The following is a 144,179-nucleotide window of genomic DNA, read 5'->3' on the forward strand; positions in this document are numbered from 1 at the left end:
GCTGCTTATACTAAGGTTGAAAGTAACGATCCGGCCAAGGGGCAGTTCATCACCTAAGAACTCAATAGGTTTTTGAGTTGGCATCGTACTACACATGTTTCCTAAACTGGGCATATTTTGTGTGCAACTCAGGAGTATTTAGCTGGAAGACATTGTTAAGCGATTGAAATATACTGCATATTCACTGCAACCGAAAAGGTCTTTACACAAGGCTACAGCAGTTTGTCCGCGGTATATGAGGGAAAGCGCTTCTGAGGGAAAGCGACGTAAGGAACCCAAGTACTTCGATCGAAAACGCTTTGATTTCGCTTCTGGACTGTACGAAATTGTTGTCAACTTTTTCGTGGCTAACCACCCGAACTGCTTTATGGCGGATTTGGTACGCGATTACGCTACCAGATAATGAACTTGACACTATCGCGTATCTTTCTGGTAGTCCGATCCGTTCGCTAAGTGCATGATCTGAAACGTAACTGGCTGTCCTGTCCCCGCTACTTGGTTGGATCATCAGTGTCTCTGCGCACCGGTCCCCTTTAATCGATTTTTCTATTAATATCATATAGCTCGAACGGTTGAGAAATAGCCATTTCCAGCTATCGTTGCAATGTCTCCTCAGAAACCCCGCTTGGAAGGTTGCCTTCCGAGCCAAGTTAAGCCAGCAGCTCTGCTAAGGGTCAAAGAGGAAGCTCGTCGGTCAGACTGATAAGCAAGTTTCGTCACCAACATTCATTTGTTTGCAAAGTCTTGAGAACTGAGTGCCTGTAGAATTACATCCAGATTTTTATTGTGGTTGGGCCACATAAAGCCGATGTTTCCGTATGCCAATCAAAACCGTAACACAAAAAAGCCAAGTACGTAGTCATTGCGAATACAGCGAACGCCAAGCAGAGATGCTGGAAATTATCGTTGGTAGCTTAGCGGGGATGTTGCAATACAAATTATATTTGTTCAATGAAATAAATCATATCTCTCTTTGTATCCGTCTATGGTTATATAAAACAGTGCGGTTTGCCTATTTGTTATCAGTTTTCCATGACCAACACTTCATTTCGTGTCATATATATATATATATATAAATATTAAGCACAAAGTTCAATTTTTTATTATTAAAAAAGGTGAGGCCTGTTTAATAAACTAAGGCATATCGTACAGAATCTATAACGTGCTCCTATTCCAGCTCAGCTTTTCGTACAATCTTTACAAAGGGACCGCTTAAAATTTTCTAAAATTGATTTTGAAAGACCCGAAACTATTTGCCAAAAATGAATTAAAGACAGCGTGACAACAAGCATGCGGAACGCGTACCTGTCTGCAAACACACAATTTATTTAATCTAAAAAATGATATATTCTATATTTCTTCTGGTATTTGTTGTGGGGCTCTGACTCATTGAGACAGGATTTCAATGAAAATAGCCGTAAAAATTAATATGTATATATCTGTATGTATATCTTTGCACGTTATCGGAAAGACTGCTCTGCGATGCTACTACGATACAAAACGTCGCATACTACCGCAGACTTATCGTACCACATTTTGAACAAATGCACGTAGCCCTTGGTAAAATGGAAGCCCCAGTGTATGATGTGATGAAACCTATACAATGCAGAATGTGAAACTTCGTGTCGGTTTGTTCTACTTGACCCTTCCAAGCTTCACTATAGTTACTGTATAAAAAAAAAAATCAGGATCCATCGTTGCCATCTTTCTCTCCCGTGTGCTGATAAAGTCCGAATAGGCAGCAGTGATGGACAGTTTGAATCCGCGTCTCAAATCCTCTACAAAGAACAATGTGTAATTCAGAAGATACACGTATCTGCTTAATGATGAACGATGAAGATTCATGGCGCGCTTTAAGGATAAAAACTGGACCCGGTCAAGCCTTTCGAGCTGCTTCGATAGTAAATGTTCTCAGTCAATTTCAATTGTATTTGCAGGAACAAATCAGAGCTTTTAATTCGAGTAAGGCTAGCGCTGTACATAAGGAAAGTCTCGAGGACGTACGTATTCCAGCACTTCCAGTACTTTGTTCGTGACAAGCGCTGCAAAAATTTGGTCGTTTGTAAATAAGAGCATCCCCAAGTACTTAAAGCTCTTTACGTACTTCAAGGTCCTTCTGCCTATGTAGATAACTCTTCCCCCCAGTTTTTCGCGCATTATCGATATCTGTTTATATTATACATCAGCGTGCGAAGTCATGATTGGTGCAGTAGCGTTTGCCGCCACGAACACAGCCCTAACGTGCTCTATTAGCTACGTGGAGTTTGTAGGCATGGCGATGATCCTTCTTTCCGCATCCATTTGTATGATTCCTTCCTGCCTGTATCACTGGCTGAAAGGAACCATACAAATGGGTGGAGGAACCGCTAACGGGCAAACTCAGGCACTCGTCGATACCAGCTTTTTAGAAAGTTTATAGAAGCTTGGGTCGAGCTTTGTCAATTCCCGAGTCTGGCGCAGTGGAGCAGCGGCTAGTTTACAATCTTTATTGAACCACGGGCATTGTTGGCACGGTTTTGGGTGAGCTGCAGACAATTTAGCGTTTTGGTCAAGGACTCAGTATAGTAGTCGATGTCTGAAGCTCGTGGTAATAAAGACAGAATTGTCAATTGGGGACCTAACAGGGTCGGATCCAGCTTTGTAGGTAGCCCGGCGTTCCTTATTGCGAAGTTGTTTCTTGCTACAGGAATAGCTAGACTCTAACCTGCACATGCGATTTTAAGGCGCTTGTTTTGCCTAGCAGATTGTTTCGTCCAATATATCGAGCTTTTCTGACATTCAAACTGGATGCGAATATGCCGATTGCCAATTTTGCTACATAACCCTCAGACGTTCTCGTGTTGTCGTCGGGGAATAGGTAGCTCTGAAAACACTGAGCAGAGTACGTCCAGTGTGCACGGCCGGGGGTCATCTGCTTTGTCAGTCCTTGTATTCAGGTCGCAGGCAAGTACAAAGAGGGGTAGCCAATAAAGGGATGTATCCATACCACGAGCGATCTTGTCAATCAGTATCATTGTGTTCTCGCTGCTCGGGGGGCGAATGTGTGCTATTACGATACTAGTCTACTATCTTTCAGTACTACTACATCATCCCCCGCGAGTATGCACGCCGATTTCTCCAAGTCTCTGCTGGTTCAGCACTGATATCCCTCGACTAAAACGCTCTCGTCCAGCGTACAGCAGTGAAGGGAAACGGGCGGGGCACTTGCATCTCGAAAGGCTTCAACTCCTAGGTCGTAGTGAGTTGATGACGTCGATGCCGGTGATAGTAGATGATGGTAGAAGTCAGTCATAAAGCACGATTGGCTACCTCTTCATTCCGCTGTACGCCAAATACGCTATCTAGCTACCTTACTTAGCTCGAGTGCACGATTCTCAGTCGTTTCGACGTCCTCCGTTTTGGTCTCACTCGTGACCAGCTCTGAGACCTATTGCGGCTTTCTCTGAAACGTGGTTCGTTGCAACAAAAAGCCTCCCAAGTTTATAGACTCGCCAATATCTAAGTTAGGAAGGCTGCTAGATTCGGAAGCGCCTGGAGCGAACATCATTCCGGACGTTTCGTCGACATAATGCTATTTGTTGCGACGGTTCTAATATCGGCTGACGACGGTTGGACAGTTACTTTGCGAAGTTTACCTAAGTCAGTCGGAATTTCTCGTCTGCTGCGCTTTCGGTTCACGGGCCCCTCGAAGGCTGCTTCGGTAAACGCCTGTCCCTTAGCGATTGGCATAGCTACTGACTTACAAAATTTTTACGGAAAAAAAAGGTTTGTTCCCCTTGTTAGGAAAGTTGCAATGTTCCTACCAACGTTCCCTTCGTTGGTGCATCGATTACTGTCAACTACCCACCACTGCCTGTGTATTTTTGTCAATTGAACCACCCACCAAATTAGCCGTTCTGTGTAGCTTCTGATGAGATTGCATCGCCCTGTGCCTCGCAATCAGCTGAGAAAAAGAGATACGGACTCTATATGAACTTCAAAGTTGCATCGAATCATTTTCGGTTTGGCGCCAAAGGCTTCGACCACCGCGACAGAGGATTCTCTTTCGAAATCTATGCACTAACGGTAGCCGGCTTGCAGGAGGATCACGACAGGTTCGAAGGGTGCACTCTCGGCCTCCTACGAGATGCCGATCATACCTATCCTTTCCTTGCCTATCGAACAACTCTCGAATTTCTTTTTAGGAAATGGTTCCCAGCGGTTCCACTATGTTATCAATGCCGATTTTCTAAAGGAACGTGTTCTTTCGACAACAAAAAGGCCCCTTCTCGTCATGATGGTCACATCGGTCATTTCACAGTCCGACCCAGTATTTTCAAGTACTAAATTTGATGGAAAATATTTTCTAAGTTACTAATTAATAATCATTTTTAACCTATATTTGTCATCTCTGTAGTCGATGTAAAGGAATGTTTATATGAGTACAGTCACTCGTGTTATAGCTGGTGCCACTATATTTTTCGAAGTATTACTAACGTTTCATTGCGGAACGATTAATGTTCAAGATATGCTTTTTTGAAAAGAAAAAAAACACAGTAACGTGAACGATTTCCGTAATATTTTTTTCGATAAAAGAAAACTTGAAATGGAAGAAGTCTTTTTTTTTACCATTTATATACAAGAGTACCTAGGTATTACTAATTAATTTAATTTAAGATTGTAAAAATCTTTATTGGACGTCACTAATTCAAAGGGTATTATATTTTTTTTCTTGTTCCAAAGAGTACATAGCCTGCGGGTGCATATTTTACCCTGTAGATTTTTGAATGAAGAATGACGAAGTTTAAATATATTTAATCAGTGGCGTATGTGTTTTTCTAAGAAATAGCTTCGAATTTTACATGCTAATATAGACAGATAAATAATAATTTGAACAGATTTGTCAAGATAACATCACTGTGATTGTTACAGACATGCATATACATCCGATATAACACTTTTGCTTTGACCAAATAATTTATAAGTCGTATTTTCATATCGAGGCTGTGCTGGGGAGGATTAGGTATATTACGTTTACAGGCCCCAGGTTTACAGGGCTAAAAGTCTGCGTTGCCTTTTTGCTTTAGGAAATACAGTCCAGTAGTGAATCTGTCGTTAGGCATAAACCCGCATAGGCATAAACATACATTATTTCTACCACAAACAGATTTAGATTTTGCGTTGCCGTTCAGAAATTGCTAAATTTACTAAAAAATCTTTACTGCAAGCTCAATTTAACTTTGTAAATGTTTCTACCATCTGTTTTCTGCGTAGCGGTTGCACATGGTCATAAGTTTCTATCGGTTAAATATAAAATCGAACATTTGCAACTAGAATTATTCAAGTCATAATGATGAAATCAAAGTTTGATTATAATTTTGCGACTACAGCAGTGAGTGTGGTCTACTGCGAAGGCATCCGCAACCTCTTCTCAGTTCGAGAAGACTGCAGAATATCCATAGGGACAGCCCAACAAAATGAATTCTTCTCCCAAATTATGAATTCACCTTGGTGGCATCTTCACTCCCGAACTGCACAAATTTCTACATTAAGGAAGAAAGCGAGAGATATACACAGACATACGTATGAATCTCACAATCCAGGTCCTACACACGCATACACATTATCTGAACATCCGATTTTCTTCTTGAACCCTCGATCTACTACTAACCCAATCTTCACAAATGCATGAGTAACGAGCAGACATACATAGAGAGACTGAAGGCTAGCCCCACCCCCAGTTGTCGACGTCTGAAGATTTCTCCTCAACTCGAACAGTGCCGGTTCGAATCCGAGGATCTGCACCCCGTCCATCGGATCTTTAGTCGCTGCCGCCACTGCTCTATTTTGCACTTTGATGGTTCTACCAGCCAGTCAGTCTGGACTGTGCAGATCCCGGGGGACCGATTGGTCAAATCGGGCTGTCACTTAAACAAGCAGAAAATACGAAAAGCCAAAAGATGCGCCAGTAGTACCAGGGTGATCTTACATGATACTTTTGGTACACAAATAGGCGACCATAAGGGCACGCCAGGGAGGCGACATAGCGACCACACACAGTACAATTGAACTTTGCGGATGTTTTTGCAATACCAGCAATGGCGGCAGCAGCAGCAGAAGCAGAAATAACAGCAACAATATGATGGCCAGAATTCTCCACATTTGGCGTGGGAAGAGCAGCTTCGCTAGTCGTTAACAATGGGTAGTACAGTGTCTAAACAACAACTATACGATAACCTTGGCTTCATATTGTTACACGCTTGACGTCAGGGGCTATCCCAGTGAGGCGCGATACACACACATCTAACTCTTACGGACAATAAACGTTACTTTCCACTGAAGTTGATCTTATGCGAAGGTAATTTTACTATTTTATGTATGTATTCATTATTTACTATGACGACCATTCGATTAAGGTGACAGCAGACGTATTAACACTAGGGCAAATATGGCTACACTATATAACCCTCTATAGCTTCTTTGCCAAGTACTACAATTCACACACGTTGGAAATAACTGGCCGAGCTTTTCAGTGAGTGATAGTTGTTAGTTATGCTATAAAGCATATAGCATTCTTCTGTTAAAATCAATCTTATACCCAATTACAGAGTAAAATACGAAAAAGCATCAGAATGGGGCCGTGTCATCAAAGAACAGAGAAGATCGTGCTTTCAAGTTGAAGTCCGGAACGGGAATGGCGACCGACAGAATGGGGTTAGCTAGCTAACCGTTGTAATAGTGTCACAAGCAGATTAGAAATCGAGTTAGCTTTATCCAGCGGCGACGGCAACAGGCAAAGCTAAGAGCACTGCCACCGTCGTCTCGATGCCCTCTCGAGAAGCAAAAGGGTCGTGAGAGTAAGAATACCAAAGCGCTCCCTAGACCCTTCTCCAGGGTTCAGTCGTCAGCCGTTACCAGCAGTAGCGGTCTGTTTCAAGACAGTCAGAATGAGGCAGGCGCATACTGTGGAGAGAGTGTTGTAATGGCGTTAATGAAGTGGATTGTCACCGCTACAGTCCCTGCAGCTACTCGATTCGGATGTCCTTCCGCTTAGTCTGTCTCACAGTATTTGCTTGAAGAAGTCGCTCACTCTCATCCTTTGCCACTGCCGTGGGCTGCTACACGGTATGCTTGACCCTGCAACCAACGATACCTTGCATTCACGCCCTTATTTAGGATCCCCCACAAATTACGTACTCGTTTAGCACCGGTTTGATCCCCGTTCCTTTGCCCCCTGCCTGGCTTCCTCCGGTTTACGCTCATTACTGTTCTCGCATGACCCTCCAGGATTCGGCACGCCGTCTGCCAATTCGCATGCAAAGGGAGTGTCCAAGATTAGCAAACGACTACGAATTGTCTATGCTGGTCCGTACTAATGACAGATAAGTTACTGCCAACAAGTTATGGTTACCTAAGAACGATGTCCTAGAAGGAGTATTGTCACAAGGAAATTCGAGGAAAAATGAGAAAGTTTTCACCAAGTTCTAGATATACCGGACGAAACTTCTGTCATGCACGACACAGGAGGCCTGTTTTGCAAACGGCATCAATGTTGCCTTCATAGTATCTTAATAGTATTGGCTAAACGAAAGCCGAGCACGAACGGGAAGATTTTATGAGAAGATTACGGTGTCAAAAACATATTTGACCTACAAGATCTTCTGTGTCCGGTGCATTAGGTGGCTATAACTAGCATGTATTAGCTTTGCACGCCAACCGTTCTTATTATTTAAGAGAGAACTTTACTTAAGCTTCACTACTACACCGCTCTAAGGATCATCTGGTATCCTTATTCTAGTGCATCGACCATATGCAGCGAGTGCTTTTATCTAGCCGCTTAAAAAGACCCCTTTTTTGCAGGTCAGGTCACACACGTTTGAAGCCAAGATCGAAGTGTCTTGATATGGAGGATATATTCATTTTCCAGAGCGACCTAGAGTCGCTTTCCATTGATTCTGATATAGAAAATATAGTTTTAATAGGAGCATTATCAAAGGTCCAAAGCGTTTTCCGGACAGCTCGTTGTAGATAAATCCGAAAACCATAACAAGCTTTGTTGACGTTAGACAACCTCCATGTTGGCGTCTGCTGTGGCACATTCGAATGGCGGTTTCTGCTGCATTCTGCGTTACCACATGGCGCCTTTCCCCCACCCCTCACCGCAAAGCCGATCGAGATTGTCACGCATGCTAACAATGAAAGCGGAAAACTGGATAAATGTATTGAAATGAGTTTTTGTTTCTTTTTCCCATTCTTACCTGCTTTGGTCAAGCATAGTTGGCTGCATAGTTGGCCAGCCCCTTCCAATCTGGGCCGCTGCCAGAGGTTCCTCCTTGAGAGAGGCCATGGGCCCTCGCGGCTGTAGGCCGGCGTCCTGGTGCAGACCGAACATCATCTCCTGGCCGTTCGTCGAGTTCGGTCGGTGGCTGAAGACACGACACTGCACCTCACGTCACGTTATGAGCGTCGTTATGCACCTTAGATAGCTAAATAACGGCGAACACGTTAGTCAACAAAGGTGCCGACGTGAGACACGCACAGGAGAGTCTGGCCGCTGTCACCGGTGGCTTGTTGCGGGTATTAGGCAAGACGATAGGCCGATCGGCCGCGGGCACAGGAAGGACACTCCAGCCTCCGCGGGCAGCGCCACCCGTCGTGATCAATTCCGCCTGTCACTTGGGTTGTGGTCTTCTTCAAATTGGGTGATTATATTAGCGATGATAGTACGAACATCAAGTTATAGGACGGTCACTTTCAAGTGGGCGCATATACTTAGTGTTACGCCTTTTTACTTAGTTGGTTTCTATGTTGATGATTTGCTATCCTGCGCAAAAATTCTAGTAGTAGATTTACGATATGTTCTCGTTTTTTGTCGTCTTCTGACTACGCGTCCGTCAGCGCGACTAAGAGCCGAGCACCAGTCGATACATGTATCGCCGTCGTCGCCTTTCCGTCTGCCAGACAAACTGCTCTAACCCAGTATGTTTACCGCGCCCGCTTGTACATTTATTCAAAAACCTGGGTTGATTGCGAACAACAAATTTCAAGGTTGGACGCTTCTTGATTTTGAAGTTGGGATTCGATATTGCGTTGTCAGCTGGTGGCAATCATAGAGTTAATCAAGGATAAACACCCCGTAGAGACTGTTGAGGTGGCGCGCTCGATAGGAGTTGATGGTGGACACTGATCGCTGGCGGCACTCAACAGATTCGATCGTTGAGCTGAACGGATGATGACGTTTGACTGAGTTGTCTTTCGCGTTTGCTTGCTGTGAATGTATATTATTTGTAAAATTGATTGTAATCTAACTAGTGTTAAATGAAAAGAACGATAAACTACACTGTGCCTGTTCTGCTACTCTTTTTTGATCTTGTTTCTTACAGCCCCAAACACTGTCCGTGGATGGGGGACTGTCGCAGGTCCGAATGCACAGCTCGAGATGAGTTTCTATAACACGTTGGATTCTATGCAGGCTGAACGGGTTGAATGGTATGAGTGATTCTTCTATTCCCTCTTCATCTTTCTGTTACATCGAAAGAGGGGCGGTCAGACGTTTTTCTACTACGAACGTCGATAGATCGTGCACAAAGTACTGTATAACAATAACGATGGCTAAGGCGGATAGACAGAAACACTTCAGTGGTTTCACTAGCTGACGGGATTTGTTTTTGTTTCCGTTTGTACCGACGAAATTAACGTACAGATAACAAAAACAGTTGTAACAGTTTTTGTCGCACTCGAAAATGAAACTTCGGCGTTCATACACTTTGTCGTTGTCACAGCTAGTCGACAGGTTCGTTTCTTTGGATGTGTGGCTTACTTTTCTCTTTTCTCATCTATTACACACTACACACTGATGAACGATTTTTCATCTCATGGAGTCATTAGACAGTAAACAGTATCGGTGGTAGTAGTAGAACTTTCGCTTCAATGCAATATGAACTTATTCGAAATAACAGCTGCTACTGCTGCTGCTACTGCTGCTGCTGCTGCTGCTGCTGCTGCTGCTGCTGGCGCGCACTAAAATAGAATGGGCCGACAGATACCGCAATCAACGCCGATTCGAAGTTGTTCGTTCGCACGGCACAGGTCACCAGTAAATTGTGGTCGTCGATAGCGTTGTCGGTTGCGGCCAAGACGCGCGACTCGTTCCACTTTAAGTCGCGCCGTTCGAACTCCGAGCGCTGTAGGAAATTCTCAACTCAACGTTGCTGCTGCTGCTGCTGCTGGCTCTCGTGCTGGAACTCCTCGAGGAGCCGAGCCGCCTGTCCCGCAGAGGCCAACTCACTTGTGTGCGATCCCGACGCACCCGCGCCGATCCGACACGTCCCGAGGGATAAAGCCCCTCCTCTAAAATCATCCTCAAGTGAGATCTACAATAAACGGGGCGGGTCTTCGTGGCTCATAGCCAATGGCTAGCGGCGCAGCATGGCGCATGCGCCAATGGAGCGACCCTCCAAAGGTGGGTACCGAGGCTCCGTCTGGTGGTGGCCGGCGGAACATTTCATCGAGTGCGCTCAGTTTGACTTGCGCAGCCGCGGGATGCGTAGCTCGCTGTCGAACCGAAATAGAAATTTGGGAAATTTTTGGTCAATTTTAATTGGTTTCCAGTCCGAACATAGGCAGTTGACCTCAATTGATATACCAGCGGGTTCGACTTCAGTTTTTTTAACATATAAGACGCCAAGAAAGTTGCTAAATTAAAATAGACTTAGTGATTTGTCAATTTGAGGCAGGCCGTTCATTAACAGCGAGTTCCACCATCTGAGAAAGTAACGTTTACAAGGTAGGTAGCGTTGATTAAGTTCCGACAGCATGGCTAGTCTGAAATCTACACGCTGCTCTATTGTTGTTGTCATCTGAGTGATTTTGCAATAGTTTGCCCTAGTTAAATCGACACAATAAAAGGGTAAAAACAATTTTCCTGACTGACTGACGTATTGTCTCGGGGCAATGAAGTGGCGGTTCGCGGCAAAAGTTCAAAACTCGAGGCAAAAATCATGATTGCGTTCCGCGTTCCCTAAACGCTACAAATCTACGTAATGGCTGCTTCAGCTGAAGTTGCTTCTAGATGTACATCAAGATTCACACTTACCCATTAGACGCATACCCAATATCATCTCCTATTGAATAGTATTTCGATGGCGTAATTTCTTCGCAAGTGGACAAATGCATTTGACGAAGCGGTGGCAGAATCCCTTCAAATGTAGAAGACGCATGACAGGGAGCACTAGAATTACGAAACGTTCCATAGAGTGCTACTGGTGTACAGGCGGGTGAGTTTTCCAGATAGACGGAATTCAAAGACGGATTACTGTAAAGAACTGACTCCATAGCGTACGTTGACGGCAGAGGCGGTTCGTACGATAAGGGGGACGAAGACACCTCTGAAAGGTCTGTAGAGACGTCTGTCGAGCTCTCGTCGCCTGAACTCATCGAAGACGAGCAGAGGGAAGGCACCGATTTCACCTGGGTGTTGGATTGTATCACTACTACTTGAGGCCTTAAATTTTCACTACAACCACTCAGCGCCTCGCAGTTCCGTATGACAATTGGCCAAACGCCAAGTCCGAGCACGACATACGTCTTGCACGTTAGCGTATAGTATACAGTAAAGGAAACGGAGTCGGAAGAAAAAAGTGTTCGCAGATATAGAACACAATAGTACTGCAGTATCCGATACGTAGACGCACTGTGTCACATCGTCTGCTTGAGAACAGACGACTTTCTTTAGTATTCAAGTTCGATTGAAGCTAACAAAGTATTTTCACAAGTTTTCGTAGCGAAAACGATGCTGGTCCCGATATGCCATATCATTCACACAAGGTTCACAAGTCGTCCTGAATCGAACCTAACAAAAAAAGGCTAATAAACTCGGAGGTCCACAGAGAACAAATAGATACTTGCGTTTGCTTCTCGGCCGCCTCATATCGCCACATACCTGGCTTATGAGGCTTAGGTCTTCGGGAAAGGGAATGCCAGCGGCGATCCCAACACATCTCAAACTCCTCTCCGCGCTCGCATACGTAGGACTCTCTCTCTTACTCAGTTTCAGGTGTTGTGCGCAAATTCATCAAATAATGAAAGCACTGCTTAAGGCTTTTCCTCAACCGGAACTAAGATTATATCTATTTGTCATAAACAGGTTTAGATAACCTAAGGAAGGGAAATGTGGAAGGGGAGGGCTAGTTTATGTGCCAGATATGTACGGGTTTCCAGTAACTATGAGACGCAGCACATTGCAATCCATTACGTCAATACCTGTACGATTGCCTAAAAAAAAACAAAGACAACTCTTATTCAATCTTCTTTTGGAAAAGTGGGTCCTTGCACGACAATAGCGCGACAGAGCTGAACAATGAAACAATGAGCGCTTGATGAAGATCCGAAGATATGAAATGATCGAATACACCTGTATAATAACGCCATTCTACATCTGAGACACGAGGGACGTCTATGATCAGACGCAGATTTCTGTGAGCACATTTTTGCTAAAAATCATGTACTACGACAATCGGATGTAAATACCAGGCGAACTAGCATTTCCAAGGTTACCAAGAGCGATTAAATTATTGGGCCTGTTAAGATAATATTAATAGTTATAACTGAATAATTGTGGCTATATTACATGTGTTAACCAGTGCGGTTGGGAGTACATTTTTCCCTGTTTCCCACTGCTTCTTTTTTCTCGCTGCATAATCGATAGCAAAATGGCGTCATCTGTGTGTTATTAGGTAGTACTACTACTGTTTCAGTCATGTATTATGATTGTTATATGTCATAGTTCAAGTCGCATTATATCGAATGGAAACAACACCTAGTCGCCAATTAGAGGAACAGCATTGTAACGCCAAAGCTTCTCTTTGATCGAAAGCCATTAGTCGATCAGCAGAAATTCGAATGTGGCCGAGTCGTAGGTGCCTCGTAGGAGCGATGTCTGAGAAAGCCAACTGAGCCTGTTAATCTTCAGGCACAGTGGATGAATGCACCTACTGAAACGCAAAAAGACATATGCAAGGTGATCGAGGGTGCTTCACTCCTTTCATAGTTAAAAATTACGAGAATTTCACGGCCCACTTCGTAGGAACAGTGCCGACATCCGCTAGCAAACATTACACGAAGGTGCCGAGCGAACACTTCAATCGAAGGCGAAGCTTCGGCCTAATAACGGAACTCTTGTTTATGCTGTGGGCTGCCCGGGACGAAATATAAGAAACACCGTCAGATGGGTCATTAGTTACGACTGATACACCCTCCATTTGCTCCAATCTATAGTCGAAGAGCTTCGCCGAGATAGGATTCCGTGATCATAATAAGTTAGTGGTATGCTGCAAATTTGTAGAAACGTTTTTTTCCAGAAAATCCGACTGCCCATTGTTGTTTCAGTTGCTATATTCTGTCTTCACTAGTGCAGTGGGGCATTACCCTCGGAAGGGTACGTTCACTTGGTCGCCACCGTCTTGTCACCCAATCTCGTATATTTACATTCGACTTCCTGATATAATCTACGTACAGCTAGAAATTATTTGCACAGTTATATTAAACGTGACCGTTATTATAAAGATAATAAGCAAGTCGTTCACCGCCACTTAATGACTCGTTCACGCATACCAACCCTATATTATATTCAAGTTAATCGGCACCGATCGTATCCTTTTTAGAATAGTAAGCCGATCTACATCTATTTGTCACTTGGCGTACCATTATATTGTGTGAGAATAACTAAAACTGAATATTCATATGTATATAATGGGTATTTATTATGCATACATGAAATTGCCGTAGGGCCATCCATACGACATCAGGTCCATCGAAACATCTCCGGCCGTATAGACGGCTGGCTCTACTAAAACTGTTGGGTTTATCCGCTGTAGACCTTTATTTGACCATCGACGGACTTGATGTAATTTTTCTTACATTGACTGTGGGCTTGTCTACAGTGCAGTATGGGGCTTAGTTCAGTCAATAATGTTGCTGACAGTATGCTATCCAGAGCTAAACGGGCTCTGAAAAATATTCATACCACGATGTCAGCTTCACGATGGACCTCGTAAATGCCAATCACCGACCTTTTGCCAGATCCTGTGAGCGTGCGCGTGGATGGCGAGCCCTGAAAGCTTTACTGTACCTTAAAAATATCTCGAGGATCGCACGCGGCGCGAAAGTACATTGTATCTGCATACGACGAGGCAAGCCCCTTCGTCTAGCTCTGTTCCCTTCATTAACTACTCCATTTCCTGCGCTACACTGTATGAGCGTACATATAATAACAACTCGAAATGCGTTACGTTCGCTGACTACCTGCCCGGCTAGCTATTTCTCAGTGGGCTTATTTGCACAAAAAAGCGTGCATCTATAACTCTGCTCTATCTACAGATAGTTTTCTGCATGTCAGAGCTGTTGTGCTTGAAAATCATCATTTCATTGACCTAGATCACAGCTTCAGTTTGGAACCTAGACTCACAAGGAATCGTGCACCAAGCGATATTAGTAGATGTAAACTTGTTAGAGTGCCGCTCAGATACGCTTCATACAGGTTGCAGAATTGAATCTTGGCTTATATTTCAAAAAAAAAAAAAAAAATTGGCAAAGGGCGAAAAGTCTTAGAAAGACTTGTCGTTGAACCTTAGCTAGACGACCCGATTGGCCCGAACAAATATTGTCCTTTAAAAAAATGTAGGTATATCAAAAGCATTTTTTTTTTAAACGTTTTTCCAGCTTTCTAACTCTTAACCGGGTTGAGCATATTTCAGTTTACTTCATAGATTCCTTGACATTTTCAGAAGTGGTGTCCGTATCGCGAAGGGAGATTGCATAGTAGTTAATTTTTGCCCAAATTTCGCAGACGACGCCCTGTTATCCGTCATGACGAGTGTCTCATTCTAAAACAGATCATTATTTTCTCTGGTGCTAAAAACTGTAGCTATCAAAGTTCTTCCCAGTTTGAACTTACTACCCTGTATATATACAGCCATACGAGTATGCTACCTTCGACCTGTATGATAAATAGCTAAAATCATTACCTCAATAAATAGGAACGATGAAAATGGTTAGTGTTAATGAAGAACTTTCGTGGGTGAGTGAATCAACCCGACGGTTTGCCACACTTCAGTGGTTTCTTCGTTAGTCCTGATATTAGAATGAAATAGAAGTGGTATACATGAATATTGAAGTAGTTCTGCTTATTCTATTTAAGGAACACACACACTGCATGATATTATAACTATTACTAAACTGTTGCTATAATTTTAAGGCTGATGTTACGATGGTTTTCCTTTCTCAAATACATACTGTAGAAAGTAATCATTATCTTAATAAATTTGTATAAAGTGAGTTAAGGAGTCCGTAACTGAAGACTACTTATTTATTGTTGCCCCAGTTCGGTTCATTTCAACCCGGTATGGGTCTGAAGGTAACAGGTGAACTCGTTACACCCACCATAGATGTGCTCACCTAAGAGAAGTACCGTATCAATTGTCCTTCCTACAAGGGGCTTTTCCCCTTAAGCTGGTTCTTTTGATCGTTTTTACTGCTTTCCAGATCAACGGGTAAAATGAAAGCAACAACATAAACATTTGAATATTATTACAGCAGCAGTTCCAAACTTTTTGTTTCTACTGGGTCTAGCCTTGAAGTACTCACATAGTGCTTAAATCTAAATGAATTAATGTTTTGTCCGCTAATGCCGTGCAGCGCTTCAGACGAATGGTGAAATTTTACTGCAGTAATGGCAGCATTTGATTATTTCGGCCAGTAGTTGCTAGATATTAGGCTTTTGGCCGTAGTGTTATACATTCATGGTTTCAGGAACGTTCTCTTACCATAATTGTTTAAGCACAAGGTCTAGAACGGCAAACAGACACGCTTATTGAGATCGACTTTTCATTACGAAATCTGTGGACACCATACCGCTCCGTTTAAACGCAACGCTGCGAATATAGATCGGTTCGAGCGCACATTTATGCCCATGGTCGACGCTACAGCCAGCAGCGTTACGGCGCACACGGATTTGCCCACTTGTAGTTGGCACTAGTTGTGGTGTATGTACCCTTATTTTGCTCATTCGGACAAAGATGCTGTCGGTCAACTTTTCGCATCGAACGGTAGGTACATGTTGTCTCTAAGGGTGCTCCTGGCTGCACCAGGACTATCACACTGGTTGCCACGGGTGGACTAAGGCCAATAGCGTGAACGCGTCTGTCCCTCAAAGTGTACTCTAGGGAAAGTTCGAGATGTAAACGGGTACCACCAGTTCGAAGGAGGACCAAGGCCCAGATCTCCTGTCACTGTCCTCTCGTGGTCTTACACCCCCGACGAGCATATGCGTCCCAAAGGCCGCTTCCTCTGAACTCTTTCTGTTACATTTCTACGTGGCTGTGTATTTGAGATGTTGTTTCCGCTCTTGTTTCTCTTGCTAGTGAAACACAGGCGGCAGAAAGCAAATGACTCGATACTTTACCACCAAGCCGGTGAAGGAGTCCCAGCACAGATTGTACCACACCACAGTCAGCAGTGTCAAACTTTCCGACTCAGTAGTTGACTCCTTTCACTAGCAACTTGTCGACATCGACAGTTCTTGGCGCCGGAGCCAGCACTGGCCACTTGACGGGTTCGGGCCAGTTGGATTGAAGGGAAGCGACACGGATTGTAAAGTTTGCCAACTTGGGGATTGCACAAGCTGGATGAATGTTGATCGTCCAGCGTTTAGGTATGTCCAGTTAAGGACTTAGTTATCTACAGTAGCAGTTATAGGAAACCATCTGAAACTTTCTTACAGCTTTGGATTGCAACATGAGATGGCGCCGTGAACGGGACCCCGACGTAGGTCTGTTTCACCTCAGATTTTGACCCCGTTCTATTTAGTACGCTTTTGCTGTTATAACGACATCTGCATGCCTGGTAAGCGAGTGGGGAAGAGACGGCAAATCCCAAAATACCTATAGTCGTATACAAGGAGGCCGGTGCATTAATCGTTGTTTTCCGCGATCTCTAAGGAAAGGACACTTGTCGAGAAGGTAGGATTAACAATCACCAGTTGTTCAGTGCAAGGCACGACTGGGTCACACTTGAACGCTGGTCGAATGCTTTAGTAGGAGCCTCATAAAATCGTTTTAATACACAAGCGTGTGATTGATTCGCTCGACACGACAAGCAACACTGAGCTACCATAACTAACTGACAAATTAACAAGGTTCAAATAAAATATTTGTTTGGCCTACGTGGCCATATCAGTGAGATTTGAGCGAGGTATCAAGTGGTTCTGCACCGTAATGGTAAGAAATAGATAGGAAATTGTCAGATTTGCGTATCTAATCTGATACGACTTCACGCTTCGAGTTTTACGTCCGCATTGCCGTCAAACGTTCCATCAGACGGCTGACTGGCTGACTCCCGGCACAAAGCGAACCGCGTATCCGACACTAGACCACGACGCGCCCTACGACTAGCAGGCAAATACGTTACCCACTAAGCAATCAAAGGGACTCATCTACTATGAGTTGGATATAACGATAAAGATTGAAGAGACACGTTATTATATTTTCTCCCTTCCAAGTAACTTACTTTTTGAAAAGTAATGTGTTTAATTTTGCTGTTGCTCAAATCGATACCGATGACCGCACACATACGACACATAAAAGAAGACTTCTGCGAATAAAGAACGTAGTTATTTGACTCGTACACTCGTGTACTAACTTACTGCGGGCCAATGCGGTTTGCGGGATGGCAAATTTCTGAAAACCTTTCTGATCAGTCCTGATCGAAGCCAACGAGCGGACTTTGTTTTTTAAGCAAAATTCAATACACCATTGTCAAAGGGTATGGCTAAGGATTTTCTTGTACAATTTACATACTCAGCAATCGAGTCACGTCATACAAAACGCTGATTCTACCCCTGGCAAACAACGGTCTGCCTTATGTACATCTGCAAGGCATTTCATGTGAAAATGAACCCTAGTCGTGTGCAGGAAGCACATCTTCTTGTTGAAGCATAGTCTCTCATCTTGAGCGTAACAATATCGCCCCCTGTAGCTTTGCCTATTTTCGAGACTATATCGATCCGCGCGTATATGATACACACATGCACATGGCTACATATAATGCACGCAATATTTACTCGTCGGAAATATGTCTACCGCCAATCTCTTGTAGACGCCCATGGACTTTAAAGGAAGAACACGAGGGCAAAAATCCGGTGCATTCAATCAGATCTGATGGAGTAGTGCTTGGTATTAGCGGGAACAATCCCCAGTGAATGAAGGAGTACGAGGGTGTGAAATGATTCGAGAGGTTCGCTATTTGCCTGGCCTCACCAGATGATGCTCCTCACGTACGCACAAGGGCACGCCATTGCGCTAGACGTCGGCGGCCGAAGCCGAAAAACTCATGCACCTTGACGATTCACCAGCAACGAGTTTCTAGTCAAATATATCCTCCCCTTTCTATTGGCGCAATTATACAGACCGCCGCAAAGGTGCCCGAACAGCCGGCACATCGTATGCAGATTAGGTAAAAGATGTGACTGATAGACGGCATATTCTTAAAATGTTAGAGGGGTGTGGCTTGCCACCGAAGATTGAAGAGTTTGACAAATTCCCATTTTCTCGTCTCCGCATTGCGCTTACCAGGTGATCAAATAGGGGCACATTTTTGCCAACTATATTCGGAACTGTACAAGGACCACGTTATTTTAGAATACAGACATCTAGATATGGGCCTATCGGAAACTAGACGAAGAAAATGCAAAAGAAATGTAGCAAGAGCCTTGTAAAGCTGTCTTTTCTTATAATAAAGAGGGGCCGCATATGCTACTCGACCACACAGAGTAGCACGTTGATAAGGGTACAGTTCTACCGCATTACGTCATTGATTCACTAGATAGAAACTCATAAATCACCGAGTAGAAAGGAGCCGTCCAAGGAAATACGGCATCATATTAAAACAGGTAATCACGACGAAGTAATGAAAGGCATAATCGGCGGAGATTCTGTCTACGGAGCGCGTGCGAGCCATAAAAGGATAGGTTTTTTTTTTCGTTTTTTTAAAAATTTTTTTTTATATATAGGAATACGTTAAAACGTTGATTACGATGCTCTGCATCAGAAGAATTTATTCAATTATTTCTTCAAAATGGTAATATTTGTTTCCAAAAACTGAGAAGCCATCGTGTCGCAGGTGCTTTTTGGAAATGCTAATTTGTCAAGAATAACTATTTTTTTGCCAAGCAATTTGTCATCACCATGAACGTAATTGGGTACGTCAACTTTATGGCTGCCATAATAACTCTTATCATACTGATTTGCTATGCTTATATTTCTAGTTGCGTAACTATTATCGAGCATTCAAATAGTAATCGCTCCTAACCTAACAACCTGGCTAATTAAAACGATAACCATTGTTATTTGTGTGCTTGGTTCTCATATTTGCTTTGGCTCATTTGTCAGCCATTTGTATTTAACGGATGCAACATGCCGATAGCTCTCTGGATACCCAAAAAAAATGCGAGAATATCATGATAAAGTTGATATATAGGCAAATATACGAACGTTGTTACTGAATAATCTCATCGTGCATCATGTATGTCTGCCAATGCTAATTAGAACGCGTTCGACAGTCCTTTTTCAGCGCGTCCTGTCAGCGTTGTTGCTATTGCTTCTAGCCCCCAGAGAAACGCACTAAGCTTCCGAGTATCGCATCACCATCTACATACATAGGCTGCCCTTCAGTGCGAAGGAAAAAGCGCGAGAGCCATCGATCCGTGCCTTGATATGCCTAGCAAACCTATGACGAAGCAATGGAGGTCATCTCAGATTCTGAAGTTTACTCGCTTTCTGAAACGAAGCACCAACGCGGAGCTCAGAAGCCCACTAGCACCTGAGTGTAAAATATAGGGCGGTCAGCGCGGCGACCGATAACAATAAGGATGGAAAGGAAGAGCGCGATTGAGATGTCTGTTTAGATTTTATTTGCGATTTCTCGTTTACAAACTACTTCTGAGCTTTGTCGTTTACCTGAGGAACGCTTGCTCCTTATTAAGTAGCTAGCTATACATGTCATTGCTGGGCCGAGAGTGAGGACCGTAGTCTAATTAGGCAGCACGGAGTTTTTCTTGGCTATCCGGTACTTCAGAATATACGATCGTCTACGAAACAGCCAGGTTTAAGACGATCTGCGAACTGATCTGATCAATATTTAACAATTAAATTATAAGGTAAATGATCATGGGTGCACGATAGGGTTACCAGATTCTATTCTGAAAGTTTTAATCTCTGACTAAGTTTAATTTTAATATGATTTTGTATTTGTACATTGCTTGATTACAAAGTCATCTAAGTTCCGAAGATAGAAACAATAACTAATGAACATCACTAGTTGAAGGGTTTTTTTGCAAATTTCTGCCAGAAGTCAAATTTAATGGTTAGTTCAGCTTCAGGGAAGAATAAAGATGTCGTCAAAAACTTCTGTAACCGAAGATTCATTCACGGTCTATTCGAAAAGGTAGAGTTTTCAAGAAAACCTCATTACGCGAAGGATGTTGCAAATTCGCCTGTTGCGGTGTTTCCTTCATAAATACATAATGCAGCGTAGTTAACAAAAATGACAAAGACTAGATAAATATTTGTTGCTATTCTTTTGACAAAAAAGGCCAACGGTACATTGAATATGAGTAACACCTTTTTTGCTTTGCTAAAAGCTTCTTCTTCTACTTAACGCTACAAAAAATTAGACTTTCCGGGACCTTAAATCGAGTATGGCCGACGAAGCCGCTTGGAAGGACTTCTTGTTTTGATGACCAAACAAGATATATGAGCAAATTACGATAGAGACAGGGCAGCGATAAGAACCATACAAGGGGTCCAACTCTAACCTTAAATTCGCAGCAATTTTGAGTGTAATCGATTAGCGCCAATAATAGCCATTCATCATAGGAGATGTATGTCGTTTTGCACTGAGTATGCGTGCATGTCGTGCATACATATAGCCGAACTTCCATATCGCAGCAGCTAAATGAATCAGCAAATAAGCCAACATGTGAGGTTGCATGCCATCCTTGCTATAGACATTTTAGCTTCATTGTAAGTGCATCAGCTGTACTTTCTCGTATAGGTAGAATATTATTTGTTTGTCCAAATCATCATCGGTGCTAGCATGACCAGAACGCCTACTCCGAAAAAACCGATCGGAACGTTACCGATTCATAGTCGCCAGCTGCTTCACATTTGCCCACCTCGTAGAATGTCCCTGCAAGATAACCCCGGCCCGCCCCTACTGATCCCTAGCCGAGCTAGCGTGGAACGATACCTGATTTTTGCCTTGCTTTTCCCGCAACGGGCTTTCTCATGTCCCTCAACTAACAGGTACGACTGGTGATCAAGCGAGCCTATCGGCCGTACGGGCGTCCGATGAGGTCAACCGAGTTTTACACTTTAAATTTTAAACGCTTCCTGACCAGCGTTAGACACACGGGAATATATCGGCCCCGAGGGATCGAGGGCGCTGCATAGTCGGATGATTGCGCGTACAGCAGTGTGTGAGTTCAGTACAAAGAAATCCCAAAGCATCATAGTGAGACCGCCTGGCTTGCTTTGACCTGAGTCGTCAGCCTCTTGTCTGGGATGAGCAAGCCTGCTACAGTCACGCTAAAGGCTCCTATTCGGACCCAACTGCGAACGGAACAGACCATTCGCTGCCGTCGCTCCGGACGCGTTGAAGCGGCCGCCGCCATTTTAGAATAGAAAACTGGTTGAAGCTAGGGAATGACGGGCAGGTCCGTGAGCTGCCCGAGACCACTCGTCGTGGGTCAGTCTTGACAGGTTCAGTAGCAAGCGTTTCGTTACCTATGTAAAGCATTTCTTACTCCGCTGAAAGGTAGCGAAATGAGAATTTGCGAGGTAGCTGGCCCCCCTAACACATTCTACTTGTTTAGAGCCGCTGTCACCGTTACTGTGGGTACGCTCATTGGGGCTTCTTATTCCTAGCTTGTAAAAGTATGTTCTTTCGTATAAAATAAGTATGCTGTGGATAGGTCGCCATATCTCTTAGGCTGGACTGATGCATCTGTGAGTGGAGTGTACCTCAGTTTTTCAACAACAGATAGCACTACTACTTAGCCTAGTTGTTTGCGTTAAATCATACAGAAAATCGATAAATATCTTTTTAACACCATTGAATAAGTTATTTTTATTTTGGGGTCTGCTTGATTTAGTCTCTGAAAGTTGCTATGCTTGTTTTAAAGGAAGTTTACGTTGAACTTCATTAGTCTATACTTCTACTGTCATTATTGCATTATGAGTGAATGGTATGATACCTTGGAAGGACTTGTGTTCATTTTTTACAAAGTGTGCGTACTTTAACAAGATATCATTCCGAGCTTATTCAACTTGCATTAAATAAAAAAAAATAATGTATTAGTTTATTTGTCGAATAAAGAGTTTACTAATAGTAAAAAAATTCAAAAATAAATGACTATATAGACGTATGATAAGAATCTACCTATTTAATGCTACCTGTTTAAGCAATGAGAAACTAATCGGTTGAACAGACTTCTAGGTTACAAGATAGCACAGAGGCCAACTAATAGGTTTAACATCCAAGATCGAAGGGCCCTTAGTCATATTTATATTTATTTAGTTATGATTTAGACTAGACATTGCATAACATTGTAAAACTGGATAAAAAATATACTAACTAAATAATATTTACTTTGATCGGAACCGGATACATTGGATATATAGATAGATTGATAGATGTGTACTATTTCTTTAGACCCTTCCCGTCAATTAAAGGACGCCACTTCTTACAGTTCATTATAAAAAAGCGTGGTATCTACACGCAGATGATTTCCTACACTAACCGCTTGGACTCCCTTGTCATCCAATTGTCATTGACGTCCTCATCTTAATGGTTGGCAGGAACAGTTAACTGACGAAGCTGGATCAGACGGGTAACTGAGCTGTAAAAAAAGAGCAGAATTATATGAATTCGTAACTGTAGAGACCACCTAACTCCCAGAACCTAACCTATGGATGAATCCGGTTGATACTAACAGTCAGGTACCTGTCATCTTTGCAATATGAAATCGCCGCCATTTATATTTCACGTCTCCCTTATTTCTTAGACGACTACGGAGTTCCTTACTAGATCGGAGGTCACAAAACATTCAAACCTCATCCTCTGTACAGCGCAGGATTCACTTTCGTCATGATGACCGCCAGTGACTTTCTGGCATTTGTACTGCCTTCGATGTATCGCCAGTGCTAAACAAAAGATGTCTCTGATAGCTTTTTCTATGTCTTATTACCTTCTACATTTGAGCAGGCACCATGTTTACGGCTTGTGACCAATATTATTAGCACACGACTCTGTCTACTTTGGGGAGTGGCATTCTTAGGTTTTTTTTTTTCATTCAAATCGATGATCTCGCCATTTAGAGTAATCTCGACGAAGCTGGTTGTACTATACGGGTGGCAAACATGCCCGGTCGATGCTTAACATGTCTGTTAAAAGTCAATAAAAGGCTTCAAATAAAAGCTGAACAAATTCAGCAGTAAATAACACCACTCTCTGTACACCTTTTCTTTATTAGGGCTTCGTAGCCATAGTAGGCTTCTTTGCCCAGTATATAATAATAGTATGGTATAAAACATGTTCGTTCTAGCTGTCGTCTAGTAGAGAAGCAATCTGTAAACAATGAACGGAACTTCAGACATAGTAATTCCCCTGTTGTAGCTAGTAGCGTAACCATTATTATAAGAAAGTCATATTTATGACTAACTTGAACTAAGCCGGGATATCGTTTGTGGGCCGGATAAAGTTAAACCTTTTGTTTACTGCTGTTCAGGTATAGTCGATTCTAAAATTGTCCCCCTTGAAATAATTTGAATCTGGCGAACCCGTATCCCAAGGAAAAGTTTGATATTATATAGCAATTCATATAAGACCCATCCTCACATATACATATATATAATGGTTACGAGCGCAACAAAGTTACGGAAACGTACTTCGACACTTAAAGAGCAGACTAAAACATTTCCTATTGTCATAGTGATAAATGTTGAGTCGGTGACGGTAGTAGAAATTCATCAGGCAGAGATCGTAGATCAGCCAGCGAAACCGTTGAAGAATAACGAGAAAAAAAAAGCAAAGAACTGGGCCTAACCGAAAGGATATCTGACTGGCGACGAAAAGACGTAGTTGTAGTGGTAGACGACACGAAGAAGACCTACTATCCACCATCTACCGCATCCCTGGGACAAACCACAGAACCGTCAACACTCTCGACGCGATCGCTGGCTAATGTATCATTGGCCCTGGCAGACGCACAGATAGGAGATGCTATCCGAACGACTACTTGACCACAGAACATAGCAGCACCGCGAAACTCTCTAGCACCCACTGCGATTCGGGTGACAACGGCTCTCACAGACCGTCATCACCCCTAGGCCATATAGCATCGAAGCTAGCGGGGAAGAGCGTCTAAAAAAATTTCGCTCGCCCTCGACAGATTTACTGCGCGTAATTGAGGAGATTTATACGCTACTACACTATCGTCACCAAACTAGGACCAAGATGGCCACCATTGTCGAAGTGATGATCGTCGTGGTCGAGGCGCCGGCGATGCATGCATAGAACGAGTGAGAATGGAAAGACGCGCTCAAATAGGTGAGCACCACAAACAAGCCTCATTTGGAGAGCCGGTGGTGAGAGCCAGCATCCGCCAAAACAACAGTACACTGCAGAAGATGGAGCCCGTTGAAAATTTAGGACAGGACGACTCGTTTATTAGGGAATAAGAAAGAATTTCAAGTGGATAACAGCACAGCATGCTCCTCAATGGAAGTTTGACATCACTTTACTTCAAATTGCGAAACGGCTAGAGAAGGCCGACATTGACAAGATCACGATAAATGTATTTTTTTCAACATGTAGTAAACTGTCATAAGTTGTTCGCAAAGACAAATCAGAAATTCCGTGAACGACTATGTAGCAAATTGTGATGGATCATTGTTGACGATTGAAATAACTAGCACATAAATAACAAATGTACCTATATTTTTCTAAGTCACTTATATAATAGTGCTTTATTTTATATAAAAACGCTATTTTTTTTAAAATTCCAAAATGTTTCATCGTATAGTAGATAAAATAGAAATAGGTTAAAAAGCGAACACGCGAATTATAGTTGCGCTGGTCCACGATACGAGGTTGCATTCCTCCATAACTGTTTGGTAATCAAAATACTCTATGGGGCACGTCGAGGTTCTTTCGATATCGTCAGAAGCCATTGCGGGTCCCGCGCTTAATCCGTTTATCGGTTGATTCAAACTACTACTGAGAGGATTGTGTAACGTTACAATTCATTGATAACGGCCGGGGTTCGTCGGTGGTGCGGTAAAATCTTAAATCACTTTCCATCCTGTCTCCTGCTCATCGCCAATGGCGCATTAGGTACGCCTGTCACTGTTAGGAAAAAGGAGTTGCTCTTCCAAGCTTCCATAGTACTCTTTTTCTCCGCCGCCACCCCTCGGCCCCCGCTACCTCCCTCGCTGCGCATCTTCGACGATGACATTCTGTTTTGTTTGGATTACCTACATCCACGCACGCTTCGACCCATCCTTCAGAGAACTACAAGAAGTTCAAATAAATGCGCTGGTTACTGTGAGGAGTCAATGGCTACCTCGAAGGGATCAGCGTGTCGAGCGTCGTAGACAAAGCTGCAGTAGACAAAGCAGACACGCGCTGACAGGACGGCTACACACGAGACGAAGGATAATGAGAGAGAAGGGCAGAACTGTAGATTTTGAAGCGATCAGCCTATAATTCGGTAGCTACTGCGTGTAAGTGGTGCTTGGTCACGCTTGTTACGATGAGTCGAGCTTGGTGAGTGATGAGAGGGCTGGGGCGAGTGCCACATGGTAGGGGCGGTGGGGGGTAGAAAGGTTCGACGCCCGCCGCTCCTTGGCTTTGCGGGCGCTCTGCTTCTGATCAGATGATCTGAACATGGTCGAGGTCCTGCGGCAACCCTCTGTCTCTCGCATTTACTGTGTCTTACTGAAGAAGCCAGAGTCGTCAGAGGTTCCTTTTCTTCTTCAGACATTCCATCTCTCATTCTCTCCACGGGTACAGTCGGCTGTTGCCTTCCGATCTGAATTTGAAATGAGGCGGTAAATTCTCGCGGGAACCAGCAGGTCTCGCGGGGATGTTGCGGGGTAGGGGATCTGCTACCGGTTCGGCAGCTACTACTAACCTGAATTGGTACAGCGGCTCTCTCCACTGTCTAACTGGCCCTAAAACCTTGCTTCGACACCCGACTACTTCTGTTGAATCGTGGCCGGTGTCTGCTTTGCCCCCTTCGTCCGCATAGGCCTCTATAGAATTGACTGGTAAATAAACCTTATTCCGTAACACTTGCATTTGTTACCTAACGACTTGGACCATTCATTGTCGTGTTTACGACTCGAGTGTCCACTGCTAATACCGTTATTGTTCGCACTTCTGGCGATCCTCCGGGTTCACGGCAAGCGTCACTCAACGATTTCTCACAGGTTTTTCTTCCGCGTCAATCGTCACTCCGAACTATCATTTTCGATGGCAGCATGTTGGTCAAAGCAAAAGAGGGCCGATTTAGCTACAAGCCTTTGCATAATATAGTGTTCTCAATTTAGTCTCAGAAGGACTTAAACATGTCACTAGTTGTTTCCATCAATGACAAGTGATAAATGTTGCTTCTGTTATTGCTACTACAATTCATGCCAATGGTCAAGGCACCAGCGTAAGCGGCAACCTCAGGGGGCAGTAATGGTGGCAGAACCAGGCAGCAAACAATGGTACCAAATTGACCGCAATGGTAAGAAGTATGTTTGCGAAAATAAAACGAGGACACGCTATAACATTGCGTACCAATCTAATGCACCGCACAAACAGTGTATATATATATATATATATCAATTCCTAGTATAGAACATGTTATTCTTGATTAGATATAAAGAATATAGAGAAAATGGAAGCTGCAAGGGTCAGACTTCTCTCATGATGGCAAACAAACAGATGCCGATTTGTTCCTTATTATGAGTGCTTCTAGTCGTGTAGGAATTATTTGCTCTACCCTATGATCTATCACACAGTGACCTAGCGTTTTATATTAGCCGTCATTGAAGGTCGAGGAAATACGGCTGCACTACTCGCAATATAAATCTAAGTGTCGTTTTGCCATGCAGTCAACTTAGCCATCGCAATTTTTTTTTAGAACGTTGTAACTTTGAAGATTTTTTTGAGCTTTGTCATCATTTATAGCAATATTACGTTGTGCGTTAGTGCAACTACAATAACCTCAGTCCTGCATCTGTGCTGACGCCATCTTCAGTCGCATCATCCACATGCATTTTATTTCAACAATGTAATCATAATTGGTCAAATAACAAATAGGAAGGAATAATGTACTTCCGTTCCCTCAATATCTGCCCAGTGCGTGGGAGATCCCTTCGTTTCGATTTCTTCTAGCTCACCCGAAAATATCCAATAAGAGCTAAACGCACGGCACATCGTCACCCTTTCTGATACCAACAGGAAGCACAAGCGAGCAGACCACGGGTGAGCTACTGGAGAGATATCGACTTCGGGACCTTACATAAATAATATGTACAGAAGCTCGCTCTACCGGTACAGGCAGTACTAACAGTATACGAAGCAGCAGGTGGGTAGAAATCTATTGGGTATGGGGAGAGGGTTGTCGAGGATGGCCGCAATCGAGGTGTAGGCTGAAGGCTGCACGCCTGTTTGCTGTCCTGGCTAGTTCTCCGACAGGCGGGTGAAAGGTGGAGGACAACGAGGAGGAGAACAAGGAGCTTGTTGTTGATTAAGTCGAACAGGTGTCCGTTTGGCGCTGAGGTTAAGGGAACAGCAGATGAAGCCCAGCAGTAACCACCCTTCTTACCCGCGGTTCAGCCCCGTTTCAATCGATGATGTGAATGTTCACTATAGGAAGGGGTACCGATGCAGCTGGTATCAGCAGCAGCACTAGGCAACACTACTTCTCCAAACCGGTGTCTCAGCTACAGCTGAAGGAAGCTGGCGATAGCGAGGGCGGTAGAAGCTATACTTTATTCCTCTAACAGCTGCGGATTCGAGGTATAATAATGACAAGCAGTGAATTCGCACCCGTTCATTCAGCGAGGTAAACGTCCCGCTTTGGCTAGCATGAATAGTCAGTTTGTTGCTGGCAAACTGAACGATCCCTGTTAGGAGCATGACCATTTCTGTCTTCATTATACCTTTGCCGTTTTCTTCTCCTTCAGGCATCATTAGCAGCGCGAACTGCTTGTCTGCCTACCCGTTGGCCGGCTGGCCCGCTGTAATGAAAAGAAATAGCTATAGTCGTTCAATAGAGAATGTTGACATTGTTTGTGCGGTAATGATTTGTACGGATAGAGCTAGCGGAGCGTCGACACTACGTTGAGCTGCAGTAGAAGCAAACGAATCATGTGATTTATTGGCAATCGGTTTTCAATGCTCTTCAAAATTGGCGCCGTATAATGTATGCGCCAACGAACCGAACGAATCAATGAGGCGACCAACTTGAAAGGGAGAGAGATGGACCTAGCGGCAATATGGACGGGTCTGGGATCTTGTCGGAGCAGAGGAAGTTCAATTCTCAGACAAGCTATATTCTTCATTAGTACATGTCAGATGCCGGTATTCTATTTTGACTACTTTTATGTGATGTTTATGCACTCAGTAATTCTCAGCGGAACAAACTGATGTAAAGGTAAGCTTATGTATATCATCAGCATTTCTCTATACCGACCTCAACGTTTTAAGTACAGGCCGAAAGACGCCTTCAACTATTACATCATAAAATTATTTTCAAAACAGTACAGCAGTATCAGTGATACTGTTAATCATCGTCATTATCATGGGGCGTCCTACAGAGATCCTGCATACCCGGCATCATCGCAGCGTTACTTTCTATTGTGTTAGTCTTTCGCTCCGTAGAGATTTTGTGTATCACTGTATGACGGCGCGGTTCGGGGCTGAGCTTGCACATATGACGATACGGTGACGGCGGCGGGGTTGACCGCCGGTTCTTCTGTTGCTGCCAGTGCTCGGGACTGTGACGGCTGTCAGCGCCGTGGTGGCGGCCGCGGTGTCTCTCAGCAGTGGTTGTGGTGATGCTGCAGCTGTTGTTGCATTGTTACGCAAAAAAGTTTCTATCCCCAGGGACAAACAGTATCGCGGCCGAACTCAGAGCGGAGCAAAGTCCCTTAGTCCACCATCGTCCTGCCTGTCTGCCTTCCCACACTCCTCAAGGGTACAAGCATTTCAGATAGTCTGTGCAATTGCAGTATCCTGCAGCTGAAGCTGCCCCTTAGCACAAGGGTATGTGGCGTCGCTAGTTGCTCGCCAGGTCTCATGCAGGTTTGGTTTCATCGGCGGCGACGCACCGCGCCAGCAGCGTCAGGGGCGGCGCACAGGGGCAAGAAGACAGTGATACAGCTAGCGGTGCTGTTACTCGTTTGCCTTCTTACAAAAAGCACCATTATCGCCTGTTATGCGCCACCATTCGACCAGGGCCGTTCGCCACTACTCGACAAAACGGCCCACCCCTTCTATACTCCCGTTAGCCCTCTCGATCCCTCTCACGCATATCCTTCAGCATCTAACTCACCGCCACTGCGGAACTCACCCCGTTTTACCAGCGTCTACCCTAAGTCTTATGCTTGCTGCCGCTACCCCACTTGACTCAGTGCGCTTGCCGAGTGCGAGCAAAAAGATCCAGTGCAATCTCATGCTATAGGACTTAGCAAGTGCGTGTTGTTACCGCATACAGCAGTCAGTCGAAAAATTCTTTCCTTCTATCCCGTTCTCTCACGGTGCTCGCTGTCTTCGGGAGGTCGCAGAGTTGCAAAGGCTCACAGGGGGCGACACCGGCCTGGGTAACCGCGGGGTCACGGACATCTGCTACTGAGCAAAACAAAAATAAGCAGTAGCGCCAGCGGTCACGAACGCGGGCTAAGCTCTTCTTTCAGTGTCTTGCCTTCTTTAACAAGCAGCTGACTCGAGCTGGTCTCGGCTGTTGGCAGCTGCTGTGAATAGCAGAGACCGGCCTGTAGAAGCCAGCAACGCGACATTGTTGGCTGTCGTCGTCGTCAGCTGAGGGGAGATTTCGCTCATAGCGGATGGCTCTAGTCACCACCCACCACCTCCAGGCGATCAATATTGCCACCACCGCGAAGACGAGGGCCAATGAGGATCAAGTTCGGTAATTAGTAGTAGAAGTAGCAGTGGAAGCGGTTGCTGTCGCAGTGACTGAAGACTGTTCCAAATGGTGAGATCGGACCACACTCGTTAATCGCGGTGATGACCGCCAAATGAAGACGCCTCGAGGAAAGACAAAGACCGATGCACCTAGAGGGCCACCGATGTACCACCAAACTTACCAGTCAGTGGTCTAGACACCATTAAGACGCCACACCGTAGGGAATGGCATTGCGAAGATAGGGGCGACGGGAGAGAAAAAAGGAAGGAATTGAGGGATGAATAAGATGCGTCGCTTAAAGCAATAGGATGACAAATAAATACGCACACAACGCTCCGCTTTCTCCCAGCATCTCCTGACAGGTATCAGGCCGCTTGAAGAGCGACTAAACTAACGGTCCGTGCCTATACAGAGATACCAAAAAGAATCCTGACAAGAACCTGACATGTAAGAACTATATACCAGAACACCTAAGCAGAGGTGAAAAGGCGAGTTGGCGGACCTAATTATTTGGGTGACAGGGCCACACTTATTGTGATCGGATACCGTGTCAGAAGACTCGAAACAATTTTCGATTGAAGCCGTGATACTACAATCCTTCTACTTACTCTACCACATGCTGAACAACTGCGCACACAAAAATCTACTCACGCTGAGTCCTTGTACAAAAAGACTACGGTTCGGAGACTGCTATTGGTTCGGCTGGTGACGAAGTATTTGTTGGTCGGCTAGTTTTTGAAATTTTAACCCTTCGCCTGGATCCGTATTGACTCGTCGGCTAACAATTCTGGGGATTAAATCATTTTACGGCTTGGACCACATGCATTACAGTGGCGCAGTGATGACACCGACCGACGTCATGATGGAAACGTTCTTTGGTAAGCAGTACTTACCACGCTGCTTTGGTATAGGAAACACAACAGAGTGGCCTGACAGTTTTCGAGGGTTGCTGGGGAACAGACGGAACGCCATGTACGGGCTGCCTAAAAGCCCCTCTGCAATCACCGGTGCGACGAGAACCGCCACGCACTCTCTAATTTCCCCAGCGGCCTAGGCCCTCATTCAGTGTCCCCCTTTGGTCAGCCCCCCATTCCCAGCAGCTCCCGCTTCAACTCACCAAAAGTTCGTCTGGCGTTCCTCTGCAGCCTTCCCGCCAAAGCTCCACGAAGCCATGACCGGTTCGGCCGCTTCGGTGCCGACTGATTTCCACTAGGTCCGCTAAAGGCCCCTGTTATAATAGAGCCGGCCGAAAACCTATCTTTGCCAGTCTGCCTACTCCATTCGCTTGGGTCTTAGTCTAGGCTCTGTTACAAGGCTGACGATAGCAGCAAAGCTGGCGCAGCGCAGCCGAGAAAAGAAGCAAGCAAGCACCAGGAAGCTGAAGGCAAATATAAAAAGTCGTAGAAAACCATTTTAAACTAATAATATCATCAGCTTACTTCCGTGATGTTGTTGCTGTCACAGCGCAACAGTTCCGACCCTCTCTTCCTTCGTCACCGGCCCGTATGTGCGCCCGCACCTCTGCGCCTATGTGGGCTCATGTAGGTTCTCTGTCTCTCTGCTTGTATGTAGAACAGCACTCGATGACGTTGCTCCTACTGCCATCGATGTTTATGATGCTTTCTCCCGAGCTGCTGTGTAGAATTGGGTGGTACGGATAGAGGAGATTCGTACCCCTCTTGACTTCCCCTGTATTGCCATGGCTGCCTCTCTCTCTCTCTTTTCATTTCTGCCGATCTTCCACATACGGTCCTATGTGTGCTCGCAATCGCAGAGAAAACACACTCTCCACCTTGTTAGTTTCTCTCTCCCATCTGTCTCTCTTGCTCGTTCCTCTCAGCACAGACAATTCCAATAAGAGGTCCGTCTCTCGGATGCTACCGGTGCTGCCTCGACCGTAGATTCGCTACCGGGTGCTTCGCTACGGCAACAGCAGTCGCGCAATAGGAGCTGATTAGATTAAAATCCGAATTGACTCTGCAGTGTGGTTGTTTCTCTTCCTAATGCTGTTATTGCCAGTCTGTCTATACTGGTACCTCCGCTGCCGGCATCCGAGTCGTCGTCGATGCTGCTGAGGAAAACAAAGCCGAGAATGAAACCGTACTCGAGTGGCTGCCGTTTCCTTGAGAGACTTGACCTGCTTGCGGTTGCCGACTGTGACGAGAAGGTAAACCCGGCAGGTCGAAGGCAGTTTGCGATTTGTTGAGCTGTTTGGCGTTTGTGAAAGAATGGCAAACGTGCAAGCTTTGAACGAGATATTTATATCAAGTTAATAATGTCGTCGAACTTTCAGCCAATCCAAAACCTTAATATCTAATAATAATATAAGTAACCTTAATATCATCACGCCACCGACTTCTATTCCTGCACCTGACAGGAAACAGATAGACTGTTTCAGAGGGGTCTCCAATTCAAATTAAGAGGTAGGTTATGTATGCCTATATGTAGGACACTCAAGTCGAATGGGTTCGATCGCGCATTTAATACACGTGCTTGTATATGCGGGATGACATGAAAAGAGATGGCCAAAACAAAACATGGGTACGCCTAGATGAAGTGCTATGTCAACGCGAGCTTGATACGAATAGTCCAATGAACATAGACGAAGCTCTACAATTTAACCCAACAAAGAATAATCAACGTGCATCTGCAATTAGCTGTTTCGTGAACTTTCTCGGGACCTTCACCGTGCGTGAACCGCTACGGGAAATGCATATAAGCCAAAATAATCCTATATTACTTTGCACTAAGCTAAGATGACGCAGATTTATCAGAGCCTTGCCGTCAGCCTTTTCCATTTTTGGCTCAATTTTTTTACCTAAATATGTATATTTAAATTTTGTCTACGTGCATCTCACGTGCACCTACACTTCATGGTTAATCGTGCGCCATATTACAAAACGTATTTACTCAATGCATGTGGTAAGACAAATTGTACTTAAAATTGTTCGGCTGATCTTCGTGCTGGAAGTTATGTAGTCTTTGACCTCTAACGGTCATCTGGAACCGACGTTCATCGAATGACGGCCTGATCCCAGATAGCCTTGCGATTCCCAAGGGCTGTGTCGGTAGACCCCTGCTGCCTATCCAGGTGTCTACCGTTAACAATGCTGCGTTGTTTTTCCGCTTTGTTCGTGCAGTCGCACGTAAATTGACACCTATTTAAATAGTGATGTTGGATCCACTTCACCCAGAGGTAATACAGACTATTGCGCTTGTCTGTTGTCGCACAACAGGTCTTCGTTGGGGGCGTTAAGGGCGGTGACGAGAGAAGGCTTTGAAACCAAACGGAGTTACTGATACAACTTCAGAAAACAGCCGTTACCCACAAGCTATTAGTCCTGGTATGCGAATTCTGAAGGTAACAGCAGCCTATTGCTTTGAACCAGATATGACCTTTAGTGGACGGTATCCTGCTGTGCTTCAATTGTGACATCCGGACTCAGTGACAAATTTTAAAGCAATAGTCGGCCCACAGAATACGGACGTGGGTAAGCGAAGCAACATTCGAGAAGGCCTTTCATACATTTCGTTCTAATTTTCGTCATGTAGACTGCGTTTCTTTAATTACCTAAAAACAGGAGGACAAATGGCAAGATCCTTGTCAAAATCCTGTAATAACATGTTACTTAAAAAAAAACCTGGAAAATCCTAGGATCAAATGAAAAATTGACGAGTATTTTTTTATTATAGAAAAGTAGAAAGTGTTTAGGGTAATCTGCAGATCATAGATGCAATATTGTCATAGCCCGGCATCATATCTCGGCTGGTATATAGAACTTCATTCTGCTTATGAAGAGGTAGAGCCAATTGCTTATTTACGTTCTGAGTTGAATGGTACTTCATTTTTTAGGATCCCTATATAAATAGGACTGTACAATTGATACTGTAAATAAAACTGTGACGCCTATGAAAAGTTCTACCTAGATGAATAAGTCTATGAAAAATGATTCTCTATGTACTTGTTTACACAGTTTACGGTACCGCTATTATATCTGAACGACTACCATTTTCAATTATGCAAACTTAATATCTTGAACGATTGATTGCGAACATCCGTAGTGTATGCAACTTTTGTGGACTTATCATAGACCCTCGAACTCTTCTTGCGTGTTAAGTAACGTTGACTACGGAAACATTGCCCCCTAGGGGTCCCATTTCTCATTGCCGCCTCTGTTCCATCAGCGCGTTCCATTCTTTCTAGACGTTCGCTTACAAGTTTCGTATAAGACATTCGTATGCGTCGAATCATCTTGTCCTAGTTTTGTCGATCACGGCCGCGATCAGCCGGGCGAATATCCCCCTTGGTAATCCCGAATGCAAAAATGAGACACCCCACAAATTCGAAGATCGAAAGCTATTTACTGTTACTATACTTTTTTGCCAGCCAGTCGTATCGTATCCAGGTTGGGTTGTGTTGTAGTCGAGATGATGCTCTACTAACAATGGCAACAAAATGGACGAAGTTCAAAGGAGAGAGAGGGGCTCTGCGGGTGCGAAAAGGGAGGAACATTTTGACTTGTTTTTTTCGTTTATTATTATTACCCCAGCAGCCGGCAACGATATGACGACCCTGCGCTGCTACTACCGACGAAAGACGATATCAAAAATGGGGGTGGGTGGCAATGGAGGCTGACTTGTTCGGTTGAGCAACGCAGGTAAAACGAAGTCCGGTGGGATAGACTCGGATCCGGCCTACCCCGCAGTGATGTCTGATTATCAGCAGTAGCAAGTACAGTTACGATTCGACACTTGGCTCCCCTCGGCATACAGGCACGCTCTCCCTGACTGGCTCGATACTTGTTCTTTCTTGGGCCGTCTTCCTTTAAGCTATTTTGTCTCTAGCGCTCGATTCGCCTTGTAGCGCTTCGTTCGACTGGGGACAAAATGAACAGATGTCGCTTGTGTTCGCGCAGCTCGAGATCGCATCCCACATTATTCGAGCAAAGCGTCGTGACACGTCTGCAATTGTGCGCACCATGCGAGGATCCAATGTAGCGTAGTATAAGAGCAGAAGGCTGGTGGCAATGTAAGATAATAGCGACTGACTTGTCGAAGTTTTCACGAAATTTTGAGTTAGACTAAATGTACGATTGTCCAAGACAACGAACTTGACTCCTTTTTTTTTTTTTTTGTATCAGTAGCAAGTAGCTCCAGGAGGCCGGTAGGACAGCGGCGTTATGGCAGTGGCATAGGGCATTGGCACGGGAAAGCTCGACAGGAGGACTAGGACCAACTAGCGTTTGGCACTTTTTCTATGAGCGATTTGACTCTATAGGTGGCTTCACCGGGTCGAGACCCAAAGCTAGAGGAGAAATTCTAGGGAGCAAGTAACGCATCGTGTGTGTATGCCCGTCCATGTAATAGAGGTGGCTTGCGCTGAGTAGGAAGAAGGAGGCCGAATTGGCCGAAAATTGCTTTTTACCAATTTGGAACATCCCGTCTAGTACTTCTCTTTTCTCGTCCTGTTCGGTGAAAACACAACTGACAGTTACGAGTAGATAATGATGGATGGAGTGATGTGTTGTGTAAATTGCTATTATGGGGCTACGACCTTGGGGCATTCCCCATCCTGCCAAGCAGCAGCGGAAAAGCCGCTTAGACAGAGCACAAATAGCGGAGAAAAAGCTGCTACACGTTTGTCGTTACAAATTTGGCAAAGAATTGAATTAATATTACTGTTATGGTAGATTCAACAAGTGGTGTATGCGGTCATCTCTATTCACAGACAAAAAAAGGGATCACAATGTACTTGCCTTTCTATTTTTAAGGTATTGCGTATAGAACTTACCTTTGGCGCGCACCTGCCCTTAACTGTCCTAATGTTGAAAGATTAAAGTTCATCTCCCTTCCACGACTGAAAAAAAACTGGTGAGTAAGTGCGCCGAGTCCCGTTTAGGTCGGCAGGCATGCTTGATTGATTTTTGTCAAATTACAGCTCAACTGGCAGGCGATTCTAACCGAGCAGTCTCAACAAAGAATTTAAAACCGCAACTGGCTATGACCGATGGCATCGGCGCGACATGACGCTAATTTAGATCTAATTGAATGTCCCCATCTCATCTCTGATTAACGATAATACTCTCATCATCAGATATCCGCCAAAGCTTTGGAACATTGAAAATCCTTTTTGGTCGCATACCGCAGCCTTCAATGAAGCTGGGATTAGGTGCTCTCGATTTCCTGCGTCATTTTACCCCTTACTCTGACCATCGGAGCAACTCAATACTGACTCATCGATAAGTAGTGCTTGAGGGTAACTACATCAGCGAACCGTTGTTGTTAATTGCTAGGCACACTTTTGCTGTTTTTCAGACTGGTCAATTTTTCTGTGGTGCTCTTGATTGAGGACAAAATCTCACGATTCACACTATATCCGCAATACTCAAGCTACCGAGTTCACTGAGGTAGCTCATTTTCAAAGCACAGCTCTGGGTGTACGACAGCCCACTGCGGCCGCTTCCCCATTGACACAACTGCTCGTTGCAGAAAGTTGTTCGATGTCGGCCTGTTCCTATATCCGTACGCGGCTCACGTTCATCTTGCTGAAATTAAGCACGTTTTAACGATCCTTTTCAAAGTGAAGTAACGTCCCCGGTTTAGTAGAGAGCTTAATACACTGTCCAGACTCGGCTGGTCGTTGATTCTGGCCTGACCGTCCACGTTTGTCGCGGCCTATCCGATCGCGGGCGCTGGCGACAGAAATGATAACTACAATAGCCATTGTCCCGATGATAAAGTCGACGCGAGATCAGCCCAAACACCAATGGATCGAATTTGTTTCCTCTGTTGAATTCTCTCTGCTTCGAATTCTTGCTGGACACTGATCGGATGCGGAACCACCTCAATTAGCAGGCGGTAAATGGCGGAGTACGGGAGTCAAAGATGCGGATCTTCTCAACGACAGGCCACGTAGCCATCGGCCTACTCAGTCACCCTATTGAATTAACGTCACTCAGGTGACGTAAAGAATCGACAGCGATTTCGTTACCACTGATTTATTAGCGTTCCTCCTCCTACATCGCGGTCATTTTCTCTCGTGCGCAGATTTTCTAGCATATCCGATGGCGTACATAGTTAATACCTAGACCCTGGACCGAACGCTTGCAAATGGTCAGGTGCGGTGCGGTTTCTTTTATCCGACTGATTTTCTATCAAGTCTACTATATTTGTACGGTTGTTTAGGCAGATCAACGTCAGAGTAATATTTTAGTAAGCTTTATTCATCAAATGGCAACGACACCGACGAGATAAACATGAGTGTAAAAGTCAGACAACTCGCTTACCTGACTTTTACGTGCAGATTAATGGCATGTAAGTCGTGACGAACACGGCGCGTACGACAAAACGAATGGCAAAGACAAGGAGAGTTTGAATAGGCTAAATCGATAGCGACCAACAAAAGCCGTATGGGACACGAGTGCCTAAATGAAAGGAGCCGCTGCGTGAGAGGGCCGAAGGGCCGATGGAGGTTTCTGAAGAGGGGATGAACATCGACGGAGGTATGGCAGCGGGTTTCCTCGAAATGACCATCTCATTTCTTAAAGAGGACAAAATCACAGACGACAGGTCCTAGGCTCCCAGCCCCCTCATGTGGTGGCGAGCTGTACATTTTGGCGCAGCAGTCATTGTTATCGAGCTAATTCGATTTGTGTTGGCCGCTATAGCACGGCATATGTACAACCTATATATACATCTATCATTGCCCTGCTTCTGCCCGGTTATTCATGGTAAAATTGGTCGCATCCGTGGTCACTTGTGGATCGGGTAGAGGATTGTTTCAAATATTGTCACGTTATAGGAAAAGAGTCATTCGTTATAGTGACGTAGGGTACTTGAAGCTCTGCGCTTGACGATATCAAGTGGCCACCCCTGTTTGGTAATATTTCAACAATGTGTAGAAAACTAATCATAGCGCGGTGTTGGCAGCAAAAGTTATTGCCATTGAAAACTTCTTTTGGTAACTGAAAAGATATAACAGAGGGCAATATTGTGTGTAATTAGGTGACAGACTGTTTGTTCGTATACAATATGTGCGTATGACTTTATAAATAATTAATACGCACTAATTTCTGGTCCAGACATCATTTGGCGTTAATGCGGCCGCCGATAGAAGGACGACTTGAACCCATATCCACAGCTACACACATACATGCCCATAGATGATAAGAGAAATGGCCCGTTTTTATACGCTCAGTGTCCCTATAGCAGCAGTCTGAAACTTGATACCGGCTTTTCCATATATTCATTTGAGTTCTTCCCAGATGCTCATTTGTACCCTCATTTGCTTCTTTTATTATTTCCATGGTGTTCTCGCACTTTTTAAGGTGGCGAGCTAATTAATCCTCCTCCTGGGTAACCGGGGCAAGCCAGCTGGTTCTTCACCAACCAACATATCATATCGTGACATCGCAGATCTCTCTGAAGCATCTATCCCGTCGGTCGTACGCGCTCTAATCATCAATGGCCAGGGGCTGGTGGTTAGAGATGTATTATCTCGCAGCTTTTCATTTACTAAACATACGTCCGGTATTGCCCTGTAAAAACTGCAATGGTAGCCCACTCGGAAATAGAAGCTGGCAGTAATCCGTTCAACCGTGACGACGTGTGAATGAATAACTATAAATCATTAAGTTCGCTGTGTATACCGTCGAAGTAATTTCTTCTTTGAGTTAGAAAAAATGCCGGAAAGTGGTATTCTGTTTATGAACTTGTTCAAAGACCTAGTAAATGACAAACAGTGTGGCCCTAACGAGCGTATGGGCCTTAGTTAAATAAAATACATTTATCAAAATCTTCTCAATGCGCACTCATAAACTAGTAAGTTAAGTGGTCGCTTTTAAAATGAAAGCTGAGATTTTGTTTACCGTTATTACAAATCCTTATAAACTCTATGTAGCCATTGATCTACGTGTGCAGTCCTTAGCATGCTGTCATTAATAGGAAAAAGAGATGCCAATGAAACGTCAAAGGCTGAACAACTCAACGAACATTGTTCTCAGTCTTGTAAATGTAAACTTAGATGCGTTTGTTCGAGATGTGAACTTGTATGTAGAGCTTATGTTATTCCTTTCAAGCTTAAGTTTCGTACTTCGGCCGACGCCATCTCGTCACTCGTGATTCTGACCACGAGCAATTTAAACTTTCATACAAGTTGAATTTTTCCGATCGTCGAGGTTTTTACCGTCTTCTTCCTTTATCTAAATATTTCTAACGTTTTGAATATAAGTGAATCCTTCGCATGGACAGCGAGCTGAAGCCAGCGGCTGGTCGTTAATTCAAGGCGGGAGTCCGTCGTGTTTCAGCTGCTGAGGAAGTTATACAAAATATCCTCGGCGGGAACCAAGCGGACTGAAAAGCAGGTAAACCGAACGGGCGTGGGTGGCTGTTGAAGAGCACGGAAAAGGCAAACCCGATAGTGGCGTTTCAAAGCCGCTGCTGCTGCTGCCTTTGTAAAGCTTTACTCTGCCTTGCCCCGGTTTCTTCGATAGATCAGGTGGAGGCGAAGCTGGGAATAGGGGGCTGCTTGGATCGAACTGGTCCCCCGAGATGCCTGCGTGAGGCACACGCCACACTGTGTCCCTCTGCCTCGTCTGAATCTCCTCCTCTAACAATGCGTCGAGCTGCAGCTGCTGTTTCTATCGTATCATTGAGTGTTTCCAAGCGGAAACTAGACTTACTGCTGTTACATGAACATATTGGGCAGAGATAGTAGTAGTTTGATGTTAGTAGATGCATAGCGTTTTTATGCGGCGTTGCATTGGCCGGCGAAATCACCAAGGGCCTCTAAGTTAAAGAGATGCTAAATTGATTGATAGTTGATAGACTGAACTGTCGGCATCTCGCGAGTTGATGCCAGGTATAATTCAAAAGAGCCTATTAAATGAATTAACTTAAGCTAACTAGAAAAGTACTACGATCTACCAACGATTAAAAGAATGAGCGTCTGTGTTTGATCCGTATTTCCTAGGGAGTCTGTCCTTTCTACAAATATCGAGTCATAATCGGCTTTCTATCACTTTGTGAGTATATCGTACTGCCGTTCGTATAACAGTTGATCATGCTGGTGATTACTCAGAAGAAAGATTTAGCTTCTAACGGTAGTAAACGTTATCTGTTTAATCTGTATTGATTAGGGATCATTGTTAGTATCGCCATTTGAAAAGTGGCATTGGTAAAAAACGAGGAGGTATTTTAAATATCCATTCAAATATCCTTACACACTATCCCACCGTGTAGACTTAGTCGATAATTGATAAACAGTGACTGCTCCCAAATGGAAGCACTTGAATTTCGGTCCGCTTCACGATCTGTATGTTGCACGGACTGGGAATTATAGCAATTAACTTTCGTCACCAGCCTTTGTTCCAGCTGCAGTGTATGTACCGCTGCTATATGTACGCGCGAATGCCTCGTGAGGGTCGCTTCTAACCCGTAGGAGTTTCGCTTGAAAAGAAAAGTGGGTACTGTGGAAAACACTCGCTGAAAAGAAGGCCCCGAGCGTTAGTCGGCTGACGTTGCGAGGAGTGAGATGCGCAAATTTAAAGAAAAATTATGAGAATTAATCGTTTACCAGGTTAGCGGACCATCGGGGCTGCGATGGACGCGAACTGGGAATCGACCAGTGCTGCCGCGGTAGCCGCAGCAGTAGCGACGAGCACAGCCTCAAGAAGAGGAAGACATTTCCATAATCGCCGGCGCCTCCTTCGTTTTAAGTAATTTGTTGGGTTTGTCTTCGCTCGCCATAGCCATCACGGGCGACGGCCAGCCGTCGCCTGCGGCTAGAACAACTCCAACTCAACGTCGCCCATACTCATTCGTTCTTACTTATATTGTTATTCTTTGTAGCTGCTACCACCTTCTCGCCCCCTCCGCGCTCGTTTGTTTCGTCGTTACGGGGGTAATTTTTTGAGTCGATCTTCAGGAGCAAGGAAATGTCAAGCAACTCGCACCCGCTGACACTGTGGTTATTCATTTTACATATATTATTACCATCATTATACTTGTATAAATTTGAATATTAATATCGATATATCCTCCTGAGCGCTGCAGCTCCTCCTTTTCGCCCGTGCTGTCCTGTCCCACTTCGTCCATGAAGTTCTGCGGCTTGGCTGTCTCTGTGCGGGTGTGTGTGTGTGTGTGAACGCGTTCGCTATTATCATGATTATTAATGGCGTCGTCAACGGTTACGGCAATGGGGGAGCAACGCTACGCCCCTTCCTCATCGCGCGTTGCACATTAGCGCTCTGTGTAAAGCGTTGTGGTAACGCGGACAACTCCGTCATCAACAGCTTTCGTCGTATATCCTCGGTGGTCATCGTTCAGCCGGCCACCGGTCGGCCGTTGGAATATCACCGTTTATCACAGCAATTTGTCGTTCATTCGGTCGATCGCTGTTCGGCCATTATTATTAAAAGCATAATCCGTTCGGGTATTGCAGGCGACTGCACGATGGAGGCATTACCCGAGAAGACTGCGAGTGCGCCTCCCACGAAGGACGACTAAACAGCAGCCGACGCGCAGCAACAGCAATGAGGGAACGAACTGACTGACATCTCCGTTCGTTGCTCCGGTGTCTAGAAGCAAAACTTTGCAATTGCAGATGGTAACAACGAGGGCGTTTAAGAACGTGACAGGGTGCGCGGATCTGTCTGTGTAAGCATTGCGTCGGTATGAAGTACGGGTGAACAACAATTCATCGTGTGGGTACTCAAATGTAGCGGTGTCTGGCACCGGCTAATTACACCCCAGCGTCATCGAAGCTCTGGTAACGGCCGAACATTGGGCTAATGTTGGCCCGAATCGGTGTCGAGGGATTTATCTTCAGTCAAACAGAGACGATTAAAACAATGCTTTCCGATGATCAAACTGCGAAGGAGCGAACAGAAGCAGGGGCGGCAGCCATGGTACAGGGTGGCGAATTTAAAAGGCATCAGAGGATCTATAAACAGCTGAAAACGTCGACGATGTGAACTTCTGACAATAACACAGTGAGGGAGGAAGAGAAGGAAAAGAAGGACGAAGACTAACAGAAAGCCTGAAGGCAAAACACTGCATGGTAAAACAGAGTAGATTAGTGCCAGAAAATATAACAACGATATTTTACGCGTTTCTATTATCATAATTTAATACTAGCATGCGAAAATTACTGCTATATGACAGAAATACTTCATATAGATATGCTCTATTTTAGTACGGCGTCGACTTAGCCAACTACGAACCAATACCAGGACAACAAATTCCGGAAAACTTTCGCTAGATTCTTCTAACAGGCATATATGGACAGCGTGTCTTGGGGAAAATATCGCCCTCCACCCGACTGCCTAGGAAAAATAGGCTATTCAAGCGGTGATCTTTACTAATTATTTTATTGCCTTTTTCCAAGGACACTAACACATATAAGGCTCGTTTCAGGTGCTCACGGATGCAAACTAAGCGTCTAAAGGCATGATTCAGGTACTCGTGACACTATAAGGCTCTGCCCGTTCGGCACTGATGATATGCCAGCAAAGCCGTGGTCATCCTATTTAACCATAGTCACTCATTATGCGCACCCATCAGGTCACCCCAGTCAGTTACGCCTACGGCAGCAGCCTCTGCTCAGCCGTATTCTCTCGGTACTCTTCCTGGGGCCGATGATAATATGAATTCACCCATCTTCACTTCGTCAATGTAAGCCTACCGCTGGCCTTATAGTTCCCACCAATTACGGATGACTTACCAATAATTCTCGAGGAATGCAGGTAAGGCGGCAGTACTGCTTTTAACTACCTGGTTGGTTTATCGCATGCTGAATTGAAACAAAAATGGGTCAGATTTGGGCAATTATGGACATAGAGCAAAGTGACTGCGCGGTACGAACTTAACGTCGGAACACCCATAATGGCATTTTTCGTTGTTTTTTTGTGTTCACGCAAAACTGCCTACGTTTTAATCGATTTTTTCATATCATCTCTGTATTATTCGACATCTCCCTCGTGCTCGCCTCGTACTATAGAACAAATAAAAAAAAAACCGTAGAAATTTATCAAAAATTGCCATTATTTGGTTTCAAGAATGTTTTTTTTCAATAGAGCTATTGCTGCTTTTTAATTAACTAGCTCTGTTTGTATTAAGATACTTTAGCTATTATGTTTACAAAAATAGCATCAGTTTGAAATTAACCAAACGGACACGTGTTCGTTAAAGTATAATAGCTTTGGAAGAGCTTGCGTGATATACACTTTCTGCGTGATCAAACCCCTTTGTTAGCACTTCCCATAATACCCGCCACTGTTACACTCTGCCAGGCGATGGCAGTGTGCCACTAATACCACACTGCAGTCTATTCATTCACTATACTAGAGTCTGCATCGTGCATTGTCGTGCATCTGTGACCGAAGCAGGAAACCAGTATATATGAGGCTACTCCAATAACAGTTTCACTGCCATACGATATTCTTATTGGCTTGGCCAATGTTAGCATTGTGTCTTCCATCTGTGGTTGTTGAGCTATTATCTAAAGTATATAGAGCCAATAAGGCTGAGGTACGATGCAGCGGCGAGGATAGCTAGCGGAGGGCAACTTTCTTTCTTCGCCATAATAGGAGACGAACGATGGTGTTGTTTACTATATCTTGATTACTTTGCTACTGTGTTTATCATCGATAAACTCCCACCGGCGGTAGTGCGTGCGAACTAACACACGATGCGAATGGCGGTGATTTGTAGCCCGTCCCTAAGCGCCCACTAACCTTTTGATGAGCTGACGCAACGCTGGAATTGGAGAAACAGAGATCAAGGCAAGATGCCCTAGAGTGTGGCGACGGCCAAATGTGCGACGCTATACATAACAGCTTATAAACTGTTATGGAAGCCAATACCAGCCCTTAATTTATATGCTGCTTTGGTTACTGCTGTCATCACCAGCCTCGCCATTGTTGCTTGCACAACAATTACGTCGCTTACGCCGCAGATTACGAACTCGAATGTAAAGACGTCGGTAAGTCGTCTTGCCGATTTTGCCTCCGACATAAAGGTTTTATGAGGCTTAACCACTTCCGAATCAGCAAAGCATTGTTGGTGCCTCTTGGCTCATACTGAAACAATTCGGAGCTTGTTACTAATTTCAGACACATATATATGTATGTGTGTATATATGCACGTTATATATGTACCATATGTATATATACTGTAAAGGCGGCTACAAACTTCGTGTTAAGCCAAGAGCGTGAACTCATTGATTTTTGCACTTGGTACTGCCCCGTTCTTCTACCTCTTTAAATCTATCAACTGCTTACGATGTACACAATAATACGCGTTTGCACCTTTAACAGAAAGCGGGAGAGATAACGAGCTGTTATCTGGGCGCAGCAACCGAGTAAATGAGTGCGATTCGCTTTTCTTTCTTTTTTTTTGCCCCTGAAGGACTACTTTCCCGTCATATATAGCCGCTATTGAGCAACAACAACCAGCTCGATTGAGACTGTGCTTAAGAAGAGAAGGGACCTTTTTGCGAGAACAGAGGCGCTATAGAAAACATTGATGGTTTGCGATGCACCAACAGATTGCGAGTACTCCTCGAGTGTGGGCCGCCATCACATAGAGGCAGCATCGATCGGAATACTTTGCTAAGGGTCATACTTTTTTCGAGTGCGGCGTTAAATTGGAACGAAGGTAGGGAGAGTCTACGTTAATAACATCAACGAAACAATAAAACACAGCAGCCATTTGAGCATCGGCTGTGGGGTAACCTCGGATCAGCAGCGCAAGGTGCATTAAGAATGGTCGTCCGTACACTAGTACAAGAAAGAACAACATCGCAAGTGCTTATGAACTAGCTAGTTCCCTTTACGCCGCGTGGCGCGGAGCCTACGGCGGAGATTCGATAAGCGAGCCAAGTAGAGTGGCCTAGGCTCAGTTCATGGCCAACGCGGCCGGTGCTAGTGGTTTATGGGTCCGAGATCTTGCCGTTGGTGCCGGTAGAGCCCCAGTGCCAGCCTTTGCGGGACATGCAGACCATAACCGACCAATAGTCGACGTCGTAAATGCTGCTGTTGTCAGCGCTCCGCAACAACAAAAGTCTCGGCGCAACTTCTACTGCTCCTCGATGGCAGCCTTATTATGCTCCCGCTGCAGCTAGGACTGCATAAACGATTTGTATGTATTATATATATATCGCACGTGAACTACATGGCTCAACACAGAATATGTTTGAACAGAGGATAACAGAGGCTCCGAGGCAATGGGGCAGCGACACTGAAAACAGACAATATGCTTATTACACATAAATATAATTACACTAAATTACTGTGCTAAGCAAACAGACAATAATAACAGACTATATTTCCTGAAGCCTCACCGATATCTTACCTTAACTAAAATTATGGATAGTCCACCTAGAAAATTGTAGGAACAAACTCATTTTACTCAGACGAAAACGAGCACTCACTCAGATGCCAGACCTAGGTTTCCGTCGCACTTTTTCTATTTAACACGACACAGACCACGAAACAGACCTTCGGCTATCCGCCCAATTACGAGTATCAAGGAAAAAATTGGTCTGCGTATCGACAAGATTTAGTATGCAATGTTTTCACATTTGAAAGAAATAGTGCCCAACGGCGCACGAGGAGTTCACGATGAGGCGGCAGCGGTGCGTATAACAGCTCTCTATAATACCGAAAACATAAAATCAATATCTACGATCCTGTGTTTTATGTGATTCTTTTTAATGTGACCTGAATAAGTCAGGTCACTTGCTGCTGCTTAACGCCCCAGAGTTGGTATTAAGTGGTAACATTATCAAAAAGTACTAGTTGAGATGTCGGTACTCTAGTAGTCCTCTTTTGCAAGCAGTAGTACGTTACTAATTGACAGTATCACTATTACGACCATTGTGACGATCGGCAATAAAGAAGCAAGCTCGAGTTATCGGTCGTTTAAGCATAAAGTCAGTCGTCTGTACTGCTCGCACAGTATCAAGTGACTAAAGGAGTAGATCGGCCTGTTTGCCCCGCCTGGGGCCTAAGAGTAAGGAAATAAATGACAATTTCTCTTTGCACTCCATGTCGCAAGAGCATTAAGTATGCGTAGAAGTGGTAGCAGGCACTACTATGACTCCAGCGAAGTAAGTGATAGCAGGCGCGGGTGTGTGGGGCACTGTCCTATGAGTCTACGCTGATTCCCATTAGACATTATTATCCTAGGCTTTTATAGCTCGAACTGTACCTTAACTGGCAATATATGCGTTAGAAACCGCTTCGTCTGCGATTATTGGGTAACAATCAAGCAGGGCGCACAAAGAGTCCTGGTATGAAGCTTGACTCTTTAGCTCACTCTTCCGAACGACTCTTTGTAAAGACTATACTCATTTAATGGTGTAATTTACAAGGAATCTACTTATTGGACAGTACAACCTTTTAAATACACATAAAAGATCTCCGATTCCTTTGGATATATTGACATGTACGGCTAACAGATTTAGGGAAGATGATTTTTACCAAAAACACTCCCGACATCGTCCGCTTTTTTTTATAGATAGGGAAAGCAAACTATTATTATATATATATATATATATACATATATATATATATATATACATATATATATATATATATTCGAATGGTCTAAGAGATACTCAGCCAAAGTTTGAATCAGCCGAGTTCTACCCTGCGAGTCTTTAATAAATCCGAATTTTCACCAAATTCAAAAAATTCCATATGATACGTAGTACTACTTAAAACTTCAGTGTGCTTCAAAAGAGAACAATATATTATCAAACGTATGACAAAAAACAGCATTATGTCGAAGGCCGATTTTCCAGTAAGCCTAGTATTGTGAAGATCTAACGAGAAGCAAATTCTGCTGCAAATTCGTAGGACTGTTTATATAATTTATTGTCTTTTTTTTGCTATTTTTTATGTTTTAATCAAATTTGATCTATATTAATTCAAATACACACGTTCATCAAATAACGTTATTCTCGTATCCAGTTGTTATTAAACAGCAGGTAGTATTGTTAGTACTAATTGGTAGTAGTAATAAAAGAGCTGCAAAATTCGATAGGTTTGAGTGCGTAAGTCTTTCGAGAAATGTATTGACGTCTAGAAACGGGCAGCTGTTATTGCAGTTGGTCACGTATGTCCCTTATAATTTAGAAACGATCAGACAGACCTTTGTAGCGCATAACGTGACCAATTGTCTTTATTCGGGTAGACCATTCATCCATCTACTCGTATGCGTGACACATCCTTTGCTAACAGCTTTTTGGAGGTGCTTTTAGCAAAACACCGTCTTTGTTCCCCCCTGATACGATTACCCAAGCTTTTGTTTTATATTTTCACAGAGTTGATGCCATAAATAAGATATTATCGTTTTTGTTCCTTGGCGAACCTTGATTATAAGAGGCCGAACGTATGACTAGACAGTAAGTGTTGAACATAACAACGAAAGAAACATCAGCTCGACCAGCGCCACTAACAGGACATCAGCAGCAAAAAGAGAGAAAAGAGCAAAAGCCCTACAAGAGTCTCATAGTGCGAAACGGGGGCAAAAAGAGAATAGAGTGTTCGTGACGTGGTGTTAACGGAGGCCGCAGCAGCAACGGTGCTCGCTACAGTCTGCGTTGGCCTCGTCGTATCGCAATTAGGAAGTATTCGTCTCCAAGGGGAAATTCATCTCAATGAACACCAAAACGGCCCAGGATTTCCCCTGGCATATACTTGCCGCCATGTTTGCGTCCTGCTGCGGTTAAATCATTTTTCGGTTCGCTATTCACGGTGTACGAAGGAGTGGCCGAGGGTTCAGTTACACGAACCTTAGGACACATCCTAACAGGGGTTATCAGCTACCAGGTGGCACCAGGGACGTTGTGGTTATGGCTGGACATTTATGCAAGATTCGCGTTAAAGAGGAGCACTGGGAAAAAAACGACCTGCTTTTACCAACGAGGCCGATGTTCTGCGCGCCTCGAAAAGCCTGGGCCGTTTATTGGCACATGGTACGTAAAGTACCCTACAGGAATACTTATATTTACGAATTGTCTGAAATAAGGTAAAAGTAACGCATAAATAGACACTACCTCACGCATTGCTTCACATTGGGGATGATGGTGTTGGATTGGAGAAAGAGACTTCACAATGAGCTGGCGGACGTATTAGTAATAAAAGGCTAACTGTAGTAATACCTTAATTTGATACTTCACTATTATGTCAAGTATTTGGCTACGGTGTTCAAAAATTCCGACCAACACCAAGCTAATCAATATTTTCCAAGTCGTACAAAAAAGGGTTATTATTATTACATCACCAGCGTACGTAACTGTAGCTAGTGAAGCCTTGCTTGCTGTTATATTCTTGTAATGTACTATATTTCCAACCCAACATTAAGTAGGATAAACGTAACCTGGGTATATTTCACTTGCGGAAGATCGTCTTTCATAAGAAGAACGGATCTGTCGTCTGAAGTGAATCCCTTTTGTGGGCATACGAGGTCGCCTTTCGGAGATTTGTAGTTCGTGAGTTGCGGGGCTGACCCAGTCAGCTAACGGGCGCCATCCCTACGCGTTTTTGCTTGCGCTTTTGTGATAGAGAGACGAATACGAACCGCTGTTCCCAGAGGAGTTCGCCTCACCTTAGCCCGTTTCTGCTCTCGGCACTTTCGTCTGCACAGCCGTCACCACCGCCAGCGTCAGGCAGCGTCCGTAGCGGCAGTGAGAGCAGAAATAGCAGCAGCTGGGCTCCGTTCTAAAGCGACGACTGTCGTCGCTAGCGACTGTCACATATTCATTGACATTTTAAAATCGTAAAACTTTTAAACCTCTCGCTTCCTCTGTACTTCTCTTTCTCGTTATTTCACTGCGCTCTCTTCTTTATCCGCAATAGCACTCAGTAGACACCCAAGTGGTGTGGACAAAGTAGCCTTACACGGCGTACTGAGTGGACCCGAGCCCGGGCGTAAGTCTGCGTAAGAGTGTTTGTGTCGTAACGTGTGGGTTGGTCCCTTAGACTTTTGCCTGCTTTACCCACATAGGACACAAGCAAAAGCCGAGTAGAAGGAGCGGCAAGCGTATTGAGAGGGTGCTTAGCTTTGCCTGTCCTCAGACCCAGGCTATTCATGGACACTCCATTTGCCAATAGGCTATCCCATTGTCAATGACGTCGAAAGGACGGCAGACACCAGCCCAAAGTAGACGACGAAGTGACTGAAGGAACTGGCGCAAGGCTCTGGCTGAAAGTTAAAAGGGGAAGCACCTCGTTAAACTGCTCGCGCCTCCCGCATTGTGGCAGCAGACCAGCTGTAATTATATACATATACATTCAAAAAGAAAACAAAATGTAAGGGTGTCTTTATTTTCTATTAAAACAAATTCACATTATTAGTTTTACGGTCAATGTTATCGTTTTCCTTAAAATTCCAGGTGTTCAGTATCAAATGATACAATTCTACTAATTTAATAGCCTACCAAAAATAATAGAAAGAGAACAGTAACTGAGATTGATTGTAAAGAGAAACGGGCGTTACGATAGACGCGTGCCACAGTCTGTTTTCTTCCTATTTATAAGTGATTTTCTACGGATTTTTTTTCTACGGAAAACGGATTTTTTCCCGTAGCCATTGAACACACGTCATAGAAAATTATACACTAGGAAATGCGTCTTTCCTAGATGGTTTTACAACTTGAACAAAGTAAGTAACTAGTAAAATGTTGCATGAAATAATTTGAGTACTCTAATAATGCCCGAATAAAATCACATTAGGTATATTTGAAACGTCGCTCTTATTGTAGAATCTTAAGGAAGATGCGGGCACTATGTATCCATTGTTGCCACTGGTCATTTTGTGACAATAATGATCCATACCAACTGTAGGTTTGTTGGCTCGATGTTGACGAAACGCACGCACAACAAACACCTTTCAATACTACAGGACGGTCCTTTATAGGTGAAAAAGTGAAAATTTTAAATAGAAGGTTTCCTCGCCAGCCTACCTGTCTCAGGTCACAAACTACCTTTTGTCCTAATCGAAGTTATGCGAATCCATATATATATATATATACATGGCCTCGGATAATTTTGTTATATAATCTTAGTTAGGTGAACACCGCTATCTAGAGTGCATTGCTTAACATTATGTTTAAATGATAATGTTACCTGGTTATCTATATCTTTTTCTTCATATCAATAAGGCAAAACCTATCGTTTCTTTGAGTATTTTTCCGAATGAACATGGTACAAGTGCTATAAAGTGCCATCGGCGGCTCTTTCCTTCAGCACGTAAATTATGTATAAATAGTCTCGTGCTGTAGATATTTGAATTCAGCAAAGCGAAAACAGAAAATTGCAGTATTTCTAGGTAATACGGGGTATTCATTTAACGCGTAGCCAAGAGACACTGACGTTCATCGAACATTTGTAGCTGTAATTGTATATCTCTATCTTCATTCATATTTGAGTAAAGGTAAAAAATTTTAGGACATTTACTTAAAGTCCTGCTACTGGTTTGTAGCGTTAGACCTTTTACAGGTCTGTGTAGTTCTTGATGAAACGATACGCTAATCTACCAGAATTTGTGTAATAGTTTGTGTAGGCGTAAGACAAACAACCGTTCGTCTAGAAAGGCACTCTACTGTTAATCTTTGATAGTGAATCGGCATGCCTTGATGGATTTTTGTTGGATCCGCAATTTGAGCGCAAGTTCTAACTTTGGAAGTAGCTGGCAATAGTGGGATCGACTTAGTATTTCTCCTCAAGTAAAATTAATTGTATTTCTACGGAAGGCCATTAAATCTAAGAGTTTCTGAAGCGATTGTTTTATTTAGTATTTTTATGTGTTTACGTACAGCTGCTACACATGTATAACCAAGCAACAGGTTTGAGTGGGGTATGTTAGGTTAAAGGCTTTCTGTACTTACTGCTTCTATACTCACATAGCGATCGTTAGACATAACTGATACTGTGATCGTTATCTATAAACTATTGTTCGCTTTTGTCCCACTCGTCCAACGAAAAATCTAACGATCTCCGCTGATATCTTCATAATTAAGCGGGCACTCGTTCAGTATCCTGACAAAGATTCCCGCGGTCGGCTACATCTCTGTTACGGTCAGAATCAAAACCGATAGGCAGTCCCTACTTATTGAAACCAGCGGCCCAGTTCGGTCATATGCGAGAGCCGAGGGACGACGCGTCGGCCGTTTACTAATGTAGATAGAGTCTGTGTTTCAAAAGGAAATCATGCTCCATTTCTCTAACGCGCTCGACGCTACAGCTGCTGCAAGCACCGGGCAGCAGAGCAAGCATTGATGCGCTGGGCGTGTTCGCCCATTTTCCTCCGGTTTTACTTTCTTTCGCCTTTTCGTATCGATAATGTCAATGTCCTGACTAGAATGGAATGAGCGTACATATACCCCCGATCGGATCGTCCTACCCGTTAGCTACCTAGCTAGCTTCCTACTAGTGGGATTGGCGTATTTCTAGGGCGCTGAACTGTTATTCGATGTGTCTGAACAAGTCGCTTACTGCCAGTGAGGGAGCTCGCAGCCACAGCAACGGTAGCACAGGGATGTCATTTTTCACGCGTTCTCTATCCTCCGTCGCCTCTCGTACTTTGGTGCTGCACTTTACTGGCAAGCCAGAGAGGCAAAAACCACCTTGATCACCAGTGCCCTACCCCCCCCCCCCCACCCTGAAGTACAACTTTTCTGAAAAGCAAAGACTGGCGGAGGCGGTCAGGCCCAAGGAGACTTACAACGTAGCGCAGGACACGTGAACCAGCACGCTGAAATGATATTCTCTCTGTTTCTCGTTTTCCTATAAATGTCTTTACCGTTCAAGGAAGCAAGTGGTCGATGGCGAAATATCGAAAGTGGGGTGACTAGACAAGCTCATGCAAGGTGCACGCCCTCGTCGGCTTCGCTTTTTTTTTTTCGAGTTGTTTTTGTATGAACGACAATGGGTTCCTAAGGCCGGTCGGTCGAGCCGACAAGGAGCCTGACTGGTCGCTTTTCGCTGAAGGCTGAAGACGTTCCCCTGAGTTGAATTGAGTCTTTCTGATAGTTTTCCTATGGCGTTATGATACCTTGAAACTGATTCAATAAGTGGAGAGATGCGTGCTTAGTCACTTGTGCTTGGTGACTGAGCAAGTAACGCAGGCAGCCGAGACGAATATGACTTCCTTCGAGGGGAATAATTTGCGCCGCTGATGTAACCCTTCAAAAAGGCCCAACAATCAATTTGGACTCGTGCTTAATAAGGTTGAAATCATTCCTGGCTGACTAAACCCATAACAGATATATGATTTGTTAATAGTCTAAAAGCGACTAGCGCAATTATTTGGATGCTAACGCTTGCATTCATAGAAACAGATTTTCAATCCTTCCCATTAATTTTTCGAAATTCTAGGGCTAATGTTTTTATTATGGTTTTAGTTTCATTCGTCAAGATGGGCAAAAAGGTTTCGTCTTATAAGTAATGAACCAAAAACTTGAGGTAAATTGGTGTCCCTAAAGAATTGTTTGTTCTTGAAGTGCGCACATCTATTCTTCTATACTTTTCTATACCATCACTTAATGTAGAACCGAAATTTTGAAATTATCACAAAACTGTAATCACCTCGACATATCTTATGCTTTCAATATGTACTTGAGAATACGGTGGTGCGTATTAGAACAAGAATGAGCGAATAGCTAAGAAGGACGGTACATCCAGGCTCTGTTGTTTACACCAAGACTGTCTAAACTTTAGATGAACAGCGTGGTTTGCGAAAGCGTCTTCCCTGCCATTTCTGTTCCTCGTTAACTGTCTACTACTTTCTGTCTTTGCTATAACTAGGACACCTATCCATTAGAGGAGCAATTGCACGGCTTGTCGGAACTTGTACCAACCAGTAGGCTGCTATCGGGCCTTCGACCTGTACTGCCGAGAGTTGAAGGTATTGTTGTTTTAGTGGTCCATCTGTGACCTTACAGAGGCAAAGTGCTTCACTTGCTGCGCCTACAACTTGGCCATTATGGAAATTAGCAGACTTATTACAACGATTGTTCTAATTTCTATTAGTATGCGGGGAAGCCTATAGACTAACCTTAACTCAACCCGTCAAGGTAAGCTGTTATGTTGGGCGTTACGAACACGCTTGCGTTTAGACCTCTAGCAGTCACAGGAGATGAATATCTTTTAAAGTATTTAAAGTTAGTCAGGATGTCCATGACGTTTAGAAGAGAATGGCAGCAGATAGCACACAAAGCGTAAAGATTCGTTTACACATTATTACCTAAATATGCATAGATACCGCGATTGTAAGGCCACTGCAGCTAATAAATTGGAAGCATAATACTCATTTTACATTCATTCAAGATATTTGCAGCTTGCACGTTTATATGCTAGCTTTATAAGAAAATATAGCTTCTGTAAATAACGAGTTCCCATATAAAAACCGTTTTTTTTTTTCAGTTGTATTTCGCTTCTGGTCTTCAAGCTTCTCTCCGAGAGCCGACGTCCAGCTACAATTATCTCAGCGTTCAAGCAAGTTTATTGCGGTAGAAGCGATAAGTTGTAGTTCGTTGCATAAAACCCCGCCCTAGGTTACCTAAAGTGCTACTCCATGCACTAATACGACGTTAGAACATTACGGGCGTTTTTATTATAGGAATTTTAAATATTATAGGAATACAGCTGCGCCGAACAGATTCTGTTTACATCTACATACAGAACAGAAGGAGTCAGCAGTCGCGATTCCCGACACGCACCGCCCTCGTTTCCTCTTGAAGTCTTTGTCTCTAGACTCTGCTCCGCGTTCAAAATGACCGTCCGCACAGCGTTTAGCGCAAGACCAGATCTCATCTGGACCAAACGCCACTTGAGGTTCGGCTAACAGACCGTAGTAACACTGTGTGCTAACGCCACAATGGAGTCGTGGGTGCAGCAGCTCATAGCGATGCAGCAGTGTTCGCCGACGATAGGGCCCTGCTCGCTGGCCGTGACGGAGCTCGCTGTTCTCAAGGGGCCATGGGGTGCTGCTCGTTTCAGCCTCACCCTTGGGGGAGCTCCTGCACCGAACATTAAGGGGTGTGCAAGACCAGTACAGCTGGTGTGCTGTACTGGCGCACAAGCAGGCGCAGTGTCAGTCGTATAGGAAAGCCAAAAGGCACGATCATGCTTGGAGGCTAACTTTGCTCCAGCAGCATTTACGCCCCAGTCTTCTCTAACAGACAGCAAACTGAAAGCGACGGCAAAAAATCGGACAGTTCTAAACAACCGAACATGTGTCACCTGGCCTAAAAAAAGTTGGACAGAAAGAAAAACATAATGAAAAACGTATTTATTTACCCGTCTAAGCTCCGAGCCGTAGTCTCTTATGGTACTTCGGAATATTTGACCTATTAAAACAAAAGAAGGGTACAAAGTAGGGTGTTCATTATGAATTTTCACAGTCACATATGGTTTTTGTGTACTTTCTTTATAATTGCACGGAGTTGAAACGAAAAAGCTTTATGCGACAGCCGTCAAATGCCCAAATTTACTCACCAAGCACCGGATAAGAGTCTTCTAAAGCACATTCGATAAGGTACGTTTGTTGTGGTATGGATTCCATTGAAAAAAACACAAAATGGTACGACAGCTCTGAAGGTTTTCCCTGAAAGGCGATTTTGGCATAGTTAAAAATTAGTCAACCAATTATAATCTATTTGTTAGACTTCAATGTTTCTGATCGTTCCCGAAGTTTCTTATTAAATCCGGAGCTATAAACATACCTTACTAACTGTGCTTACGAAATATTTCTTGACAAATATCTTGTAGCGTGCTATTCAAATTCTTTGCTTTTTTACAAGTTAATCGCAAACTGTCTTAATAATGATGTTTTTCTTTGCGCACATTTGTGCGATAATAACTCTGCTCTAGGAAGTCGGCTGGTAGGCGCACTGGCTCCCACGTCTGTTTGTAACTCTATCTGATCAGGCGCATTAGCTAACGTCCATTGATGGACCAACCAATTGCAATAGAGCCGTCCTACTATCTCAGTAGGCCTCGATACGGTTTAGGTACTACATCTCTTCCTCGATCTACTCTCACTTCTCCTTTATCGCATGGACTGATTCGCCCGGAGACGGTCATCCATCGACCCTCGTTGCTTGGTCTTCCTTTGGGTTGCGTCTAAGACCGAAGACCGTAGCTACGATCCGGCTACGGGCGGTGCCGCTCTAGCCAATAGTCATCGGTACAACGTGGCCAAGCGTAATAGATGCAGCTGCTAAGAAGCAGTAGCAGCAACACTCAGCAACAAACGACCGGCCAGGCCACCGAACCGGCATCATCAAGCTGGCACTGCCAAATCAAAAGGGGCCATCTCGTCCAAACTGTATGGACGAGGGGAGAGGGGATGTGGCTCTGGGGGGTGAGAGGTTGGCTAATAAGAGCCACGAGCCACGGTAACAGCAGAAGCAATAGTAGTGAGAGGAGCAGCGGTAACACTGCCATCATTGGGGCATATCTTAATGCAGCTGAAGGCTCGAGACCCTAGGGAGTCAGTGCACAGTGCAAGAGCGGCTTGGAACTAGACCGCGTACGCCAACACACGCATAGTAGCTAACATTTGCACTGTTGTCTATAGATGTTCCTATATATTTCTTTGGAAAGATGTGCGCAAGATGTTAAGGGCATGAGGTCATAGTGTCTGTATCGATCTGGATGCCGTTTCAAGCCCAATGCAACGAGCCCCATTTCGATCACATTTTTCACTCTCACTCTGTGATCTCTGACCTCATCTCAGTATTCCTCGACGCGGCCGCTCCACAGAAAGAGGAGCAGCGGCAATCAAGAGATCGTGGGTGAACGCTGGAAGGTATTACGCAAATACGTTCAGGGCTCACTCTAAGACTGTTTGCACTGCTACACAAGGTATACGAATTCGCTTACGAGGATAAAGCGAATATATAATTTTTATTTATCCTGGGTATTATCTGGGTAATAAACTCGATATGCTTTATTTACAATCATACAAGTGCTTCCAAGTAAAATTTAATTTGTATGTGTGACTTCTATATATATATATATATATATCTACACTTGACATTTCAATAAGACTTTTCTTTGAAATTGGGAGCATTATTTCGAAAAGAAGCAAACATAGGTAAGGACAACGTTCGCTTCCAAAGAATTTATAGTAGGTGATCTGGCGTGTCGAAAGACGTGAATAGTTTTCGAAGAACATAATGTAGAATAGTAATACTTTGATCTGTCTTAGATGTACCCTTCCTTATTATTTGTATATTATTACTAACGTCCTGGTAGGTTATTAATAGGCAAATAGTTATGATCTGCTTTGCTATAAAATATACTATGCCATCTGCGAACCTTTTTGAGACATGGAAGTGATCGAAGTCACACGGATATGAATCTGAAGGACATAGAGTCTAGAACTGCCACCCGGTTTCACTGCCGTGATTGGGGCGTAATGATGCGGTTCTGCTCTGTCGCCGAGTAACCAGACCGTGTGTACTTGGGTCGTATAGAGTCAAAATTTGTTTGCCAAATAAATTTCAACCCTCAACTCTCAAAATTTCAATAAACAAAGCACTATATAACTTGCAGGAACCTAGTTATTCTATCTTCTGACCCCCTTTGCATAATCTGACAAAAACCTCGGCGAAATTTGCACACAGAGTGCTCTAAAAGGCTTTTACAATACAAACGTAGATCTTTTTCTCAAAAAGAACGTAACTTTGTTCACTTTAACATATACTTTTACAGCAGAAATCGCAAAAACCCACCCCAAAAACGCAACTTAGATCCACTGATAGCACAAATAATCTTAGTTAACTCTCTTACTTACTTTTTGGGCTATTATTAATTTATGAATAAGTCATGTCCATATAAATCGCAGTGGACATAGGCCCTTTGCTCTCGGAAACTCAGTGAACAATGAAGGGTCGTTAGGTCAGTGGCATAAACCCAACTAATGTAGTTATGTCCCGAAGCAGGTCCTGTTAAACTAAGAAACTTCTGTTATTTTTGGCAACATGCAGTTAACATGCATGTATGTTCGTTTCTCGTATGTCGTTACTAGCTGCATTTGTAATGGTGTTAATCAGCGCTCATTTTCGCAGCTCAACCCCTTAATCGTTTAGTTGGTCTCAGCTTTTTTAGGGGGCAATTATAGGGTTAAAATTACTGCTATGTACATTAACGGCCCGAAAATCAAATCAACATCATCTAAATAATAATATATTTGACAACCGGTATATATATATATATACTATTTTACATTTTAGTATAAAATATGAGAATGATATTACTTGGATATCTTCTTTTTCTTCTATACCATGACACATGTCGTTTATGGGATCTGGCAGGGCGTTTACCGTTGTTTACATTACGACACCCAGAACCATTATTCATAGAGCTTTCGTACTAAGTTCTATTCGTCGTTCAGCACCTGGATGACTGCTGAGTATTACCGTGGATATCCACTCGCGTCTAAAATTCTAACGGGATCAGGAGCAAATGATGCTGTTGCTGCAAGATATGGGCCAGTAAGAAGACGAACGTTCTGTTCGAGTGGTCAGCAAAGAAATGTCCCCCGTCCGAAGTATCTCTTCAACGCTGTATGATTGTAGGACATATTTCTTCATAAGCGACGGCTTGCTTTCTTTTTCCTTGCGTCTGTTTTTGGAAGTAGGAGTATCCACCTGTTGCCCGTCGCCTACCGAAGCCAGCCGTCCAACCAACCTGGGAAAAGCGACTGTGAGTTCCGAGCTAATGTTCGATAGCCTTGAACCCAACAGGCCGGACCGACTGCCCATTAGTCATAGCAGAGAAGGCTCACTCAGGGGGGCGCGGAGGCAAAAGCAGCTTGCAGTATCCTCCGCAGAGGTAATCTTTATAAGTCTATCTTCTCCTTTTTATTCTTCCTTGACTTCATTGGAGTTTGCTGCTCAGCTAACTGGGGTGCCCTCGAATAAATGACGGCCCAGCTTACGTGCACCCCATAAAAAATCAACTCGAAACCCCGATAGGCCAAAGTGTATAGAAAGGTCGGTATGTAGATAAAGCAGTTCCCTCCGAGAGTTGTTCTGGAGCATGATGGGGCCAAATAGGTGAGTTTCGGATAAATCAAAAAGCGAAAACGTACTTAAATCAATGCTCATTGCTGCACTCTGTTACACTAACAAGACGAAAGCAGCGCCGCAGAATACTGCATATATATACATATATATGTGAACGTTGAGGATTCTTTAATAATACATAAGATCGAATTAAATACAAGGGGCTTAATGCCCTTCGGAAACTCTAAACGGGCAGTGGCCCAGCAAAACCTTTAGTTGTTCTTTGCGAAATTTACATAATGATATAGTAATTACTTTATGTTGTGATTGATGAAGACGTAACAGTAGTTTTTTTTTTGCCTTACTCTGAAACTTCGAACAAACGTGTACGTTTAACGGGTGCTCGCACGGAACTATGAAAAAAGTTAAGTAATCTAGCCACTTTTTATGTCCTCATAAGCACTTTACAACATTTTGAGAATTATTAGCCTAAAAAGAACAGTCATTATTATAACCTATATACAGAATAAAGCTAGATCCGCTCTAGGACACGTTCGGTGACGTACCTATCAAGAGCAGAAAGTTTTGCTGCGTTTAGTATACATGAGAAACGCATAGAACTTCTGTCCTAAACATTAGTTATCCTTAACATTTGACCTGCATATTGACGTGGGTTGGGGGTAGGGTGTAAACTGTATGTGATAATTACTAGTGCGTGATCTGTCGAAAACGTACACATCGCACGCTAGCTGATGTAATTATTCGACTGTTTTCTATCTAAATCAAAGGAAGTTCAGATCTACTAAGTCTGGGTTTATAAATGCTATAATAAGTTAATTATTTACAAACGTTTCATTACTACGTTGCGTGCCCTGAGTTAAGTTGGCGCCGCTGCTCTTAATTTTTTCATTGCTCTCCTACTTCGGCTCTGTTGACGTTGCTGTATCTTTTTTGCTGTATCGTTTTTATGAGGCAAACGTCATTCCATCATTTTGATTCGATTACTCAGATTACGTATCCCACTACTGGGTCCTAGTCATTCGGTTACCTATGTCTCAGTCCTTTTGTGCTCCTATTGTATTTAAGCCTTCACTATGCTACCATTGCCTTGTTACACTTTTGTGCCTAATGTGCTTTCTCGAAGTAAAACACGCCCGTCTTAGGGCACCTAGGTAAACACTGTAAAAACGGTAGGTAATACGTTTCATAGGAAACGCACAGAATATTCGATAGATTCTTCGCAATAAAAAAGTACAAGTTTTTGCCTATTGTATAGATGCTGTGCAACTTCTACATTAATCCTATATCCACATGTTTTGCAAATTCTCGTAGAAAAGTGCCTGAAAAGTCATTTTTACCCCAATCTCGTTTTCTCCGTGATGTTTTCTTGTCAGGCCAAGCCCACACGAAAAAATTGTAAACATCTTTGAAGCCGTTCTTGAAATGGGCCGATTATAGGTAGAAATATATATAATTATTTTTACTTTCACCGTAGATCTACTATACTATATGCATATTAGCAAATATACCATGTACAAATCTGCTTTATTTCGTTAAAACAGTTCATTGAGCCCAAGTTAATTGGCAAGGCACCTGTGAACGGGTGATCAGCCGGCAGCATCATTCTTCAAGAATAAATTCACATCCGCCCGTCTTCTATAGCTGAAATATAACAAAATCAGCACCGTACGAACACGCCTGTGATGTGTCACGTTATCTATTACGTGAAAAAAATCACGTACACAGGTATTACTGTATATGGCATTAACTTTTCCTTGGCTATGCCAATACAGTTTACTTAACAGTAAGCGGTCTATCTGTTGTCAGTTTTTCGAGCAGAGAGGTTGATTCTGTAGTAGTGGACAGAATGAAGGTACACGGCTTTCCAGCGTGTCACCATGCTGGCCATTGGCTGGTATCGGGAGTGTTCCCATTTGTTGCTTTCATGAAGAAAGGGGTAGGCGTAAGTGATCTTAGACGGGGAAAAGGGAAAATATTTGGATAGAGCATAAAAGAGAAATGCGCCGTCCGCACGCTGAAAACGCAAAATATTCAGCCACGTTCAATGCGTTGCCGTTTTGGCTCGAATTCGCTATTTGAAGCTATCTATAGTCCACAGAAAAGAGAACCCCATGGAATAGATGAAGGAAAAGCATGTTCTGAAGGGGCAAACCATGTGAAGAAAAAGTAAACCATGGGTATCTCGGCGTACTATTCCATGTGCTGGAGGCGGCTGTGTAGAGTGTCGCGGTGATAGCCTCCCATGAGAATTCATTGTTTTTTGCCCTTAGCTAGCAAAAGTGGAAGAAGGGTTCCTCCTGCTCATGACAGAGCAGACCCTCACCCGCTTTTCCTGGCTGCTCTCTCGCTGCTTCCATCTGCGTCGTTGCTTTCGCTGCTTCGCACCCCTTTTGATTGCAAGCACAAGTGATGGCTATGATGCCAGTGAACGGTATGACAGCGGCGATTCTGCTTTTCTGCAACGACGATCTACTATTGTCTCATACGCAATGTCCCATCTACTCAATCTCCGATACAATCGCGATACATACATACTCACATAAACAAACATATACAATCCGACGTGAGTGGCTGAAAGCGTCCACGGGTGAACTAGAACAGGATAAAATGGAGAAGAAAGAAGGATCTGCGGCTATCAAGCATCAGTCATCGGTGGGAGCAGCACAGCAATGCAGTAAGGCTCTATTTTGTTCTATGCATGTGGGCGTATGTTCAGTGGCTGTTTCTCCGCATGGCAGTGCATTATATCGGTGTCGGCCATTCTGATCGTCAGTCGCACCATCCAAGGGAAAAGCGGGAAATCAAAGGACAGGGTACGCGTCCCACTCTGAGTGGTTGAAAGTCATACCCTCCTAAAAACAGTTCACTGAAAGGGCCGCGTATGCACAGAGATACATTGACATCAGCGACTGGCGTACACGGACATAGAGCTGATCAGTGCTCTTCAGCAGCCTGTGTACGGCCACCACACAGAGCACATAGCGTTGTCCGGCCTGCTGTGATCGGAAGGACAAAGAAGCCGCGATGCTGGAGAAGATAACGCCTCACTCAGATAATAACCCTCAGATAATAACAAAGGCAGAGTGGGGAGTGCAGGACCGTGTGCCAGCTCTCGGTCTGCTCTTCTCCCGGCTTTCCTCCTTCGTTGTCGATTTCCGGATGAATGGCAAGAGAGGCTTACAAGGTATAATAGGTGGTGGGCGTGAAAGATAGTGGATCAGGCAGACGCCATGGCCAACGTTCACTGATAGCAAATGTGCGGCAGGATTAAAGCCGCAAAGCGACCTGTTCGTCTTCGAGCGCTGGCTCACACCTATACTGTGGCTGTAATTAAAACTGGTCATTATTTAGGCTACGGTAAAGGGCGGAAGGTGCCAAGGAATAGGACAGCCAGGGGGAGAAGAAAAACAAACAAATCTAAAGGTGCTACACGAAACAGAGACCTTAGAAAACAGATCAACGATGGGAGATAGTTAGAAAGTGAAATGTACGTATTCGGGGCGGGAGTATAAGATTCCTTCTTACACCCTTCGTCTTGGCTGCTACTCTTTTGTTTTACAGTGTTTCTTTCCACAGTATTGTCCCTCAACTTCCTGCTTAGCCGTTCAAAAGGCCGAATAATCAGGCCGTGTATCAAACCCAAGTGCTGAGGGGAAAGTTTCTTCTGGATCCTCTTGATACTAGTACCGCCTTTTCTTAATAAGTATCCGTATCAGATGGGCAAAAACGTGAGGACTAGGATATCAGTAGAAGAAGTCGATCACGTTAAGGTACAGACGAAAGGTTGAATTGCCAAGCGAAACGACACATCGCCGAGGTGTTTTTTCTTGTCGTAAAGAACGCAAATACAAATCCAAGACTGAACGTTTGCCTCAGTATGAGAACGGCAATGCGAGGCGTAGCAATATGTATCCCTAGCATTAATGTGAGTAGTAAGCAATTCGCTAAAGCAAGTATCATTATAGACCTGTTAGAGAACGAATTATAACAAAGGAAAAGCTATTTTAAAAGCACCTTACCCAAGCAATCCGTCTCAAAGCCCGGTTACTCTTATAAGGCCCGATTTCAACGATTTCCCACACATGGTTGATAACATACATTCGAAAAGACGCGCGATAGTCTTTATGAATCTAGCGAACACGTATCGAATGATATAAACGAACGAAGACACTATTATGTGCGCAATTGGCAATATCATAGGAAAAATCAGCTGTACCAGTAACCAATCGAATCTGACTAGCATAAATTTATACGAAAAATCGAGGTATTATCCATCCTAACTGGACCTTAACTCAAGCAGGTGTTTCCACACCGTAACCGCGCGTCACCTAGTAGCCTGTCGCAGTATGACATAGAACCTTCATTAGCTGTCCACGCTAACTTCCTGTTCTATTCAGCATCTTCTAGTTTGAACTGTCCGTTGTTCATTCCAGGTGAACCAGAGTATGGGAAGATAAACAATCACCTTGTGTCATGAACGAAAATGAGTGCTTACTCGCTTCCGTTCATTAAGCAGGGTACCTCGTCTTGAAACGTAATTAAAAATCCCATTCCTACAATTCCACTATACTATTTCCTAAATAATTATCCTCATTATGTAGAGAGCCAGACCCGCTTATCATAATCAGTCTTGGACCTCAGTCGTTTTAAACTTCATACAAATATTGCATCTACGGATCCGCGCGTACACATTGACGGCACACTATACTAGGAATGGCGGAGATCTGCTTGTTAAATGCGACTCGTCATTTAATACTTCGCCGCCGACTTATAGCAGAGGAGAAAAGCTCTAGCCCTTTCCTTCCTGTCTAGCTACCTTTCTATCAATCTAGGAAGCCTCCACATTCGAAGCTACCTGTTAATGATTATGCTTGGCCTGCTGGTGCTAATCAATGGAACCTCTTCATTGGACCAAGTAAGTCAGTAACGCCGAAACGGGTAACGACCGCTGCTTTCTAGGCCGGTCGTCAATCAGCTCTGGACCGTCGAGTAAAGGCGACCTAGGTTCCCAGATTAGAAGAGGCTTGATTTCTCTCGTTCAAAACCTCTATTCACCGCTAATCGATTCATTTAGTTTGACTTTGTTAACGACACAAGTCAGCAATGTCACTTCATTATATGAGGTAGCCATTTGCAGACAAACAAGATTGAGCTGGAGCGAAGTAAGGGCGGTAGAGAGAAATCGGTAGCGGGGGGATTCTGCAGCAGCTAGCGTGAGGAGATCACTTCATTTATTTCCATCCACACACATCTATTCCACTGTTCCTCATACTACAGCAACTCTTTCTCTTCCCCTTTCCCTTACGAACCTCTCCTCATACGGTTCATATATTTAGTATGATGATTATTCTTGACAGATATCAGCAGCTAGCCAGTGTATATGATCTGTTTGCCATTCAAAAACAAGCGAGCTTTTGAGGGTTGATGCGTTGGTAGAGATCCTGAGCGGCGCCGACGGCAACGACAACAATAGCGTCGGTGGCGAAAGCATTACCACGGTAAGCACATTAGCGCGTATCGGCCGCTAATGGTTTGCATATAGTAAATGGCTATATAGGTAGATGGAGCAGGTAGATAAATAGATGGAGGTCTGCCGGTGAGTTAACTAGATGTTTCACTCGCACGGCCAGGGATCTAGACACTGACTCTTTTGCATGCTCTGCCCTCCGAAGTGCATAGACAACCGCTTCGATGTGAGTAACGAATGTCCATGTTTGTGTTGTTGCTAATGGAGCATGGTGAGCTGTTAGAATATCTGACTATGCCCTCCAAAGCCTATGACTGACGAAAACTGCAGGGGGCGGGGGGTAAAAAACGTTCCTAGAAAAAACATTTTCTTGGTCATTTGTAAATCATTTCTCAAATCTGACTTCTTTTTCATTTCGTTCAGTCATCTGCGACAGCTGAAAGGAACAAGGTAACTGGCTTAAAGTGGAGACAAAGGATATCGCCAAAACGACCGGCTTGTATGCCTCAACACTAGAGGGTTAGTGCAGGATTCTTTTTTTCTGACAAATTGAACTTACTTACTTTTTTTCTTTAGTCTTCTTCAATTTCAAAATACATTCTTAAACAATCTAGCTCAACGCTTACATTTCTAGCTGAATCAGATAGGTCAGATAATACTTTTGTTATCGATTTGCGGTCGATTCTGATATGAGCTTTTCCCTAGCTTCGACCCCTTTTTTTCCCACTCAAAGCCCACTAGTTCAAATACGATAAAAACGTTAGTTTTTGTATTTCTACAATAAAACGCCGACGAACTGTCGTGTTTTTAACATTAGACCCATTCTCTTAAGATAAACTACACACAGATGTATGTTTTGATCTTTTTTGAGTTACGTCTAAGAGATCCTTTTACTTTACCTTAGATAGTTAGGCCGTCCGTTGTCGATGTATTAAATTTGAAATTGTAACAAATCACTGTAATGTTAATGTAAATTGGTACAGTGTAGAAGTATTCTTTTTAATGCCGTTTTGGTCAATATTTTATTTGTCTATTTTGATCATTATATCACTCGGGTGCCCTGTTCGATACCAATCTTTCTTCAGAGACTTACAACAATCAGATACATCGTTTAGGATGACCCTTTCAAAATAAAAATGGGCTGTAAGTTTTATAGTTCGCCGTCGGACACACTTTTCTCCACTACAAACTTTAGTTTTCAAAAAAATCTAGCGGTTTTCAGTTGGAGTAGAAGTTTCCATAATGCAGGCGTTCCGCAAAAAAAGTGCATGCTTGCCGAGCTTCTCAACAGCTTTAATGTTTCAAACGCTCAACAATAAATGACGCCATTTTGTTGATAGCAGACATTGTCCAACTCATGTAGTTTTGGATGAAGACAGAGTTGAAACATATCTCTGCAGGAAAGACTCGAGAGTTGAGTCGCATGATATCTTCCAATCCGAAGTATATTTTTAGTCTATGATTTTAGCTCCATAAAATTGAATGTACTCCAGATGAGATGGATATTTTCGATCCAATGCTTGGTCAATAGGGTTAAGCTAACAAGTCGACCGGGAGTCCTTATAGGATGAGGTCTCCGTGCACTGTGCATGATGTAGTGCTATAGGAACGACCTATCTGTTACAACAAAATTCGAATCTCTTTTAACGTGTAAGACGTTTATTGTTTTTTTTAGCCCAAGGGACAAAGCAACAGATGCAAATCATGCCGTTTTGAACAGAGCTTAACAAACGCAGTACGTTACATGAAGTATCGCGGTACACAATACGCGTCGGAACACGTGTTCGTTACAAAAAACTTCAATAACTTCCATCCTGTGATTCAAGCGCATAGGAACACGATATACTTCACCGATTATTTTGAATAACATCTAGTTCACGCCGACGATTTGATTGTTCCGAATTTGGATGGAGTTGCTACATAAGGAATGGATTACTCCATTTACACCCGTTCGTAAAGGTTTACAGGTTGATTCGAAACCTTTGCGGAATTACGTAGATTCATTAACGCACTGCATATGCATGACGTATTTTGGAAATAGGAATCATCTGACGCTTACTCCGGTTCAGCGTAAGCTATTGCCAAATTCAGCGAGTCGTTGCTAGATGACTCGCGGCGACAATTACTCTACCAATCTCAATTCGTTCGACAACTTTATCACCGATGCTACTATTTGAGTCCGTACACTAACGGACGGCAGGATTGTACACTTTGTGGGTACACACACAAACTCGACTGTGTTGTTTCTATTGGCGGAAAATGCAATCAAGACGATTGTTTAATATACTCCCCGCCATCACCACGACCGCCTGTAGGAAGGGAACCATTTCTATTGGGGTGCCCCGCCCGGCTGCTCCGCGGCGGCGTCCTACTCCCCAAAGCAATTCGATAAAGGACATCTACTAATCCCGGTTTTGCTGCCTACGAGCTGCAACACGACGAATGGGCACTAGTGGAAGGTGGGAATCGGGGCGCTCTAGCGACAGAAAGAACGAGGGGCGACACAGACAGAAAGGGGCAGGGCCAAACGGGAGCCTAAATAGAAGGGTCTAAGGCAAACTCGCGTCGATGAAATGGGGGCAGAGGCAGGGCGTACATGGAACAACACACGATGACAGCAATGTGTTTAGACGGCGTGTGCCTACGTTAGCGTGTCTATACATGGCCGCTAGCTTTTGCCCCCCCGCCCCAGTCGAACACATTGGTACAATGACAATATTAGACATTGGCCCAACAAGGGCTCAGTTTAGCTGGCGGAGCCGTGCGAGGCAACGACGAGCGCCCGGGGATTGGAAGAGGTGCCTTGTACCGTATATCGTAGTGGCAACAGTAGTAACTATACTGGTTCTTTTCTGATCATGTCGCTGCAACTCCCGATTTAGGTTCGGTAGCGTATCTTAACATTTTGGCCCTCTCCTACCCAATATACCATATCGTACAAGGGGCATTGGGTTGAATCTACCTTTTCCTAGCCTTCACCTGCGTCCTCCGTCACCACCCCGTGCGGCAGCCAGCCAGCCAGCCAGCTGAGCAGCGGTAACAACAACATCGACAAACTAGGTGGGTAAAACAGCACCATAGCAATTTGCTGCAGGCCGACGACAGTGGCGAGGGCAACCCTGACGGGGGCCGATGGACAAAAAATGTGTAACACAGTTGTAGTGGCGTTAGCAGTAGGCAGATCGCTGGCCACCTCCGCGCTTACGTCGCCGTTCATTTTGATTCGGACAGTGAACAGCGACGAATAGAGCAAAGGATTTCGAGAAGCCGAATTGATGGGAGCGTTCTTGGACTTGCAAAAATAGATAAAGTGTTTATGGCGACAATTTCGGCGGAGAGCGCCAATGCTAAAGAGTGACGCATTTAATAATTATTACAAAACTAAGAGAAGCGATATACGGTAAACTTAAATAAGGAACTACAAATACAAACATCTTAAAATTACCCGATAAAGAAGCGGAACACTGACAAAGAGTGAACTTGAGAATGATCCTGTTAGACAATGGACAACAGCTGATCATTTGTTTTCTTATCACTTGTCTAAACAATGATTGGTCAACACTAACTTAAGCATCATTAAGTTATTAACACCACAAGAACCGGATTTTTATTCGCTGAAGCGTTTATTTCAACAAATAAAGTATGGACATAATAGTTACCAAATTTACGCAGATGCGTTAAACCATTTCGCAGTTAATTGCTCTGTTCACGATCTACTGCTGAAGGTAGTATTGACTCCTGATATCTTCCAGTCACAGTGACTATCTCAGCCATCTCCAACCATCCGAAAAATTGTGTCTGTTCAAGACCAACGCGGACTGCTCACTTTTTAAAGATAGCTGCCCTGTTAAAAAAAAAAAAAGAGTGTAGAGACAGATACCGTCACCGGTGCTAGCTGTTGAAGATCTTCACTTGACTACATCATCTACATTTCGATTCAGTTAGCTCGGGAATAGCTAGGAACAGATAGCCGCTTGGGTCGACAGGCGAAGTATCTCGAAGACATGTAAGTGACGCAGCCGAGATAAAGCGATTAAAAGATTAACACAGCATCTGAGCAGCGGTGCCAATAACTGCCGCTTGTAGGTGGTAGAAAGTGAGGACGAGAACCAATCTAAGGGTAGGTGTCAATGGGTGCCTCATGTGAGGTTTGAGCACACCGAGCGCTTCTGGGTTTCGTGTGAAGTGATGTACGCGATGCTTCGCCTCATTTACATGCAAGACAGGACAGCTCGCGATAGAGCACCGTCCTACGATCAGGCTCACCTTGGAGATCGGCCGATGGGTGGACCTCCATCTCTCTACTGCTAAAAAATAGCAGATTTTGATTGATTCCTTAAATATGACGGAGATCGAAGCGCAGCAGAGCTCCTCGATGAACGACGATTGTCCGCTGGGGGCACAAGTGGGCGAGAGCTAGAGAAGGCAGGATAGCATGCGATGGCCAGTAGCGGGCGTGACCTGAAATAGATAGTCATCTCGAGATCCCTGCAGAAATCAAGCTTCCGGCTTTATGTTTTAGGTGCGTATTTGTATTCTTAATTTAGTTTCCTCTGTAAGACAAATACAGCATATATATATATATATATATATATATATATATATATAAATTGATAGATCTTTGTACATCGAGCTATCTGATTACGTTGTAACAAAGAAGTACCAATGCAGATCACATCTGTAAATAGATCCCGCTCGTCCAACCAGTCACATTGGAAAGCTTCTTCAAAATTTAGCACTTCACGGATGGTTAAACATTTTCACACCCAGTTTACACCCAGTATCCGAGATATTGTTTGAAAGTGCACGTTTGCCAGTTAGGCTTCGGTACCATGTTATAATAATGTGATCTTATTAATTAATATTGAAAAGGTTCCTCATGTATCAGATATTTCTCTAATAATATACAAAGTGGTAAGCTGTTACCTAATAAATTCAAGATGCTGAATGAAGTCCTAGCCTTTGAAACGTTCCTATATATCCCCACGTACTTATGTGAAGTGAGCGGGGTAGATTTTGAAGTAAAACAGTTATCTCTCTTCTCGTATAGAGGTTTCGTAACTATCAAACGTCTAGGTGGCACAAATACACTTCATTTTAATGAAACTTGCAACTAGAGGCACGAGAATTTTTAGTTCGAAATCGAACACTTCAGTAGTTAAATTCAGTCTACAAATGGGTCTGTTATGGACTGAATTTTCCATACGAGTTAAATGCAGAAGAGTTCGTACATCGATGCGAGGGCACCAGTATCTTTGGTAATAAGTTTTTATTTTGCCTACTTTCGTTTAAATGAATACGTTTCGCGTTCAGATACACATTTGTTATTTTCAATATAACTTGTGACTTCTTTTCCTAAACCACTGCGGCCATCGTGCTCGACTTCAACTGGTAGGCTCGAAGTTTCGTTGGCGTTGATGTCCAACATCTTTCTATACGTTCCTATTGGAAAAACTCGACTGCGGGAAAGTTGATAGAGGGTGTAAACTGCTCCCCAAAGTACTAGTGAAGTAGAATTAGCAGTAAAGGCTCCACGAGTTCCTGGCGCCGTACAGCTTCCCGCCTGCTCCCGGCATCGGGTAGCCTTCATTCACGTTAGACATTGCTGACTGAGACGAGACAGGCGATACGGCAAGACAACAATAATAACAACAACAATGAGAAGCTGTTTGCCTGATGATCCGGGGGTCGTTACGGCAAAAAGTTTGCGGCACCGCCTTCTACAGCGTCGTGCCGTCGTAGGTGTGTTATCCACTATGAGCTGTAGACATGGGAAGAGGTCATGATTGTATGGGTCGAACTGAAGCCTGAGGTTTCGAAGTAAGGTATAAAGCTGGCTACGCCTGTAGTGGAAATATATTGGGGGCGCGATAGGAAGAATCTTCAAAGCCTACGCAACAACTACGAACGAAAGCGGTAAGCTATCTAAACGCATACAGCAAGTAGTCAGTGAACAAGAAGGAGGAAAAGGCGTCACCGATGATATTAGCGCTAGTGTTAGTAGCTTCGTTTCGCGAGATGGACGCGCCATAAAGACGTTAGCTGCATAATGTATTCTGTCGGTATGTGGCCAAACGAGGCCAAGTTGAGAGAGCCGATGGTCGCCCTGGGAGCAGTTTTCTCGCCTGACTCTTTCAGCGGACGTAGTTTCACGGCGGTTGATGTTATTGTAGGCGAGGAAAGGATTATTGTACCCGTTTCATTTACCCAAAAAATCACGCCCTTTTCGAACTGGATGACAGCATATGGCATACAAAGACCCAGTGCGCACCAATCGCAGCATCCAGCATTTTTGCGCGTTTTCGTAACGTTTCGCGATCATTGGTATGGTTATAGTTCGTTTTAGAAACCAGAAATTAGCAGGGGTTTGAAATGTTCTGCGTACTTTACGTTTCATAGTTAAATTGTTAGGCATTACACGCCTGGCTTCTAATATGAACGAAGTACGTCTACGGTCGAACTCGAGCCTAGATCACCACGTATTTTTAGGCTCAACAGGCAAATACGTTACTCACTGGGCTATCATGCAGACTCTCAAAGAAGTTTGGAGAAATTGAGCCGACAATAGTCTCAGAAGGTTCCTAACACATGCAAGGTGTAAATGTATTAGTCTGATATTAATTCTTTCCAATGAATAAAGGTGGCACTTAGCTTTTTGAAGAAGGAAGGCTTTACATCATACGGCTTTCATCACATTCGATGGGGGTATTATTTAAATTAAAGTAGTAAATTAATCAAAAACGATTCTATGAGAGTCCCGTTCGATCCTACAGAGCACCGCAGCGTTTCGGTAACCTCAGTCAAACGTAGGCTTTGTAAGGGGTATTCGTAAAAACACGTATTGCGATACGCAGGCTATGTTTTTTAGATTTGCCTTTACATCTGTTTGTAGTAATAAGGTGTATAAAATCACCATACTGCTGCAATTATTTAGCTGCTACCAGGATCAATGTGATTCTGAGTGTCTGTACTATTAGCTCTCATAAGATCTGTTGATGTTTTGTCACTTATGTAAATATGATCTTGAAATGTGTCATATAATGTTCTAGTGTCTTGGTCAGAGAAAATTCGTCACCGGATGAACATATGCGGAAGTATATGGAAAAAAAAGCGCAGAAAATCGATTTCTTTTTCAGATTGGCTTGTCATGCTCTGATATTCATCATTACAGGAAAAAATCCTTTCGCCGTTCATAACACATTTGCTGCTTGCCCTCTGTAGAGGAGCGCACCGCTTAAAAGGATATCGAAAGACTGTGTCGAGCAATTTTTATCTTGGGGTGACCCTTTGGATTCCCAAGGGAAAAGAGGTACTGGTGCATAATGGAACAGGACAACAAAATTGGCAGGATAACATTACACAAGCTGCATACCGACTACAAGCATGCCGTAAACATGAAAATGCCACCAGCTGCTACGACGGTCGTGCAGCCGACAGGTCCTAAACTCTTTGCCAACAAAGTCCGCATCGAAGCAGCACTCACGGACAAGATGGGATTACCTGCCTGCTGCTGAATATATCGACTCATTGGATAGTGTTCATTCTTAGCCATGGTGTGTCTATCATTGATGTAGTTGCTGAAGTCCAAGTGCCGTCTCAACAACGAAAGGCTGCTAGGACAAGTGCTTACCTCACTTGCTATCTTTCCATTTCGTCTCCCGTTGTTTTCGTCTACTTAGAACCTGGTCATTGGATCTAGGCAATGCGAATCGCTATATACTATCTTACTGCTTACTCATATTGAGCACTATTCGCATATTGTCCGCTGGGCCGACCAGCAAGTCTATAGTATTCGCTACATAGGTTTGTATCGTACGTAACCAAATACATATAATCATTTCCTTCTCCATTCGTTCGCATCTGAGTGCTGTCATTAATGAGGAAAATATAAGGCTTGCGGATAGAACGCAACGTACAGGTGTTAACCTATTTAGATTTAAAAAATATTGCCTATTTAAATCGAAGAATGAAATTATACATATACAGTGGACGTTAAAACGGTCAGATCGTTTTGTTGGAGGATAACGTTTAAGGACGTCGTAAATCGTGAGCACGTAAAAGTAAGCAAAACAAAAATCAGTACGCCGGAGGCGCCTTTTGCTGTCTGTTGTCCTAAAACTATGTTACTGGTTACATGTTCTGGCTAAAACGAAGCCACTTGCATATTGTATACGTTGGAATACGTATCGCGTTATGTACTTACTTATATGATAACCGGTTCATTTCAGAACGCCGTTCTCGCGTACATACAAAATTTATTTATATATCTGTACACATGCCGGATGCGGACCAACGACGCTGTCGATTTAGATACTGTATTTATTATCTCTGAGCTACCACAGCGTAGTGCCTAGTCCTATAAGATGGATTCCTATAGTTTGGTGGTTACCTTTAGATGTCAAGAGAATGGAAACAGACGTGAACTCAGATCCAAATAGGTATGCCATTCCTACGATAGGTTCATCTCGTCCTATAGGATCAAGGCGTCGTTTGATTGCCGGCATGCAGTCATTAGTGCAGTAGAAGCGGGTAAGCATAAATGATAACGCATCAAAAGATATCAACACTGAATTACCGCGAAGAAAACTCATGTGTACTTTATTTTTACCAATGTTGAATTCTCAGCTAGTTTGCTATAGCGAAATCCTACCCTCTTCAACCATTGGTCATGTGCGCCACGGGTTTATATCAAGAGGCAAGAGCTTTGGAGGAAATAGTCAAAGAAAACAGAGCTTCTAATTGGAAATTGTTGGCTGAGATTGGACTTGAAACCTGGCGACGCTCCGTCACTCCTCGATCCCAAAGGGATTCCCATTCTACAGTTGAAGTTTCTCGGTTTGTGAAGGGATCAAAAGTTGCGCAGCATCTCCTTGGCCTAATGGCTGCCAGTTCCTAACCTAGAGCTACTCTCCTTACACTGACACGGGCGGAACCTTGCTAATCCCACGTGAGCTAACCCGTACGGTTCGATATCAAAAGTTTAGCCGAGAATTTACAATATCGCCACATTTTTGAGGTTTCAGGTGGATTTACAATGGACGTAAAGTTTACAATTCCACCAGGTGGAAACCTGGTGGAATTGTAAACTTTACATCCAGATCTGTTTCGCGTCCTTTCTTACTGCGGTTAGGCTGCTTTCAGACGTTGAATACTAAATAGTTTTCAGAGCCTTCAACAGAAAAAAGTCTTGTAAATAAATAGAAATTGTCGGAGTCGGAAGAACGGACCATCCACACATACGAATATGTAGAAGCATACGTTTATCTGCTTCATTCAGTGAAGTCTAGAAATCTTACTGTGGTTTGTAGGGTCACGCGAATTAAGCCCTATCAGGGAATACTTATTCCTATGCCTTTTGGATTCGAGTATAATTATAACCGTCGTAGCCAAAAATTCTACGATAAATGCAATGTAATTGATGAGATATCGTTGGTTGCAAAGACGCTGCGGAGGCTAGAACAAGCATAACACAGGTTAGAAAAAAAAAGTACTTGAAAATGTAAATGTTTGGCGTAGTCTATTCAGGAACTTGGAAATATCAAAACATTTCTTTGAAAGCGCGAGCAATTGAGTAATATACGGTACTGCCTTTATACACTTATGTGCATAGAGGCAGTAACGTATACTACTTAAGTATTGACACGGAGTATTTTCAAGATTGTTATTGTTACTGAATACCTCTTGCCAGCTTCACGTGCGTGTTCAAATATTTACCAAAACTGAGTAAAGTCTTGCATCACGCACGCTATTACATCAATAATCACATTGCCCTTTAAATGAGTTCAGTCAAACTTCCCAAGGGCATTCTTACAGCATACAGCCACGGGGTATGATATCCATTAAATTGGTAGCTCCGCTGGTTTCATGATTTGAGGCGGTAACGTTGAATTTACGATACGCCCGACGTGGACACCACGCACTGAACATAGGGCCCTAACAGCTGGTCTTGAGCATTCCCAAGTCGCTCTTGCCCGACCTCACCAGACTCTTTTACTCCATATCCAGATCCGTAACCCTGTTGCTTCTGCTGTATAGGTCCTACAGGACTAAATGGGTCTTCTCAAATGGATGACATCCTAATTTGTTCTCCTGCTTCAAGTGTGCCCGCGCCTTGGCCTTTTCTCCCTACTTTTCTCTAGCCGCTACATAGCTTGCTGGCCAACGGCAGCCAAGCGACTTCCTTTAGGACTAGTGCGTGCTTGTCTCTGAGCGACTATGCGTCCACAGGGACTTTAAGCATCCTCGTCCCGTCTAACAGACCCCCTTTACCGCTGCCGACACTTCTAAATGCGGCATCTCGATTCCTCCACAGTGGTCCAACTGGCTGCTAGTTACCGGTTTTTGGCTGAAACGTATCACGAATAAGGCGAATCAGCCCGATCGAGCGACGGGACAGAATGATTGAGGGAAAGAGATAAGCAGATGGAAGTCATAAGGAGCAGGCTCGTCTGCGTGTTCCACTCACGCCGTTCGACGCTGATGGCGGTGGTGTGCGTTCGTTTCTTCTTTACTTAAAAAGCATTACACTGTAGACGCTACGTGACAGCGTGGTCGACCCATTCTTCCCCACCCTTCGACCTGCCAATGGCGAACAACCAAAGCAGGTCAGATCCGACGCTAAACCTAGGGCATTTGTTGTCTCGTTTTGTTCACAGGGAGCCTCGAAGCGCTTGTGCCGAATGCTGGCACAACACTTTCAGACAGGCTTAGCCCGTTAGGTTTGCATAGTCGCTTGGTTCTAAATTAGCGTTGTATAGCTTAAGATCTAAATTAAAGTGACCCCCGACTACAACAAACGTGTAGTACTCGAACAGCCAAAGGATTAGTTTCTTGCTTAGTTGGTAGCATATAGCAATTGAGGAAAGTGACTTGTATTCGGAGGGCATATTGCGTTGCGACGCGTGCTCCTACCACGTGCGACTGTCATCGGGACGGGCAACGTCGCAGAGTGTTACGCATACTTCCTGACGATAGCATAGGTTTTTGGCTACCGTGTCCTGCATCGGCAAACATGACGTGTAAGCGTGTTCGCTCATTCTACGGCAGTGCCTGTTATTACTTGTTAATTGCAAGCGTAACATGAACTTCGAGTGGATACATATGTAAAGAACTCTGAGACACTAAGCCGCAACAACGGTTCACGTAACGACTAATAAGTTGTACACATTAAACTGCAAAAAATCAAAGAAGCTCACCCCGCACTTAAAGCATTACACATACTCACATCTATTTACAAGAGATAGAATTGAAAACTTGAAGTTCCAAAAAAGGTTATATAATTAATAATCGAAAAAACGTTAGCGCTTACACCGAGCGTGCGGATAATTCGCTTAGCAAAAATTACTAAATAACAATTATAGAAATATAAGGCTAAAGTCAACGCGGTTGTTCATACTATCGTGCTTCCTACCGCAGGATAAGGTACACTCGTCGAAGGAAATCAGATTATTTTATCTTCTTAGCATGTTTAAAGGCTCAAGCCAGTTTGCAGTTATCATATCATTTTATGAGGACATAAGTAATAATATAACACAGAAATCAGCGGTGGAGAAATGGTAAACGAACAGTTAGGTAGAAACGTTCCGTTGATAAATAACCGCATAAAGGTAAATACTGGTTTAGTTAGTCTCAGGCTTCGGAACATCAAATAAAGAACATGCATCAGGCGGTTGGCCTAAATGACCTGAATAGGCATCACTGAACTAGAAAGGCACAAGCGTTACACTCCGCCTAACCTAGCCACTCAGCGCAGATACGAAACAAACCTTAAACTTAGAGTATATGTGTAAGCACTGGAAAATTAATAGTCGATATAAAATTGTAAATCAGCAGAAAGGTCAACGCTATCAATATCAGTCTGCAAATTATTAACCTAAAGGCGGCCAAAACGAGTTCGAGAACCTCAGTCTTTACAAATTCGAGAAACACACAAAAAAAGCGTATGAGTAACTGGAAGAAATTCAGATCATGCTACCGGGCTCAAAAATTTCGTAGCGTCGTGCGAGTAACTGAGTTCGAGTGTCTTCGAATATAATACTTGACTAAGCTCGGATATGCGAAGGGTGTGCGAGGCAAATTGGCAGTCTTTTGTCTTAAGAATAGGCTTACTTACCTAGGCATCTAACAGGTCGCTGGTGGCCAGTGGTTTTCATGCACCATCTCTTCCCATCAAATGTTCTTTTTCTCCGAAGTCAATGTCAGCTGATTGCTCAGAGAAAGGGGCAGAAAATGGCAGCTAAATAAGGAGAAATGGCCGCATTGGTGCTGGTGCTTTCAAGGGAGAGAGCATACGCGGCCCAGCAAAGCCTTTTACCCTCCCACGGGAAAAAGGAACGGAGAAAGAATATTAAGAACCAGGGGCAGCGAGACTGCAGCAGAACGATAGACAACGAAGATGACGTAGAAATGGGTAGCCTCTACTACGACTAGGCTCTGTGCCGAAACGAATAAAGGCGCAAATTAGGGACAAGTTAGGGCCGCGGCGGCCTGGGATAGCTTTTGCCATCGCTCGCAATGACGGCCTTTTCTGTCTTTGCCGGCCAACGCAACTAATACGCTCCACCCGCGCCTGATATATTCCTTACCGTATGCTCCCCGTACTCGACTTTCTCGGTTCCCGCATACAACTGAATACCAACACCATCAATGCTCAACCCCTATCTGACCGGATACGCTTGCCGTCTTATTCCTTTCCCGTGTCTTTGCACCTACCACTTACTGGCTGGCATCGAAACCGTCATTGGAACGGACCGGGTGTCGTGTAAACCCGGACCCTCCTCTCGAACTTCCATCTCTTATTCGTCAGAAGCCTCGCCATTTATGTACCGGTTCTGCGCTTGTGACGCAGCGCCACCGTTGCTCAGTTTTATTTACTTAGTTAGCTTATCATGGCTGGCCCCAGGAAGCTGCAGCGGTGGCTCTGCGGGGCAGACATGAAACATCACATCCCCCAGACAACTATCGGTAGGGAGTTCTTCCACCACGTTCCGCGATTTCCTCCACACGCCTTTCGCAGACCCCGAACCCCAACTATAGGTACACTCCCATAGAACTCCGAACATGCCGGGCAGAAGCAGTAGCAGCAGCGGTAGTGTGATAAGTGGGAAGAAATGGGAGAAATGGGGGCTCGTCGATTGAGTTGTTCTCTCTCATCAGGAGAGGAGTAAACGATTTTAGCGGTGCCGTGTGCTGCCAATCAACCTGCTACACAACCCCAGCTTGCCTGGCGCCATAGTCACCGCTGCCGCCGGCACGACGACTAGCGCCACCCTCGAAAATCACAAGGCATCCACTATCAGCCCCCGACGGGTTCCATGTGCAAAATTCGCATTACCCCCATCCCTACTAGCTTGCATGCTGCAAATTGGCTGACTACTGGCACCGAGATGTCTCGAAAATAGGAACACTCTATAACTAACCGACAGGTCTTAGGAGCTGTAGATAAATTCACTTGCGTAGCTCGTCAGGACCCTCCCGACATCACAAGCCTACTACATTGGCAGACAAAGCATAGAGGAGACCTGAGGCGGAAGAAGAACGCCAAAGGTGCATCGAACAACGTCATTATCGTACTAACGGGTCTATACAAGATGGCCATTGGCCCATTGTCTTCAAAGGTACAACGTCGATCTAATATCCACATTATGGGTCGTCGTTACAAGCAGATTAAATGCGATGCGTTGCTAGGAAGTCCGAACAAAGCCGTATAACTTGCATTTTGTCTACTACATCAAATATTGACACAGCCATTCACCGTCGCAATATAACTACTTATACAATATATGCAGCCCAGCAAAGCCTTTTATAATAAAGTAGGCAAACGGAATAACCGACAACAAATTTGTTTTATTACTGTCATGCTCCGTTTCCTAGAAGCGCCCCTCGAGTCAGCGTCTTGAAACGATAGTTGTATTCAATGTAACCAGAACATGTGGTCCAGCTAATCGGGAATTGTGATGCCCGATCTAATCTGGCTTCGTCTTTCTTTCCTGTTCTCCTTTTCTCCTATCCTTTTCTCTCCCAGCACCCCCCTGCCTCCACCTTCTACTTCTGTATTTTACATGAACTCACAGGAGCTGTAAATATATTCTAGAAAAAATTGGGTTCTCATTCTCTGCCATATGCCCTTTATTTTTTATATCTGCGCTATCTCCTCGCTGGTGTAAGAGGCTATACGATAGTGATTCAATGGGCATACCGTCTTCCCAACGTGTGCATAAGCACGTGACAGTGCATTGGCAATAAGAACTGGGACATATTTCAGGATGCAGCCGTCAGCTGTGACGAGTTGAGGAAGTGAAGAACTGCGTCGCTAGAGAAAAATAACTAAAACGAAATTTGAAGTTGAGGCCAGGGATAACGGCCTGCACAGTCGGGGGTCAGCTAGTGAAACTTGGTAGAAGATACAAGAAGGAAAAAGGAGTGACTAGGCCGCAGAGGGAAATGTCTCCTCAAGGAGCAGTTTTACGTGTTGCCCTCTCGTGAAAAGGTCCCACTTTCTCAATTGCGACCACGCGCTGCGATCGCCATGAATCCTTAGGATTCCTTCTCTGGTCGCATTGTCTGTTTCAGGGTGTAGTGGATGTCCTCGTGGCAAAGTGCAAAGAGACCCGCGAACAAGCTTCTTCCGACATTACCAAAGCCCTTGGACAAGTGCCGGATGCCAGAGGGTGAGATTGCCGTGAATAGAAAGAAATAGAGCCAGCCAAGGCATCCAAAAAGCAAAGCATGGCTACTAGAAACGTACGAGCGCAATACTGGTGGCCAGCGGTATCGCGCCTGGTGGGCCTACAAAATGGTCTGCCTTACCACTCACTACTTCATTGAAGTTCCCTTGCGGGCTAGCTAATACGAAGACTTATTTGGGGACGATACGAGAATGACTGTCGCCTGAGAAAGAGAGAATAGACCACTCCAAAAGCTACTAAGGACTGCAATTCGCACGCGCCATTTGCCGGGCGCCGTCGTTAGCCTAAGCTGTCCACTGCAGCTCAGCCTATACTGGGCTTGACTGGCCTAGTAAATCGATGGTCACCTGCAGCTTCACATGTCCGATTGTTGTCATCTGTAGATCGTGGAGCAAATAGCGTGCATGCACTTCATTAGTGAAAGTGACAACAAACATATGTACAGCTTCTTTGTCCACGTCGATTGGCAAGAATACAGCAGTATCATAAATACTCATTTTGCCTGGTCCTTCAGAAAAAAAACTGGGGCTTTGGGAAACCATTATTTCACTGACATTGCATGCTGTGAAAAGCTGAGAATTAGCATTTCGTTACTTCACAGTAACAAAAATACGTACTATTTAAGTATCTACTCTGTCAATTTAAGCAGCTTGCGACACATGACGGAGAATAGTTGACGGGCTCGAACGATTTGCTTTGTTTATTTCTATTATTAACCAGCCCATTATTATTACCTCTTAATCTTAGTATTGACTATTGTATGCCCTTGAAATATTTTCACTTTGTTTTAAGTAACTGTATCCAGTTTGTATGAAAACGCCACGGGATATATATACATATATATTAGCTAACAGTGAAGGCTTTAATCATTGACAGCTTGTCAATGTGTAAGTGAATAAAATTACAAATTCGGAACTTTCTGTGCAGAACCTTTATAAAATAGAACTCTTTCGGTGTGCGATGTTTCGCATATTCCTAGCCGCTGAACCGGGAAAGAGATCCCGGTTTAGTATCAGGTTAGCTGGCAATCTATAACTTAGGCCTTGGGACACTGTGAGTGATCTAGTGGGAAGTTCCTCCGTTGTCGTTGTTGTCGCCATCATTCATAGCTCATAATGTGGACCCTCCCATCGACGGCGCACCGGCGTCACCGAAAAGCGTCCCTCGGGTAACCAATGGCGTGACGAGAAGGCCCCTTAGGAGCAGGCCCCCATCGTCTGGGGGCCAATGCCATCCGGGGAGCTTTCCGTCCCCCGGGATTGGCTCCCTAAGGCTCCTCCTCTTCACAGAGACCGGAGCGGCCGCGCCATCGAAGGCCCTTATGCGTCTACCTCCGTGGGAAAGGGAAACGCTGCTTAAGTCGCTCGGTGGTCAAACGCGGTTGCATGATAGGCTGCCCTAAGTTGTTGGTAGTGGTGGTCGTAACTGTAATGGGGTCTGCTGTGGGGGGCAAAGGCGGCTGCCGGGAGGAGGGTGATGAGACGTCGAGGGGCCTATCGGCGGGAAAGGGCGGACCAGAGTACACAGCCATTCTCTACACGGTACGGTTCAGTTGAAAAAGTGACCGACTTGCCTGAACCATTGCGGTACTGCCTGCGTACTGCGTTGTGTGCATAGACAAAACCGTAATAATCGAATGCCGCAATAGCACATGCCCACTATGTCATCCAATAGCTCGCTAATGAACATAAATGTTTTCATAATAATATTGCATTTGGGAAAAATACGACGAAGCGAAAATCCAACCATTGAAGTAATCGAAGAAATTTATGTAGCGTGAAAAAAAATGGATCTTTGATCTCTAATTAGTCCCACCGCATGAAAACAATAAATAAGTAAGTATCAATGGCGTGCAATCTATATTTCCGTTTAGCAAATGTATCACTATTCGATTATTGCGACTATTGGTTTCGTAAATGCAAAGTTTTTTTTTAAAAAAAAAAACAGTTCCTAATCACAGCTAACGGAAAGTAACAAAGCATCCGCATTGGCATGACCCTTTGAGCCAATCTTGACCCTATACTAAACTTTTGTTCAATGCCATCGCGTGTTGTATATTATGCATATTATTATGTGACCAGGGGGTCTCAATTTTTTTGCAGCTCTCATGTCTAACCGAAGCGGTAACTCTTACCCCGTGTTTAGCCAGAAACCAAATCAAAATTGAGTCGTCGCCAGTTTTCATGAACGGCCTCAGAATGATCTAAGGACGAGGGTCTTCCTGGTTTCTCCACCTGAGAACATTTTGCTTTATGGCCAGTAGTCATGTTCTTGTCACATCCGTGCTCAGATTGACTCTAATAATAATTAAGAGCTTAAAATGTTTATTATTACGGTGAACATGTGGGTAAAACACGTATAATTTATATTTATGTTCTTACCTATTGTTTGATAATTGCCCACGCGTCGCACGGAAACTTCCCATGGGACCAAGACACCTATACGCCGCATATATAGAAAAAAGGTTTTTGCTAGAAGATTTTGTATTGCTCTCCTTCGTCTCTGACAATGCTATATATAAGTTTCGCAAGCTACTCATCGATACATTCGATCGTCTGTCTATTAATGGTGTTAAATTTATCGGTGAATAAATCGGTTCCTAGGCGTCCTATCTAGCAAGCAGTGCGTTTCTCATATACACGTTCAGTGCCTTTTTTTAAATTTGGGTATCTTAGGAATACCGCCTGTGTCCTCGGTGGTTCAACACACATTTTCAAAATCCTGATATATATGGGTCTTATAGTGGACCTAAAATCCAGCTAGAACGGCACTCTAGGCGGCGAACGATGTTCTGCGTATTATAGGGAAACTATTACGGCACCCCCTACGTCATAGACAATTTTTTTGGTGCTATTTCGAACTTGAGTACGCTCATAGAATATATTATATAAAAATAAGGCACAAATTCAATCAGTTTATAGTTGCTAATTTAATTTACTCTATTTGAAAATTAGTCCACTTTAAGAAGCCTTTCAGGGCGCCCTGCGACAACAAGTCGCTATCGTCTTGGTCAAATCTGTCAGGTACTTTTGCATTGTTTAGATACAAAACATCGTTTCGGTAATATGTACATTATCTGGTGTCTATGCGAAATATAGAAATATGTATTTCAGCATAAATATACCTCGACGTGGTTCTAAAATAAATAAACATAAAAGGTATGCTAGCTGAGGAAAGTTCGGCTCCATTTCGCCGGATGCCTATCGAGGGCGAAACGGAAAATGATCTTGACAAGTTGTACACAAGTGACCCGTTCGAACGAGAAACCTAAAAGCGAAACAAACGAATTTCGCCCATTCGAACTGTGTTTCCTATAAGTGCATATCAGTGCCTCGTCCCAGACAGTAAACAAATTGAGCATCGTACTCGTTAACGTCGTCTTATATGGCCGCTCAGATGATGCAAATTTCTAGCACTTTGCATGCTAGTACCGTCATCTCAATATCAGCCTTTCGTCGGTAGGCCCAATCTTCAGTCTGTTGTCCGAAAGCTCAACGTGCGATGCGCCACAACAATTTCGTGAATCATTCTTGGGTCACTGTTTTGCGTGATCCTGTCTTCCCGAACTACTGCCTTATTAACTTCTTCCTATAGGTTTGCGATTTTAGGCTAGCCACATTTTTTTTCTAAAGCTAAACGTAGCTGGGACGTTTGTTCGTTAATATTCTGCGAGTTAAGGAAACATACAATTAATTTGTACGTTTTCTTAAGCTTCCCCAGAAAGCCCACGTCCTTTACGGAGCGAGTTACGTTCTTGACTAGGAGGAGTAATCGTTAAAAAAAAAAGTCTCCCAATTGATTTGGTCCAGATCCTGTATAGTACAGCTCTGGTGGTTGTGCTTGTCACGTATTGGCTTGAAAACGTAGAATTTTACCAAACGATTCGATTAGAAAACATTTGAACGCCTAACACTGCGTTTACGTCAAGGAGGTATCTCGTGTTTATGTTGCGTTGAGTAGTAACGAGCAGTACCAATCTTTAGTCGTCACAGAGGCTAAAAATATCGTTTTCTTTGGCTCGTTCGCACTTTTCCGTTCGCGTATGCCAGTCGACAAAATTCAGTCACCCGGAACGATCGCGATATTGTCAAACTCTGCTATGTTTCCTAGCTCCTCGGTTAGCGTTAGGATGCAGCCTTTGAGATGTCACTAACAATGCGGGAAGACAAAATGTAGCTATATCACCATTTACGGAAGTACGACGTTGCGAGCGAACACAGAAGCTTCCGTTCACTGTATTTCGTCCAGTATCCATACAGGTACAAGAATTGCTCTATCACGCCGTAGATTAACACTATAAACAAGCCATTGTAACTAACCTCAGCTAAAGCTAATCATTTCTTCGAAAGCCATGTTTTATGTAAATGGAGCGACGGCAACAATTTCGATTTCGAGAGTGCTGCTTTCTTTGATGTTTATGAGAGACTGCTTACGTCAGGCCTATCATCAATTGTAAACTATGCTGCAAGGAAGGACTCTAGGACCGACGCCGCCTAATAGTGCCTTAAATCACTATCGTTCTCCCATAATTCATTATTAATTACTTTATAGCCATAGATGATAAACATTTCAATATAAACTGTGCTATTCGTTCCGTCTACTGCCTTGATCCCGCAAATGTTCGCAGAGCGTTCTTGCCGACACGCTAGACGCGTCTTCGAGCCGTCAAGCGTTCACAGCCCGCAGTCGTACCTTCCAGCTGTGTATGCTCATGGGATGACACTCTTATAGCAACGCGTTGTCCTAGGTTGCTATTTTTTTACTCGTTTGGTGCAGTGACAAACGCGTACAGTAAACGTCGGTATTAGAGTTACGTGCGTCCCCGGCCACTAGTGCGCTCAGCTTGTATGAACGATTAGATAAAACACCCTCATAGAGACCCGTCATACAACCCGTCTGATTAATGTGCTTTTTCGCGAGTCTTTAACCATTATTCGCGGAGCTCCTATCGATTTTCACTTAATTCTTCGTTTACTTTGTGACGACGGTACATTCTCTTGTGTAATCCTTTAATTTTGCACCGTCGACAATTTATTGTTATCGACAGAGTCGCCTGATACACTGCACAATTGCTATACCATTTAGTCCGCTTTGACCTTATCATGAGGACTGGCTAACATCAACTACTGCATCTTGAGGGTAACTAGCCGCTCTCTGATCTGGCAAAAAAAGGGTTTCTATAGTTTAGACATGCTCAGCATTTCACTTCTTTCCTATTGCCGTCTATGTTTATCTGCATGGTAGCCCGGCGATCGGTTGTTGTTGCTGCGAGGCTTTCACAAGACCCGTCAATATTTTCAACTTACTTCTTTGATCGGTGGGTACACCTGAAGGTTTTGGCAATTGTACCGTATCCTTCGCGGCCAATTAACTGTTAGAACTGGACATCTCCTAAAGAGAACTCTGAAGACTTAGCTGGCTCAGTCTTAATCGACCGAACGCGAAAATATATCATTATCATTTGTTTATATTAGATTCAATCAGTATAGCAGTAAGTTAATCATAAGGCCGGAAAAATATAGCATTTAGTCGATTTCAGGAGAGGCGATGCATTGATATTTCCCTACAATTATTACGGCACTTTTCTCCATAGAGTTCCAACTAATAACAGCGTATTTAGCTAGGAAACTTAAAGCACGTGAAGCGGTCTAGGTTCGAAACTGCGCAGAAACATATTTTGTGTTAGGAGCCGACCGTTCCTCAGAGTACTCGACGGCACTACACTTGCTTTACACATTTATTTAAATAATCGCAAAAACCCGATGTAATGTTTTTTTTTTTAACTACTTTCTTAAATTTGCTGAATGTAGGCGTCTGCTTTCGGACATTTCTCGAACACGCTGCATACCAATATGGGTGGTGTTCTGGACAGTTAAACTTGCGGATATACGAAAAAAAATATATATTATTACGATCAATGATAAAATATTTGCTTTCTGATCTTTCGCCGGATCTTACGAATGTTATTTACATTCAATACAAATGAAGTTAGGATTTGCATTCATCCCATTAGTGATTAATCCTGACTGCCTTTCACAAGCAACTCTAGGCTACCTTTGCTTGGAAAATCATCAGCTTGAATAAACGTTTCATGCTCGTACTGATGTTAAGCTTTGTTGCAGGCGACGGGTACTTTATAGCGTAATACGAAGCGGGTCTATGCCCGATTTCGACTTTAGACCACCTCACATATTTCCAGGTTTATAGGGCAAACGCGTTTCTTTGACCATTATTTTTTACAGTTAGTTCGGATTATGTAAAAACCTTTTTTAAAAGAATATGCTGTTGCATGCATGACGTATATATTCAAGCTGTTCTCGGACAGGTAAATATTTAGTGTGGCTTATTCTGTGGGATCTTGGAAATAGTATAATATAGTAAAACGTTCGTACCAAATCCGAAATACGCAACAAAAGACCATCCGAAGTAATAATGTTACCAGATGGATCGTTGTTGGCGAAAAGATAGTCTATAGAATATCGATGATAGCCTTGAATCGACAATGAAGGTTTAAGAATGAATGGCGGCTGTAGTTTGAAACGCTGAATTGCGGAGACTCAATGATCTTTTATTTATGTATGTTATCAATAGCAGATATTTAGATAGAGTTATATTAAAAATATATAGAAAAAAATGAATGGTTTTTAAAAAGTACATTCAGTTCTTGTTTTAGACATGCGTTTACCTTTTTTGTTGCCATATTATAGGCTGAAATTGGCGTAATTACAGGTTTACGCCCGACTGCTGAAAAAATAAGTGTTTAACAAATTGTCATAATAACATCGGCCGGAAAGAAGCTTTATTGCTTTACAGCCATTACTGTGAAAATTAAGCCGCAGACACCACTGCGCTCACCACGCACCCGGGGGGTTGATCTGCCAAGTTTACCTCGTCTGACGTGTTCCCCCAGTGCGTTTAAATAAGAGAATGCCTAGAATACCATTTGATAAATATATTTGAGTATTATGAAATGTTCATCTCAGACGAGTACTCGACGTTTCGCTACGCTCGCGAACCAGTTAGGAACCAATCTTGTAAAACATGTAACTATTAAAATCATCGTTAACTTCGAGCTCGGTGGAACCGAGGTGTCGCGAAAGTACAGCGTTGAAGACAGCGTCGAGCAGGGATATTCTTGAAATTACGTTTCTGTCATATATTTGAAGTTCTATTACACCTAAACGCAATAGGTAGAGAAACCTAAGTTGAGTGATGATGACCGAACTAAAATATAAAACCTAACACCTACCTTCATTTCAAAACTCAACGTATTACCAAATCTATTTCCAGCTTTATTTGCCAGTTGTGCGCAGCCCAAATAAGCCTAGAGGTCAACCTTGCTATAATAAGTTAATCGTTAACCACGGGGTAGGCCATTAAATCTGAAAAAAGAAAAAAACTATAATGAAGTGCAATCAACCCCACAATCATAGATATTATATTATCGTTTATCCCGTGCACGTAACGTTTAAGTCAACTTAGAGAATCTAGGTTGGCACAATTGTACTCTTCTTCATTTTGGTAGAGTAGACTAGATCTTCCTTATACCGCTAGTAAAAACCTAGTAATTGCAAGCGACGTATGATCGACAAAAAAGAGCTAAGCCTTTAACAAAAAAAGAGAGGTATTTACGATCAAGCAGCCTAAACTAACCTAACCTGCCTTTAAACTTTAATGATGTGAACCGAGCTTGCTTGGTTAATAAAGGCTGATATTATCATATTTTGAATCGAAATTTCTTTACAGCTAGTTGCCTCCAAATTATTTTTAAGTTTGTCGGCCTCTTTGCTATGCATCTGTTGGTACTGGACAAAAACGGTGGAAGCAAGGAAACATAAGCTAACGAACGTCCACACAAGCAACACTGTAGAAATGTATAGAAGAAGTTGGCTCGCTTGAACAGTTTCCTCCGATGCTTCGTTTTTACGTGATTAAGACGGTTTTTTTTTACTTACTTCTTTTTTTTTTTTTTTTTTTTACTTGACTTCTTGCATTGATTTAGTAGACAATATAGCTAACGTGATACGTCATTCTCCCATTTTAGCTATAACTAAATCCAAGGGCATGTGCAGTAGATTTCAAAATATCATTTCCACTTCTATCGTGTGTTTTTGGGAACCTAACCATGACACACTTGCCAGGCCAGCCATGCGTAGTTGTATGACTGCCTGCCGCTGGTTCAATGTAAACGTAATAAGATATATTGTAAAAAAGATGATGAACTTTAGCAACGTTCTTATTCCCTATTATATAAATGACATATGTTACGATCGGGCGCGTGTGATGAAGTATAGTGTTTACATAATATTCTATGATAGTATTTTTAACAGCTGAGCACTTGTGCCAGGTGAGTCAACCCCGACTCATCTTTTTCATGGGCCGGTGCTATGCCTATTCCGTTTGTTGGATGTACGAATAGTGTAATCCTAGATTCTTGCTTTGGCCTTACCTTTGCGAGCCGACGAGATCCCGCTGCTCTCGAGTGGCTCCCCGGTGACCCGTTCAGAAACCTCCTTCAGTAGCGGTAGTAGAACTCATGGCAAACGAATTCGGGCGGCGGGGTTACTGAGGATTCCGGGGGCAAGGCTGCTGCCTTGGCCCCTGCTGTAACCCCCAAGGTAACTTGTGCTGGCTAGTGTGGAAAGAAGAAACACAACATAAGCATCAAGAAAGGCAGTGCAAGGCAGTCTACATAGGTGGGCCCACAGGGCATATAGATCGTCTTTATTTGCGTACCGTACAAGCATCCGCTAGCAAGCGGCATGCAGAGGTACATTACGTTGGTCAAGCAGAACTAGGCAGAACGCATACACCCACACGCATGAACACACACACACACACCCACACTTAGAAGCAAAAAAGAAAGCTGAATCTACTCCTAAGAGAGATGCGCTGATCATGGCTACAACTTTCCATTAGCTGGCGCCACTGTGCAGACAAGAAGAAGAAGAAGCAGCAACTAACAGCGACAGCAACAGCAGCGCCGCCGTGAATGGATAAATGGCTTGAGCAATCTAACGAAACAAAGGTATACTAGCAAGACATAATTAACTAATTAATATTATGATTCACTATACTATATGCGCTCGAGGGGGAGGCCAGTCATCCTTCTTTGTTTTTAGTTATAATTAGCTTGCCTTCGTTCAAAGGTCAACGTTGTTATATAATAGTACAATAACCCGTATCAAGAAATAGGTATATTTGTGTTACATATCCGTATCACAAAATGTGTGTGTTGAAAGCTCGAAACTACCAGCAATTCATATAATTCGTACGACAACTCATAAGCCTCTTAATAAATAGAAAATTAATACTACGAATCGTATCTTGTTGTAAGCCTTTTCACGCATTCATCTAGTTATCTATTGTTTGTCATTAACTCCGAATGCACCTATGACTAACTTTTTCGCCTGATGAACTCGTACGTTAGCCTCACGCCAAGTAAAGCAACTATTGTGTCATTAGCAGGCTGTACGGACTCGCAAGGACGTCCGCTGTACAATGGTCCTGGTGTGCCTTTTGGTGAAAGGATCACTGAACTTTGACAAAAATGGGGATATAGCGCTGAGGTGATTAATACAGCGCACGACTATAGTCGTGAAGTCCAACGTTCAAAAGCTGCTGTCTCCCACATTCGGTCGACATATACCGCCATTCTGTCTGTTAACAACCTGATTTAGTACCGTTGTTCATGACGTCATCAACCTAAATCACCGGTTCGCAATCTATCTAAACTAATTAAAAAGAAAGCATCAGCCTTTCTCCTTTTCTGTAAGAGGCCACATACGTTGATGATCAAGGTTTAACAGCTTTCCATTGTCAAACGCATGTTATAACTCGCCAGTTGCCACCGCTGAACTTCAAATTTTGTTCTATTTTTACTTTCGGCTACAGAAATCGGTGATGCAGCTTGATAGGTCTTCATTGTCTTCTAACGAATGTAGATGAGGATGAAGAAGGGCACCCAGTAACTTCGGCGTAGTCTTCGGTTCATGCCAGCCGCTGGAAGCGAGCGTTGCCTCTCATCTTCAATGGACCAACTTGGCTTTCCGTGTAGAGGACGGCCAGCCGACGGTTAGCCTTCTTTGCCCTCCAACGGCGTCTCGCCTTTGTGTCCCTGGAGAATGAACGAGCCGCTTTCAACTAAAGGAAACGGCAAGGCAAATTCGAGACGCTACGAAGGAATAAATACACTCTTCTTCTCTGCCAGTTGCCAAAGAACTGGGCTGGGAGAAAGCTAGTGTGAGCGCTGGGTTCAAGTTTGCCTCAAGTTCCAATCGAACTTGAAGCGCCAGCCAGTCTGGCCCTGTAAAACTCCATCTGGATGCCCACCCCTCAGTTTCGTGGACTACCCTCTAACGACTCGCTAACTACATCGTTGCTAATTCTCTGCGTTCTTCCCAACCTTCTATCACCGGCCACAGACTGTACATCGGTAACCCCCCACGGCGAACGGCGCAGTTTGTGCTACCCCATAACCCCGTCTACCCTTACGACTGTCACTGCTCCTACTAGAACCGCTGCACAACTACGACTCCATTGAATCCCTACAGACCGTGGCGAATAACTGTTGAAAAACAGTAATGCAATCGATTGTTGCAGAGACTTTACCTTTTACCAGACGAAATGAGTGACGACATACGAAGCGCTAAGCTAAACAGTCAAGGGCTACGTAAGGAACAGAACACTAAATTGTTATTGTGGTGGTACGATACAAACGTCGAGTGTTGCGAAAAGTTATTCAGATGCCACTGGTTTGCCACTTCGTTTTATAAAGAAAAAAAAAAAAAAAAAAAAGGAGGAATGAAGCGAAGCTTCAGATATTTCAATTTGAAATAAACAACAAATACTGGTTACTTCAGATGATATCAATTTCCCTATCGGCGCAAGCTTTAACGGGCTTTCAAAAGAAAGTCCCTGTTCGCCGACCCAACATCTACCCATTAAGCGTAAACATTAAGCAACGGGGTTCGAGCTCTATGAGGAGCATTATCAATTGAGCTTAAATTTTGATTTCATATTATTTTGATTTCGTATATTAGGGTTACTAAGACGAAAATGATGCACCAATAAATAATATTCCAGTTTGTATTTTCATTGGGAGAATGAAATGTGTGCCAGAAGGAGCTCACGAGAACAATATGGTTTTACAGGAAGAGAATCACCTGATCGCTACGAGCGAAACAGTCATTTGTTAATCGCGCACCTTTAGCAACTGAAATTGGCTAAAACGTTATGTGAGTTTACATGGCTTAGGAAATGCTAAAATCAGTTGCTAGAAAATCAGTTTCGGTGCTAGAAAGTGTTTAGAAATAATAAACTTGTTTTTACAAACCTCTAATTGACAGTCCTGTTGGATACTACGAAGTGGATACGGGAGGCGCATGTTCTCTACCTCACGTTCACCCACCCTATATAGGTTCTATCGAAAAGGGTCAGGTGCCTCATGCATCTAGAGGGTTAATATCCCCGAGGCAATTTTTTTCCGAAAAAAAAAAAGTCATACATTTCTGACAAGGCAAAACGTGAATATAAAAAGAAGATAAATCCATATCAACAGTAGTATCGTAGAACAAACCGTAAGTACTATTAGGTTAGCCATTGCAGTTACTGCTGCTGGCGAATGTCTATGGCGTATATTTGATTAATATGCTAATAGGCTACACAGTACTAGCTGGCCTTTATCCTTCAATACGTGCCTCTGACCTAGTTCTTAGCCCGTAGCTATTTAAATATGTTAATAAAATCCTTTGAGAGATACTAACGCTGAATAAATACTACGGCAGATAGATGAGATGACAACGACGAGGCACCAGCAACGCTTCTAATGCAGTCATATCAGGCCATTCTCGCATCAGGTCGTCTATCGTCGCTAGTTTATTGCTAGTCTTTCGCTCTTTTTTCTACAGCAATATCTTACCTCCCTTTGACTAAGTGATTTCAAAGTTCGGCGCCAACATCGCCTCTTCGATCATCAATCATCGAAGCGATGTCGGCAAAATTACACATATATTATTATTATTACTATCTTGATTGCTCAGCTGTCCATCTTAACCCAGAAAAACTACGTGCAACGATTATGTGACCCGTCCATAGCCCACCAAACATGTTAAGTGTTGCATACCGGGAAAGGCTTTCGTGAGTGTACACGGGTCTTTCGCACAGCCCTACAATATATTCTTCACGTGAAGTCAATTTCTAAATTGAATTGTCATGCTATATGACAGGTTTGCATTATTCGGTAGAGTAAATGAAAAAGTCTTTCAAATTCAAGGGAAGCCAAGTAGATTCTACAGAAAACAGTTGGGAAATGAGTGCATTCTATTTTCATACTATATCGCAAGGATCGCTTTAACCTTTATCTTTCGAAGAAAAGAGATCTGCATATTAATATCATTAAACAGGCCATGTAACCGTAGACATTGACCCCCCGTCCTCCCATATATATATATATATAGCAGTTTTAAAAGTACCAGTTTAACGCTTGATTAAATGTGGACAAGTTGTTGGCTATCCCGCTCCTTTTTTGCACCATCGCTACAATGCCAGTGGCAGTTACTGGATGCTATTATGGGGCTCTGCATGCAGAGCCCGAGTTTGGCACCGCCTTAGCCGTCATCAGCGACGACCGTCGGTCATGATCATTTGCCAAGCCATTTGATTTGTCATATTCGTGGGCTACGCAAAGCCGACCAGCCGCTGGCCTCAGGGTTATCGCTCATAAACACTCCATACAAGCTTCCCTTCTCCTGCTCCTCCGTTCTCGTCCTTCATCACTCGAGCCCGCACCGCTTGCGGAGGTCTTTAAATGGAACAGTAGTTTGCGCAACTTATCTCTATTTGCTATCTGCCGCGTGCGTGAGCCACTACCATGCGACTGTGACAAATCGCACAATCATTGTGCCTCTCCTTGTCCTCGCCATTGTCAATATATGACGGTCATATACGGCAATGTAAATGCTGTAGGCAATGAAACTGAAATTCAGCGCATAAGCAGCCTTGTGCAGCACCGGTGACCAGTATCAGCGGTTGCGATTACCCCCAACGTGATTGTTGAAAGTAACGGCGAAATGCTTTTGAGGTTCACCTGGGAAGGGGGTGGCGATGGCCATAGGGGCAAGAGTCGACCATTTGGACAGAGCTGAATTACAACTGAACGGCCAATACATTCTGCTCCCCTCCCAGCAGCCGTGTCGAGAGCTTTATAGGAGTACAGAGAGCGAGTTACGCCCATGCGCGTGTCACTGTGAGCACGATACTCTTCACACGTTGGCTGACCTCCTCTGTGCAATCTATATATGTAACCATTGACTGTTTCCTTCTGGGAATTCTTAGTTCTTATTCTATGTGAGGTCAAATTAATGTTGCCAATTTGCCACACCGATCTTCCGAAAAGGGCATCGAGACAAGAACGAGTAAGAAAGGCGCGATGGAATCGAGCTAACACGGGAGGAGGGCGGACTCTAGCGGACATGTTTCTACATAGATATTTAATACACACATACGGTCATGTGTAAACACAGCGGAAGCTCTAGGACGGATCTAATAAATGTTGTAAAGTGCTAGATACGTGTGGATTTAAACGGCCACGATCGTGTACATACTGAAGACTAAGTCATGCACGAGCTGAATCGTCGCCTATATATTGACGTTGTAGCGTTTGTTGTGTATGTAGCTGACAAGGTACTGGCCTGTGAGCGTGTGATATTTTGAACCAAGCCCGGGTTCGCTCTGCGATAAAGATAAAACACGCAATCAACCGAGCGATTGGAAGTCCGAGTTTTATAAAAAGAATGGTTGTCTGATAGATGTAGATTTTGAGAGATCATTACAACAGTTGAGAAAGTAACACCAAGAGGAAATGGAAACTTATTTACCAAGGCAATCTTTTTTGTTACAAGACAAAAATGTACGATGAGAGCTCGTTGATCTGAGGGTGATGTATCGAAGACGATGATACAGGCAGTTTAGAAAAATACAGTAAGAGTTAGCCATTTTCAAACAGACGGCCTCTATTACGACGCACTGCCCTTAAAACAATGCATCTATACTGCTGTGGCTCTTTCGAAAGGTAAACTATTAAACCACAATAGTCTAATTTGAAATAGGAAAATTGGAGTTACCATTCTGATTGACGTTTGTCTCAGAGGCTTTAATCTCAGCTGGTCCAAATCGAACTATAATGGGCAGACAAGCAGGATCACCCAAATAACGGCCGTAATCGCATATACTTAATTTAAGAAATTGATAGAATCTATAATAACGTTAGGTGTCGTGTGAACATCATATATGTATCTAATGTAGTAAGATCACACGGTCGTGTGTTTGGCATATACGCAATAGTTTTACCTTAGAGAAATGCTAATATCTATATGGATCTCCCTCTATATGCTACAGATGCGACTTACTATTAAAAACTATCTATACTCATTCAGCATTGACACTCAAGTAATGCCAGTTGATTCACCGACAGCGTACAAAACTGCCACACATTTGGGCCTAAAGGAACCGCTTTGATGCCCAAACTGTCCTTCGTTACTCCATTGGCAAAAAATAGTAGTGCAAAACATATTTTATCGAGATTTTGTATTTCGCTCATATCGTCGCTTCCCTCATCGCTATCTATAAACCACTTTCGCTATCCTAGTTCCGTAGTGTCTAAGAACTGAACGTATGGCTAATTCGTAGGTTTGGAGGTAATCAACATGTCCTGATTTCAATCAAAAGTTGTTCGCCACTATTAGCGTAACCGCAGTTTGGTAGCGGCGTTTGATATGAAACGTAAAGACAGTTCACAATAAGGCGACGTTGATGGTGTTAACACGCTGCCAGGCCTAGTAGGACTTACTTGATCATTGTGGCTTGCTCGAATCATATAGGACACACCTGAGCAGGTCAATGCAAGCAGCCAGATACAGCGTGAAAATAAGTTAGTCACGAGACGGTAAAGATGCAAACAGCCGCTAACCAGTAGCTCCACGCTGCATTATCTTCAACGGTGAGATGCGGAAACGCTCTTGTAACGTTTGTCAGAGACCAAGCACATTGCCTTCGCCGGGGCCAGTGCATCGAAGTCGGTCCGTCTGTTAGCGCTGAATAGTCGTCGCAGTAAGAACTAACGGCAGCCATAGAGTGCGCTGCAGCGTAGCTTCAGTAGAGGTAAAACGAAAAGCGACTGGTCAACGACTGAATCTGCAGGCCGCTAGACACTGACTTGAAGCTCCCGACGCTGTTTCCGATCCGAATAAGAAGGAGCATAACCGAAAGCGAGAAAACGGGCTAGAACGAAAAAAGAGCTAAGTGTATGAAATATTTCCCTGGAGGCCACCAGGGAACAATACGAGGCAGGGATGCATACACAAGCGGCAAATGTTTGCCGCTACGGGGCTGTCGAGTAGTGCCTTGTTTCACTGAGTTGCTCTTCTTTTCTCTCACTCACCGTTACCACTAGTCGCCGCTTTTGCTATAACCCGCTATATTCAAAGTGCCAGAGTCCTTGTTTCCTTTCGACCCCGCCTAGATCCGACCTGCCAGGCACAACACAGGCGTGGATACTATTCCTAGCGCTGCTGGTTCTTGCCGGCTCATTCACTTGCTCGTGCGCGCGTCCTGTGGCCCCCCAATCGCGCAAGCACTCCTCACACATGCATGCACCCAAAATGCGCACAAACAAAATAGTGGCATGATTGTGGGGGCGTAGAGTGTAAAACAGAGGCGAACTAGAAGAAGCTGAACGGGCGGCCAGCCAACGGTAAGACAGCACCCAACGAGATACGGGGGTACGGAGAGTAAAGCGAGATCATCTGGGAAATTACTTCGTGCCAATCGCCAGGTCCGCGTCATTTCATCGGCTTCTCTTCATCGACTTGCAACCTACCAAAAATGGAACAGAGAAAAAGCGACCAAAAAAGAGATGGAACGAGTGAAACGTTTTGCCGCTGCTACCGCTTCCGCTGCTCGTCCTATTTGGTCCGATCGGCACAAGCGGTCGAAGGGTTTCTTTGGCTGATAACAATCGTGCTCCCACTAACTTCCTACAACTAAACGTTTGCTACTATTGCCATGCGTATTCGCTTTGATAGAACGACCATACAGGCCAAAATATCGTGCCTGCGATCGCAGTGAACAATGACAATGATTATAATGATAGTAATTTTGGCTTTTTTTTAAAAAGGGACAAACGTGTCTGTAGTCTTGAAACGGGCCAATATATTGACAACAGCAGTATTTACTTGTAGGTTTTTAAAATAGCAAAGGACGAGGTGAATCGGTTGTTGATGAGAGCGAGGATCAGCGGTTTCCCTTACGTTCCACCTGAAGGAGCAAATCTTTTTATTAAAAGCAACGTTTTCTGAAAAGGCTGTTGGTGAGTTCTCTAATTCGACCAAATGTTCGCCTTGAAACATCCTATATGTCCCGACGGTTTGATGGACAGGGTGCACAACTTAAGAGACTTCAGGTTCAGAATTCTATCGCCGGTGATTCTTTAATCTTTCAAATTATTATCTTCCATTCATTTTTGCGTCGTCTTCAATAGTACCAAACTCTTCGCTAATAATATGCTACGCCGTACAACAAGCTATGACCCCATATAAAGCGTGCGTTCATTATAAGGGGTTTTTAAGCCCTAAAAGATTGAACGCTTTCAACTCACCAATGAGACAATATCGAGAACAGCAGATATTTCTCATAGATGACATCTCACAAAGCTGAAAGTGTTGTTGTTTGGTTCAGAATTGCTTTCAAACAGTATAATTTATCCTTTTCATCATTTTTGGGCTTATACGTTATATCCAGGCTCGCTTAACCCAGAATGGGTCTCTGCCCATGATCGACCCCAATGAGAAAATCACAATGCTCAGGAAATATGAACGTAATTACACGCACTCGAAGTATCGTCATTCATACACGTTGAGCACGTAATGACGCGTGCGTAACAGCAGTTGAGATAGCAGATGCCCTTTTCTAGCCCATATCTGTCTGTAACGTTTGCAAATGCTCATATTCGTTACAATTCTATCTATATACAATCATATCTTAAAAGATCTAGGCTACTTTTTGCCTCACTGCTGACTCTTCAGATACCTCCTCCTGCCGTTCATTCCGGATAAATTTACTGTCAATGATATTGACGGCCTTAATGTTGAACTCTGTAAACTGTTCTTAAAGAATATTGTGCATAAATCCTTCCATTGGCTTCCATTTGTGACAGGCGCACTAGTTTAGATGTTGTGCGATATCCCAACAGCTTTATAAGTATTTGAAGATAATTAGCCACATGTTTTGTTAATATTGAATGTAAAATATGGTAAAAGTCACGCGCCTTGATGTGATTTTTGCCCTTTGTCATCATATTTTTAAAATGCTTAAATAATAATAATTTTTATTTTTATCCCTTTTATATTTCGATGACGCAGAAGATCCGTATGTATGATCGTTCCCAACCGTGTTTAGTTATTACCGATATACTTTTTAATATATTCAACCATATGCTGAATGTCAAGTCTAGCATTTAAAGAATACATTATATCGATCAATGCATGACATCTAGTCAGATGTTGCCCGCGCAACAGACTAAATATCCGTAGTTTCTCACCGCCTGTAGCCTTAAGGCAGCAAGACGCTCATACAGCCCATTGCTTACACAGACAATCGGTACAATTATAACCGATGGAAGTCATCCACCTATCAGCTCCACAGATTTCATCTCTAGCCGGCGCCTGGCCAAATAATATAGCAACAAAACATTTCAATGGATCTATGCCTACGACAGCAATAGGGACTAGCCGGCTTTCAAGCAACACCGTCGTGCCGCTAGAGAAGCTGCCATCGATATGCTTCAGTTGTTAGACACGGCTTCGATAGGCCCAAGCCCGCGCTCTACTGTTTTGGTCGGTGGGGAGCGAGGGCGGACGGGCGCTCCGACTCGAGCCTCCTGAATATCACAGCGGCATCGACTCCAAAACAGCAATCATCACAGTGATGTATAAGCGAATTCAATGAGAACGCAACTTGTTTGCGCAAAAGTGACACTTTTTGACGAGAAGAGAACAGGGTGGTGTATCTACTAAAATGGCTGATATGTCTGGTAGTCGGTAGTAGCGTAACAAGCGACAAGCGACTAATCGTTTTAGCGTTAAGATTAGATGCAAGCTTTGCAGTCGGAGCAGAGTGGCTGTGTTTCCTAGCCCGCAAAATGGACTATTTCGTTGCAGACATCATGAAAAGTGGCTTAGAAATCCCCGTCGAAGACGAGTCACCTGAACCAATCGGATTGAGTTTCAAATGGGTACACGGCGACGTCAGTCATCTATGCGGAGCGATTGTTGAGCGCTTTGCGGACGCAACCACACTGACGTGTCCATTATGCAACTGTGTATTCCAAAACGAAGGCCGGCCTCGGGATCTGCTATTTACTCACCTTCAGGAAGTGCATTTCTCTTATGAATATGGTTGTATATTCCGTTGTTCAACATGCAAATCTCAATTTGCTACAAGTAAAAATGCTGCGACTCATCTCAATACGTTTCCAAAGCACGCCGTCAAATGCTCTCTATGTCGAGCTGTTTTAGAAAAAAGTAAACTACGAAGTCATTTTGCAGGACAACATGTCATCGATTTCTGTTCGGCCATCGAGGACGAACTTAACGCGGCCGGCCTCGACGAATTGGTGGAGCACATTAAAGCGTATGCAGCCGTACGACGAAACAATCGAACCATTACAACAACAGACATCCGGCGGTTTGAGCGAACTCCTGTTCGAAATTCGGAACGCAACAAGAGTCTCATCTGCGGACTTATCACCGAGTTCCATTGTTCTAACGACGAATGCTGCCTCATCCATCAAAAGTACAAGAAAGTGTACGAACGCTATTGTCGGGACGGCATGTTCCGATGTCCGATGTGCCTGAAAGCATACATAAATATGCCGGCCGTCGGCATTGGGCATCTCATACTCGAGCACAGCCTCCAGTTGCTTACGCATAAATACGACTGTACGAATTGCGAAGAACGGTTTGGTGACGTCTTCCACGCTTCAGAACACGTATCGACTGGTCATGTCTTATTTTGCAGTATATGCAGCTCGTATTTGCAGGATGTGCCCTCCATTCGGGAGCATCTAAATAGACATCATTCTAGCCTTATCATGGAAGTTACTGACAGACTTTTGCGTATCAATCCCGAGCGAAACTTGGTCAACGAGCTCACGTCGATCTGCTATCGGGATGGCATACTCCGCTGCATGAAGTGCGCCATCCTGCTACCCGCGGATGCGGAAGAATTCGAAGAACATGTTATCCTCTATCATCTCGGGATGCGCCCAATGCGCTGCAAGTGGTGCGATCGACCATGTACTGAAGAAGAGTCAAAACGGCATGTTTTATGCTGTAAGAAGATACCCGAAAGGGAGACACCTTGCTTCACTTGTAACGTTGATAATTGCGGATCACCCTCTGATGCGATTGGAGCTCACTTCAAGCAAACTCACTGGAACCTCGTAAAACCAGTTATCCTGAGTATGCTTACTCGCGCCAGGCAACTCTACCCTGAATGGGCATATATTTTGACAGCCTACCGAGAACGGGTTGCGCCGATGCAATTAATGCTTAGTACGGTTCCTCCTACCGTAGTAGATGAGCAGTGTTGCCAACAGCATTGGACCAAGTCACAAGCTCTTCTTGAGCACATTTTGGCACAACACGTTCCCTTAGACCAACCGTGGTTCATCTTCAAAGCTTCGTCTGACCCCTTTCAACGTCTCGCTTGCTCTCTCTGTGAGAAGCCTGTCTTTGAAACGACATGGGTATGCCACGTGCTTGAATACCACCGTAATCTTCTGCAAGACGCCCTCGATAAACGCCTCTCGGAGGTTCTTTCACTCTGCGGATTCGATCTTAAGTTCACACCGATTGGCGAACTGCCAGTTATCAAAGCCGAAATAAAAGACGAGGTCGTGTTGACCCCGATGGACGACCTTGAGGTTCTCGAGGAGCTTCCATCCGAAGAGTACATTGATGTCAAGTCAAGTATGAATTTGAAAAAAGAAGATACCGAAATAAAACCATCCTTCATCAATCTTGAAAAATGCTGTGAGGTCAGCGATAGCATAATAGAGTCAAACGAGGATGACTTCCAGCAACCAACAGGAACCTTCCAGCATGCGAAAAAGCTGCCTAGCCTTAGCCGTAAGGAGAGACGTATTGTACTGGCCTACGACGACGTTAAACTAACAAGCACCCCGTTAGTAATGTTAGGTTCTCGTCTGGACGAGATCATCGGTGAAATAAAATTTTCATGTAAGCAAGAACTTTTATCCCAGCCGAATATTAACTGCTGACCGTTTCTATCCTCCCAAACTAATTCAGTAGACCCTATGCTATACTTGTAGAAGGTACAATACACAAGGACATACGTATGTTCATCTACCTAACACATTTAATACATTCAGGCCTTAATGAAGTCAGTTTTAGTGATGATCCCGTACTTGAGCCATACGCTTTAATTTTTTATAACAATTGTGTGTATTTTAGTTTCGACCATGTACAATTGTTTTTAAACTGGCCGTCGAAGTATTTACCTAATGATCTAAGTATGCTAGGTTTTTCATTCCTTTCAGGATCTGTATACAATCTAAATTGGCGATTAAGTAGATTCTGCCGAACTGAGCTTGAGCCTGACGATGAAATGAAACTCATGCAAAAAAGATAAACCAAAGCTTATACTTTATATTACACATGCTAAATGAATATAGCTGCTGAAATAAAAGTATTTTCTACTTTTAAATTTACTTTTTTTTAATGTCTTTTTACCTATGCACGTTCTATTAGTGGCAATAACTACGTGAGTAAGTAAATAGAGTTGACTAAATGTGTCGAAGGATGATACAGCCAATGCTTCATATTTTTCCTTTGGTCACTGTAGTGGCCACTTCATTGAAAAAGCAAATCGCGGTGAAACGAAAAATCGGAGCATGGACGCTGTACTCTGCAGATGCTAGGACATTTTCAAAAATTTTTACTACGAAATATCTACTAGTCCTATTAGATTAGCGAATTACTAACCTTCAGATTGTCGGATCAGTTAAGGAGCCCGCGTGAAAGAAGTTCGTAAACGAATTGATTCCTGGGCTGCCAAGGCCTACCATTATCAGGCAACGAGTAAATCTATGCTACGGAATTTGTTACATTGGAATTTTACAATGTTTCTCGTCATGGCACCGAATGTAATAGGACATATTGGTATATTAGATATTTATACGCAAAGTATCACTCCTTTTCGAAGTGCCTCTGATTTAGAGCGCAATTAATCGTCATGTCTTCTTTCCATATCTCAGTATTTTATTGGGCATCTGACGACAGTAATGGAGTGTATGTCAAATCTTATCTTGAGCAATTAATGGAGCGAAATCCCAGTAGAGCAGGAAATGTTAGGACGGCGCTTATACGAGAAAATTCATTATGGGTGAAAAATAAGCGGGGACTCTTTTAAGGCGTCCTTCTTCCCGTTCCGTTCCCCGCCAGTTCATCTAATACATTCAACATGACGCAGAACCCTAAAGGAGCGGAATTTATAATAGCAGCTTGCTGGTCTGGCCTCTTGATTGGCGCTGAAATAAACGCCTGATCGTTTTTAGCTTTGAATACATTATTTTCTGCCAAAAACGGTGTGGTGATGTAGCTTAATTAGTAACTTAGGAGCCACGAACACGTTGCCAACATAGGAGCTTATCGTATTCAGCATGACTTGCAATCTTAAATTTTGATCGAACACCATTAAGTGGCCGGTTGTGATCATTACGGTGTTTCCAATCCAATCGAATAACTAGAACTTAGATTCCTCCTGCGTATGCACCCAAATGGATTGTAATCGAGCTCATACCATGCGATCGACGTGTAAGTACGCAGGATATACTCAAAATATAAAGCCACAATCAAAACGAAATCGTTTGAAAGGCACACGTTTACAGTTGATTTCTTAACTTATTAAAATGTAACTTTTTAAATTTTACTGTCCCGTGCTAAATGTTTCCGTCTCATAATTCAATTATGTGTTTATCACCGATATATGAATGTGGCCAATAGTCAATAGATGCTTAACAGACCGGTGAACGAGAAACGGCACATTTATCAGTTCAGTCATTTCAACAGAGGGGGTCGCACGGTAGACATGCTATTTCGTAGCGTCACTATAGTGACGTGCATTTCCTGGAACACAATTCAACGTAAAGCGTTTGAAAATTGGGTTCATTCTTGAAAAATTATATTACACACATGGTTACAATATGGACTCTTATCTGTCTGATGTTTAAGTATTCCGAAGTTTCTGTCTGGAACATGAGCGTTGTTTCAGATGGCTGGCTCTATTACAGCCTCAGTTAGTAAAAGATAGTAATACAAGCCAGGCTAAGGTGATTACTATATATCCTTTATCTAGCTGATTTGAATAAAGATGTTGATAAACTCTCGAGGCGAACACATAACATACAAACTCCACTAGATCATTTAGTTCTCTTGTGGCTTCGCTACTGAGAGCATGAACCGTTGCAGCTGGATCATCATATGAGTTAATACCCGCCCCATAGGCTAGTATAGGTAAATACGTCGTACCGATATCGCACAAAAATCCTGCCCCAAACTCCCGGAACAGAGCTACAGTAGTAGACGCTCCAGTCAGAACGACTGGGGCGCCTAGTACCGACCGACGAGGTAGACAGCAGCGAAGAAGATCTACAAATGGGTCAGAAAACCCTAAACACAGAACCAATGAAAGACAGGACGAAGAAACGAAATCTTGCCAGTATACCGGAGGGTAGCTTAAGCTCCCCCCGAAGGGATAGCAAAAGACGCTGTAGCGACGGCGGCAAACTATTGAAGGTGGACCGACCCAAAATGACAGTCAGTCAAAAGGACAGGCAGAGAGCAAGGGGAAATCGAGGAAACAAAACGGAGGTTGAACCCTTTCTTTCTTGACAAGCGCCTTCAGAGGCTTTACCCCTCGAGTTTCGATAGCGCTCCCGTGCGCGGTTAGGGGTTCGCTCAAAAAGACCAACTTTTGAAATCAGCCATCTGAATAGCTAACAAGGGATAAACTTCTTAGTGAAGAAACCTTGACAAGCTTGACGAGAACAATGCCGAGGAATATCTCCCGCGGTGTAGCTGCAAACGGAACTATCGGAAACTCGCTGGCGCCGGCAATCACCGAATCATTATACGAAATATAAACGTGTACTAAATCAGGTTGCTGATCTCGTGCTAGTTTGTCAGCTCTCCTAGAGGTTATTTTTTGCCAACAAAAACGAAATAGAGACATCAGATTTCTGTTCGTTTTTTTGGCGCTCGTTACAGAAGTAGTAATTCGTGAATGATTCCTATTCCTAGTCGGTGTCCTGTTTATTCCTTGTTGTGTTGTACTAGAAACAGAGATACTGTTGAAAAGGCCTACGAACGTTTCACTTCACGAATTATGAATCAGTTTTAATTAAACATTTGATTGGTCCAAAGCTTGGACAAGTGCTTTGTTTGAAAGCAGCGAATCAATGGAGAATAGGTAACTGCTTCAAAGGTTCCACTCTGCATCAACAAAAAAAAACTATTTAGTAATATTACTATTAAAATAAAATTCCCGCAATATTCGTACAATGGGATGCGTTTTATGTCTGAGTTCGCGAAAGAATTACCAACAAATATAACAATAAGTTAATTTCAACTTGAAACATATATGGATGTATGAGTCATTTAAAATCAGTATAAATTCACACCGAAACCTGCATGCACCCCTCAAAAGTTGATTTTCAAAATTTAGATTCGAGTCTCCTCTTATTTGTGCAGACAGAACATGTCAAGAGTACCCTAACAAATAGTAGGGCAATAAGGACGTGTATCTGCAACTTGCGTTATAATATTGTACTAAAAGAGCTACGCTCTAATAAAATGGAACCATAATAGGTGGACCTATCCTTTGAAGTTGCAAATTACGCAGTTTCTCTCGAATTGTTTTCCGTAAACATACGTACGGACAATAGCATACGGCGTAGTAACAATACGTAAGTTGTAGAGGTACATTATCGTTACCAGACGTTTCTTAGCTTTTGTTGGCCTTTTCTATCGTGTGTGTCATCCATTATAGTTTTAACATAGCATTTGACATCTTTAAAAATGTGCGAATTTAATAGATAAAGCATAAATACAAGTCAAGTTTTCTACACAGATAGTAATATTGTAGTAATACAGACATAAATTGAATATATTAAGATGAGTAGCCAATACCTCTCTGACTGGTAAGTCACGGCGGTTGTGCTTCATGTAATAGCCTAATTTTGAATTCTCCCGCCACAGCTGATTGCGTGTGAGTTATAGGAAATCATCCCATTGCTGCTAGTTTGACTTACAATTTATAATAATAATCAAAGAATACCTAAGAGAGAAAAAGTTTTTAAGGCAGTTTTTTTTTATCGACGCTTGTTATTGACTCGTTATGGTAAAAGTACGTATGGATGATAAAGTCTACGTGTCAACTATCAGCTGTTAAGGTGGCCATATTTGTTTGCGACCGGTCAATGTGCCGGCAAGCAAACATCTTCTGTTCGCATGTATCGACCTGATCCTTTGTGTTAGTGTTAACTGTCAGAGTGCGTTAGTGTTCGATTGTATAGGTGTTTACTGTGTAGTGGGAACGTCAAACCGTATCGAACTGTGAACATGTACGTAAACGAGCCTCCTGCTTCCACAATGATAAGAGCGAGAATAGGCGTTGCAATAGTAACGTTGCTATCTTTGTCCAGCTGCGGTGTCCATGGTCAGGCCCCTACGAAGCTGCCGCCCAAGCAAGTGACAGTCGACGATTTCAAGATTCGGGTAGTAGATGAGGTATCAGCTGCCGACTGGTCGCAGGGCTTCCAAAGTGTAGGCCATTTACAGAAGGGGCCTTCCCTGCAAATGACCGACGAACAACGATTGCAACTCACATTTTCGGTGGTTGATGCAGCCGGTGCGACAATTCAACCTCAGCAGGTTTTCGTGCGGCTGGCATCTCTTCACACGGAGGTTATCCTGCTGCCAAATGCTGACAGCAAGAACCTATACAAACTCGATCTGGATCTGAAAACGAAGGCCAAACTCTTCGATAGCCTTAATGGCAAATACGAGCTGTCTCTCATCGTTGGCGACTCGAAAATCCAGTCATTCCGTTGGACGATATCTGATGTAGAAATTAAGTTTTCTCAGCCCGGTTCACCGCCAGAAGACTATTTTGCGCGCAAGCCCGACATCGTGCACACGTTCCGCAAGCCGGAAAAAAGACCGCCTGTTGTCGTCTCAAATGTCTTCTGTCTTGTAATCATTGGCCTGTTTGGCCTGATGCTGTTCCTATGGATGAAAGTTGGCATATCGATGTCGACCATAACTCCATCGTCACTTCTGTTCCAGGCATCGCTCGGAGCCATCCTCTACATCGAGTATCTCTTCTACTTAGGCAATAACATGTTCATTACACTGCGCCTCCTCACGTGGGCGGCACCGTTTGCTCTCTATTTTGGTAGGAGAATGCTTGCGAATCTAGCCAAGGCTGAATCGCAATGCTAAACCACCGATACATAGCAACTGGGCCAGACTAGGCCCAATTAAATCAGGCCGAACAACTCTACTAATATAAACGCCTCAAAAATTCATTCGGCCTATTAGGAAAGGTGAACCTCTGGAAAATGACACGCATCTGGCTCGCTTCCTCCCATCCCTTTACGATGGTGTCCTAGAAATGATCAGAGACTGCGGATTTTTCTATTACGAGTTGTACGCTTTGGTAAAAAGGGGTCGATTGCTTGCTATGAACCAACCAGGATAGTACTCGCCATTTACTCAAGGTGGCGACAAGTCATTTTTAAAGATTATCACTTATAATATTGATTACAGTAGCGATATTAACATGCAGCTGAACAGAGTGAAAGTGTGTGTTGACAGGTAGTATAAAATGGTGGAGGTTTAAAGTCGAAAAGGTCTGTCGATATTTAATAACGATTTACGGTTATCGAAGAGTATCAAAAACAAAAAGGAATTTACTCAGTAACTTTACTTGTACAGAATGTTTGGTAGAATTTGTAACCGCTAATAAGTTCGTGAATCAGGCTGTCGAATGAAAAGAAATGTGTAAGGATAAAATAGGGAACACTTAGAGAGAATGTATAAGTGTGCACGCATGCATGTGCAAATTTTCTTTTTTGAAAAATAAAGTGCATTTCTTATGACGAGATACTACTTGTTATCGTTTTGATGTTTATGAATTGTGATTCCGGCGAAGGAAAAGAACGCCATATGAATGAAAAACGGTAGGAAAGTTTTCATAGGTGCAGTGATGAATCTCTGTGGTGGCATTAATATCTTATGAATCTTGGCTTGTGGTGACACCGCTCCCGGTTATAGATAGCATAATTGAATTCTTCGTGTTGCCAAATACGGTAGATTTAACATCAAAATAAGCGAAACTCCAACATACTATGGGGTGCTTGGTTTACGTACTCAAGGTCTTAGCTGAATAGAAAAACTTAGTGATTTGCGATCCCAATATAAGTGGTTCTAATATAATATCTAATTGCAGACTAGGACAAGATATAGCATCCCGCCTCAGTCTGCAATTATATCGTCCAAGCAGTTTCCTATTACAGCGTATCATTGTTTATGGATTAGTGTTGAGTAGTACCTTCTCGAAGTATAGAGAGAGACCTTATATGCATGAAGTTAATCTACATATCGTCAATTTGTAACACATGGTTACAACTTCCAGCCTTAAAAATAGAAACCGTAAGTAAAGCAATAGTTGATATAGATAATGATATATATATATCGATAATGCTGCTTTTTATTTAAAAACTGATAACGTTTTCAGAAAAAATACCCTAAACTGGGCAATTTCTAACCTGGCCCACTGTGTTCCATAAAACATTAGAGCATCTCTAGTTCCAACCAAACCTGGTGTTGAGCTTTGGAAGCGTACGTATCTGCGGAAAGTTTATAAATCTTTCGTGAGAATTGCTAGGTGAATTATATAACTGTTGCCATGAGGCAGGAATTATTTACCTAAAAATATGAATTCCGATAATATCTTAAACGCTTTTTCAATAAATATTTGTTTGTTGACCAGTCTTTAGTGATATTGTGCCGAAGACTTTACTTCTAACGATTACGTTTCTTTCGTTTCTCCTACGTCTTTATCGGTTATAGCTGTTAGAACAACATTTAACTTCTAACTTATTCTATAAAATTAGGACTCTAATCGTAATTTGTGAAAGTCATCAAAAGTTGGTTCCACTTTAAGGAAGTATCTGGATTATGTGAAAAGCAAATACGCTTCATCTATCCCATCTAGTTGGTTAGGTACTTTGACTATCCACGGTTTCGAAGTACTGCCGAACTGCGAAGACTACAGATTAACGAAGCTTAGAGCCGAGAGCCCTTCGCAATAGAAGAACTACATTTCAGTACAAGAAAGAGAAATGAAGAGAGCTAATTTCCCACAAAAAGGATATCCCATCGACTTTGATAGTTGCCACTGTAACTGAGAATCTATCTTTTGCATATCCCTCAGTTTAAGAGGTTTCTACGTTCACTTCAGTGCGATGTTTTTATAAATAGTGCTAGACATGAAATTCCACTGTCTATTTGTGCTTGTTTCAGCGGATAAACTAGTCGTTCGACTAGCCTTCAATGTGATGCACTCAATTTACTTGAATAAAAGGTTGCAAATAATTCGAATTTGCTTGCTAGTTTACATTGGATTTGAGATTTCATGAGTACGAGTGTTAAATTGATAGGACGGATGTAGTAATATTAAGAACGTGGTAATAGCTGTTGATCTCAAGAGCACTACTCTCCAGCATCCGTAACGCCGCCGAGAGTGATGGCAAAAGTAGCCTCTTCTTCAGGGAGTTCTGGCGAGTCATAGATTTTCGCAATGCGCGTATCTCCACGACATTTACGGAGTTGAACGCGGGTCGTCGAGGCATGAGCCAGGATATGGCCTCCGATTGGCTTCTTTGGGTCAGCTTGAAATGTCATTGTAACTCCGGGGTCAGCAGTCATTTGATTCGTGATGAGCACGGAGATGTTATACTCTTCTGAGATCTTTTGAAGTCGCGACATCAGCTGACCGAGCTTTTGCTGCCGTTCTGCAAGCTCACCACGTCCACAGTAGTCAACTCTAAATTAAAAAAAAGTGAATGTTAAGTATATTAATTACTCACGTGGATTATTGTTGCACTGAAGTCCGTCCTTCGCACTTGATCCGACTCTCATATCAACTCAGAGCTTGAATAATCCACCTACCTTGGTTATTAAAGTTTCTACAATTAAATTTTATTATAAACAAATACGGTGATTGAGGTGCTTGTGTAAATATTTATGCCTTCTGCGAACATTTCTCATTTCCAACTGCATATATCAAATACATCATATATTTACGATATTTCTAGATCAACAAATAATACTTATTCAATAAGATTGTGAGAACACCCGCACCTAAAGAGAGCCATCACAGAGTCTATGACGAGCAGTTTAAAAACTCCGCGTTCCTCGTGAAATTTCGCAGCAGCTAGGTCGAGTAGCTCCATCTGGTGATCAGACGTGAATGCCCGTGCGTACAGTACGTTATCCAGAATCATGTCGCCATCAAAGCCGAATCGTGCGGCAATGTTACGTAACCGATCCGGCCGAAATGTATTTTCAGTGTCGATGAAAAGAGCCTTCCCGCCAGGATAATTTGTATCTTCAACGGGTATCTGACACGTTACACAGCAGGTATGTGAAATTTGAGTCTTACCACAGCGGAACTCACCAAACACCTCAGTGATGCCCATACTCTGAAGGCCTCCACCCAAGATTGCGTCCAATTTCGACGAACCGGTTGACACGTGAAATATGCAACGTCTTTGTTCGCCATACAGGCGCGCAGTCGTGAATCCGTTACAACATCTATCGACTTTAGCAGCCGCCTCCTTGATTTTGTCAACCTTCACTTCCGATAGTCCTTTGATATTAATTAACTTTTTCCGGGTTGTCATCTGAACCCCTTTCACTGTGCAAATGCCAGCGCTTTTGAGCTTGTTTATGTCGGCCACATTAATACCTTGTCTTTGCAGAAGATCAATCTCCTATTGAGTATTTATGACAATGTTATGACACAATACAGTGTTAATTACCTGTTGCGGAACCCCCGGATCACCGTTCCATCGAACATTTCTCGTATAACAGTTGTTGATTCATTGAGATAGATTTAGTAGTGTGCAGCAAACGTAACGCACACAAAATATGTTATGTACTTGCAGCCGACTCTATTCTAATCGATTCTGAAGATGTTACCTAACAATAGTCCATAATCTTAGTAGCACACCTCCACAAAGACTACATGTTTGCGTAGGCACAGTTAGAGATACTCCATAAAAAGCCATTCGATTTAACTAAGTAAACGGATGACGATATGGCAAAACTGAAATTGTCGTTTACCCTCTCTACCGATCTATAACCGCATCTAGTTTTCTATAGTGGTACACGCGTTGTTTGCCACCTGGAATATAGCGATGTTTGAAAACTTAGAAGCGTTAAATCAGCCACAACAAACTTTTAGTGCAGCTTGAACAGCGTATACAGTAACCTGATTTTATTCATTTTGTACAAAAAAATTCGGAAACTTCGTACCTGTACGATGAACGAACTCTCATCCTCAGTTGCTAAGTCCTGTTGACTATTTGAAGGAACGATCTGGTTTTGGCTGAGGATGGGTGATGGCGTACTTCTGGTATAACTAGAACCGCGTCCGCCATGTTTTCCACTAGTACCACGTGAAGCAGGTTTTTTGTGCTGCGTTACTTGTGGTTGGACGGCATTCCATAAAGTATCTGACGCGTCAGTTGCGGCGTTCTCCTGCGTTAGGTACTGCGATTCGATTAGCGTCCCAGTTTCTGTCATGATGAATTTTTCTTTCAAGTGGCACCTGATTAACTCCTAAAAGGCACTCCGAGTGATGAGAGATCATCAAGAACGTTAATTCGGTTATCCCTGAAACCAATGCATTTGGAACGTCGACTGCAAGGCCGAAATGGTGTTGGCGTTCAAGTTCAGCACCTGAATCGACCCAAGCCCGCAGCATTACTGTCACTCATGGTACACATTGAAATGAATAGGTGATTTAATGATCAGATAGGTGTTTATGATTTCGCTGCAAAAGAAGCGTACTGCTCACCTGGATAAATCAATCTTTTTTGTCCAGTAGAATGAGTACCTACGAACCCAATGTAACAAACCTCTATTTTAGAGAATATGTATGTTTAACAATCAGTTTTCTGTTATTTGTTCGATCTTAGATCTTCTCATATGGCCGCACTGGGTAAGCCAACGTGATTTCCGCTAGCAGTAGTATCACTTTACACAATGTCGTCAATATGGCATTTAGACTTGTAAGGTCTGAAACATTCTCGTTAGTTTTCTAACCTCACATCGGAGAGTTTCGTTGCCGGGAATACTTTTGTATGCTTTTTGATTTGTCTTAAAATAAAGCTATGTTTGTCACGGTGTAAATATTAAATTGTTGAATACGTTGAACTTACATTATATCGGTAACCGATTATGTGCCGACCTAAAAACAACACTACATAGTTCATCGAGTCTACCCGCATCAGCTATAATTATATTTTTATTATTATATCATTATATATATTATTATATCAGCAGATAGTATTTTGGAGCTTCCGGTTTATATCCGAGCTTAGAATGGCCAATTGAGCCCAGAGCAATAATACATCGCTGCAGTTTAAACGCCAACGTTATTGGGGTAATTCACCCTAAACAAACGAGTCATGTAAGCATTGACTCAAATAGTGTATGCCATCACTATTCACCATACGACTACGTGGACAATTTCAATTAAACAGTCGAAAAGATCTGGTTTCATTCTCAGTCACTTGTTTTGCAACAGGCACTGTTTTAAACTTAGTTAGGTAAGTTATAACTCTGACGTTATATATATATATATATATATATAGTTATCTACTGGCGTGTTTAACTTTTCTATATAAATTGGATTATTAGTCTTAAGTAGCATATAGGTATATGTCTGTAAAAAGTTCAATAAGCCGGTACGATTTAAACACATGCTGTATGTTCTGCACGGAAGCAGAATAATTTTGAATAGCTGCTCGTATTTGACAGTAATCATACGCATTAACGCACGTCCGTGCTCAGTTATCATGCAACCTGCAAGATCTCTGCTCTTAAAGGTACTCGATTTAACCCTACTAGGTCATCTAGTTTGGCCCAATGCATATCGCTTCATTGACGCTGGCACGAATGCAATTGTATCTTGTACCTATTCTGCGTATCTGTATTCTGATGAGCCATCGGCATGATGGCGAACAGCATTTCATGCTAACTTCACAGGTCTTGTTCCATTTGATGCTTTGTCATCCCTCAACAGCCGAGCAGTAGGCAAAGTGATCAGCTGACATGGTACTGGGTAAGTCAGGTAGATCATAAGGGTGACGGCCCAATGCGCCTGACCGTATGCTTCAACTCCCGACAAACTGGCCCAAATCTGCTGATTTCGTGTGAGTAGGGGTATGCCGCTTTGCGTTCCCTTTTGGGCGGTTTCGTCAAACGACGACCTCACCATGGCCTGCTGAACGTGCTTTCCTCTTCGTCTATCTGCCTGTGTTTCTTCCATCTGCCCAGCGCGTCGGTCCACTTCTTCCGAGATGGCGCTCAAATACGCTTGTGCGTATATTACTCGAGACATGCTACTTTCTTCTTATGGACACTGCCTGCCATCTAGCCATGCATGTAGAGTCCTCTCGACTAAGGTCCTACCTCAAAACAAAGTAGAGAAGGGTTTGGCTTCTTGGCCTGCACCTTTCGTTCAGTCTACCCTATACATGCGGCGTGTGCATCGCGTACAGCTGCATCCGTGTTGGATCTGGCTGTGTGTAACCGGCTCGACGACGGGGCGGAGAGCAGTATTATAAAAACCATTAGTATAGCGACTTCCCAGCCCTCGTCACAGATCCTGACAGATACCCATTCCTCTATCTTAGGTGTTACCCCCCCCCCCCCCCAATACTGGTGTACCTCTCGATTGAGTGGTGGCGGCAACGTAGCCACCGCGGTTCGCTGTAGTGGGAGTCAGGTTGGTCGGTTGGTTCCTCCCGAGAGTCGTCTCCTGGTAAAAGAAGGGGGTTGGGGTGGCCACCGTTCTCGAAGACCGCGGGCTGGAAAGCAACGCTTAGGGGAGCAGATGGGGGGAGGCAAGATGAATGAATGCTTCAGTCAGTCAGTGATGGAGGCAGCGGCCTATAGTTGTGATAGTCTGCTGTAGCTGTTGGTGGGACAAGCATCAACGCGCAGAGCGTGTGTGTGTGAGGGTAGTCGCAGTAGTAATGTTGACGGAGCGTCGCGAGCACCAGCAATGTCGTGGCGGCGGCAGTGGCTGTCGCTGCGAGGTCACCTGGGAGAAGATGATCTCGATGTAGTGCCCCTCTTACCCATACATCGACGCTAGCGGCCCCATTTACCTTACCCCAGTTCACTCATTGGGAACGCTGGTGCGTTTTTCTCCCTTACTGATTCCGGCGCAAAAGTAGATCCTGTCACTGAGCCGGTTGGCGAAGCACCACGACCGCATTGGCCGTAACTGCCATTACTGCCTGCCGCATCTCGGCTTGTCTAGTAACTCACGCAGCTACAGCTGTACCAACAGCAACAAAAGTAACGAAACACGAGAGCGGGAGAGAAGAGCAACGACTCGTGAGCGATTGGTTGATTTATGAAGTCGGCGAACGGACCGCAACGCACAAACCGGTGAGGCTATAGGAATCATCTAAACGAGATAGAAAAAAATTCAGCCGAAACAAGGTGCGGGGGAAGAAGTACCAGCGGACCAATTGAGTCCAAACAAATAATAGGGCACTGTGACGAAACAAACATTCATTGGTCGTATTGTGATACTGGTAAAGACAATTTTTGATGGTTTTCTCCAGAGATCAACTGCGCAGCTTCCCGCAGCTAAAAGTTTCATACTTAGCTTTTAATATTATCTGCTAATCATTTTCGAGGAGCTATGAATTAACCGATCAGAAAACTAGTAATATATATAGGAACTACGCATTGAGACTAACATCCGATAATTTTATGCGTAGGAGCAATGTAAAGCTAGATCGACACATATTCTTTCAGACTGTTTATTTAGACTAAAGGTGATTTCGATGGCTTGTCAAACAAAGCACTGTGTAATGGCCAGGCCGAAAAAATACTTTTTCCATAGGGCATTAAAATGATACCTCTTATCTAGGCATAACGGAGTCCAATCTGGTAAAAGCAAATCAAAAACATGTTGCGCACAAGATCGATGTCTTAATTAGCTTGTAGTAACGTAAAAAGTGTAATTTTGGGATTAAATTAGCTCAGTGAAATGATAGACAAGCCATTCTGAAAATCTCTGCTAGCTTACTCCTGAGCATGAATAAATTATGATAGGACCATACCGCATTATTTAGAATCGAATAAATAGCGGTTAGTTAGAAGGTAGTTAGAAGGTAACTTATTACAACCGACGCGCCTTCTACTTAAAACTGAACTGCCAAAAACTCTAAATAGGCTCCCGATGCGCCGGCCACTCAATAGCCATCGCTCTCCAGCCACTGTCCTCGATGCTTCCGCGCACCCTGTGGCTAATGCAATATATATTCATCATTTAGATTCTAGGCATGATAGGACGCTTGGGGGTATCTTCGTTCTTGGCGTGATAGTTCGCTGGGAATAAAGAGCAGTGAAGAAGCTCAGTTTAACCAACGTAGTGGCACCGCATTGTCGAACCGCTGCATACATGAACCGCTGAACTCAGAAAGTCAACGACGTTATTACTTGGAGAAGATGAAGACGTCGTCTCTGCTCGCTTGCTCACTCCTGTCCTCGTTGTTCCTTTCCTTTCGCCGCGTTTGTGATAGCTCGCGTAGTAGTAATAGTGAGCCAGCAGCGATATGCAGCTGTAGTAGAGAAGCGGAGGACGACAAACCAGTGAAGAACAGGATCTACGAAAAAGTTTGTATAGCATGCAGTTCGCGCGGCTAGCCACGCTATCCGCACAGACAGTGGCGAGAAAAGACATTAGACAAAATACATTACCCAGCTCACACCGCAACGGGTGGCTGCGGATAGTGGAGACACCGCGTTAGGTCAGTAGAAGCTGAAGAACGAGCTGCTGGGGAAAAGAGTAGCCGAAGACGAAGGAACCAAAAATTCCTTGTCCTCTTCAGTCGGTAGGTCGGTCGACTGGCCGCCTTCGCCACTCGCCCCCACGAGCGTGAGTGGTCCTCGTTCGGGGATCGTGGCTAAAGGGAAGGAGGAAAAAGATGATGATAGGCCTGCGAAAGAAGCTAGAACGGTGCAGTAAAGAGCCAAAAAAGCCAAGGAGCTAGTTGTGCAACGATAGAAACTCATACTACTTGCTCACCTGCTTACTCGCTTGCTCGCATAAACCCTCAAGAGACCTGCGAGCGAATAGGGACTCCATCGCTCATATTTCTCCCCCCTCTCTCCCTCTTTGTTCATCTTTCTCACTTCTGCCGCTACGGGCGCTACTGTAGGTACTAGCAAGACCTGCACTACGCTGCATCACGCTTACTTCTTCTTTCTTAAAGGCGAGCGCTATAGCTCGCTGGTACCGGGCGCCTGTTTAGAACGCCGCATATCCTGCCACTGGTGAGCTTTTCCTTTACCTCAGAGTCTATCGCTGCACCGCTCTTTCATTCTGTTCCTCTCAAAGTCCCGACGCTGGAGTCTCAAGGAGCTTAGCGGTAACAAAAATGTTTTAATTTTTACCCTGAAAAATGAAGTGTCTAAAATTTTAAATTGGCTCTTACTTCTTCTCAGTTGTAGGACGTCCTCCCTCTCTTCTTCATTCTGCTCTTACCGTAGTTGTTAGGGCCCCTAGATCCCTCCTCCGAAGTATCCCAAAAAAACCCGCGATTTTCCCCGCTTAAAATTCCATGATTCCCTATTAACTCCCTTCTCTCGGGCTCTGCCATCTTCTTGTGGCGACGACCCCACCTTTTACTATGTTTCGTTATCTAGTTTTCCTCTTCTTCCGCACCCTTGCTTCAACCCCTTATTTGTTCAATGCTTTCTACTTATTTTCCCTCACGGTGGCATTGTGTATCTAGGCTATTTTTTCCTTTCTGACCTTCTCTCACGTTTAATACCAATAGCTGTAAGAGTTCATCGTTCCTGTCCGCAGAGCCAATGGGGTCAGTTTTGTCCCCATCGATTTGCAACGGGTCGCGCACGGCTGGCCGCAAAAATCGTGAGCCTAAAACTCTGTATTATCGATGCTAAAGTACCGGAAGTCTATATTGGAGTTTCCCATATTTCCATTCATTCATTGTTAGTGAGATGAAGACATACGACAGAGTGCTCCTCTGAGTAATAAGTGAACGTTTGTGGCCTCTCTAGATGAAGAGGAAATGAAATTATGAAGTATGCGAAACGACGACAATTCGTCATTCAATAATGGCCGTCCTAGGCCTATGTGGTAAACGCCATAGAGCAGAGTTTTCGAGGTAGAGGCTAAGACTGAGTATGGTGGGCTTTCATAATTATGACTTAGCTCAAGGCGTACAAGGAGGTTTCGAATCGTATCTAGGGCAGATAGCTGTGGACTACCCAAAAAAGTCGTTAACCACGACGGACTTATGATGGATGCCCAAGTTTATAGCCCCTGAACGAGTGTACGCCTATAACTATTGCACACAATTCTATGGAAGATTTGTAGGTGATGACACATAATGGTAATGCTGTACCCACACAAGCACGCTTCTGAGCTTGCTGTGTCGACATCAGAGCATTTCTCTATTGGTTGCATTGAAAGCAGTACGAAAGCTACGCTGTAAAAAAGTAACTCAAGAAAGCAGTCGCAGTTTCTTAATACATTTTTAACGGATACGGTCGATAGCGCAAGTCGAAGTTAGAACGTTCCTCAATATTTTTCCTTTCGTATTACTGCAAGAAAACATTTTTCACATTTTGGATAAAAATAATACCCAACAGACCCTTTTCAGTTCTATAACTACTTATTAAGCCAATTCTGTACTTTGATTAGACTGACAGAATTTATATAGAGAAGGATTTTCTTACACTCAAGGCATTCATATAGTTCAAAACATGTTATACCTTACATTTTGCATGCTTTATGTACATTATATGATTTTCATTACGAAGTTATTACTATTACATTAGGAGGAAATTAACACAAGGATAACAGACTTAGAAAAGAAACGGTTCACCATTTAAATGCAAGTTTTCTTAGCGGAGAACTTTAATATTTATTGACCGTTATAAAAAATGGAAGAGCCTTGATGCGGTACGCTAGATGAGTTAATAAACTGCATACTTCATGTATACTTCGCTAAATTAGTTTAAAACCTTTGAGATTAGGTAGGGCTGATACCTCTAATAACGCTACGTCGCAAGAATATGATGTATATTCTACCGTAGTGATTGAAACCTTCAAGTAAATCCCTACCTTAACAGACTCCTGTAGGTAAAGCAACAAGTTTTAACAAGTAGAAATCCTATCTGGATGAATTAAAGCAAGATACCACTTCTTTACTTGTCCTTTAAATCAGGCTCAAGGGTCAACTAGCAATAGAGAAGACGAACCACCATTTATCAGACGAGCTCAAGAAGAGGACAATTAGTTAATACGAGCGTAAGCACAACTGCTTCTCTCTCTCTTCCATGATTACCAATGTCATCGGTGTGACCTACTTGAGCAATTGTAGAGCTGACATATTGCATATTAAGAAGAGCTAGTAACGGCGCTGAGAACCAAACTGTCGCTGTCCATTGTCGGCTTATAAGAAAGAACGCTGATTAATAATTGAATTTGCGCGCTAAATTTGAATTTAGCGAAAACGGCAAACGAATACAAATTCAGTAAGGCCATCCGATCCATACAGTTCCATTAGCAGGGCGAATTTTCCGCTTGCCTAAACAGTGCTTTATTCTAATAGTAAAAAGTATTGACTAGTATTTTTCAATCAAACTAATTAAAATAGATTGATAACATTTATTTCCCTCCAGTTCCGAAGGTAAGATTGTATTAAAAGGCGACGCAGCCTATATAGACTTCTATTTTGCCTTGCTATGTTAGCATTAGTTTCGCTATTCTTACACTTCGGCGCCGACCATTACCGTACAGCTTCTGCATTGCCTCTATCCAACCGACATGGCTATGCCACGGCAGGATTTGAAACAGGTTCTTCGGCTTTAGTTCCGCTTTTCCTGTCGTTCTCGTTCGCCTTCAATACATCTGTTCGGTCCCCAGGGCTGGAAATCTCCAGGCGCACGCCCATTGGTCGGTTCGCTTTCTAGAGAGCTGCTCCATTGGCGGGGGCCCTCGCTACCTCGAGTTCCCGCCCTTTCCACGCGGGGCCCACTGCAAGGCCCCTTACAGGACGATACGAGCGAAGAGGAACTCTATGACTTCATGACTGTGGAGCTCTAGACCTCGGTTTCCAGCAGCGGCTGCGGCAACGACGTTGAGAGAAAGCCGAAGGCTGGATGCTGGGGGCCGGCCACCCAGACTGCATGAATGCCGCCCAGCTACTCATCTACTAGCGCCACCAAGCTGAGCGGTATGCTTAACAACAGAATAGAATCTATGCTGATAGAGAAAGGAGGAACACGACAGCTGGGCTGGCCAAAGGGGCTTCGAGGTTTGGGCCAGGCTAAAAGATGAGAAAGTAAGGGACATTATGGAGTCCCACAGCCCACAATAAACGGACGGAAACAAACAACGATACAAGAACTATAGCTGGGACGGCTATAACGACACCCACAATGGCAGACATTGCACCGCTGGTAGCAGCAGCAACAACAGCAAAGAGCAGCTCCATCAAAGTACCGGTAGCGGCTGATGCTGTTTCGGGCGTCAGCATCGTGGAAATGCATTATTATGTTGCTAAGCAACAGTCACAGCAAATGCGTCCAGAGGTATCTGTTCTGTTTTCTTCGCGCCCTCTTTTGAAATTCTGTAATATGCGTATCACTTTCAACCTTAGATGAAGACTTTTCAAATCAAATGTTATTTGTTATTTTGCGATATTACTGTAGAGTAATTCGGTGCAGTCTTTGCATTGTACGATGTACCTGTATGTGCACATATGTTAACTACTTTCTAGTAAAATATTGTTTAAACAGTTGCAATATTTGTGAAAACAATAAAACCTTGGACGGGTAGGATCGTCGATTCTTTGCGAGCTTGATGTATTATTATTCCATCGGAAACGTTCAGATCTGTACGCTGGAACTCATACCGGAAGACTTCCTCTGTACAAGCTACAAACTGTACCTCTCTAGGAATATCGAAGTATAATACGCCTCCGTGTGAGTGAGCTATTTAATGCTCAGAAAATGACTCGCTGAATAATGTCTTCGAATCGCTCGTAACTTCGTACGCATAAGCGTCTATACTTTTGCTTCGTAGCCAAATATCAGTAGCCAAAATGACGCGCAAGACATCTAGTTAAATCAGGGAGTTAGGGAAAATCTGTGGCGATCCGACGGTCCCCTGGGATACGTGTCCCTACTTGAAAATCGTTTGAAGAACAACGTACGCTGCACCCTGACAAAGGATATTGCAAAAAGTTTCGCTTTCTATGCGTGAGCTAGTTGTATTGGTGCCTTCTTAGGTAGAGCCCGATTAGGATTTGTTCTCGCCAAATACAATCAAATAGGGGCCCTCTTTGACCCATGCAAGCTTAGATGTTGTATACAATTCTCGCGCACACAGCGTTAGTAATTTCCTTCATGTGTTTTGTCGTGTCGAGGATGACACCTTAGCTGATTTGGTCCTGAACGTTTTAGCACCAAGCAACTAGCGACAGGCATACGTCGCCCAGTCGTCAATAGTTTTGTCCTACAGCGAATTTTTTTTCTCTCCTACTGACTAGCGGCGGTAAAGGCTCTTTTGGGACCCACAATTTAGGCTCGTGTGGCCTATTATTCGATTTGGCCTATTCGAATGCCAGTCAGAGGATTTCGTCCGCTTTTACACCTTCGTGAAGAGAGGCTATTCGTCTGTAAGCCAACCAACTGACGATGGCAGAGACTACTCTGCGGCAATGGCCACTACTTGCGCTACTTTATTTGTTGCTATTGGCCGCGAATAAGCGAGTCTGCTTGGCAAATCCGTTTGAAATCATTGGATCACAGTGATGGAAAATGCAAACGTTCGTCTGGTTAAAGCTGTGTACCCGATACGAGGATAGGGGCGGCCACTAGCCAACACCTGTGAAAAGTGGGGTACAAACCGTTTCGCTTGTAGAGTACCTCTGGTCTACAGTATGGTGTAGAACCCAGTATTCTGGAAGGAATTTAATCCACGTAATAGAAACATTCGCTCGACTAGCCTGTTAGAGAGTATCTGCCATATTTGAGCGTCACAAGCTGAGCAAAACTTTTTATAGATTTCGGAGTTTTTATACGGGTTGAGACCTATCGTCACCAATACCCCTGCACTGAGCGTTATGATTAGTGGTGCGAAGAACCATAGTTGATTAAACGTAGCTATGTGTGTATGGGAGGAGATCGTGTTAAGTTTGCGACACTTTAGGTACTTATTTTTCTTTTTAGTATCCTTAGCTAATCCCACTGCGTCAATAAAGTCTCAGAATCACCTTTGCAGAATAGCATCAAGGATCTGCCCACGCTAGAAGACGCAGTCGTAATGGGTCTTGCCGGATTTATTCCGGCTTTTTTTATGCCAGGGCTCCTCCAGCAGATCTAAGAAACGGAACGGTAACTATCCTCCATTATATAATCCACTAATGCTGAAATTTAAATTAGCAATGGCTGTGTGTCTATGGTCACCATGGCAACAGACCGAAGGGGATGCACATTAGAAATGCCTATGGCTTATCCCGGAAACACTCGGGTTTCTGGATTTTATTTACTTTAATACAATTTGTTTTTATAATAAAATATTTTTATTACTAATATCACTTTTGGTCATTATTCGCTGCGGAAACATGAATTCTTTAATAATTCTTATAGGCTTTATTGAGAGCTTTCAATTTTTTTGAAAACTGTAGGTATCTAAAAAATAGTAGGTGCTTGTTAATATTTTGGAGATTTCGAAAGCTCTCTGGAACGGGACTTTTCTTCTATCGTGCCAAAAACCATAATAGCACTATTATTCAAAACTTAAATAACGTCCATAAACGATAAAATGAGAAGCTACTTCCTACCGAAAAAAAAGTTGAAGGAGTTAATCGTGGTAGTTCTACAGTGAATATTTCTTTCCAATGTAATATTCAGATTTAAGCTACTAAGATATAGAAAACAACATGAAATGATGCAAACATCAGCTTCAAAAGAATCTACTTAACCGTTTGAAAAGTATTTTAGCATCTTCCGTTAGAATTAAGTGTTCTACAAGGTAAAATGTAATTTTTTTATATAGCCAATCATTAAAAGCCACCAGCCAAAAAACATGAATGGTAAGTAAGTCCTGTACATATAATACTTTATTTTAAAATCACTGGACTACGTAGTACAATCGATATTTTCAAGGTATAATTACAAAGATATAATCCCAGTAGTAAAACGTGTTACAGTATACTAAATTTGTCCTCTCCTTTTTTGAACAACTGGCTATTTTGAAAACGAATAAATAAGCGTTGCTGTCCTTAAAAGTCAACTACTATAGATGCGATTCAATACCCGTCATTATCCTATATCTACGACATTAATAATATACATGACGCTGATTAAATAACCACCTTTAATCTTCTCGTAGAATACGTACAGTCTGGACAGAGTTCGTTTAAAGGAGGACGTACGGTGCTCGCTTTACTTTCACAGCTATGGGATTCTGCTGAGATCTTCGTCCTCAGTTCCTCACTACCTCATGGGGCAAATTGTGGAAGCACTGCTTCTGCCCCGTTGGCCGGATGGGAAAAGTGCAAAATCAGATCGCGTGTCAAAGGTGACTAGCAAGGCATCCTTTACCTTGTCACAACGGCTATGGATGGGAACGAATAAGAGGGTAGGCGAAAAAGGACCGACGACGACATCCCACTTTCTGGCCCACATTGTCTAGCCCAGAATCGGCACTACGGTTGATACGGTAGCTAGGGGCAACAACCAATGAGTAAAAGACGAGCGCTGCTACGACGCTGCCCTAGCATCATCGGCCGCCCAACGCTTCCGAATAGCTCCAATGTCTGCTACCTTCTCCTTCCGAATGAGTGGGTGTGGGTGGATGCGTGTGCCTATATCAATGCAAACGAGTACAGTTGTGAAAGTGCGCGAGTGGGGTAGATCAATTGATGATCGTCTGTTGGTCTACTGCCGTCGATCCAAGGTGGAGAAGTTAGTTGCCGGTGGGCTGGTATGGGCTGCGCCCTTGTTGCGTTGGCGGATCGCTGCTCGAAAGCGAAGAGCGTTGTCGCGCAGAAGGGCGTCACAAAGAGCCTGAGAAGCGTCACGAGGTCGTGGTAGCAGGGGCATCGGGGAATACGAGCATTGCCCCTCCTTAGAAGCGCGCAACGTATACGACTAAATGAATGGATGGGTTGGCAAGCCGTGATGTTGTGAGCCGTCTGCTGGAGTAGATTTGGGCGCTCAAGGCACATTTCAGGGGCAAAGATGCGGAGGCGAAACTGCGAGAAAGTCGACAAGAAGAAAGACTGGCATCGCTCAATGGGCAAGTCGTTGGACGACAGAAGCCGGTGACGGTGATCAATTTCAATTTGCTTTGCTCACGGCGTGCGATATTTACTCCTTTGGGACAGGGAAAACGCGGCTGTCGCAGAATTCACAGCAATAGGCAGGCCCGGCAGGGTCAAGATCTAGAAACAGGAAGAAACTGAAGCAAGAATGCTAAAGAGGAATCGGTATCGTCTCGATATTCATTTAGGGAGAGAAGGATGAGAACAGACAGAGAAAGAATAACGACAACGACGACAAGAACCGTAGCAGCACTAGCTATGATGGGCGTTAAATCGTTGTGGAAGACATAAACAAACGCATTCAGACTTTTTATTGAGCATAAACAAGTGCCATATTAAATCATAGACCCTGGAATAAGTGCAAGTTAGTCTAACCTAAATCATCGTTAATTTTCTTTAAATATAGTATATAATAGCGTCGAAAGAAAGAAATTCCGCTTGTTAGGTAATGACAACGAAATAAACAAACCATGTAAAGCGTTTCTAGTACTCACCAGTTAATTGGCCTATATTGGGCGTTTGTTCCTGTGTGTTGGGACGCGTTAATTTATAGCTACAATATTAACACAAGGTTACATGACACTTTTCTGGTTCTGGCCTTTTATGCTTCAGATTAACTAGGCCTTTTTAAGCAGAAGCTTTCTCCTGGTATGTTTCAAGCGCCATGTCAGATTCTCCCTTACCTGGAATACAAGTAATAGTGGAGCTAGCGTTAATGGGCTTGGCCCATAGTTGGTCTGTTCGCTGTTTTACGGTCAACTGCAAAGAACAGTGCTCAGAACGACCCTCCAATGATGGGCTTCCCGATTCCACCAAAACGCTAGACACGCCTTGCCTCGCACCACGGCAAAGTTGCCACTGGCAGCTATGCCCAAACAGCTGCAGGTTCTCTTCAGAGCTGCTAGGTCCTTCTCCGCGACTTGTGGCAGCGTAGACTGCAATAGCTGCTAGGTAGAAATGAAGGCTTCTATTTATGTTGTTATCTCTGCAACCACTCGCAACACACGGGAAGAACAGACAGAGCTGGCTTGTTGGCAACGACGTGGTACGCCCTATCCGACATGTATATATATATATATATATATGTCTGTCTATGTGCAAGTGTGAGTGCCCCTTTTTATAACACTTTTAACTTTTACGGCCCCGTCACACGAACACGCGAATCCTCGGGAGAGATATTCGGTGTAAACTGGTCGGCGGCAGCGCGAATGAGGCGAAGGGGGGACGCGTGAAGCCGAATCGGGTTCTGGGAACGTTGGGGGGGTAACACAAAGTGATGTTCACCGAAGAGCAGGGTAAAATGAACTGAGAGACAGGTTTAAAATAAGAAAGGTTAACCCGATCGAGTTGATAATGCCCCCCGCCCCCGCTCACGATCGGGACGAATAACAGCTATCCTTGCAGACGGCAGAAGCCTTATCAGCACTAACTCATTGTGAGAGCTTCATGTAGATACACTCAAAGAATTCAAAAATATTGTAAAGAGGCAAATTGTGCAACAGGTTTAGTTTGGCCTGGCATTCGGTGCTACATGGTCGAGAGTAAAGAATCATGTTATACGTTGCTATACTACGGTAGAATTCATGTTAAGGAGCAACTAGACAAGCCTCGTCGCGTTTCTATCGTATTCTCCTTGAAACGCTCTTCATAAATTATCCGAGACCGCGTGGTGCATTTGGTGGCAAACTCGCTGTCGGAGAGGAAAAAAGCGTCGAATGTTTTGATACAACAGAACATGATAAAATTTTAATCTCGTAGAACGGTACAAAGAATTGATCCAAAAGCCGATAGAATCAAAGAACAATCATTATTAACTTCATTTACAACGGTTACTGATACACGATTGCAAAAATGGAAAATGAGAAATAACCATGAGAAATTCATCGCGGCAAATTAAACTAGTAGAATTGCCATCTGGAGATGTATTTGTTTCATAGTTGTTCATTTTGAGGTCCCGTCCAAGTAATTTCTACACGGTTATTATATTTCTTTTAATATTTGAACATAGTCAGAGATACCATAGTATATTTCTATTATTTTAGTCCTAACGGATACCGATCGAAATGAAGCTTCCGGCCAAGATCGCGTAATTTTCAATTTCATTCTTATCGAAATAAGTATGTAAATTCGTAATTTTGTAGCGCTGAACGTATTTTTCTGTTCCGCCCAGATCTGATTCGATCACGCCTGCGCTCATAAAATATGTTAACTGTATAAACAGACGGCCTGCGTTAAGTCGAAGCCGCACATTTTTGTTTTCCGACAAAAATATCAAGGCCGCGTACGACGATGCGAGTACAAGATCTACTGTGGTGCTCAGTGTCGAGAATCGGGGATAGTTGCCAGGATAAACTAAGACGTGGATTCTAGGTCTTGAAAGTATACGTTAGGTATCAGCGGCATGAGCGGACAACCGCTCTAAACTCTAGCCGGGACCCCTTGTCAAACTGAAATTATTCGTATAAACGGCATCGTCCTTAGTTTCGTCGTCGGTAACAGTAACAGAAGTGGAAAAATAGTTCGAGGGGAAGCAGATCATGTTGCTATTAAGAATTCCATTTAAATAAATAGGGCTATTTTTTTCTGCTAGACCAGTTTGGCAGTATGTCGTGTGGGGCAGGTTTATTTGATCAAGAACGTTACCGCTGTTCAAATTTCCTAGTTCTGAATCGTTGCGCTCTTCAGGTTGGCCTTTGTGAGAATGCCACGCTGTGTGACTGGAATAAGCTCTGTCCTGGTCACTAAATCGTTGCTTTGGATGATCAATAGCTGCGGTATTCCGTCGTTTAACCTTTTCTACTTTAGATCCTCCCCTTTTATTTTTTTAGAAATTTTTGAAGTCCTCCTGATTTTAGAAGTTCTCCCCTTTTATATCGAGAGTTGCTCGATTTCCATTCGACGTTAAATTCGCAAACGCTCAGGATGCAAGCAAATGCTTAGGATGTTCCTCGTTGACGACATCATGCTCTGCCTCCTCTACATGTACACGCTAGTCAACTTTCTCCGAAAGTTAATCAGCGTATATTTCATGATGAAGCAAGTTTATATCAGCCGTGTGACTGAAAGATTGTTTGGAGAGTGGCACAGACACTTAATTGGGTCAAAATTCTCATTTTGTAACCGACAACGATCACTCCCTTTGATGGCCGCTTTTTTCGACGTTTCAGTATGTACGTTAAAATCGTCAGACTTGAGATGACCGTTCAGGTCGGCATCTACAGTGCGACCTAAAACCACTTGCGCCAAGTTGAATGACTGTTCTGCACGGAAACAGCGAGGGTCAATTCCGTAGCACAGCACAGAACGTACAGGATTGGCTGAAAGGTGTTCATTATGCAGCACGCTGACGTGCTGTCGGTTATAAGCCGTGCCGACCTAACGACGCACTCGTGCCTCGAATATAAACAACGATAAATTCTGCCCGATGATCTGTATTTTGCACGCTTTGAGAGGTGATTTTTTTCGCATTTTAATGGAAAGGGCATTATCTTATTGTGGTTCGTCCTCGAGTATTAAGGGGGTCGCTCTAATAACCTCTCGGTGATAGGCATTTTGCTAATCCGGCCATTTAGTTAGTAGAATGTGATACATGTGGGGGCAGAATCGAACGCCAATAGACCGAATCTATTCAACCGCTTCACATTCGCTGCAAGCGCTCATAAAAACAGCGAAAATGTCAGTCAATCTCAAAGTAAATTAATTGTTGTCAAAGTTACGTTTAATGTAACTTGAAGTGAGGAGCGTAGTGGCCTAACCGTCTGCCAACTAGTGAAACTAGATAGAGAGAGACAGAGAGAGAGAGAGAGATGCGTTTCCTGCATCACATGCCCTATTTATATATATAAAAGAGGCGTTCAGCTTTACACTCGTTTCAGCTGTTTTGCAGCTGAACTAAATTAATGAAAATTATGAGATTATTTTTTCACTGCTATGGATATTCAATTTTCGAAATTCTGCCAGGTAAGGTTTGTGTGAGATCTCACTGGTACGATCGCCCTTCCCGAGTCGGCTCTTCCTTGCTTTTCGGTAAAAGTAAAACACACAAACCTCCAAGTCATTCTATTTGAATTAGGTCCGATCGTCCGTCAGAGAAAACTCTGAACTATATTTGCGATGCTACGGGGCATCCAGTGCAATACTTACGCGTTGCGCATCCTGGTCATTGTAATTGCAAATAAAATCTCTCATCTGATAGGAGTGGAAGACTGTGCTACAACCCGATAACGACTCGAGCAGTTTGTAAGTCGTCCATCTGAAAATACAAAAATACGGCCGGAGTAAAACTGCGTAACTTGTCCATCCCACGATAAGTTGCTTTTCAGTCAACCCAGAAAAATCCGAGTTGTTGGAACTTTCTGCCCGCGAAATAATTGCAATCGATTCATCTAAGAGAAGTGCTAACTACGACGCCAAGGAAATAATTAGAAAATCTTTTTGGGAAAATGAAATTAAACCAGAATGACGGTAGGAGCCAATTATCCAACTAGCCTAACTTGATTTAGTCAAAAAGAAAAGGAACTATCGGAGAAACTTCAGACATGTCAAAAACTGGAGAATTTTGCGTCTAGTTATAGGACACTTATTGACGATCCAGACCTCATCACAAGATGGAGACATCTATATTTCAAGCAACGTATAACACAGCAATCGCTAAAGATATGAGGTACCATTTTATCTGTCCTTTAGAGTGCTTTCGGCCGCCATACCTACTGCTAATATAGTTATAGCTATGTCCTAAGAAGCCGCAAATATACCAAAAGCCGGTGACACAACGCAGGACATTGATTTAATTCCTAGTCTAATTGAAGCGCGGCTGTGAGAGCTTAACAGCTTTTGACTTGAACTTTTAAAAAAGTCGATATAAGACACGAGGTTCTTGATAAGAAAGCATTAGAAGATAATATATCCCAATGGAGTAACGGACCGAATTGTTTACGTATTGCATCATGTGGGTGTTACAATGATACCGAGATCTCTGAAAGATTTGACTATAGGAACTCCATTTACAATAAGTTAACAAATTGTTATAGTTAACAAAGTATGTCTTTTAAGTGTAGGAGAGTGCGTCTGGGAAAAAATTACTTATCTCGCTCGGCTGACATCATTGAAAATTATTATCTCCGACCATTCGTAGGGTGAGTTGTCTCACAAGTGTTTAGGGGCACCGTATAATTTCGAGATTTCCTGCGTATAATCTATGTTTTATAATAGAGGTCATCACGTTTTGTACATGTAACATAAAAATAAAATAGGTCTGCTAAAATTATTATTAAATTTAACATGGAAAGGTCTATTTTTAAGATAGCTACAGATTCAGAATTTTGGGGTGTTTGTCAATATGAATATAAACCAGTATCTATTAGCCTAAAATAGGTTGCTTTATCAAATACCTTAAAAAATTGAAGCATATAACTACAGATGGTCTTGTTATTGTTGTACAAAGTTAGATGAGATAGCTTAGCGGGTAACGTATTTGTCGCCTGATCTTGGAGACACGTTGTGGTCTGATTTCGGACCTGGGCATGGATAGACAGACAAAGAGATTTCGTTTCGTGGTGGCTAAAAGCTAGCCAGCCAACCAGTCAGCCGTCTGTCTGCCTGATGGAATTAGGCCTAATGGCGATAGCGCACGTCAAACTCGAAGCATTGAGGGTTATATAAGGAAAGTGTTCGCTTATTTTTACTCTCTCGATGTCATCGCTTCGTGTTGTTACTGGGCTTCTGCTTTTGTAAGGAAAAGATTAAAGTTTTTAAAATTTAATTTGTATAGTCAGTTTTTATATTTATATATATATATACAAAATATAATACGACAAATATATAGTCAATTTTATATTTGCTCCCCAATTTGATATTAGCCCCAATAGATCCGGGTAGCTTACCGTAATGATACGTAATTCAGTAAAACGTTGTACTGCTTTACTGCCACGAAAAGAGCGATCATTGCATTTTAGAACATAGGCCTATCGTCAAGACTATATATAAGATACAAAAAAATGTTGCATTACACTTTATTAAACATAGAACAACATAAAGAAAAACCAAGTGCAAAGCTGTCTCTCGTAATACGCTTGTAATTTTAACAATGTCCCAACATTAAATCTGTTACCATGTTTATTTGTCCGAATAATACTTAATTTTTACATTTCAGGTACGTTTAGAATAAAAGTGAGTAAAGACGACATAGCCATGCTGGAAACTACCCCTTAATTGAACGCCTTTTATGTTAGCTACTCCGTGGAAGAAAAGAAAATAAAATTCCATTTAAATAGAGTACATTTGAATTGGCCTGTTCTAGCCCAAGAAAAGGGGCGGCCTTCAAATTAAAAACCCAGACGTATTCGCAACTAGCAAACGGTTTGTTCTTAGCTAAACAGAAAGCTCTATCACGGAACGTCTATTGACTATCAACTTTCCGGGCCAACTTTTCGACCTCGTACTAACTTAAATAAGTAACTTAATCAAACTAATAGCTCGGATGGCATCATTCTCAAAACTATTGTGTTACTTTATTTTTCACCAATGAGCACCAATTATGGCCAAAACGTATGTTCTACGACTTCTGTCAAAAGTGATTCGGGTACCAAAGAACGTGGTTTATTGAGCTACAATAAATTTATCGACAAAACTATGCCGATGGCAAATAAGACAAGCAGCGCCAAATCGCGTCACAGAAATGATAAGCCGACTATAGTCTGCTATTGTTGCTAGAGTTAACTAATTAACCGTAGATCAGTAGCTAAAGCTCCAGCAATCTATCGTTCGCGCGTCAGCCGTATTGCCGGTTAGCTAAAATTTGTGTACTTTTTTTTTGTCTAGTTATGTTACCTGAATCTTAAAAGCTGATATTTCGAAACAAGTACTAGAGATATAACGGGCGACCAGGGTTTCGAGCTATTTTTTTTTATAAATTGTCTCACTCGGCACTTGACCCGCAGGAAACACGTTGTTAAAATAGAGTTTTTACTTTGTAAATAGGTTTGCCTTACCCAGTTCAACCCGAACCGCAATCGAGAACTTCTTGTTTGAAGAAAACTTTGAAGACTTTGTACTAAGATGCATCAGTGAAATATATCGGGCAAAGGTCCGTCTCTCGAATCAACGCAGAAATTTATCAAGTGATTAATGCAACGTTTCAGAGTACCTCTCAGATTGGAAATAATCGTCAAATTCGTTCTATAGGATCAACTGTTTGAAGGCATTAAGTGCTGTTTTTCATTTTTACTACCAATTATATTTGCTTCCCTCCAGCGGCTAACTTAATTACTTGCATTTTGTCAACCAACTGTTTATTTCAAAGGGCATAAGTTATTGAAATTTATTGGGCGTTTGAAGTATTTTTTAAGGCTTCAACCGTCTCACATATCTACAAGACAGGCGTGGCAGCTAGCGGAGACAGAGAATGTCAACTCCATCAAAGCCAGCACAATTTTTCATACTCCATTCAAAGGGTTTGGGACTATATCAGATCACCTGCAAAAGCTAGAGGGGTGGTAGAGCATCCCTGCAGTAAATGTTTTTTAACCCATCATTTCACTACTTAATAACACAACAGACACAGAATTGGATGACAACAGATCCAGTTTAGAAAGGCATCCCTTTGAGCCCGCTGGTTCTGCACCCGCTGCCAGCATTAGCAAACGAAATTAGCGACATGCTCCGAAACAGCGCTTCGTTAAATATGCCCATAGTCGTCGCAGATTGATTTTCCAAAATGGCATTCAAACGATTCTGAAGCAGAGACCTCGTTTAGTCTCTCGGCAGCTTAGCGAGCAATAATAACCATCAATGAAACACGTATCTACAAAGTAAAGCGCCATTGGAACAGTGCATTGTATATAAGGCTCCAATAGCGCATTTTGGCGTTCAAAGAAAATAAATTGCCTTCAGCATGCTGGGTTTAGATAAATGATGATAGAAACAGGCCAATAAATAACAGGCAAAGACCATTATTGAATCATTTTCTAATTTTTTTTCTCGTTGTTGACCACGTTAATAAAATCTGGGATCGTTTGTTAGCCCCAATGTTCATATCGTAGTTGTGATTTTACTTATGAGATATTGAACTTTTCCCTTTTTCATAAGACGATATACGCGTACAGAGAACTCCAGCCTGACAGTTTTGTTAATTGGACAAAACAGTCACAACAGACTTGTAGAGCAAAGCATCTTACCACACTATAAGGCATTTATATCACACTATTCCGATGCAGTTTTTATATTGCGTTTTCCCTACAAAGCAGTCTCTCATTTAGCCAACAGCCGATAGATACCCTATTAAGAAAATACTTGGATTCAAATAGAAATTAGGCACGTATGTTGAACTGTGCCTGCTAGAACCTGAATTGCTATGTGCTTTCTTGATAAGAACCTAGATCGGTACACGCTTCAACATAAACTTTACGTTTAGTCCTACTTTATACCGCTTCTCGTATCAGTTTCAGCTTCCGGAAAAAAAGCGAGACACGAATAGTTTCTGCGATTGAAGTAGCTTGCTGTTTGAAAAATCTATTTCATCTTGTTTCTAATCTATTCTAAATGGGTCATTTTGCCTTTTTCGTGTATCGTTCTTTAGCAAGGCCTAGCATAGGATTTTCAATGAGACCGACTAAACATAGGTTAATATTTAAACAGGTTACTCTTCATATTAGCTTACTATTTTGTTGCAGCTTCCGTCGGTTGGCTGTCGTTGTTAGCCACGCCCGACAAGCAACTAGCCCCCGTTCGGTTTCCCCTATTCGTGTTTGAGCCCGCCTGTTGGATTCACCATAAAATTACCGTAGCTCGGTATTAGTACTAGTGAACAATGCCACTCGTCGAAAAGGCAGCGGCTGAGCTAGAGGCAGCCATAGACCAGATTGTACCGATGAAAAAGATAAAGGAAAACTAATTTGGCAAGGTAGAATATTTTCCACCAACATAAACTTTCGCATTAATAACACGACGGCTGTTTGCTTTTCATGGCGTGAGTCGAAGACAATCTGGGGGCAGTTTCGCATCGTATCAAGAGGCTTCGGCTGCGGTCCCACATTATTAGAGATGAAGAAGCTGCCACTGATCGTGTACTGCGCAGGTAGTCGAGACAGGTGATCCACCATGGCAGAAGCAGCGTGGTGTGCGGCGCGATCATTGTCTACCGTGTCGCTTGTTTTAGGCTGTTTAGCTATGTAGCGGGTCCGCTGTATTCGTCGTGTCCCGTTGCTTCCTAGACGGTTTTAGGGGTTTCAAAACAAACGGGATGGCAGACGCTTGTTCCAAAAATCGTCGAAAGCCATGACGAAGATACGAAGTTGGTGGGTAAAACAAAGGTAGAAATCGACGAATGAGAATGCGACAATGAGCTGCTACATTTGTAGGTAGATAGATGACGGCACGAAATAGACAGACTGCCGGTTGTAGCCATGGCAACGAGATTTTTCAATTAGGCAGGAAACAGCACAATTACAGGATTGCTAGACTTCCCTGATCTATTGCGTTTGCCTGCCTGACCCTGATGTCTGTGTCCTTAAATGGGATCACGGATGGGCGTAGGTAGAGGGCGAGTAGAGAAAACGACACAGTAAAGAGTGAATTGACTAGCACGTGAGTTAACTCTCAAATCAAGCTGTACTTTGTCTTTCTTTCGAGGTGATGTGAAGGGGCAACTTCGAGCAGACTGCGTTGATTCTTTTGCCTGATGTAGCCTCGTGCTTGCTGATAATTACAAACCTTGAAAAGGGAATGAAGGAATTCACAGGAAGTCAGGAACGCCAACAGCCACAATAAAAGCTTATACTTGTAGGGCTTCATGTGTTCTAACAATAAGCAGCAGAATAGATTTGTATAAGCCGAACTAGCAATACAATCCGATGCAGTGACACGTCTGATTTTGTCTCGCAAATTTGGGAAGAGTTCGTGTGCGTTTTTTGTGTACTATATATATATATATATATATATATGCGCTAGTTTACTACAATATTGCAGAAACTGAGAATTTTTTAAGTGTTGGAATCTGACTTGCTTAATGTATCCACACAGATCTTGCTTGTAAGGAATACTAAAGTGAAGATTCGGAAGATACCCTAAAATTCAAAGCAATCTAGTAACGTAAAACGTGAGGTCCAACCGAATGTTTGCGGTGCGCAGGGATTAGAAATAGCCCGACTAGCCTGGAAAGTATGATGAAAATAAAAACAAAGAATTATTTACCTGAGGGTCAAATTGGTTAGCCCCTTTCAAAGAACTGGAGTAAAAAACGAATACTCATCTAAAAGCCTGCTACACGCAACATTCATCTTGTTCCGTACACGTCATCGAAAACGCTCGTGCTAGATTATGTTTAAGATAAAGGCATTGATATTAAAAAACAAAAAAATTATTGAAAAAATTAGTTGAAAGCTAGCAATATATACATGTTGTATTGTTTCGAAGCATCTTTTCTATTTTTTTCAGAATTTTCGGGTAACAACAATAATAATAACGAACGTCTGCATTTAAAAAAATACACATATAAGGACCAGAAGGCTGGAAAATAAGTTTGCACTAAAACTTAAGTTTACATTAGATTCAAATGGTTGACCGTGACTTTGTGTGGGTTTTCTTTGTAGGCATAACTCGTTTCTCGGGCCAGCTTCATCAATTTTCTATCATCTCTACGCAGTTACTTACATCGGACTTTGACTGTTGTCTATGTTGCGGGCGAAAAAAGCGAAGTTGGTAGATAATCCAGGGACTACTAGAACGACCGCTACCATGAAATGCCCGTTAATCGTTTCAAATTCAAACTTATCCCTTTATTTCCTTGTGTATATATTGTGTTTCACGTCAGAGCCCTTTTTGACTAATTCACTTTATTGCAAAACATCATACCAGATTCTCCTGTTGCCTTCACTGCTATTGTTTATTTACGGGGCAATTTTAAGCCCACTTTCTTCGTACCAACCTCAATGCATCCAGGTCTCCTTCGTCCAAGAGAGCGAGCCCCAGCCTTGCACGGTCGTTAGAATTCAATCGAGCAACGCAAATAAGCCAGTATTACCCACTACTCTACTCTCTACTACGGGAGAGCAGAAGACCACTTTATCAAACTCTTTTATGCAGCTGCTGCCACTGGCACTAAAATAACGAAACGACTGACTCCGGCTTCCGTTCGCTCTGTCCACGCACACTGGGCGCTAGGCATTCAGCCCAGACATTCTTGTCCTAGTTGTTGGCTAAGACACACCAGTAAGCATGGGGGTTCGGAGGTTGAGGTACAGGTTGTAAGCAGACACAAGTACTCGCTTCGGGACGAGACAACAGGAGTTGACGACTCGAACAACAACATCAACATATAGCCGTCGGCCTATTTGACAAATGCGCCCACCGAATTGAATCGGATTAAATCTCCACCCAACCAAAACGGGGGTGGTGGCTCTACAGGAACAACGACAGCTACATCATTCCCTTTGCCTTTTGCATAGACTATTGGCACGGTCTTAACAAACCCCTTCGAAGGTAGAAGTCGCTCGCACTTAGACCTCCGATTCAAAATGGCTTGCTGAGACTATAGCCTCAGTTGGTTTCCTTCTTTTCCTCTTGCTGATCTGTTCTATGACCTCTTTGTCACGCGACCAAAAGACTTCGAAACGGCTCAAGCTGGTAGCGCAATGTGTAATTTCGTTAACCGTACGAACGCGATGTCAACGCTCGGACTAATAGCCAGAAGGAAAGCCAAGGACGGGATTCAACCAGCGAATAGCTGCTACCTATCAAATAGAACAGGCACGAGGTAGATAAATAATGGGAGAATATGCTTAGATGGGTGTATACTCGTTAGAGGATATACTCGCCCAACGGCGAGATGGGTGAAGTGGGGTAGATAACATTGATAGATAGATGCGTAATACGATTTGAATGCTTGACAAACAAGAGTGAACGACGTAGACACAACAAAAGTTGTGTCTACGTCGTTCACTCTTGAAGGCCGGCGACGCTAAGGGCAAGATTAGCGCTCCACGTCTTCTGCAATTTCGTCTAATAACAATCTTGCCTTTACGTTTTGATATTTATATCTATTTTTTGCTTTTTGTATTTTCTAATGCTATAAAAAATCCTGTAGAACAAATAGAAAAACTGCTATTGTCACTCGAACAATTATTTTAAACTTAAACACGACACGTGTTCACCAAGTTTGTGGTACTACTTATGCAGAAATCAGTTTGCGCGTATAAATCAAGGAACAACTCAGTGGTACGGTACAGGTTATAAGATGAAATGGCGCGAAATACCTCTGAGATTCAAAACAATGTACGATATAATTATCTAGTTGTAAACCATATTAGCAAAATTGCCTTACCGAAATAAAGTACATACTTTTTTACCCAAGTTTTCCACGGTTTTGACAACATTGAGGTTTCTATAACCATAACGATAGAAAGATGTGTCAAAGTACACAAAACACTCCTAACCATAGTTAATTCATATTTCTTTAGAACAATATTACCGTTATTATTAACGACAAAACTATTCATGTATCTTTACATGATAATCTAATCTACACTTTCGTCACATGCTGTAGGATTCTTCCGATGAATTTTTTTTTTACTTAGCTGAGTATATGAATCTCGCGAGCAGGGAATGCTAGATTTACTGAAGGCCATTAGATAGTTAGAAGATTCAATAGCAAAAAAAGGAGCCTTGAATATAGTAGCGCGACGATTGGCAACGAAAGGTCACCTACATCTTACACAAAGTAGTACGTGTGCGTACTGGAGGTGGCTTCGGCGGCACAAGCCAATACAGACCTACTACAGTTGACGTCAGCCTTCTGTGTAAGTCGAAAAAACGTGTTGTACAGTGGCACAATAATACAACCATGTCATTCTTGTCGGGCCCTGCTCTGTTTTGCTTCAGTGTCCGGAGCAGGAACCCGTAACCGCGAGCTGTGGCAAGGAGCAAAAGTAGCAAAGGGGCAATCGTTCCTGATTAGTCAACCAACTTAACATCGACATCCATCGTAACCGCCTGGGCTCTTGCCGGCTACTGTGCCCCTTTTCTTTTCCTGTAGCTGTATCTGACCAACTGAATGGGATGGTCATCCTGCAACTATTTCTGTCGAACATCTTGCCCCAAAAAGTAAGTTTTCCCCTAGGTCTCCTGCTTGTCCTTTAGACTAACCGCATTGCCATTGTGTAGCGGATCCACCACTGCGCGCACACACACACACAATTAGAAAGCTGGGAGTTCTGGGGACCATTGGACCACTGACCGACCGACTGCCAACAGCGACAGAGAACTCTGCTTCTATTTCTCCCTGTGTGGATGGTGTTCTTCGAAAGCAGCCATGCGTTGCCGTTGATTTCCCTTAGGATCCCTTGGCGCCTCCACAGCTCCCCACCCAGTCCTGTGTACTAGCTTCAGTCAACCCACCATGTACTGACTCTCTGTACGTCAGTGTAAAGCTACATCCTATTGCAGCTAGTCTTCTAGCCGTCCTGGTTCGTGTGCGGTCGGCCGCCCTACTTGGTGCTTCTGTATTTTCGAAAGCAGAATGCATCCGGTCCGTCTGTTAGATCTGCAAAGATAACCTCTCGTCTCACCGATTCCTTACGAGCACAGCTCCTGGCTGTTTATGCGGTTGACCGCTGTGTTTTTTCGGAATGGAGCTGGATCTATAACGAGCGTCTGTCGGCGGCCTGACGGTCCACTCAAGGTCATGCGACCTATTTGACTATCGCAAACACAAACGTTACGTTTTCACCTACCAGTTTGCGATAAAGTAAATGTGCGATCGTCAATTTAGTAATATTTGATTAATGCTGTTGTTTCAATTATCAGTGTAGACACACAAATTATAGGCAGATGACACTGATAAACGTCCACTATATCGTACTAAAATGGAAGATAATAAAAATTGGGATAAAACTTCATTTTTATTGGCAAGGGTTAAACTTGGCAGGTAATTACAGTACGGTGTAGTGGTATGGTGATCTAACACGATATTTAAAATAGGTCTCATAATCTCGCTCATGTTTATTTTCGGCATGTAAGAACTAAAGAACAACGAAGTTTAGGTGATCATTAGTGGTGCTCTCGTGGCCCTTGTTCTATGGCCCATAAGCATGCTTAATTGAAAAGTGGTGAACAAAAATGATTCATGATTGATTATTATTAATTATTATTAATATTAATTATTGTACTTGACTGAGAACCGAATATATTTATTATAAAGTCAAATGCATAAGTTTGCGCACAAGCTAAACATTTTTTTTGAGATAATCTTAAGTTTGATACAAACTTATGGTAAGACTATCTCAAGCTTATGGCTAGTTTTTGTGTGCATATAGAAGGTGATGAAATTTAGAGAAAAGCGTAAAATTATGAATTTCCTGTGAATCCACGGCTTATCCCCTGATAAGACCAAGTTTGTCTAATCCGTTATTTTCAGTAAGACGTCGTTTTTCATTCATTCATTCAATTAAAATTTCATTCATTAATTTTTTTTTGTTATAGAACTAGGATCGACAAATACATCTTACCTAAAGGACTTCTTAAGGGAGCCAAAAAAAATTTTTGCAATCGATATTCTTCGGGTTGTTTGAGTTTTTACGTTTTTCTTGGATAGAAGCCATTGCGTGAACCTTAGAATATTCATCACATCTCAGTTCAGTAGCTCTGCTTATGATTAATCAAGAGGACATACCAATGCGTGTCAACTTATTTTGTTATCTTTAATGTAAAAAATTATTTTGTAAGTATCCTGTCGTTTCATTGTTACTCATATCCCACACGACAGTGTTGTTATATTTCTTATACATCGGGAAGACTTTCAATGATGATTTATTGAAAGGCTAAAACAATTTTTTCTTTCACTTTGTCGACCAAGATCGTCTTAAATCTGCTCCACTATCCCTTTTTCGAAAACAAAATTGGTAATAATAATTAGTAATCATTTTCGAAATTGTTCCTAGCTTTTGGTGCTTTCCGACATATCGGCATTTATTGAGAATTTGCCGCAGACTTCTAAATTCTCATCATTATTCGTTCGTGAATAACAGCCAAAATGAACAACAGTAAGAAGGTTTATCCAAAAAATCCAAGTAGATGAACTAGCCGAACATTACGCTACGTAACATTTCTGCACCATTTTGATTGTGCACGTATTAAGTAAGGAGCCTGAATATCGCGGTCGTGAAAATTAAATGCTAAAAACATCTTTAAGTAGACAATCAACTATATAGGCCAAAACTGCCAAAATACATCAGGCCTCGTAAAAGCTATCGTCCTACGCATGTCTAATATACGGCTACGAGTAGGCGAATAAGTGATTGCATAAAATGCTTTTTTCTATTTATAATTGCATCTACCATAAAGTCTCCCAGTCGCCGAATCTTTCCTATAAATATCGCCTGTAGAAGATGGGTTACAGATTTTCAGTGAAACAGAAACAGAGTGTAAGGCGAACCCAAAAATTATAAGTAGATGATGGGTAGTGCATTGAACGTGTACAAATTCTGCCTGATGTCTATATTATTACAGCTTGAAAATTAAAGTTAATCCGGTTGAATATCAACTGGACAGGCGGAAAGATCACAAAAAAGGTAACTGAAATATTACAGAATACTAAAATGGTTGCAAAGTCTCTGCTTCAACGGCCATTAACAATGTCAGTAAAACTTTAACGAAGTACGAAAGGTTCACGTAATAAAGTAATCGATAACATAATTTTTATGGTACAAGTTGCGAGCCTGACTGCAGGAAAAGTTAAAAGGGATGTGATAATAAAAAAATATTAAAAACAAGTTACGTATAGGAACGTATTTCCTACTACGAATTGCCACTAAACATCTTACTAAAATTCATTGTGATATTTAGTCGGTACGTTATAATGAGCGAAGAACAAAGTGACACGTGCAACCTGCCAAACAGGTGGTTCACACGTACGAAGATGCAGAGTTTATCCCGAGTCGTAAACAGCATCACCACAAGGTCCATTTCGCAATAAAATACAAGTACTTCTAGCGCCAAATGTGCGCATTGTATGTCCTAGTTAGTGAATGGCGGCGACCTAGCATTTAAATTATAGCTCTTATAACGAAAGTCGTATCTTCGTTAACGCAATACTGATGTCGATCATTATTATTAGCATATAAGAAAAAAGACCAAAATATGGCGGTCTTCGTCCTACTTCTGAAGCTCATGATTGGCATGCCCGCTTACGTTAAGTCCCCACAAGCGAGGAACCCTAATTAGTTGAACTGAACATAAAACTTCATCACCTAAATACTTACTGTCACAATGTTCATCATTCGTATGTCACAAATCGGTGCCATAGAAATGCGTTAGCATTTCATGAGAAGGCTATTTTCTCGTCGTATCATCTTCCAGGATTGTTTACAGTACATGATACCACTGTACCGTGAATCGCGAAGACGATATTTCCGATCGAAGCCGAGATTCTTGTGTTGCTATCCTCAGCTTTATGCATCGTTCGTCACGCCCCTTAAGACTTCAGTTCAGACGTGACTTTTTGGCTTCCACTTGACACGGATACCACTCAGCTACCCCACACACTGCACAGGAATTCCTCGAAAAATTTCGAAATTGACACGTCCGCCATCGCAAGAACATTCTTCGCGTGTCGGTATATATGAATGTTTGAGGTTTAGTCTGTCCAGTGTTGCTGATACGCATTACGGTCGGCTGACCGCCTTGCGTGTGTAAATGACGACATAAGCCGCCATGAAAGAAATGAAGAACTTTTATAATATATATAAAAGTAAAAAAATCTTAACGGTTCTCCGCATTTTTGAGCGGAAAAAATTTTAAATATCGACGTTGAAGCCATACTCGTATATGAATACCGCGGCAAGTAACTTACAAATCGACGTTGTGACAACTTTGATTACGAACAAATGGGAAGTGCGGTGTGAATGATTTATAAATTCCATGATTTTGTGTGGAATCAAGAGCACGTAACTTTGATCTGACAGTCGGGAAATGTTGGGCCTTTTTTTTTATAGGCTGATGGCCGACTGGTACCGAAATAACGTGAATACAATTATGTCATTTGAAGCGGTTACATTACACTGTCTCATACTGTTTGTTGGACTTTGACCCACGCTTAGGCAAATGCCTTCTCATCGACGATCTAGATTTCAAGTGAGAACTGTCACAAGAAACAAAAGAAAGCGACTGATTCTGAAAACATACCTTGTTTTATTACATCGTCCTCTTATTTTATCACATCAAACTCACTGTCTTAGAGAAGAAAATAATTCAACATTATAAACGAACTAACAAACTGAAAAATTGATGTTGGCCTTGTGTTCCGCAGATGTATTTATAGATGTATATATATATATATATATACACTTCGTTTAGGTGCACAGCATCGGACATACTCTATGAGCTTTCTGGGTTCCTGAATTAAACCCTTAGGATTGGTTTATAGTATCTGTAATAAAAAAAAATAATGTTCAGTCAAACTAGTTTGTCGAAGTAAGATTATTGACAGATAAATTTTTTATTTACTTTTGTATACAAGATACACGTTAACATGAACATTATTAAATCTTGTAATTAAATGCTTTTTATAATTTTTTTTTCATTTGACAGTTAAAAATTGCGATTTTTTTTTTATATTTCAACGAAAAAAAGTGCAAACTTTTTTGATTCAGAAACAAGTATTGTTGACCAGGTGGTACTATTGCGATGACAAACCGATGAGCTATTCAAAACGATATACTCCTAACTACATCCAATTCCTTTCCTTGAAAATTCATGAGTGGCCTAGAGTTTTCAGTAGCAGCCCGACTAGCCCAAAGTATAGGAAGGCTGCATATGCTTTCGATGTCATTAGGACGTTTTAATACTGCAGATTGGAATATTTCTATGAATAAAGATAAGTACACAATTCCGCTCCACTATAGCCTATTTTCACCCTGAAAAATTCTATAGAAGCACTTTTCAACCAATACTCACCTTGCGGACTCGTGGGCAGTTTTTCCTTTTGTGTTTCAGCTTGCTGTCGAACATACATGATGTAAACGAGGTGTTCAGGAATTTCTTCCGCAGAATGTAGACCAATATGTTTATGTTTGTTTGCAGAATCCTCGCTGGATCTGAAGTGCGTTAGAATCAAGAAGTTAAAAAAAGGGGTTCAAAAAAGTTCAGTAATGTCGCTACCATCGAAGGTTCGCTAGCCATGTAAGCCACCTGAGACTTGCCGCTCTTTTGAAGTTTATGATGATAATTCATGCTTTCATGTTTACGTTCATAACCGAAAAGCCTAGTTTAACCCAACTTGTTAACTTGGGTTAACTTGAGTCAGGTAGCCCTATGAATGGTTCTTTCGGATGATAGATCATCAGGCGATTTCAAAGGATTGTCGGCACTATACCTTGTATCGTTATGTTCCGTGGGCGGTTCATAGCTTTTGTGGAACGTCTGAGCAGGTCGATTAGACTTATCGTTGGCGCTAGCAAGTCTACTTTTACTTCTGGGTTTTTCGTCAGGTTTAGTATCTCCATGTTCTTCTATTTGATCGGAGTGACTAACCGGTGGATCACGCTTTGCATCATCCGCTCGCGTTTGATTTTCAATTCGGCCTGGGCCCTCTGTATTTGTTTCTTCAGACGTTTGATCAGGGCTCTCTTGAGGCATTTCACGAAGAACCTCATCCGATTCTGCCGGTGCATTATCATCCGCTGAAATCGTAGAAATATATGAGGCTTGTTCTGAGTAGAAATTAAATATGCCATATTCACGCTGTGACCCACACAGTTTCAAAGGCTGAAATAGCTATCCAAACGCTTTCTAAAAAGCTTCCATTTGGTTCAGCTATAACAGTTTGTACAACATCCACGGAATATATACACGCCGCTCACGTGCTTACTATTTGTTTCTGTGTAGCATTTAAAAAAAATTTTTTTGTGGGTGTTCAGCCAGATGAATATAATATACCCTATAAAGAACTTATTTTCGGCGTACATTTCTGATTTTGTTGTTTATCCGGTTCATTGGGGGGCGTGTAGTCAGTATTCTGAGTATGTGCCTGTGGTTCATAAGAGACTTTCCGCGGCGTGCCGTAACCCTGTTGAGGCGCTGGTACTTCCAGCGTTACCACGGCATGTTCAATCGGCAGGTGGAACGAGGCAGTGGAAGGCCTAGGTGTCACTTCTGAGGCATGAGGTTTGCCGTCCATGTACGGATGGCGAGTTTGAATGAAGTCATCTATGGGCGAATTATGGAAGTCATGAGGAGTGCCTCCGAACTTAGCAGGTTGGGCAAGCTGGTCGCTGCTCGATGACGGAACACCACCAGCTTGAGGTCCCTGCACGGGCTTGAGCTGACGGTAATTAGATTGAATGAGACTCTGTATGGGAATAAACTGATTAGAACCAGGATGAACCATATGTACGGATTGGGATTGAGTATGGTTGACCCGAAAATTCAGCATAGGCTGTGCCTGCACATGACCTGCTTGAGGGCTATGCTCCATTACATTTTTAAAAGTGTTGGTAGGCTGAAAGTGATCTTGGAGAGTAGGAAGATAACCTTGCATAGGGTCTATCGAATGCTGCGTACCAATCTGTGGCGGACGTTCATAAATTTTTGGAGCACCTGCGTGATTAACTTGTTCATATCCATAGCTTGGGAGACTTTGGTAGGCAAGACCGTATCTTCTTGGTGTCTGAAATGGAGGACCATAGCCGTAATAAGTCGGCGGAGTACGGACGTAGGTTCCTTGAATTTGGATGTCTGGCGTGGAAGTGGGATGAATTTTGGACGCTCGTCCGGAGACTGCTTGAGGCTGGCGATCAGCTCCATAGTTAGACACAGCGGGCTGAGCATGTCCCTGTAAAGCTGACTGATAGGCCAAAACTGTGTGACTCAAAGTGCCATAATTTTCCTGTTGAGATGTAGGCCCATAGTTCGACCCAGTTTCGTAAACTGGCCCGTACCTTGCTCCGTAGACAGATTGGAGCTGTAGAGCTGGCCCAGAGTTTGGCGAGGCTTGTGGTACCGCTCTATAACCTGAGCGAGCTGGTGAATTAATTGCTTGGTTAGCTGACAGTTCCAAAAGCGCTCCGTTATTAGACTGAGCCTGTAAATTAAAAGAAGACTGTTGTATTTCTTGACGGCCAGACTGAGTATGCAACGTATGACCATAATTAGGAGAGGTTTGCGGTGACCATGCATATTCGGATTGGGCTTGTGAAGCTGGTCCATACTTAGATGATCCATTTCCTGGTTGGACCTCTGGAACAGGGCTATGGTTTAACCAGGCTTGTGATTCCTCTGCGTAATTAAGTAGGCCCTGCGGAGCTGTTGTAAAGTTAGACGAAACTTGCGGCGATAATCTAAACCCAGATAGAGTCTGTGGAGCAGGACCATGATTGGACAAGATTTGTGGTTTTTTTTCGTAACTAGGTTGGCCTTGCAGAGCTACTTTGTGATTAGATGAGGCTTTCGGTATCGGTCCATACCCGAATTGGGCTTGTGGACCTAGTCCATAGTTAAATGAGGCTTGCGGTGACGATCCATAGCCAGACTGGACCTGTAGAGTAGGACCACGGTTATATGAGGTTTGCGGGTCCTTTTGGTAACTAGATTGGACGTACAGACCTGGACCATATTTAGGCAGGGCTTGTGGTAATAATTCATACCAGGATTGGGCTTGTGGGGCAAAATCATAGTCAGAAGAGGTCTGTGGTTTCTTTTCATAATCAAGTTGTCCCTGCAGTAACGCGTGGTAACTAGATTGAACCTGCGGAGCCAGTTCGTGGTTAGGTCTCACGTCCAGCGCAGGGGCATAAATGGGTTGTGAACCAGGTGCGGAGTTGTAGATTTGCTCCTTTGAGACCTGCTTGTGATCTGGATTGCTGCCAGTGCTGTGGATTGGCCCAGGGGTTAGTGTAAGAGCTGGGCTCTGTGCAGGCTGGTTTTCTGAAACCGGCACATAGGCATTTGTATTTGAGGCGCCAGAAGTCTGAGTAGGTGAAGCTTCGTAAGTATGTGGCGGATGCCACGGTGCACCCTGGCTCCCGTGGGCAAGACTGTGCGGCTTGAACGTGGACGTGTAGACGCGTGACTTGACTGCATTACCAGGCGGTTGTGGGTCATAGCTTTCAGCGTAACTGAAAATAAAAATTTCACAAATATCGTTGCCTTGATGACTGTATCTGAAGCCATACTTCACCAAATGTACTGATATTACTGTCTATTAAAAATATAGAAATTCTTCACTAGGTATTCACCCCGTTTCTGGAGATCAAGAAAATGGACGCCGACAAAGTTCCTTTGAAACTTCTGAACTATAGTCAGCTGTAGTAAAAAAGAATTTAATACAAACATTCCTTCGCAAATCCTAGAGCGAGTCTGTACAACGAGGTTAGTGAAAATATCGAGCTTCTGAGGTCATTTTGGGCTCATCATACAGCATTAAAATATAAAACGCTGAGTGCAATTTTAGCTCAAGTTTTTGACCCTTTTATACAAAGTAAACAAGTAATGAATATTGCTATCATTTCTCGTGATTATATCACTACAGACGCCGCTAATCCCCAATACGGGTGTTTCTCAGGTTATATCATGACCTGAACATAGGTAGCACCATTTCGAAGTCATACTGCTTTTATGTTTGGCTCTTCAACGAACGAGTTCGCTTTAGTAACAATGTTCATTGAGCGACAACTTGAGTGGATATGTCTCTGACGCGAGTTCAAATCAGCACTTTTCTATTTGTAGCCGTAAGTCTACCTGTTTAAGTTACCGCAGTACGTAAGGAGAAGTGAACTTTCGTACACGTACTTAGTCACGGTATTGTACAAGGAAAAAGGAAGAGTGAAGACAGGATAACCTCCCAAATACAGGTAGGATAAGCGGCTATACTTTAGTTACAGCTTGCACGGAACAGTGATGAGGTCCTGGGATAATGACAAAGCACACGATACTCAAAGAAGATTAGAACAATCTGTCACGGAAGAAAGCCTATTTTTCTTCGGACAAAACCACTTTCATGCAAGAATTATTATACTGTAGCAAGGAAACGTCCGATAACACGCAGGGTCAAATACGCGAGCGTCGATCAGTCTGCGTATATCGAGAATAATATTGTTCATTATAGCTCTGAGTAAGCGATTAAATGGTCGCGGCCAACTGTGTTTGAATGTAATTTGTACACTAACGTAAGCGTGAGAAGTATCGCTAGAGAGACACGCGCATTTCGTTATTGGCACTACGGCTAGGAAACATTGGCTGAAATCGCTCAAGTGAGGCCCGATGTAACACACACTGAATTAAAGCCAAATCTAACTGCCCCTTTCATTGCCGTCACAAAACTGAAAAATTGTTATTCAGTTGTGAGCGTAAATTTCCCGCGTAAAAAGTTCGAGCGTAAAATTAAATAAAGAGAAATTCTATATATTACCTTAGAAACATACGCATAGATAGCTAATACAAAATTGGCTGGCTGGCTAGCTTGTCTTGAGTATATTCCGACTACAAGATTTAGGTGGCTAAAAGATGGGCTGCTGTGGCTTTACGGTGAGGCTGTTTGGGGGCCATTTTAGCGAAGTGTTAATCAGCTGCCAAATCGAATAGCTCCATACATGTTAAGCCTTTACGTACATCTTTTTGTTTTTTGCATTTGTATGATGATAATGATTACCTTCTTTGATGGTTAGGTCTCGTTTACATTGTTCAGGTTTTCGAGCGCTGGTTTGTCTCCCACTGAATACAGACTGCGAGCAATCGCATATCGTTATTAACATGTGTGAATATACTGACCAGAACGTGGTTTTCGACAATGTCACATTCGTGGAACCTTTTGCCGTCGGCGGAACTATATAACGATTTTGCCCACCTGGATGGGGATGATGGTTTCGTAGGCTCTTGGCCGAAATGCAGAGTCTCAGTGCGTCCTTTTACCACGAATTTAGCGTGCGCCGCAATCTGATATGAACGAGCTCTCGGCTTCGCGGGAAGTTCACTGCATGCGACACTCAATTGTTAGTACCTTATCATCTTAGCATTGTAGGTGGATCATCCGTTCTGTTAGGGCACAGTCGCAGCGCTAACTCGACTCTCCTTGTTCCAATGATAAAGCGTCGATGATGTTATTTTTAGTCGTATCTTATTGACAAGGTTATTTTGCATGTGCAAAGGATAACCTTAAATGTACAATTAACTATGGAACTAAGACGAATTCTATAAGCGTCGGCCTTATTCTCCGAATTGCAGAATCCATGGGTCTATCATTGCTATAAACGACTATGTTGGAGAGTGAGAACTTACGCGGGTCCTACTCGTCCTTGGGCTTCGGCCATTTTTGTTTTGGGGAACGGATCCAAACTCTCGTCGTTAACCTGAGCATTATCAGTCCTTAGGCCCTTCGATCCCTCCACCGAGATCAACGGAAACGTGGCTACTTCCGTTGACGAAAAGCCATCGTTGCTACGCAAACGAATTTTCAATTAAAAATCTCTTTATTGATCGACAAAAGTCAAGGCTAGTATTGCTACGACATTACCTAGATATGTGTTATTATATAGCTAACAACTGGCTACTGCTTCATTTAATCAGGTAGTTCTGTGTGATATTACCATTACTTATTACGAGCATCTGAGTTGACGCTTTAATGCTAAAGAAATGAAGCTAATACTAAACAGGACATAAACGATGCAAACCTAAGCACACTGTCGACATTTTGATCCTTTTAAGGTACACCCCGATACTGAAAACGGCCACAAGACTTTTAAATCACAATAACAGTATCACTTATCAACTATCGTCGTTGCTCACAAATACCCGAACGATTTGAATTTACTCGCGCAAAAATTCTCAACGGCCAGCCTCATAATTTTCATAAATTTCTGCTCCATTACTACACGGATAAAAATAGAAAGATTCCCATTGATCACGTCATCGATTTCAACATGCTTTAAAACCCCCCACTTTCGGTCTTATCTTAATGAAAATCTCTGTTATTTAGTAACAATATCTTGTGAAATAATTTTGACGGCACT

At 43.1% G+C, this 144,179-nt stretch overlaps 4 protein-coding genes and 1 long non-coding RNA gene across 8 annotated transcripts in view; 1 reads left to right on the forward strand and 4 right to left on the reverse strand.

Annotated features, from left to right (window-relative positions):
- Positions 1-10,308, reverse strand: part of kn (EBF transcription factor knot) — a 108,369-nt gene extending 98,061 nt beyond the window's left edge. For 2 of the 3 annotated variants that reach the window (XR_015316369.1, XM_022815598.2), the window contains exon 1: positions 8,238-10,308. Coding sequence is in view for 2 of the 3 variants with exons in the window: in XM_022815598.2 (XP_022671333.1) it covers positions 8,238-8,374 (137 nt within the window). In the remaining variant the exon portion in view is untranslated. The remainder of the gene's footprint in view (positions 1-8,237) is intronic. The other variant, XM_022815599.2, reaches the window with a different exon arrangement.
- A 57,068-nt stretch (positions 10,309-67,376) lies between these two features.
- Positions 67,377-100,853, reverse strand: LOC147754627 (uncharacterized). The gene is made up of 5 exons (XR_015317090.1): positions 99,491-100,853; positions 86,878-87,060; positions 85,678-85,810; positions 68,008-68,202; positions 67,377-67,585 (listed from the first exon to the last, which is right to left on the reverse strand). It is a non-coding gene; the product is annotated as an uncharacterized LOC147754627 (long non-coding RNA).
- Positions 100,854-102,949: 2,096 nt separating this feature from the next.
- Positions 102,950-104,672, forward strand: OstDelta (oligosaccharide transferase delta subunit). The gene has a single exon (XM_022814296.2). The coding sequence runs from the start codon at positions 103,127-103,129 to the stop codon at positions 104,006-104,008; it is 882 nt and encodes a 293-aa protein (XP_022670031.1). The 5' UTR covers positions 102,950-103,126; the 3' UTR covers positions 104,009-104,672.
- Positions 104,673-105,158: 486 nt separating this feature from the next.
- Positions 105,159-108,379, reverse strand: LOC111254340 (meiotic recombination protein DMC1 homolog). The gene is made up of 3 exons (XM_022815057.2): positions 108,110-108,379; positions 106,934-107,565; positions 105,159-106,616 (listed from the first exon to the last, which is right to left on the reverse strand). The coding sequence occupies exons 1-3, from the start codon at positions 108,377-108,379 to the stop codon at positions 106,283-106,285; spliced, it is 1,236 nt and encodes a 411-aa protein (XP_022670792.1). The 3' UTR covers positions 105,159-106,282.
- A 28,968-nt stretch (positions 108,380-137,347) lies between these two features.
- The window catches only part of LOC111254715 (uncharacterized), a 7,738-nt gene continuing 906 nt past the window's right edge, over positions 137,348-144,179 (reverse strand). The window contains exons 2-7 of one of the 2 annotated variants that reach the window (XM_022815850.2): positions 143,449-143,607; positions 143,018-143,143; positions 139,141-141,290; positions 138,551-138,857; positions 138,133-138,272; positions 137,348-137,605 (exon numbers count right to left, since the gene is read on the reverse strand). In XM_022815850.2, coding sequence (XP_022671585.1) covers positions 137,586-137,605; positions 138,133-138,272; positions 138,551-138,857; positions 139,141-141,290; positions 143,018-143,143; positions 143,449-143,607 — 2,902 coding nt within the window. In that variant the 3' untranslated portion in view covers positions 137,348-137,585. The remainder of the gene's footprint in view (positions 137,606-138,132; positions 138,273-138,550; positions 138,858-139,140; positions 141,291-143,017; positions 143,144-143,448; positions 143,608-144,179) is intronic. The other variant, XM_022815853.2, reaches the window with a different exon arrangement.

Source organism: Varroa destructor, unplaced genomic scaffold, assembly GCF_002443255.2.
Source record: "Varroa destructor unplaced genomic scaffold, Vdes_3.0 BEIS01000007.1, whole genome shotgun sequence".
Classification (NCBI taxonomy): Eukaryota; Metazoa; Arthropoda; class Arachnida; order Mesostigmata; family Varroidae; genus Varroa; species Varroa destructor.

Bases quoted from the DNA above. Each gene is read 5' to 3' on its own strand.
- OstDelta (XM_022814296.2), top strand. From the start codon at position 103,127: ATGTACGTAAACGAGCCTCCTGCTTCCACAATGATAAGAGCGAGAATA.
- LOC111254340 (XM_022815057.2), bottom strand. From the start codon at position 108,379: ATGACAGAAACTGGGACGCTAATCGAATCGCAGTACCTAACGCAGGAG. The intron at 107,566-108,109 runs GTACGAAGTTTC...AATACTCAATAG, and splicing joins AGAGTTCGTTCATCGTACAG to GAGATTGATCTTCTGCAAAG. The intron at 106,617-106,933 runs GTGCGGGTGTTC...TTTTTAATTTAG, and splicing joins TCTGTGATGGCTCTCTTTAG to AGTTGACTACTGTGGACGTG.